General features: G+C 53.1%; 1 protein-coding gene and 1 long non-coding RNA gene across 5 annotated transcripts; one reads left to right on the top strand and one right to left on the bottom strand.

The window, feature by feature from the left end:
• Positions 1-77,715: 77,715 nt before the first annotated feature.
• SRC (SRC proto-oncogene, non-receptor tyrosine kinase) lies at positions 77,716-138,402 on the bottom strand. Of its 4 annotated transcripts, none has more exons than XM_060617272.3 (16): positions 138,252-138,402; positions 110,720-110,790; positions 98,997-99,193; positions 97,901-98,158; positions 96,101-96,200; positions 95,117-95,134; positions 89,532-89,564; positions 88,578-88,676; positions 88,305-88,408; positions 86,280-86,429; positions 84,663-84,818; positions 83,044-83,223; positions 81,372-81,448; positions 80,494-80,647; positions 80,270-80,401; positions 77,716-79,975 (listed from the first exon to the last, which is right to left on the bottom strand). In XM_060617272.3, exons 4-16 carry the CDS (start codon positions 98,148-98,150, stop codon positions 79,767-79,769), a joined length of 1,662 nt encoding a protein of 553 aa, XP_060473255.1. In that variant the 5' UTR covers positions 98,151-98,158; positions 98,997-99,193; positions 110,720-110,790; positions 138,252-138,402; the 3' UTR covers positions 77,716-79,766. The 4 variants fall into 4 exon arrangements, with proteins under 4 accessions (XP_060473255.1, XP_060473254.1, XP_060473259.1 ...); XM_060617271.3 differs by lacking the exon at positions 138,252-138,402 and adding an exon at positions 128,371-128,667; XM_060617276.3 differs by lacking the exons at positions 89,532-89,564; positions 138,252-138,402 and adding an exon at positions 128,371-128,667.
• LOC144615877 (uncharacterized) lies at positions 119,020-121,395 on the top strand. The gene is made up of 3 exons (XR_013554528.1): positions 119,020-119,772; positions 119,862-120,069; positions 121,320-121,395. It is a non-coding gene; the product is annotated as an uncharacterized LOC144615877 (long non-coding RNA).
• Positions 138,403-142,326: the final 3,924 nt, after the last annotated feature.

The raw sequence follows: 142,326 nt of genomic DNA, 5'->3' as shown, positions 1-142,326 counted from the left end.
GAATATAGCTCAAGTTTCCTTTGGCCACCCCCTGAAATCCTAGTTTCCTACCCTCTCCACAACTTTATGTGTCTGCTTTCATAGAAAGGTATAGTATCGATGTGGATATTTTGGATGAATCATCCCACTTTATAAGGATTTTACTGTAAGTTGCGTTTTTTCACTCAATCACATATTTTTAGGATATACTCCTATTGAAGCAAATGGCTCTTTCCTGTTCCTTTTAATAGCTGTATTGTATTCGTCCATGCCACATTTTTCTCTTCTCTGAGGTCCATGGACATTCAGTTGCTTTCTTTCCTCCACTGTAAGCAGCGCTGCAGAAAACAGCCTTGCACATGCCTCCTCTGTAATTTTTCTCTAGGATTGAGAATGGAATTTTGGATCTCAAGGTTACCACATTTTTAGTTTTAACAGATACCGCCCAAGTATCCTCCGTAAGTTCTGTACCATTTACACTTGCAGCAAGAGGATACAAGAGGGCTCAAAGCCCCATGTCATACGCGGCTGTCGTAAATATTTGCCAATCCGAGAGATGAAAAATCGAATCACTTTTTAAATTTATATACACTTGTTTGCTAGTGAGATTTTCATGTGCATTGCCATTTGTATTTTCCCTTTTCTGATTCATCTGTTTATTTTTGCTCATTAAAAACATTAGATTGTCTTTATCTTATTGATTTGTGGAATTTCCTAATATAATCTGGACACTAATCTCTTGTATATACATGGCAAATATTTTCTTCCAGCCTGTCTGTTGCCTTCAACTCTTTGGAAGCTCTTTTAGACAGAAGTTATCAATTTTGACCTAATTAAATTTATCACTCTTTTCCTTTATTCCTTTTATTTATACATCACCTTTATACCTTTCTTAGTCCTAAGGTTTAAACGTGCTCTGTGTTCTTTTCTAATAAATTTACCTTTATTGAGGTCTTTAGTGCATCTGGAATACATTTTTGTGGTTGGATGAGGTATATGAGCTAACCTCTCCCCAAACACACAACTGGTTATTGCAACACGGTAGAGTGACCAGTTCATCCCTTCTCCACTGATCTGAAGTGAAGCTCCCTCACACACTGAATCATGGTGTCTAGGTTGGCGTGAGACCCCTGTTCTGTTGCACCAGGTCCATATATTCCTGTCTGTACCGCACTATTTTGTCTTCTATAGCTTTATGCCACCTTCTGATATCTCTTAAGTAAAGTGCCCCATTTCATTGTGCTTCCTTTTCAATGATCTAAGCTAACTATCACTGCACATTAACTCCTCTGCATGAGCTTTTTAAGCCTTCTTGTCAAGTTCTGTGATTTTCAAGATTAATTTGGGGGACATTGACATCAATACAATACTGAGCCTTTTGATCTGTGAGTACAGTAGAACCCTACATTTATTCTGATCATCTTGCATCTCTTCAGCTACATGGTTTTCTCCATAAAGAACCTACCCATTTTGGGATGGCTCAGTTGGTTAAGCATCCAACTCTTGATTTCGGCTGAGATCATGATCTCTGAGGTCCACGGGCATTCAGTTGCTTTCTTTCCTCCATTGTAAGCAGCGCTGCAGAAAACAGCCTTGCACATGTGGTAGGATCAAGTCCCCCATCAGGCTCCACACTGAGCATTGGGGCCTGCTTGGGATTCTCTTTTCCCCTCTCCCTCTGCCCCTCCCCCACTTGTTCTCTCTCTCTCTCTCTCTCCCCTTCCCTCAAAATAAATAAACATTTAAAAAAACCCATTCCCTAATGAATTTATCCCTGTGTTTTTATTGTTGTGAACAAGTTCTCTCTCTCCACACTCCCTTTTTTGTTTTGCTTTTGCTTGCTACATTTTTTAAAAATCTACTTACTAATCACTGTACTTCATTCACAGACACACACAAAGTAATCGTTCTTCCTCCCTGGACACAAACATGCGAACACTGCCAAACACACAGAGCAGACATAATTGGCTGAAAATGAATGGGAATTTTTTCAAATTAAAGTTTAATGACACAAGCGAAACATGAATACATTCTCCTTTTTAGAAAATAGAACACTGCAGATGATGCTAACGTCCCTTTTGGCCACCCACTGCCATCCCATTTCCTTCCTCTTCTTCAGAGGTAACCACTGTAATAGGCTCAATGTGCATTTTTCTAGACTTTCCAAAAACTTATAGATTCACAGATAGATACCCACAGGAAATATATGTAATAGTTGTCTCACATAATGAGACTTTTGTCTTTTCCTTTCCAATCTTCATTGATATTGACCTGAATTTTATTATGGTTGTAGAATAGAATGTCAGTATTATCACCCGTCACAATGTGAAAGGAAAGATGTAGAAGTCTGGAGGCAGCAGTGGGGGAAGAGGGGTGCTGAGGGGAGTGATAGGGGGCAGTAAGAGCTTCTGTGGGTGTGCAGTGGAACAAGGCATGAAGGGGCAAGTGGATTTCTTCAAATTGAGAAGATAACCAGTAGAGGTACTTTAAAACTGTGTTAGGGAAAGCAGGGGTGGAAGGAAGTACTTTCCAAGGGTCCTAAAGCCTAATCCCTAACGTGGGACATCCGTGGATCTCATGAACTAGAAATAGGATGGAGCAGGTACTGTTCAGAGAACTCTGATGATCCAGTTTTGACCAGGATCTAATAAGGAAACATCTTCAGACAGCTTCAAGGAAGCTCTTTCTTTAAGGCAATGCACCTGGGGAGCTTTCTTGCCCACCCCCCTTTCTTTTCTGCCTAGGTGCTGTTGAGTGAAAATGTGATGCATGGAGCTCTGACAGCCATCTTGTGACCAGGAGGGGAGGGCCAAGTGATGCAACTCTCTAGCCCAGAGCCTGGTCACCTGGAACCTCTGACTCCTGGGCTTTTCATTCTGTGAAACCAACAAATGTTCTTACTCTTTAAGCCGAATCTTAGGTGTTCTGTTAGATTCTGGTGAAAGTGTTCTTCCTAATACAAGAGATGTAAGAGCTTTTTAGAGTTGGGGAGGTGACCTCAAACAGCAGGTCACATACTCTGGGGTGATAGTTTGAGTGGGGAGGAGGTGGAGAAGGCTGCTCTTCATCAAAACCCTGCTATTCTCTTGGATTTTTTTTTAAACTATGTGTATGTATTACATGGAAAGAAATAGAAATTTATTTTTTTTTAACAGTTCTGATAAGTGTGTCAAAATGTAACCAGTGGTTGCCTCTGGTTACCTTGGCTATGTAGCAATTTTCTAAGATGTCCTCAAATTATTTCTGTAATTACAAAAACAGTCCAAGACCCAGGTTCTTAGGGGATGGCACATAAGAGACATGAATTTTTTTTAAATGTTTATTTTTGAGAGAGAAAGAGAGAGAGTGAGCATGAATGGGGGAGGGGCAGAGAGAGAGGGAGACACAGAATCTGAAGCAAGCTCCGGGCTCTGAGCTATCAGCACAGAGCCCGACACGGGGCTAGAACTCATGAACCGTGAGATCATGAGCTGAGCTGAAGTCGGATGCTTAACCGACTGAGCCACCCAGGTGCCCTGAGAGAGGTGAATTTTGAGACAGGGAAAGGAAGTGGCTCAGAGATGAAATCCTAGACAAAGACCTCTCACCTGGCCTCGTGAGGACAGCCATGGGCTCAGGGCACATGTACCGCAGGAGAGCAGTGACAGGTCAGGCCAGCCAGTATACACACGGCCTATGCATCATACCAAGGAGTTTGAGCTTTTAAGGGTAATGAGGAACCAGGGACGTGTTTATGCAGGGAAACAGGTGTGAACCCATTTTCACGTAGTCACATTTCTTCTGTGCCAGAGAAGAAAGTTCAGCTCGGATCCACTCAGGAAAAAGGAGAACTTAATTGGCTTCCGTAACCAAACCATCGACCAGGCTGGGCCTCCAGGCCCCCTGGAGCCAGGGGCTTGGCCATCAGACCCTCCCTGTCACCTCCGGGCCTCCCCATCTCATTGCCTGTCAGCCTCACTCTCTCCGGCCTGCTTCTTCCATATACTGGCACTCGTGGCTATGCGTGCGTCTCACTTCCCTCAGGCTGTGACCAAAAAAGACCAAGGTGGGGGAGGGGGGGCACAGGGATTTGGCTAAAAGGCCTCACGTGAGTCAGTGACACTTGTTACTGGTTTCTCTGTCCTCAATGTCCTCGTCTGCAGACACCCATATTTCATAACAGCACCAGTCTTATTAACACCAGGGTGTTGCAAGGGTCAAAGGAGATGATGCTCTGAGATGCTTAGCTGGGACCTGGCACGTAGTGAGTGCTCTATAAATGTTATGAGCTCTCTCTGTTCCCGAGTCAAAAAATCTGGGGACAGACTCTGATTGGCCCAGCCTAAGTCAGGTACTCAATCAGCTCTGGCCAATCAGTGATCACCAATAATGTATAATAAGGTGAATCCCATTCAAAACAGATAGGTTGGAGTGCAGAGTCACTAACAAGGAGAGTTGGTATTGGTCTAGGTAAAGAAGGCAGTGGATGTGTCCTGTTATCCCTCTGCTGTCTGCAGAAAAGAGTTTGAAGAGGGCCCCATAAACCTGGAAGGAGGGAGGATACGTAAGAGGTCACCGCAGTTGTCCCTGAGAAGTGTTGCAGGGCTGAACTAAAGGACAGTGCAGATGGAGAGCAGATGGATTCAAGAGAAGTTTTGGAGATAGAACTAGGAAGGTTGGTGCCAACCAAGCATGAGCGATACGAGAGAACAAGAGGTTGAAGGTGATCCCAGGTTGCTGATCCAGAAACCGCCACGAACAGAGCATGGCCAAAGTTTAGCTTCTTTATTTCTCCAGGACTCAAGTTCACTCTACTACCACCACCCCTTTCTGCTCAGCTGCACAAACTTAATCTTAGTTCAAGATAAGCACAATCACTTCCGGACTTTACCTAAGTCTCTCTTGAGCAAATTCTTGGTCCACTTCCAGCTTTTCTGCTTCCCAGCACTTCTTCCCTTCTCTCTGAGGGTGTTCTGTGTTCTGGGATCTCTTATTTTGCCCTGGCACCAAGGTGGATCACCAGAATCTGTCCACTGCCATCCACTGAGCCCAGATATCCCCACTGAGTCCTTGTCCTGACCACAAAGCATGTCCAAGTCCACCAGCCACACTCCCTCTACTTCCTAAACCCTTACCATCAACACCTTGCTATGGGGACACACGGGGGCTTGGGGGACACCCCCAGGCCCATCTATCAGATGGCCATCTCATCAGGGCTCTCAACTTCTCCAGCCCAAGTTGGGGGGGTTTGGTCTTCTGGGCAACACCATGAGGGGCCAGGCAACAGCTCCTTCAACTCTTCTACTTCTTTTGGGAGATCTGGTATCTCCTATTAGTCATGTCTCCGTATGATTCCCCTCCTCACTAGCTGGCCCAACTTTTATTTCCTTTTGGGCAGAAAGACAGCTTCTGCATTCTTCCCTATTTTACTGTTCATGACATCAATTTCAAGTTCTGAGTCCTTCCGTTTCTTTTCTCTTTACCAAAAAGCAGCAGTCACAACCAAATGCCCTGTCTCTGCTGTGGGTTTCAAGAGGCTATTTGAAACCATTGACCGTCTCGTTGCATTCATGCTGTAACAACCCCGATCCTCCCCCAAGCTCTGCCTGAATCAGGACAGAGTGGCAATGCCACCATAATTTCCTGCCTTCTCTATATACACATACTATTCCTTACATCAAGAGGTGGCGTCTACTTTTCCATGAGTCTGGGCTGGCCTTAGTGACTTTCTTGGCCAATAGAACATAGCAGAAGGGACATCCTGAGACTTGTAAGACTACATCATCAGAAGCTTTGTAGCTTCTGCACAGGACTCTTGAAATACTTGGTCTTGGGACACTTCCTCTTGCAACCCAACTGCCATGCTGTGAGAAGTCCAGCCTTTGTGGTAAATGCACATATGGGCACTCCAGTGGACAGCCTCCACTGAGTTCCCGGCTGGTGGCCTGCTATGTGAATGAGCCCTCCTGCACAGTAAGCCCAGCTGAGCCTTGAGGACTCAAGTCCGGCTGCCATCTGACTGCAACGCAGAGAGACTTTAAGCAAGAACCACCCAGATGAGCCTTGTTAACTCCTAGAACCATGAGGAATAATAAATTGTGTTTTTAAGCCACTAGAGTTGGGGTCATTTCTTATGCAAAACAGTGTCAGGCAAGGAAATAGGGGGCGGGGAGCACATTGAATAGTATATAAAAGATCATTCTATATGATCTAGGGGTGCCTGGGTGGTTCAGTCAGTTGAGTGTCCAACTTCAGCTCAGGTCCTGATCTCACGGTTCACAAGTTCGAGCTGTGCTGACAGCCCAGAGCCTGGAACCTGCTTCGATTTTTTGTCTCCCTCTCTCTCTCTGCTCTTCCCCCACTCATGCTCTGTCTCTGTCTCAAAAATAAATAAACAAAAAAAAAATTATTCTACTACACAACATTTAACGGACCATTATAATACAGTATGGTAAGTGCAGTAATGGAACATAGATATGCACGGAGCTTTCCAGAGGAGATGACCACTGGTCTGACTTCTTAAAGATGAGCAGAAATGAGCAAGATAGAAGGAACAGGAAAGACATTCCAAGCAAAGGAATCAGCATAAGCAAAGCCCCACAAGTGAGAAAGTAGCAAGAGTGAGCTTACAGGCATCTGGTATTCCTGGAATACAAAAGGAGGAGATGGGAAGAGTGAGACAGGAAGTGGACAGAGATCAGGCCCTACAGGGCCTTGGATGCTCCCCACATCAAGGAGTTTGGACACCATCCTGTAGTCAGTGGGTACTGTTGAATGTTTTTACACCAGTGACATTTCAGATTTGTGATTTGGAAAAATCCTGCATTAGCCAGTGTGAAGGCTAGATTTGGAAGGTGACAGTCTCTAGGTAGGGAGACAAATTAAGAGACTATGGTCATGGTCCAGATAAGACAGGATGAGGCCTGACCTGGAACAATGACAGGGATGTACAGAACCCAGAAAACTTTACAAAATAAAGTCAGAAATGCAGGATGATTGTTGGTTTTTGGGGTGAGAGCAAGGGTAAAGGGAAATGAGTCTTGGTGTCTTAGGTGGGGATGGAAGTGAGGTACTTGGGATGGGGAACATGGTATGGGAGCCAGTTTGTGGGGGACAACAATGGGCTCAGTCTCAGGTAGAGCTGAGCGGCTGGGGGCACAGACAGGTGGGACCCATCAGGCAGCTGGATCCCGAAATCTGAGGTTCAGGAAGAAATTCAACTGGAGGGGCCAACCCTGGGACAGGTGGTAATGGGAACCTCAGGAATGAGTGAGATTGCCAGGGAAAGATTGTATGGAGAGAATAGGAGAGAGCCCAGGGCAGAATTGTGAGCCACATACATACATACATACATAGGAGGGGCCCGGAGGTGTGGATGGGGAACAAAGGAGAAAGTGAAGGAAGGACCTGGGAGATTTGACAAAGAGCAGGGTTACCATGGCAACCAAAGTAGTGAAGGGTTTCGAGGAGAAACTAATCAACTGCTATATGGCCTGAGTCTCAGAAAAACAAGAAGCATAATCCTTTTAATTTTTAGCAATCAGGGGCCTATTGTGAACCTTGGCAGGAAGAGTTTTGGGAGTGAGGGTTAAAAACTAGTTTACAGGGGACAATGGAGGGAATGAGTGGAGGAGATGCAGACCTCCCCTTAGAGAAGGCTGGATGGCTAGGGTAGGAGTTGGGTGGCAACAAGAAGAATGTGGGTGATCAAAGGAGGATTTTTCAAAACAAGAGACCCTAGAATTTTCTTCTCTTGAAAGAGGGCACCAGCAAAGAGGGAGAGGATGAAAAGAGGAACAATTTGTGAGCTGGGATCCATCCTCTGAGCCCGGCTGAAAGGAAACAAGTGGGTATGATTGAAGATGTCTCAAGAGAAGAAGGAGAGACATGGAAAGACTCCTTTGTGATTCCCTTTCCAAACCTAAAAAACTTGGAGAAAAGATTGTCTACACTGGCAAGTTCTGCAGGGTGGTTGAGACCGATAAGAAAGGGAAAAGTTGAGTTGAAGTAGCTAGGAGGCCATTTGGTGACAGCCATTCCTCACTGGCTCCTAGAGCCTTTCTTTCTCTATCCGGTTCTGTGCCCTGGATGGCCGACTTTTACATCCCCCAGGCTCCTTGCTCTCTGGCTTCTAGTTGAGTTTGGTCAGTGGAGGAACCAGTGGGGAGAATGGAGTGGAGGCTCTCCTGGCTGACTTCCTATGGGCTGTGTGTTGGCAGTGACTGTATTCCTTTACTTATGGCCACAGGTAGGGCCCTTTTCTTAAAGTCGCTTCTTTCTCTATGTGTTCTTAAAACCCACACCCTCTTCTCTTCAGGCCTAGAAGCAGTGATGGTTTCTAACTGTTGCTCATCCGTGGGCCCTTTGTCATCGTTGGAACCCTTAGCCCTGCCACACTCTGTGAATAGTCTTTCACTACATTGGTTTCACTTAAATCCTTTTGAGTGCACCTACCAGGACCCTGAATGAACGGTGAATTTGGTTTACTGGGACAGACATGTAGGAGGGTACACAATACTGAGTAAAGCCAGACCTGATCCCTGCCACATACGCTCCCAATCCATCGAGGGAGCCAGATATTAATCAAGTAAATAAAGAAATCCATAATTTCAAACTCAGAGGGGTGCCACAGAAAAATCTTTCTAGATCAGAGAAGTAACATTTGATTAGAGGAGTGGAAGTTAACTAGGAATGAGGAAAGCATTGCACATAAGGAAACAGCGTGTGCAAAACTCCATGGTGGGAGGGTGGTGCATTCCAGAAACCAGAGGCCATCATGGCTATAGCACTTATTGGTAAGAATGATTTTGAAACAAGTGACAGAAAACTCAAGAACATTTAACAATAAGAGATTTATTGCCACGCATAATGAGAAGTTCCAAGGGAGGCAATTCGAATGAAATCAAGGACCCAGGATCTGTCCATCTCTCAGCACATGCACTTCTGCTCCCATGGTCACAAGATGGCTGTGGCTACTCCAGGCATTGTATTCACCATACTAATGTCCACAGATAGATGAAAGAAAGTGGTTCTTCCTTATACTTCTTTTTATTTTTTATTTATTTATTTTTAATATAATTTATTGTCAAATTGGCTAACATACTGTATACAGTGTGCTCTTGGTTTTGGGGGTAGATTCCCATGATTCATTGCTTACATACAACACCCAGTGCTCATCCCAACAAGTGCCCTTCTCCTCAATGCCCATCACCCATTTTCCCCTCTCCCCTGACCCCCTTCAACCCTCAGTTTGTTCTCTGTATTTAAGAGTCTCTTATGGTTTGCCTCCCTCCCTCTCTGTTTGTAACTATTTTTTCCCTTCCCGTCCCCCATGGTCTTTTGTTAAGTTTCTCAAGTTCCACATATAAGTGAAAACATATGATATCTTTCTCTGACTGACCTATTTAACTTAGCACAATACCCTCCAGTTCCATCCATGTTGCTGCAAATGGCCAGGTTTCATTCTTTCTTATTGCCAAGTAGTATTCCATTGTATATATATAAACCACATCTTCTTTATCCATTCATCAATTGATGAACATTTAGGCTCTTTCCATAATTTGGCTATTATTGAAAGCACTGCTATAAACATTGGGGTACATGTGCCCCTATGAATCAACACTCCTGTATCCTTTGGATAAATTCCTAGTAGTGCTATTGCTGGGTCATAGGGTAGTTCTATTTTTAATTTTTTGAGGAACCTCCACACTGTTTTCCAGAGCAGCTGCACCAGTTTGCATTCCCACCAACAGTGCAAGAGGGTTCCTGTTTCTCCACATCCTCACCAGCATCTGTTGTTTCCTGAGTTGTTAATTCTAGCCACTCTGACTGGTGTGAGCTGGTATCTCAGTGTCGTTTTGATTTGTATTTCCCTGCTGATGAGTGACGTTGAGCATCTTTTCATGTGTCTGTTGGCCATCTGGATGTCTTCGTTGGAAAAGTGTCTATTCATGTCTTTTGCCCATTTCTTCCTTATACTTCTTTTTAAAGACCAAAAAACCTTTTCCAGAAAACCCCACCACCATCACCTCTCATTGGTTAGATTTACAATACCCACTCATAAACCAATCACTGTTGAGAGAAGTAGACCTGACCACTGTGACTGACATACGTCACATGGAGAGTGGCTTCTGCTAGCAAGAACCAAGAAGAATGACTTGATGGGGTGGTGGGTGAGGTGGAGGGCATAATGTGTGATGAAGCTGGGGAAATCAAAGTTTATCTTTCTTTAAAAGCCATTGAATGGTGTCAATAGGAGGTGAGCATAAAGACAAAGATGTGTATTCTGAAATGCCCACATGGGCTGCTATGGGAGCTGGATGATTGGAAGGAAAAGGAGATTTGGAGAGACCATTCAGCAGGTAACTACAGTGGACCAAGCAAGAGATGGTGACTTGGACTAACCTGCTGCTGCTGCTGCTGCTGCTGCTGCTGCTGCTGAGGCAAGGAAGCCCCACAATGGGATGTGGTGGGTGAAGAGGAGATTCTAGACTAACTGTTGAGTGTCTCCCACCAGAACAATGGTGTCATTTTCTCAAAATAGAAAACACCAGACAAGGACAAATTTGGGGAAGAAAAATTAAGAATTTTAATAAAGAGATATAATCAAGTGGAAAAAGAAAAACAGGCCAGGAATTTCATTTGGCTCATGTTGTTGAGATATCAAATATTGGTAGATGGCTGGCCATCGCATTCTGGAGCTTGGAGTAGAGATCAGGACTGCAAATGCAAGAGCAGTCATTAAGGAGAAAGATTGACATGTTGGTCTGGAGCTCAAAGGTGGGTTGGACTGGACTGTCAGTTTGGGAATCAGCCTCAGGAGGCAGACAAAGCTTTAGGGGTACAAGAAATCAAGGTAAAAGGTGCACAGTGAAAGAATAGTCCAGAGACCCATGGACTTGGGAAGGGGAGTCTGAGAAAGAGAGGAAGACAAGGAAACAGGGGATCTCAGAAGCCCATGAAGAAGGGTTCCCAGAGGTCAGGGTGGTCACTGATGGGCCAGATGCACAGAGGTCAGGGCAAGGGAGTCCCCCTGGCATGGTCTTTGAGGTTCTTTGCCACAGCGACTCTGGGGGAAGGGGCAGTAGCCCACCTGGGTGGGGGATGATCCAGAGTCTGGCTGAGAAATCAAGAGGGAAAAGGGGGAGCTGGGGTGGGGGTGGGGGGAGTGGAGAGCAGGGTCTGGAAAGATGCTGCTTCTTACCTGCTGACATTTGGTGGGAGAAGGGTTTGGGAGCCATGTTTGAAGAGCAGGGACAGGTCTTAGAGGGGTCCCTAGAGCAGTGGGATTAAGTGTAGAGGTGAAGAGATTAGCCGTGTTGGTGGAAAGGGGCCAAATTAAATCATGTACATTTTACCAGGTAGCCTGATCTCCATGTTCTTCTGGAGGTTTTTTCTCTGCCCTCTGGGTACCAACTACAGCTCTAATTAGCAGTGGTTTCATCCTGCCTCGTGTCTGGGGCCATGTCTTCCTCATTTTTTGTGCCTTTCGGCACCTAGCAACAGGCAGCAAGCTAGATAGAGGCAGAATAATTATTTTCTGCTTGAAATCCAGTGTCTGAGATGAAGATTCAGAAAATGTTCTTTTGAGCACAAAAATGTTATGGGAACTCTGAAAGAGCGAGATTACAGGGTAAAAGGGCTGTTGGGGTAGGTGGGGATGGAAGACCAGGGGACTAAAGAGTCACCAGGTTAGTTCAATGCCTGGAGACCAGTAGATGAGTTCAGGAGGGCTAGGACTCCTCCCAGCCTGGGCCCAGCCCTTCGTAGGAGGCAGCGCTGCCCACTGGCCTGGCTTCCCCCTGACTGGTTCATGGCCATTCTTTTCCGAAACCCCCATTGCCCTACCCAGCAGACACACTTCTCTCCTTGAACTCAGCCTCATGGTAGCAGCTGACACAGCTGACCACTCCCTCCTGAAAGCGCCTCTCCTTGCCTCCATGACACCACTGTGACACCAGATCTCCCAGTTAATTCCATCCTTGCTGGCCACTCCTCCTCAGCCTCCTCCACCCAGCATCTCAGCGTTGGGTTCCCTCAAGACTCATTTCTGGGCGCTTCCCATCCTCCCCTGTATTCTCACCCTGGGTAGTCACTCGTGACTCTGTTTTGATGCCCCCACCTGCCCGCTCGGGACTGGCATGCCTAACTACCCAGCTGGCAGCTCTGCTAGGGTGTCTGTCATGGCACCCTCAAACTTGCTGCAGCCAACAGGACTGCTAGCTTCTCCCCAAAACTTCTGTCAAAGGCCCAACCTTCAACCCTGCCTCCCGAATCTGGCCTTCGAGAGTCATCTTTGGTTCTTCCCCGCCCTCCCCTCCCACCCAGTCCCAGCGAATCCTGGCATTTCAGTCCCCAAAATCCTCCCCAGTCTGACTTCCCTCACCCTCTACTACCACCTGGCTTCCATCTCTCATCGTCTTTCGGCAATGGCCTGGCAGGACTCTTCCCCCTCAGTCCTCCACTTATCACACAGAAGTAAAAGCAGACTTCTTGAAACCCAAGTAGGATCCTGTCATTATCCTGCCTACCACCAGCCTTTCATTGATTTCCATTGCCCTTAGAACAAAACCATCTTTCTCAAGGCCCACCTCAGCTGCCTGGTGATCTGTCAGCTCCCCTGGGAGAGGCTCCCCTGGGATGTTCCACCTCCCTGTCCTCTGGCCACAAGCGAATTCTTTCAGTTCCTCAAATGTTCCAGCTTGTTCCTCTCCTAGAGCCTTTACTCCTGTTGTTCCTCATCCTGGGAAGGCTTTCCCCTAACTCTCTCCTCTCAGCCTTTCGGGCTTACATGTCCCCTCGGAGAGGCCCTGTCCAGCCCCCCCCCGCCCCCCCATCCATCCCTTCCTCAGTATTTTGTCCTTTCCCCTTGGGGCCTTCATAACAATTTCTTACTCTTAATTACTCTCCTGGAAGCTCACCGAAGGTCATTTCTTAAGAGACCATCTCTGCCCACTCTGGTGTTCCCGAACCTCACACACATTTGTTGAGCAGAGAATAAAGCTGTGTTGATGTTCTTTACCTCATTTGGCCATCATAGCCCCATTCTACAGAAAAGAAAACTGAGGCCTCCAGACTTCAGGGCTGTGCCCATCATTCGCCTGTCCCTGTGGTGCACAATGATATAATTTGACTTCCAGGGGGTGGAAACAGCTAGAAAAATGGATATATGTGTGGAAAAAGTGGTGCCATGAGAAACCCACAGTGAGATGCCCAAAAGGAAATTTGATGTCGGCGTCAGACACTTGGGCAACTGAGCTGATGTGAAATAAAGATGTCCAGGGCTCTCACCCCAACAGATGTTGCAGTATGATATAAAACAACGTAACATTTTTTTAAAAAAGAAAGACATCTCAGTGGAATAGACTAGAAAGCCCAGATGCTGATCCCTGGAATATCTCCCACTGTGCCTTAGGAGAGCAGAGACATCACAAGCTAATGAGGAATGGAAAGATTTCTCATTAAGTGGGGCTAGAAAATAATTTTATCTGTCTGGGAAACAAAAAGTAATTTTTACCTCCCTTTATATTAACACCAAAATCAATGCCAGGTGATTAAGGAGTGCACTTGTCATGATGAGCACTGGATGTTGTATGGAAATGTAAAATCACTCTATTGTACACCTGAAACTAATATCACACTGTATGTTAACTAGCTGGAATTTAAATAAAACCTTTCAAAAAAATCAATGGCAGGTGATTTAAAGAGTTAAATGCAAAAAAAAAAAAAAAAAAAGCATGCTGCTAACTAGAAACTAGAAAAAAATTGAAATGATTCATTATTCAAACTGTGATTAAGGCAAGGCATTGCAGCCTTCACAGCAATAGAGAGAATTATAATGGAAAATACAAATATAATTGACTATAGGAAATGTAAAGCTTTTCCGTGTTGAAAATTCTCATAAATAAAACATTTACAGAGGCAGTAAGAATTTTCATAATGAAATGTTGGGGCAATAAAAGGCGGTAAGAGTCCATTTATAAAAGATGAAGTTCAAAAGGCAAATACAGTTGCAAATATTGAACTTAGTCATAATAAAATACATGTAAATTAGGATGGGGAGACACCACTTTGGGCCCATCGAAGGAGTACTACAAAACAAGAGGCTTGCAGTGCTGGCTTGGTCCTGGTGGCCTGGGACCTCTTGTGCACAGCTGGCAGGGCTGTGAAGTAGCAAAACCTTTATGGAAAGCAATTTGCTTGAGATGTGTGAAGAGCCTCGAAAAAGTTCACACTGTTTGACTCAGGGATTCCATTACAGGAAGCTCATCCCAAGAAAATGATCTAAAACATTGCCCCAAGACTGGTGCAGAAAGCTGGGCACTGTGGCTTTATTTGTAATAGCAAAGAAGAGAAAAGGGAAAGAAAGAAAGAAAGAAAGAAAGAAAGAAAGAAAGAAAAGAGAGAGAGAAAGAAAGAAAGAGAAAGGAAAGGAAGAAAGGAAAGGAAAGAAAGGAAGAAAGGAAAGGAAAGGGAAAGGAAGGAAGAAAGAAAGAAAGAAAGAAAGAGAAAGAAAGAGAAAAAGAAATACTCAAGCCTCAGGAGAATGGTTAACCAAAGTATGTTTCATTCATTAAGTGGATTATTAGCCATTAAATGTAATAATTACAAAGAATGTTGACTAACAAGTGGAAATGCTTAGCATATAATCAGTGTAAGAGGGTGGTGCAAAATTATATATATAATAATAGTATTTTCTGTAAACAAATGCCTTAAAAAAGACTATGAAGAAATGTACTCTTCCCGTGCATTTTCACATAGCAAGGCTGTGGGTGCTGGGATTCTTGTCAAGATTTTTCTATTCCTCATTCTTCACTCTCCCAATTTTCTGTAATGTTCAGGTATTGCTGTTTTTATGGTAACATATTTCAAAAGTACAGAAGGGAACAAGAATAGTATAATGAGCATAGTATACAAGGTACTTGCCATCTAAGATCATGTATTATTTTCACAGTAGGAAAACCAAGAAAAAAGAAAAGTAATAGAGCCAGGTCTTAAGGGAATGGCACTTGCTTTGGGCAAGTTTAGAAGGCAGGGTGGAGGGATGGGGCTGGAAAGGAAAGAAAATGGTCCAAATGCTTGGATGGGCCCCTTCAAAGGGCTGAGATACGGAGACCTTCCTGCTCCTGGGGAGCAATGCTTTTCATCTGAGATGTCCTTCCTAGAATATGGCAGGAAAACCATCAGACATGGTTTTGATCCTGAACTCTGAGTTGTGTAGGTCAGTGCGTCTATTCCTGACTATGCTGTTGAATCACTGTTGCTTCCTCAGCTGCTACCTAGTAGGGCAAATACAGTCCTTTTCCTCCTATGGTGCTCTCTCCACTTGTTTTTGTTCCTTAAAATGATCTCGGCTGTTCTTCCATCTCCTCTTCCATGTGACCTTTAGAATCAGCTTATTAAGTTCCATTTAAAAATCGTGGTGGGATTTTGATTAGGAAGGCATTGAATTTGTACATTAATTTGGAGAGAATTGACATCTTCACAATATCGAGTCTTCAGGACCCTAACATTGCAAGGGTGGTTGAGTCAGAGGCTCTGATTAATGAGACTGGGAAGGAAAAGTCGTCATAGAGACGGGTTAAAAACAAGGAGAGGGTGTTGTCATGGAAACCAAGAGAGCCGAGCGTTTCAAGAAGGCGAGAGTGATCAACAATATCAAACCCTGCAGAGAATTCCAATAAGACAGGGATGGAAAAACACCCACTGAAGTTGGTAATTAAGAGGTTATCAGAGCCCTCAGCGAGAGCGGTTTCTGGGGTGAGACGAAGCAGAACCCCAACTGCAGTGCCTGACGATGATAGATAGCAAAGACGCCCCTTTTACAGAAGTTTGGATAATTAAGTTTAGATAATTAGAAAAGTTTTGAGAAGGATTGTCTGCAAGCTAGAGAGTGAAGTGCAGAATCAAGAGAAAGTTTTCAACTCAATTCAACAGATAATCTTTGAGCATCTCCTATGTGCCAGCTAATCCTTTCGGGAGATGGTGAGAACAAGACGACACATCCCCTGCCACTGGGAGCTGATGGTCTAAACAGGGAAGCAGATATGAATTGGGCAACCACATAAATACGTGAATAATTACAATGATAATCACAAAGGAGAGGTGCACGTGGCTAAAAGCAGCCACGGGGCGGCCGTTGGGAAGGAGAGATCTGTTAGTATTTCCCAGAGGGGATCTGAAAGGTGAGCATCAACCAGGGAAAGAGCATTCCAGGCAGAGGGAACAGCACAGGCAAAGCCCCTGCAGTGGAGAGGGGCAGGGCATGTTCTGGAAAGGGAAAGAAGGCCAATGAGGCTGGGCTGATGGAGGAGGGGCAGAGTCAGAAATGAGGTGAAGAGTTCAGCAGGGTGGGAAGGTTTGGGGCTGTCTTCCAAGAATGATAGGGGTTTAAATATGGCAGCAGCATGTTCCCATTTGCATGCTGAAAGTATGGCTCTGGCTGCTAGCGAGGACAAGATTGCAGGGATGCTGGAGGGTTGCAGGGAGACTGTCCTTCAGACCAGGGCTAGTGGTGGCTTGGGCTAGGATGCTGGTGGTGGAGTTGAAGACAACCAGAAGGATCCAGGAGCCATTGGGAGGTCAAGTCTCCAAGGCTAGAGGCTAGACCGTGGTTGGGGGTCAGTGCAAGTGAGCTGAGAGGCAAGACCCCGGGTGTCTGGCTGATATCTTTCTAGGACATGTGGGACTCTAGTGAAGGAGTGGATTTTGGACAAGAAAAGTTGTCTGTTGAGTGTGTTGAGTGAAATGCCTTTGCACTTCCCAGTTACGGAGCCAAGAGGAGAGCTCAGGCTGGAAATAGATGCTAGGTTGGCTTCAGGCACAGGCAGGGCTCAAAGAGGGGGTCTTGAAGCAGCTCAGGGGGTGAGTGTTATTAAGGAATAGAGTGTGGAGGGAATGAGCAGAGGGCAGGGGCTGAGTCCAGCATGTAGGGGGCTGGGGACTATACAAAAAAGAGGCTGAGAAGGAAGGACCAGAGGGGGGAAGGCAAAAGGGGCATTCCCAAGGAGCCTAGGGAGGAGAGTTTCCAAAAAGACAGGGTGTCCACTGGTGGCTGTAGGTAAGGGGGCCAGGAGTTTGGGGCGGGGGAGGGGGGGTGAAGCCTGACTAGCTTCCCTGGACTTGGCCTTTGGGACACATTGCCAGTTTTTTGCAGGGGGGCAAGTCAGGAGTCAGGGTGGTCCAGGGCCTACCTGTGAAGGGAGGAGAGCCAGGAAAGGGTGCAGAATTTTTCATTTGGTTTCCGTCCTAGTAAAAGAGCAATAGTCACACATTAATTTTCCCAGGGGAAGGCACCTGTGGGATATGAGCCATTGCAGAACAAGGGCAATTAGCTAAATGAGGCCTCCAAGGAAATGAGGCCATGTGGGCGAAAGGGATCCATCTTGGGCAATAACATGCATCCAGCCTCCCAGGAGAGAATTCAATGCCTGGCCTTTTACTGAGTAAGCTATGTCCAAGTAACTTTCTTTCAGAGAATTTGTCTGTGACCTTTGTGACTTCACCGAGTCTTGCTATAGCAGGAATTTCATCCTGCCCATGGTCAGGACTTTGGCTTGCTCATTTTGGAATCATCCCCAGGCTGGGGCAGCCAACCGGGTCCTGAATAAATATATTCTCTGACTTAAAATAAAATGTCAGAAATGGAAGGTCAAAATTCTTAGCCAAAAAGAGTTTGTAATCAATAGAACAATCAGACAAATACACTGTGTGTGTGTGTGTGTGTGTGTGTGTGTGTATGTGTGTGCGTGTGTGCATGCTAAGTCCTGCCCGGGAGAACAAATGAGGACTGGGAGAGCTGGGGATGAGGATAGATTAGATGGTCAGCTTTCTTGCCATGCAGGGCTGAAGGGATATGGCTAAAGGAAGTGTGCTGTTGACACGGAGCCAGGACAACCCGCCCCAGCGTGAGCTCAGGTCTTCACACTGTGGGGTCACAGCCGTTGTCTCATGTGATCATTTCAAAGCCTGTGAGGCAGAGAGGGGTGGGCAGCCCATTTTACAGACAAGCAGAAAAGGAAGCCGAGCCCGCGTGGGGCACTGGCTGTGCCCCAGGGAAGACCCTGGAGTGTGTTAATGGCCTGCTCTCCCACCCGTGCCTCTAGTGACCCAGCCCCCCTATGCCCCACGATGAGCCCCCACAGGAGCTCCTGCTCCAGAATTGACAGCTGCAAGAAACCAAGGCCAGAATCAGAAGTAGAAGTTATGAAAGAGAACAGCGGTGTGTGGGTCTTCAAGAGAAGACATTCATCAGAGGGCTTCCTGGAGCTCAGTCGAGGTCTGCCCAACCCTCCTGGACATCAAAATATAACTCAAAACCACACTATGAGGCCACAGTAGCCAGGTATGAGTCCAGGCCCCAGGACTCAGAAATGGCACATGGTCACAGGCAGGATATACATACTGCTCATGTGTACCAGAACCTTGCCTCTTCTGGTCCCATCCTCCTGTGCCGACAGCCACAGCCACTGTCCCCACAAGCTCTGCATGCTCCCCACCTTTTCCTGGCTTCTCTGGGCCTGCCAGCTCACTCGGCACCCCGCAGACCCTCTGTAGGCACCCAGACACCCTCTGATACTCTCCAGCCCCCACAAGACCTCTGCAAGGTGTCAGCCTATGTCCTCTTTTGTGTAAACACCAAGTTGGACTCCAGATTTCTGCTCTTGAGATCCCCTAAGCTTGCCTGGGACCCCATCATATTGCCCCTTGGGACTTGGCTTAGGGACTGGGGCTTGATATTCTGCTGGGGACCCAGACAATGCCAAAGTTCCAGTCAATGCCCTTGGATTTCTCTTCCACCCACAGGTTGAACATTTAGCTCCTTCATGAGGCCCAAGTTCTGACAGCACTGTGAATTGTCTTTTCAACCTATTGTCTTTGCATAAACTCTTTGCCCCTTCCATTAGCTTTGATTCCAAGCTTTGTGGCATCCAGAATCTTTCCTTTGTCAAGCCCCCATTCTTGCCCTGAAAGGCTATGGCTCTTGTTCCGCGGGCTTCCCTGTGGACAGAAGTCTTCATAATTGTTGTCTGTGCTATCGACTTACAGAAGCCCACACAGGGAGCTAAACGCCAGGGTAAGGACTCTATATGATGTCATTACCCAAAGAGCAGTGCATCCAGGAAGCTTGGGCAGTGGGGGCAGGGAGGGAGGTGGAGGAAATTTCCACCCACACACAGTATAAGAGAAAAATAGTACCGTACCCCACACAGTTAAAAAGGGGGCACCCTGAAGCAGCGAGGAAAGAAGGGATTAGTCAATAAAAGGTGCTGGAGGGATCACTAAGCTGTTTGGAAAAGCAAAATCCACACTTCATTCTTCACTTCATGCCATACATCCACATCGAGTTCAGATGGATTAAAGATTTAAATTAAAAATCACGCATGAATAAAGTAGAAGTGAATATCCATCAGAAACTCTTGTCTGAATGTTACCTTCCCAGCTTAAAAGCAAGGGAAGTATTCACAAAGAAAAGGAAAAGAAAATAGGTTTTAAATTTTAGACTTTTTGTGAAAACTGAAAACAACTTTGTGGATGTCATACGGAGGGTTAATATCCTTGGTGTTTAAGAATCCATACAAATTGAGTTTTAAAAATTCAAATCGCTCCTGGATAAATGTGAAGGGATAGGAACACTCAATTAACAGAAGATTAATTTTTTATGGCTCATAGGTTGAACCTATTTTCCAATATCTAATTATTTTTTTAAAAAGTAAATTAAAACAACAATGGGATAACACTTTCTGCCCAGTATAGAGTGAAGAAAAAAATTTTAATGAGAATACCCCATGCTGGTTAGGGTGTGATGAAACAGACAATACCGCTGATGGGAATGTAAATTACTACAGCCTTTGACCCAGTAATTACACTTATGGCACTCCATCGAAAGGAAATAATCTCAAAAAGACAAAGATTTATGTACAAAGAGATATAGTGTGGCCTTGTTTATAGCAACAACAACAATAACAAACAACAACAAATTGAAACAACCCAAATAGCCAACTATTGGGAAAAACAGGTTATTTTATATCCACTCAAATGGACTATTATTCAGCAACTAATTGTAATTTTTAGAGAAAGCTCTGAAGAATTCTTATGATAGATATCAAAATGGGAACACAAGTGAGAAACCAGGGTACAGATGGTATGCTGGACATTATCTCAGCTCTGGAAACAAACAAGAAAATATATATATATATATATATATATATATATATATATATATATATACACACACATACATACATGTGTATATATATACACATACATACATATCTAAACAAAGAAACAAGAATATATATATATTCTTGTTTCTTTGTTTAGTAATTCTTGTTTCTAAATATATATTTATTTTGAGAGAGAGAGAGCAAGTGCGGGAGCAGCAGAGAGAGAGAGAATCCCAAGCAGGCTCTGCACTGTCAGTAGCACTAAGCCCCACGCGAGGCTGAAACCCACCAACGACAAGATCATGACCTGAGTCGAAGTCAGACGCTTAACTGACTGAGCCACCCAGGCACCCCAAGAACATTAAAAAAAAAAGACAGAAGGGATTTGTGCTGGGACCCTGAACCTAAGGGTATGGACAGGGTTCAGGACAAATAAACTTTGATGAGGACAAGGGAATGAATGGTCAAGTCCCAGAAGAAGCCCAAGTGAGGTCCTGGTTGTTATCTCAAATTCAAAGAATTTTATAGCTGGAGGAGAGAGAGAGGGAGAGGGTCAGCCAGCTCTGAAGTTCGAAGAAAGAATTGCCTTGGGCATCGAGCCCGAGAAACTGCCATTTGTTCAGGGCAAAGAATGAAGTTGATAGCACAGACAATTATGAAGACTTCTGTCCACAGAGGAGCCTGCGGAACAAGAGCCATAGCCTCTCAGGGCAAGAATGGGGGCTTGAGAAAGGAAAGATTCTGGATGCCACAAAGCTTGGAATCAAAGCTAATGGAAGGGGCAAAGAGTTTATGCAAAGACAATAGGTTGAAAAGAATTCACAGTGCTGTCAGAAGTTGGGCCTCTCATTAGGGAAATGCAAATTAAAACCACAATGACATACCCTTACATACCTATCAGAATGTTTAAAATTAAAAAGACCCGATCAGGCCAAGTGTTGGTGAGGCTTCGAAGCAACTGGAACTCTCACACGTGGCAGGTGGGAATGTAAGATGGTACAAACACTTTGCAAAATAATTTGGCAATCTCTTTAAAAAGTTAAATATACACCTATCGTATGATCCAATCATTCTTCTAAGATATTTACCCAAAATAATGAAAGTGTGCGTGCATACAAAGACTGGTACATGAACATTAATAGCAGTTTTACTTGTAATAAAATAAGTTTTGTTTCTACACACTGGAAACAGCCCAAATATTCATCAAGAGGTGAATGGATAAATAAACTATGGTATAAATATTCCAGCAATGGAATGCTGCTCGGCTATCAAAACACAACATGGATGAATCTCAAAATAATTATGCTGAATGAAAGAAGCCAGACAAAACTGTATGGCTCCATTTATATAAAATTCTAGAGATTACAAATTAATGTATAGTGATGGAAAGCAGATCAGTGGTTGCCTGGGGAATGGAGGGAGAGGGGTAGGTAGAAAGGGAAGGGAAGGAAGAGATCACAAAAGGACACAAGAAATCTTTGCAGGTGATGGTATGTTGATTATCTTGACTGGTGATGATTTCAAGCGTGTATATATATGTCAAAACTACCATATTGATTTAAACATGTGCAGTTTATTTGTATGTCAATGACAGCTCAATAAAGCTGTTACATAAGTAATTAACAAAATAGGAATTATATTGGTACAAGTGGGTATCAGAGACTTTCCCTCATCTCTCGTCTCTAAGTCCAGTTTCCCAGGAACCCAGAGGAGCCCCTGCCCTTCCTGAGACAGCCGTTTTTGCCTATGCTGTTTCAAACTTGGTTTCTGTTGTTTATGACCATAAATGTTCTGGGTTAGCATAGAGATAATATAATGCCTAGAGTGTTATCAGAACACAAGAAGGGGTTTGTAACCTCACCTTGGGGACTCAGAATTGGTCCAGGGGGTGGAAGTGGCACTCAGGAATAAGATGCCCAGAGAAGGAGACACTTCAGTTGATTTCTCAAGGAGTTGGGATCAAGGTAGAAGAGACCACAAAGGTTCCCAGGCAGAAGGAGCAGCATGAACAAAGCCAAGGAGGACAGGAGACAGGACATGAGGTATGTGCTTGGAGGGAGCTAGGTGTTCTGGAATTTGTATTGAGATAAGGGCTGGTGAGAAACAGACAGGAAAAGTCAGCAGAAAGCAGCTCATGCCTTGTTAGAGAGCCCACACTTAACCGTGGTGGTAATGGGGAGCCATAGAAAAGTTTTGAGCAGTCAAGTGCCATGGATAGATTTTTGTTTAATGGAGATCTCTCTGGGACTCGGAGAAGCAGGTGGACCAGGGAGGGGTCATTGCCACAGTTGAGAGTTGACTCCGTGTCACCCAGGTGCGGACACCTGGGGGTGATGACCAGCAGGAAGTCAGGGTCAGGAGTCTGGTTCTCAGAATGACATCTCCCTTGGAGACATAGAGCTGGGGTGGTCACCATGTCGATGGCCATGGCTTGGGAAGACCGAGAGGTTGAGAGAGCCCCGTCAAAGTCTGAGGACCTCCAACCCACCATTTCAGGGGCTGGCAGAGCCTGGGGCACCTACAAAAGCAGCAGAGAGAAGAAAATGTCAGTGCCATGTGAGCAGAGCCCAGAGCAGGTTGTCATGGAAACTGAGCTAGTGAAGCGTTTCTAGGAGAGCAGGATCAGCAGGACCAAATGTAGCAGAAAATTCCAAACCAAGGAAGGCTGAAAATTTTCTTTTGATTTGGCAATTAGTAGAACATTGATGAGCTTAACGAGCAATTTCAGGAGATCGTGGACCCGAGCGGGGGTGGAGTTGGAGAGAGATTTAGGAGGTAAAATGGACCAGAGTTGGTGATGGGGTGCTTCTTGGAGGAGGAGGAAGAAGAGGAGGAGGAGGAGGGCAGTGTTAAGCAAGACCCCCAGTTTTCTGCTGTTCCGGAGAAGGGACTGGATGACAGTGGGGAACGCTACAGAAAGATCGGGTTTGCAAGAGGACGATCAAGAGTTCTGTTTGGGATGTTTTTATCTAACAAACACATTTTTGCTTTGACACTGTGCCAGACATTGTTCTAAGAGCTTTACTTACATAAATTCATTTATACTTATAATTATCCCGTAAGGGAGCTACTGCCTCATTTCTTGCCATTTGCACATAAAGAAACAACGAGAAACTTGCCCATAGCAAGGAAGGAGCAGAGTACAGATTTGAAGCCAGGCAAACCGGACAGGTTGGTATGAAGTCCCTGAGATAAACAAATGGGGGTGTCAGGGGGGCAGGTGGACCCAGGCTCCAGGGCTTGGGTGGAAGGTTCTAGTTGGAGGTGTAAGAGCAGTCACTGAGCAGGGAAGGACCCTGACTTACCTCACTCCAGTGAGGGGTTCATGCTGGGGGTCACCGGGTCCAGGTTGGGGCTGAAGTTTCAGGGATGAGTGACCCCATTGGAGTGGGTCCAGGCGAAGGCCCAGCACTCAGGGCCCACTAGGGAGACTGCAAAGACAGGGCCAGAAGGCAGATGTGTCACTCCAGGGGGAGGCCAGTGGCAGGCCTTGTTCAGAGAGGTCAGGGGAGGTGACTGGGTCTTGGACGCCTTTGAGAATCTTTGCCAAAGCAGTCTCAGGGAAAGAAATAGGAACCCCAGAAAAGGAGGCATCCACGGGTCTAGCTATGAAGGACAAAGAGAGGAGGGGTGCTCCCAGGGGAGAGAGAATGGTCCAGAAAGGTATTATTTTTTTAATGGAAACTTTTTTAATTAAAAAATTTTCATTAGAGGGGCACCTGGGTGGCTCAGTTGGTTAAGCGTCCGACTTCAGCTCAGGTCATGATCTCACGGTCCATGGGTTTGAGCCCCACGTCCGGCTCTGTGCTAACAGCTGGAGACCTGAAGCCTGTTTCAGATTCTGTGTCTCCCCCTCTCTCTGCCCCTCCCTCCCTCTCCGCCCCTCTCTTGCTTGCACTCTTTCTCTCTCTCTCTCTCTCTCAAAATTGAATAAACAGTAAAAAATTTTTTTTTCATTAGAAAATGCATTCAAATGGTTCAAAATTCAAAACCACCCAAAGAATGCCCAGTGAAAAGTCTCCCTCCCTCCCTTCTCCCCCGTCCCCTAGGTCCCCTTCTTGAAGGCAACCAGCATAGCCTCCCAGAGACAGAAGATATAAATTCACGATGTGGGATTCTGTAAATACACAGAAACTGAGTTTCAGGACATAGAAGCTCTTTGGGGAAGAACGCCTTGCTGGGCGAGTGATGGAAGAGAGGGACACACAGCTGGAGGCGCAGGGGTCCCGAGTGGCGGTGGGAAATGAGTTTGGGGCAAGAACCCGTGTTTCGTTGCATGGAACAAAATTATATCGTTCTCCTGCTCCCCAGTACCGTGAACTCGGGGTTCTCCCGGGCCCTCTCGGCCGCAGGGCCCTGGTGGCAGCTTCCGTGCTCGGGACTCTGTGCTGCCCCACAGCTGGAACCAGTGGCCTCCGAGTCACCTTCTGCACCTGGCAAGTGCGTGAATCCCCATGGCTGCTGAAGAAACCTTTCCCGACACGAAAGGCAATGTCTGAAAGGCAGCTCAATCTTTTTATTTATTTATTTATTTATTTATTTTTAATTATTGAAACCAACTGGAGGGTGAAAGAGACATGAGCGGAGCCTCTAGGGCTGAGGGAAGGGCGGCAGAGACTGGGGGCAGGGAGGGGGGAGTGTGGGGGTAGGGCCAGAAGGTTCCTGAATCCTGGCTGCCTGTGGCATCATCAGGCAGGGAAGCTGCGTGCAGCAGGGCCACCATTCCCAGGGCCGCTGGGGCCCCTCTCGCCGTTGGTAAGGGGAGTTCGTCCCCGCTTGCCTCTGAGAGGAAGGCCAAGGGGTTATGGGCCAGGCCCAGGGTCGCTGTGTTCCCCAGTGCCTTTCCCCCACCTCATTCTGTGACTCCAGGCAGATGGCCTTCCTCTCTGGGCCTGGGTCTCTCTGGCTGTAGAAATGGAGGGAGGGGGTCAGGGGAGAGCTTGCATGGGACGACCTATCCTTGCTTCCGCCTTGATCACGGTGGACTCTCAGGGTCTGTGGCCCTCCTTCCCTGTCTGTATTGACTCCCCTACAGCCACCCGAGACCTAGTTCACCATCCGTGGGCCTGAAGGGACCCCACTGTCACACCAGCGTCATGGATCCAGAGCAGGGGGGCTCATGAGGTCAGTGGCCACACCTGAAGACAAGCTTCTAGTAAGTTGGAGGAGTCGGGGCTGGGCCCTGGGGTCCACCTGAGCCCCGGGTGGTCCATCCTCGGGGAGCCAGGTAGAGGTCACCAGGTCACAAGTCCACAGGTAGGCTATACAGGGCCTCCCACGCAGGGGGAGCTCTGGCCGGTGCAGTCCCTACCGCCTTCACGACGCCTGGTCTCTTGTTCCTGCTGCTTTGGAAAGTGGCCTTCGAGAGCCTGGTTAAGTGCTATGGCCCCTGAGAAGGGGACACTTGGGGAACTGCTATGAGGCACTAACACTCCTTGAGTACATTTTAAATTGAAACTTAATACGTATATGGGGTGAGTGCCTCAGGTTTTCCCCTACCCCCAGAGACCACCCATCACCTGGCTGTTATGAATCCTTGAGGTCTTACTGGGGCTGAGTGGAGGAGAGGGACGAGGGGTGCACAGAAGAATCCACCCATCAGATGTAGAGGTGCGGGATGGGGAGCAATGGGGTGCTTGTGCCCGGGCTCCTGCCTGGAACAGCTAGTGAGTGTTTGTAGCGTCCCTATGGGGGCAATCTGTAAAGAGCATTCTCGATGGGAGACAACTGGTTGGGTTTAGGACACACTGGGTCTGGGGATGCCCAAAGGACAGGGAGGAGGTTGCCTGGCACAGCAGACTGGCCAGGTACGTCTGCACCTTCAACCTTCCCTGTCTCCTAGAAGCTTCCCCCCCGCTTCTCCTGCACCTGGCCAGGTACAAATGCACCTTCAACCTTCCCTGTCTCTCTAGAAGCTTCCCCCCCGCACGGTCCCAGCAACTATCCTGTACATTCTCCGTTTTCCACAAGACACTGACCTCCTCCCCACCCGGCTCCCTTCCCACCACATGTCCGGCCCCTGCTCCAGGGTGGGCACAATCTTGCCTTGGACCCCAGGGAAGCGGGAAATGTCCCTCCACCCAATATCAGCAGGCCTGTATTTCCCACAGCTCCAGCTCTGCCCCCCACCAACCTTCCCTGAGCTCAGCCCTCCCTCCTGGATCTCCAAGCCCTCGCGCCCTTGGCAAAGGACCCCAATCCCGTCCAAATCTGCTCGAGACCATGCTCCTGGGCCCCATGCCCCACCAGCTCCTGCCTCTCTCGACGTCGTGGCCAATTTCCCATTTGCTCCCCAGGCCCACGCCCACTGGGACCTTGAGACCATCCTCGGCCAGGTCCCCGTAAACTCGATGCCGCCTCCCAGCTCTACCTTGTGTGTCTCAGTGCGGTTGGTACCGTCGACAACTGCCCCATCTACGACCTCGCCTCCGTCCCTGATGTCACCCTCTCCCGTTTCCCCTCCCCACTCCACCTCTCAGTTGTTCCCTCTCCAGGGCCCTGACAGGATTTCTCCTCAATCTGCCCTTAAATGCCGAAGTCCCTCAAGGTGCCCCAGAGGCCCTGCCTCTCCTCACTCACACCCTCTCCACCCTTTGCCATAACTGCCATCTGTATGCTGTTGCCTCTGTCCCCAAAGGTCCAGCCCAGCACTGGACTCCATACCCATGTGACAACACCCACCCGGCAGCTCACCATCTTACTCGAGCTAAAATGTGGAGGTGGTTTTCTCTCACCTCCCCAAGCAATTGGAACCAAGTCCAGAGTGTTCAGTTTTGCTGATACATTTCTGAGACCCACTCTCTCATTTGCATCCCCACTGCCTCCCTGGTCCGGGGGCTATTCTCACTCTGCCCGTGACTGGGATAACTTCTGACCTCTTCTGCCCAGGTCCACTCTTGCTGAAAACAATCTCCACTGCCTAGAACATTCAGTGGTTCCCCAAGCCCTTGGAATAAAATCCATAATGCATAATTCTGCCCTCTGCCCTCTTTTCTAACCTCATCGCCTACCCCTCTGTCCTCTGCTCACTACACTCCAACCACAAAAGTCCATTCGTCCCTCACGCATCATGCACTCCCTGCCTCAGGTCCTTTGCACGTGCAGTTGCTGCTGTTCGAACGTACTTCCCACTTGCACGTGACTCCCTCTGCTTCAGCTAGCTGATGCCTAACACAGCTTGGTCTTAGCCCAAACATCGCTCCTGAGAGCAGTCTTCCCTGAAGACCATCATACTCTCATAGCAAGCACCTGCTCTGTCTCCCTTGTAGCTTACTTTTTGTGAGATTACTTGTTAATATGGGTCTTTCGCCTGCAGAGGGGATGCTCCGTGAGGACGGGAACTGGGGCTGTTCCGTTCCCAGCATGGATTCTCACTAAATATTTGCGGATTGGCTAAAAGTATCCAAGCAGAGATGTTAACTGACAGAACCTGTGCACCAGGCACCAGGGATACGGGAGAAGAGGCCGAAAGCCCTTTAGTAGGTAGAGACAGACAACAGACAGGTGCACGGATGATTCCATCCTTGGCCTTCAGTGCTCATCAGTGTGATGGCAGGAATGCAGGGTGAGGGCGAAAGGCTCCAGGGTGACCAGAGCCTCTCTTTGCTGTGGGGTGGGGGCAGGACTAGGCTCCTTAGGTAGGTTAGTCAGGGAAGGCCTCTCTGAGGAGGTGACGTCGTCCTATCGGAGACCTGAGTGACTTGAGAGAGCCATGCGAGGAGCGGGAAGGAAGAGAGCCATGTGAGGAGGGGGAGGAGGCATGCCAGGCAGAGGGCAGATATTCATTTGCTAGGGCTGCTCTAACTAGCACCACAAATTTAAACAATGGAAATCTATTGGTGCACAGTTCTGGAGCCAGAGGTCCAAAGTCAAGTGGTCAGCAGGGTTCATTCTTTCTGAAGGCTGTAGGGAGAATCTGTCCCAGGCCCCTCTCCTAATTTCCAGAGATTTGCTGGCAAGCTGTGGTGTTCCTTGGTCTGTAGATGCAACCCCCTGACCTTCACCTTCATCCTCCCGTGTTCTTCCCATGTGAGTGTGTGTCCAAATGTCTCCTTCTTGTAGGAGCACCAGTTATACTGGGTCAGGGGCCCACCCGACGCCAATACGACCCCATCTTAACTCATTACATCTGCAGTGACCCTATTGCCAAATAAGGCCACATTCAGAGCTACTGGGGTTGTGAGTGTAATATATGTGTCTAGGGGGACACATTTAACCCATCACCGAGAGCCTCTAGAGGAAGGGCCCGGTAGGAGGAACGGCAGAGAGGTCAGCGTGGCTGCAACAGAGAGCGAGGGGCAGGGAGCGGCTGGATGGAGGCGGGACAGGCAGGCACCTCACACAAGTCCTTGCTGGAGTTTATTCCAAGCGCAGTGGGGAGTGCGGCGGGTCTGAGATATGACTCCCGTTTGCAAACATCCTTCTGGCTGCCATGTGGAGACTCATTGGCACAGAGTGAGTCTGGATGTGGGAGCCCTTTGAACCTGAGAGGTGAGGAGGCCCATCAAGAGTGCAGTGGGAGACCAGACAGTGTTCCAGAAAGGACAGGCTCCACACGTACACTGGATGGGCCAGAGGGCCAGCGGGATTTCTGGGGCCAGCAGCTCCAAGGACCGAGAAAGGCTGAGCCCTCTGTGCGCACCCAGGTCGGGAGGGGGCTGAGAAGCGTCTGGTGTGGTCGGTAGCCAGGGGGCTTTGGTGGTCTGGTCTACGGCTCAGAGACCAAACTGACCCCTGAACTCCAGGCTGGGAAAGAAGGGACCATCCATGAAGCTGAGGACCTCCGAAGAGAGGAAGCCGGGGGCTAACTGGGCCTGGGGTGCAAGAAGAGAAGCCCCACAAGGAGACTGGGACGGTCCAGATGGGGGGTGGGAGAGAACAGGAGAGGACGGGGCTGCCACGCGAGGAAGGAGGGCATTCCAGCAGGTGGAAGCTGTCACCCGTGGGCTGTGAGCACTAAGGTTGGATGGAGACGAGGACAGACTGGGCCCCTGGGCTTGGTGACTGGAAAGCTTTGGGGGCCCTCCACCAGAAGAGCTGGTGGAGAGGGAGGCTGGTGCACAGAGGCTGGAAAGCCACCCGAGAGGAGAAAGGAAGGAGAGAGAGGAGGGAGGCATCTGAGTATGTTAGTTCTCTGGGGGGAGGCAGCAGGGACAAGGAGCAAGTACCAGTGCGACAACTAGTGACCAGATGAGGCCAAGGGTGCAGACGGGACGCGCGGTAGGGTACACAGGGCTTAATTCAACCGCCTGCCTTTCCAGGGTAAACCGATCTCTCCTGTGTCCCCCTGGCGGGTGACAGCGATGCACTTAGGCACGAGTCTCGTGTTGCCTCCGGGCCGGGAGGGTGTATCGCCCATCTTCTGTTCCCTAGGCCACTTGCAATCGTAAGTAAAGTTGACGAGCGCCGAATACAAGCCATAGAGCGCACGAGTCTGAAGTGTGCAGCTCGTTGATTGTTTAATTACGCCCACACCCTGGTAACCGGCCCCCAGATCAAGATACACAGCAATTTCATCCTCCTGGAAGGCTCTGTGGCACCCCCTCCCAGTTAGCACCCCCACCTTCCAGAAGCGATTACAACCCTGACCTCCGTCACCCACGAGGGGTTGTGCGCGTTCTCGAACGTCGTGTGAACGGAACCCGTGTGTTCCCTGTGTCTGGCTTCTTTCACGGAACGCACGTCGGTGAGATTCAGCCACGTCACCGTGTGTACATTTACTGTGTTCTTCTTCATTGCCACGGAGTGTTCCTCTATCTGAATATGCCACCGACGGGTCTGTGTCTCCATTCTCGCATTAGCGGGCCTTTGAGTTGTTCCCGGTTTTCCACGGTGACAAAGCCCCGAACGTCTGCGCGCACGTGTAGGGCAGACCGTCGCAATACCTTCCGCTGAGGGCCTTCCCAGCAGTAACTGGGTCAGAGGGCAGGCGTAAGCTTCACTTTTACAGATGCTGCCAAACAGGTTTCCACACTGATCGTGCCAATTTACACCCAACGAGGTAGGTTTTATTAAAAGTTAGGCGTACTGGGGTGCCTGGGTAACTCAGTCGGTTAAGCGTCTGACTCGTGGTTTCCTGGGTTCAAGCCCCACCTCGGGCTCTGTGCTGGCAGCATGGAGCCTGCGTGGGATTCTTTCCCTCCCTCTCTGTTTGCCTTTCCCCTGCTCGTGCTTTGTCTCTCTCAAAATAAATAAATAAATAAACTAAAAAAATTTTTTTTAAAAAGTCAGGTGTATTGAGGTATGATTTACATGCAATGGCATTCACTGTCTTTTGGGTACAGTTTTGACAAATGCATATTATTGCATAGTCCTTCACCATAATTGAGATAAAAAACATTTCTTTTTTTTTTTAATGTTTTATTTATTTTTGAGAGAGAGAGAGAGAGAGAGGAAAGCATGGGGTGGGGCAAGAGAGAGAGGGAGATAGAGGCTCCAAAGCAGGCTCTGCATGGACAGCAGCGAGTCTGATGTGGGGCTCGAACTCATGGACCGCGAGATCATGACCACAGCCGAGTTCGGACGCTCAACCGACTGAGCCACCCAGGCGCCCCAAAAACATTTCCATCCCTGCAAAACATTCACTCACGCACCACCAGCCGCCGCGAATTTGGTCTCTGTCCCTACACTTTTGCCTTTTCCAGAATGTCATAGAAATAGAATCACAGAGTATTTGGGGTCTGGCTTCTTTCACTTATGACAATGCATTTGAGAGTCTCCCATGCTATTGTTTCAGTATTTGTCCCTTTTTATTGCTGAGAACTGTCCCACTCTGTGGATGTGCCACATTTTTTTTTTGTTGTAGCGTTTAATCTCTATTAGTTGAAGGACATATGGGTTGTTTCCAGTTTGGGGCAATTTGTGGATAAAATCGTTCTAAACACCCAACAAAAGTTTTCGTTTCTCTAGTTAAATGCCCAAGACAGGGATTATATATTCTACAGTTTAACTCGACCTGGAACTGTCCATTTTTTTTTTTTTTTTAATTTATTTTGAGAGAGAGAAAACACGAGAGCAGGGCAGGGGGAGAAAGAGAGGGAGGGAGGATCCCAAGCAGCCTCTGCACTATCAGCACAGAGCCTGACACGGGGCTTGAACTGATGAACCATGAGACCATGACCTGAGCCGAAACCAAGAATCGGACAGACACTTAACCGACTGAACCACCCAGGCGCCCCGAACTGTCAAACGGTTTTAAAGACTATGCCATTTCACACTCCCACCGGCCACGTGTGAGCGTTCCCGTAGCTCTCATCCCTGACAGCACACCATATTATTTTGTTTTGTTGTCATTTTAGCCCCTCTGGTGAGTATGGAGTGGTTCAGGCACTATGCCCATGTTTTATCCGGTCGATGGGAGGGTTTTGAGTAGAGGAAGGGCACAGTCAGATGTGTGCGTGGAGGGCTGGCTAGAGGGGACCAGAGTGGATGAGCCTGTGCCCTGGGGTCTGGGAGGAACCCGGTGCATTGTGACAAGGCCACCCTAGGAGTGGCCCTGAGGTTCCAGAGAGTGAGAGAATATGAATAGGTTCCAAGGGGGTTCAGGAAGAGCTGCAGTCCGTGGCCGTTGTGTTCACTGCTGACTTAGGTCGGGGTCCAGAGAGGCAGTCCATGGGACCAGGATTTGGGTACAAGTGGTTGCTTTATAAAGGAAGTCATTCCAAGACAAACAGGCAAGGGAGTGGGGAAGCAGGACGGGAAAGAGGGAGAAGGCGGAGAGGTCCCACAGAGGGTAGCCCCAGCCTGAGCCCACAGGGAGCTCTGGAGGGTCAGGCGCCGCTGAGTTGTCCCTCCAGGAAGCCAGGAAGCTGGGCTTGCACACCCCTCCACCAGTCAGCATCGGCGAAGGGATCTAGGGGCGCATGGCGGGGTTGGAGGGGGATGCCATGGTTCCCCACGTACTTCTGGCTCTCAAAACCTGTGGGGAAAGAAGGTCCTGGAGCCCAAGGATAGTCCACCAAAAAACAACTTCAGGTGCTAGTTGTAGGAAACTAGACAGAGCAAAGATGGGATCCGGGGAGCACAGGAAGCTGGTTAAAAGGGAGCTGGCAGGATGCAGACAGAACACCGCATTGTCCACCACCAGGGCCGGATCCCCGTGCCTAGAACGGTGCCTGACACCTAGTAGATGTTCAGTAAGCCCTTGTTGACCGTAGGACTGGCAGAAGCCACCGAGACAGGACGCTCAAGGGCCGTTCGGTAGGAAAGACGGAGTTTGGTTTGGGGCCTGATGCCTCCAGGGTGGTGATGGGTAACGGGTCTGGCACCCAGGAGGGGGGCCCCGGAAGCGGGAGGAAATGGAGGAGGGAGGAGGAGGGAGGGCAAGTCTTGGAGGCTCAGGGTCCAGGGAAGAGGAGCCACCAGAGGTGAGAAGAAGGTGCCCAGAGACGGGGAGGGAGCCCGGAGAAACATATTGGAGGAAGAAAGGTGGTCAGCGAGCCCCGACTCTGCCAAGCTGGAGCTACTGGCAGTGACCCATGGAACACCCTGATGTCTTTGGCCGGGGAGGCTGCGGTTGCCCAGAGGGCCTGGAATAAGACCAGAAGGGGCAGCCAGAGACGGGCCTGGGAAGGAGGGGGACTGTGGGCAGAAGGGGCCAGAGGAGAAAGGGAGGGTGTTTTAAGAAAGAAGAAACAGGCTGGGGAGGGGGGGGGGTGGTACCCACGTTGACAGGATCCAGGCCGAGTGGAAGGATTAGATTTAAACAATACCCCAGTGTTGGGCTGAGCTGCCTGAGGTGAATTAATTAAGTCCTCGGCGGGTAACTCTATCCCCGTGTCCTGGGTGAACCTCATGGGGTCCCGAACCGTTCCCAGGGAGGGCGGGGTTGCATCCTGCCCGGGGTCCCCAGCAGTCGTTCCACTTAACTATGGCCAGTGTCGTAAGCCCCCAAGAGGGCGAGTGGGCAGGCGAGACTCTGAGAGCCTTTCGGAAGCCAGCTCGGGGGACAGAAAGTGAGGATGGGAGCAGGGATGGGGAGAGCTTGATGTAGGAGCTTGCCCGGGGAGGAGAAGGGAGGGAGGTGGAGGCAGAGGTGGTGGGTTGGGAGCGGTTGAGAATTGTTATGGGCAGAGAAAAAAGAGCCAGCAGAGAGGGAGAAATCAGAGGAAGGAGAAGAAGCAGGGGGAGGGGGGTGAGGCCCACGAGGAGACGGGCAAGGGACAGCTGGCTGGCCTTAGACGTGAGAAGGTGCTGGCAGATCTCTCTGGAGCCGGGAGGGGGGCAGTGGCGGGAGCCAGTGCCCCACAAAGGCCTCTGTTTTCTCTATTGAGCAGGGCCCAGGTTGCCTGCCTGGCCCAGGGGAACAGGGGGCACGGTGGGGGGGGGGGGGGGAGGCTCGGGCATAACCGCTGCTGCAGGACGGAAAGGGAAAGGGTTTGGGGACCACTCAAGGGGCCGCCGAGCTGCATTTAAGACCCAGCTGAGGCTGAAGACAATTAATCTGTGTTGGCGCGAATCAGCGTGGTGATGTGATTTTTGCCTGCCGCACTTGGCCCAGAGGCGGAATGGAGAAAACAGATGGTTTTCTTAGCTCCTGCTCATCTACCATCTCGCTTAGACTGCCCAGCAAAGCCGGCCTCCTTGGACGTACAGAGGAAGAAACTGAGGCCCAGGGAGGGGAGACCACACGCCCAGGTGTTGTAACAAGTAAGCGGCAGCTGGACTTTCTGCCTGGGGAACCCCAGTGGCCCTGCAAACTTCTGCCGGCACACCCTGTGAAGGGCATCATGGCAGCTCCCAGTCCTCCGCCCCAGATCCGTACGGAGCCCGCTGCCTTGTGTTCCCAAAACTGCTCGGTTCACCTACTCACTAAAACCTCACCAAGAGGGACCAGGAGGAAACGGAGGCTCAAATTTGGCACATGACCGATCCAGGGTCACACGGCATTGTTAAGATGTCACTTCTCCCCCAAAGTGATGTAGAGACTCAACACAATTGCAGTCAAAATCCTAACTGGCTTTTTGTAGACGTTAACTAACTGACTCTAAAATGGATGTAGAAATGCAAAGAACTAGAACAGCCAAGACAATTTTGAGAAAGAAGAACAAAGTAGGAAGACCTGCGCTATCTAATTTCAAGACTTGCTAAAACCTACAGTCATCAAGACACTGTGCTATTGGCCTGTGGATAAATGGAACATAATATAGAGTCCAGAAATAGAACCACATATATACAGTCAATTGATTTTTGACAAGGGGTCTGAGGCAATTCAATAAGGAAAGGATAATTTTCCTCAAATGGTGTTGGAACAATTGGAAACCCATATGAAAAAAAGTGAACCTCAGCTGTTACTTACCTCACACCATATCCAGAATATATAAAGAAGAGGTAAATACTGGGTTCAATACTCACACTTTTTTTAAGTGGCAACCATATGAACAGATACTTCACCACAGATGATACATGAATGACAGATAAGCATATGGAGAGATGCTCAACATCATTAGCTATTTAGGAGATGCTAACTAAAACCACAATGAGCTACCCCTGTATACCCACTAGAACGGCTAAAATTAAAAAGACTGACAATATCAAATGTTGGCAATAATGTAGAGCAACTGGAACGCTCAGACATTGCTAGTGGGAGTATACAATGGTACGACCACTTTGGAAAACGTTTTGGCAGCTTCTTATAAAGTTAGACATTCACTAACCATTCAATCTAGCAATTTCTCTCCTATGTATTCACCCAAGATAAATGAAATTGCATGTCCACCCAAAGACCAGCTCTCAAACATCGTAACAGCTTTCTTCATAATTGCCTAAAAATGGGGGGAAAAAAAACAAATGTTCACCAACATGCAAGAGGGCAAATACACTTTTATGTATCTACACAATGGAATAGTACTGAGTCATAAAAAAGAACAATCTGTTGATACATGCAACAACATGGATAAAACCCCAAAAACGTCATGCTGAGCAAAATTAGCGAGAAGCAAAACAATGTGTACTACATGATTTCATTTATATGAAACACAGGGAAATGCAAATGTAACCTATAATGATGGAAAAGAGATTACTGGTTACTTGAGGCAGGGAATATGGAAGATTGGTTGTAAAGAGACATTGAGGGAAGTTTCTGGGGGATGGAACGTTCTATATCTTGATTGTAGTGGTGGATACATTGCTGTAGAGTTTGTCAAAACTCATCGAAATGTACACTTAAAATGTGTGCATTTCACTCTATGTAAGTTACACCATGATGATTTTAGAATATTATTAAATTTGTCATCATGAGAAAAATTAGAACATTGTGGACTTCCCTTATACTTACTTTATAGTTTATTGGTTGTTTTCATTTATTGTTGAGGTAGAAAAGCCATAATCTTGGAGCCTCTGAAGACCTTAATCCAGCCCTGGAGGGCCAGTCAGGGCCAGATACCCAAGGGTCTTGAATGCCAAGTGTAGTGGTTTTAAGATATGTCTATAAATTCTTTTACACTCCTCCCTTCAAGAGGCAGAGCCTAATTCCCCTCTCCTGAATGTGGATTAGACTCAGTGACTTGCTTCTTACAATAGAATAAAGCATGGGGCACCTGGGTGGCTCGGTCGGTTAAGTGTCTGACTCTGGCTCAGGTCACGATCTCACAGTTTGTGAGTTTGAGCCCCACGTGGGGCTCTGTGCTGACAGCTCAGAGCCTGGAACCTGCTTCAGATTCTGTGTCTCCCTCTCTGCCCTTCCCTCCACCCCTCCCCTGCTCACACTCTGTGTCTCTCACTCAAAAATAAACATTAAAAAAAATTTAAAAAAACCAATAGAATAAAGCAGAATGATGTACAGGATTTTGAGGACTGGGTCATAAAAAGCATTGCAGCTCTTCTCTCCCCCTCCCCTCCCTCTCCCCTCTCTCCTTCTCTCTCCTCATTGCCTCTGGGGGAAACCAGCTGCCATGTCCTGAGACACTTCAGGAGCCCTCTGGAGAGCCCACATGGTGAGGAACTGGGGCCTCCTGCCAATAGTCATGTCAGTGCGCCATCTCGGAAGCAGATTCTCCAGCCCCAGCCAAACCTTCAGTTCACCAGAGTCCCAGCCGTTAGCTTGACCACACCTCCCGGGAGAACCTGAGCCAGAACCACTCAACCAGGCTGCTCCAGGATTTCTGACCCTCAGAAACTGTGTGAGAGAATAAATACTTGTTGTGTTGTGCTGCTTAGTTTGGAGGTAATTTGTTATGTAGTAAAAGATATTACACCAAATTAAGAAGTTTGGGATTTCTCCTAGAGGCATAGAGAAGTTGGAAGGTGTTAGAGGAAGGGAATGACACGGAGGTGGCTGAACTTAGGAAGAAGTCTCTTGGTCCCAGAGTGGAGAAGGGATTGGAGTCATGGGGTCCAGAGAACATTCGACAGAGGCAGATGTCTGGAGCTGGATCTCTATGCCAGTGGCTGAGTCAGGGAATTACAGTCTGGGCAGAGGGAACAGCATGTGCCAAGGTAAGGAGGTCAAATGTTGCCAAGTGTCAGGGGCAATGGGTACATGTGGCAAATGAGATCGTTAGCCCAAGCGTGGATGGACAGTGAGACACTTAGGGCCTGGTCAGGCCTCCCTACCCCTTCCCACTCTAGCCTTGACCAGCACCAGCTGTGGCTCTAGGATGTGTTGGACACTTACAGAAACCCAGCTCAACTTAAATCCCCTGTGAGCCCCCTAGTTGTGCTGGCCCCACCCTCACTGGGGATGCAGTAGTGAACATATAGACACAATTTCCTGCCCTCATCAAGTTTTCGTGTTCGTGGAGAGAGACAGGTAATGAGAAAGATTTAAAAATAAATAAATCCTGCAGAGGGTTATGAAGGTAACAAGTTGGGGTGGTTGTGATTCTAAGTAAGGGGCCACCTACTTAGAATTCACTGAGAAGGTAACATGTGAGCAAACTCGTGTGAAGTAAGCAAGTTAGCCACACGGATATCAGGGAAAACAGTATTCCCGGTAGAGGGAACAGCCAATGCAAAGGCCCTGACGTGAGTTAATCTTTGAGACAGAAATCAAAGTTCAGGTAGGCCGAAGGGGCTGTAAGTTGAGGGGCAGAGTACCTGAATGAAAAAAAAGTATGTAGAAAAATTATTCCAGAAATCTAGGGGGGGGGTCCCCTTGAGTCATTAGTAAATGCAAAGTTGTGCGTGTATAGGGTGAAACCCACAAAGCCAGGCAAAGAAAGACTGGGGAGTTTTAAGCTGAACAATTCCCAGAGGAATTGTTCACACAGAGTGAGCATGCCTACAAGCATTGACCAGCGAGAGCTTGAGTCCTTGACGATAATCTGGATCCCTCACTCATCTCTTAGTAGAAGAGATGGGACAAACTATCCCATGAGTGAAGATCACTGTGAACCCATCCTAAGAGAGCTTTAAAAATGAACCTCGGGGTGCCTGGGTGGCTCAGTCGGGTAAGTGTCCAACTTCGGCTCAGGTCATGATCTTGCAGTTCATGAGTTTGAGCCCTGGGTCGGGCTCTGTGCTGACAGCTCAGAGCCTGCTTCAGATCCTCTGTCTCCCTGTCTCTCTGCTCCTCCCCAACTTGCGCTCTATCTCTCAAAAATAAATAAATGTTGAAAAAAAGTTTTTAAATAAAAATGAACCTCAAAACGTTCAAAGTAGTTAGCAAGTAATTTACTTGTATGTCAATTCACCAGCAATAGCATCACATTCACAATATCCAGCACCCAATAAAAAATTCCTAGACAGGACAAAAGAAACAGAAAAATATGACCCATAACTAGAAGAAACTTTCATAAACAAAAAGAGATCCAAAACAACAGAGATGGCATAAGAAGAAGGCTAGAATGCCAAAGGGGCTTTTATGTCTTTGTATTTAAAAGAAAAAGGTGGGGCGCCTGGGTGGCTCCATTGGTTGGACAACCAGCTTCAGCTCAGGTCATGATCTCATGGTTCGTGAGTTCGAGCCCCGCGTCAGGCTCTGTGCTGACAGCTCGGAGCCCGCAGCCTGCGTCAGATTCTGTGTCTCCCTCTCTCTCTACCCCTCCCCTGCTCGCTCTGTGGTGTCTCTCTCTCAATAATGAATAAACGTTTTAAAAATATTTTTTTAATAAATAAAAGAAAAAGGCAATCTTTCTTCTAAGCAAAAGTAAACTCAAGCCAGAGCTCATGACAAGAATAAGGGCTGGATTGGGGCCTCTACCACACCCTCGGCGGGGCACCCTCATGCGGGGTGAACCCTAAACAACCACAGGCAATGGCCCTGCAGCACTGTTCAAGGAGCACCAAGAAGTCTGGTGTGGCTGGAGGAGCACAAGCAAGGGGAAAGTCGTAGGCGCTGAAGGCAGAGAAGTAACAAGGAGATACACTAGGTAAGGCCTGCCGACCGTAGTGACGATATTAGCTTTTCTCTGAGTGCCACGGGATCCCTGGGAAGGTTTGAGCAGATCCGTGGTCCCCCGGAAGTTAAAGGAGGATGAAGCAGGGCCATTCAGATATGAGGCTGGGCCTTGGCCAGAGGCCCGGGCTGAAGGGATTGGGATTACAGGGGTCTCAGAGCAGCCCCTAGGAGGCAGACTGGGCAGGGAGTAGCACAGATGGCCGTGGGCAACGGGGCAGGAGGAGGCAGGGATGACTGGGGCCCCCGGGCACAGCCCCAGGCATGCAGTGGCACTCAGTGGTAGCCATTTCAGGCTACGAGGATGACGCGGTGGTTTTGAGGCCCCTGTGGACGGGTCCAGCCAACGCTGGCTCGGGGTCTATGGCTTGAGGGAAAGGAAACAAAAGAGGGGGTCTTGGCTGCAGAAGCAGTTGGGGGATGTCAGCACAGAGGGCAGGGGGTGAGCTCGTCTGGGGAGTGTGTGGGCAGTGAGAGGAGAGGAGGGAAAGGAAGAGAGATAGGACAGACAGACGCTGCCCAGAGCTAACTCAGCAGGCTGTGGACAGATGGATGGATGGGCAGACGGATGAGTCCAGGAGAGTGGGAGTGGCGGAGAAAGCGGGAGCCAGCCCTGGCCGTGCCTGGGAGAGACCCGGCCCACCTGCACGTGCACATGGGCATACACACCCAGGCACACGCACAGTAGGGCACAGAGAGAGCGAGAGAAAAGTCCACAAGAAAGGGTTCAGCAGGCACGTCCATGCACGTGCGCACGCGCACACACACACACACACAGCGGGAACGACACACAAACAGAAAATTCAATAGCACTCCTCTGGAGAGTGGGAAGAAGCATGGCTGAGCGAGATGCAGACAGAGAAAGCAAGAGGAGGGGAGGAGGGGAAAGGGGGCTCAGAGGGACAGACACCCAGACAGGCGGAGACACCGATACAGCCAGGGGGAGGGGCGCACACACTGACCCACACGCATGATCCACCCCGGCTCTGACACCTGGGAGACGCCCAGTGGGCAGTGGTCGGGAGGGAGAGGGGGTGTGGCACCCAGCAGATGAGATAAGAGAAGCGATGAGAAAAGAGATACGGAGGAACCACAGGTGTGACCCGTGATGGGACACACAGACAGAACCCCGGCACGGTGTCAGGATCAGATCCAGAGGGAATATGGAACAACAACTTTACCCGGAGGGCAGCGGGGCGCCGGCCGGCCCGGGCGAGCTGCCCGATGGGAGACTTGGAAAGACGGCCTGGGCGGCTTCGCCAGATGTGGATGGGAGGGGGCAAAACCGGAGACTGACATCGGATGAGAGGGTGGTGGTCTGCTGGAGGCAGAGCTGGGTCCCCACTTGTCATGGCGGGGAGCTGACAGCCCTGTGATGGGACTGGGTACGGCTGGAAAGAGTCAAGAAGATGCCTGCAACTCGGTCCACTTACACCAGGCGTGGGGAGCCGGGCGGTGGGAGGGTGATAGAGAGAACCATGGCAGAAGGGGTGGAGAAGAGCCCCTGACGGCCCCTCCCCTGCTGCGGCACATGTGCAGGTCCCAGTTCAGGAGGGAGCTCTACGTCCGACAAGGACAATGATGGCAACAAATGTCTTGGAGGGAAGGGAGCCACCCTCGGGCCGCAGGCAGAGTGGGAGTAGTCAGAAACAACTGAGGGTCTCCCGGCTGCGGGCCCCACACCCGGGAAAGTGACAAAGTGACGTTCTGCATTAATGAGAAGAGGAACGGGGCGGGCTGGGGGCGTGGAGACAACGAGATGAGTTCCAGGCACCTGCAAAGGGGGCCAGTCAACACTGGCTCCGAGCTGTGGTTTGAGACAGAATGGGGGTGGCTCGTTCTAGGGTGCAGGGGGAGACTGGGTGCCCTCACAGGGGGCAGTAGGTAAGTTTGTGCAGGAAGCAGGTGCAGCGTAAGGGGAGGGGCATCAGGGAAGGAGAGGAGGAGAGACAGACCCTCGTCCAGAGCCCACCAGGCATTCTGCGGACAGAGGAAGCCTCGGCGACAGTGAGGGAGAGTGTGTGAACCAGCCCTGGCCATGCCTCCGCGGGACACACACGCGCACACGTGCACACGCGCGCACACGGAGAGACCCAGAGAAAGCGCAAAACCCCACAGGCCCCAGACAGAGGAGAAGGGAGCCGGAGGGGGAAGTTGGAGGCACACGCGCGCACTCACAGGCACACACATACACCCAGAACGGGGATGACGCTCAGACTCGAAGCAAAATTCAATAAAGCTCCTCCGGAGAGCAGGAGCGGGATGAAGACCGAGGCGGAGAGGGGGGGGTGCCTCGATAACAAAGTGGAAAAAGAAAACAAAGCGGGGGAGGAGGCACCCTCGGGGAGACAGAGGCAGGCAGGTGCAGAGAGGCAGGCACACGTGCGCGCGCACAGACGCACGGCAGGTGAGCGAGCGCAGGAGGGAGGCGTGGGAGGAAGAAACCCCATAGAGAGTCTCTGAGACTCGCCTGCCCGCGTGTCACCACCCATTGTGACCCTGGGGGCAAGGGCCAACTCTGGAAAGAAGGCGAAAGGAGGGAGAAGATGAGGCGGGGTGAAGGGAGGAAGCAGGCCGCACTCACAGCTCTGGAGTTGCGCCCTGTGAATGCTCAGACCGACCAACAGACGGACAGAAGACAACCCACACGCCGTGGACACATTCTGCAGGCCTCCCCAGAATTCAGAAGGGAGGCAGGAAGAAGGGGAAGCCTGGACACGGGTGTTTGAGGCAACTTTATCGGTCGTCGTGGAAGAGAGAGAGCGGTCTGTGTGCCTGACCGCAGGAGGCCCCACAACCGCGTTCTCCGGAAACGTCCTCGGGAGATTTGTAACACGGGGTGCGTCGTGCAGTGTGCTGGCAAAAGTGGCTCTCTGCGGGGAAAAAAAAAAAAAAATCCCAATTTATAGCTTTCGCCTACGTCTGTGGCAGAAATACTACCACCAAGGCCAACTCCAAGCTACCCACGCGCCCTCGCTGGACGGAGGTGGGCAGAGATGTCCGTGCCTGGCAATGGCCACGTGTGGACGCGCTCACGGGAAGAACCCTAACACTCACCGCTGGTGCAAAAAAGCCTGTTGGCAAAACCTGTGCATAGTAAACGGCATTTACATTTTGAAACGTATCCCCCAGCCCCTCAGAGAGCAACTGTGTTTGTCTAGGTGACAAGGTGTGTGTGGTGTGGACAGGTTCGCACAGAGCTGGTCACAGTCGTTCCCTGGGTGGGGGAGGGGGTGAGAAGAGGATGGGGGAAGGGCAAAGACAGGAGTCTTTCCCGTCATGCCGTTAAGTGTTTGCGAAAAGAATGTCCTCGTGTATCACATGTATAATTTTAAACCAGTGTTTTAAATCAGGAGAGGGAGAAAACTGGAGGGGAAAAGGGAGGGAGAGTGAGACTGAGGAGGAGAAGGAAGAGGTCTCCAGTCCTTCCCTCTGTCTGTCGGTCCGTCCTCCCCTCAGCCACAAGTGCTCTCCAACCCAATCCTCCGTGCTGAGAAGTAGAGAGAAATAGGGTGCAGACCTTGACCTCACGGAGCCAGCCGCCTGGTGGGGGGTGAGGTGCTCCGGGTGGGGGAACCCTCAGCCCCATTTGGTGAGGCCCCCAGGGAGAGGCCAGTAAAGACTTCTTTAGGAGGATGGGGGCTTCCCGGAGCACGACCCTGCTCGGCAGAGAGGGAGGCTGGTTACCCAGGCCCTGGAGGGAGACAGAGAGAGCAGCAGGAAGAGGGAGGAGGGAGCCCCGAGAGGATGGAAACAAAGGAGACAGATGTCCCAAGAAATGGGAGTCGAGGAAGTAAGGGGAGTCCGGTCACCAGGAGAGGCCCCTGGCATCAGAGGCCAGGGATAAAGATGGGAGAGGAAGACGGGCCGTGGGGTCTGGAAGCCTCCTCCAGCCGCCCTGGTGGGCACAGAACGGCTGCCATGGGAAGCTGCACAAGATGATGGGTTGGGGAACGCGTGGGTAGACCCTGCCAACGCTGAGTCCCTCTCCACGGGATAGCTGGGGAAAGAGACAGGGCAGGAGGGAGACAGGAACTAAAGGTCAAAGGAGAACTCCTCTCTTCAGGTAGGAGGGAAGTGAGCATGTCACCCCCTGCCAACAGAGCCCAGGGGAGAGAGAAAGGAGGGGACCGCTGTTGCCAGGGTAACCACATTGACTGGGAGGATGGAGAAGGTAAGACTTTGGGGGAAGAATCAGCCATAGGTTGGAAATGGGAGGCAGGCGGAGGGAAAGGGGATAATCCACGTTTTCAGCCTTGGATCTGGGAAGTGGGGGAGGGAACACAGAGCCAGTCACGGACTTGGTGAATCTCTGTGGTGGACCCTCAGCGGGGTGCCGAGTGAGATACATGGTGCCTCAGCAGGGGGGCCTAGAAAAATAGGGACACCTGTCTCTTTCACGAACACACTGTGAGGCTCAGAGGAAAATAAAAACATGGGATGGACTTACCCTCATCGTCTCTTTCACCGCTTCACTATGGACTCAGCTCCACCAGGATGCGGCCTGAGCTGTGGGGTCTGTGCCTCCGACAGAGAACCCATTAGGTGCTCAGCGCATGTTTGTTGGATGGACAGACAGATAGACGGATGGGTATGTTTGGCTCCAGCATAAGACTGTTATATCTGAGCTGAGGCAGGGGCTGAAGGAAGGGCCGGAGAGAGTCTTGACCTGTGCCTCGGAGGGAGACTTGGCAGGAAGGGGAGACGGATGGGCCATGCGGGCAGGAGTCGGAGTGGTCAGAGATGACTAGGGGCTCCTGGCTGCAGAGCCCTGGGCGCTGGTGACACCAGAGCTGATGAGAGTGGGGACAGAAAGACGTGCAGCAGGCATAGAAACAAAGCAAGAGGGTTGAGGAGCTGGGTCAGGGCTGCTTCAAGCTCTAGACTGTGGCTGGGGGAAGGAGAGAGAGGGTCTGGGTGACAGAAGGCACAGCGACAGCAGGGGCATCAGCACAGAGGACAGTGGACGAGCGCATCAGGGAACGTGTGTGTAGTGAGCAGAGAACCTGGGACAGGGCCGTGAGGCCCCTGAGGTCTGAGAACAGAAGGAGGAGAGTTGGGGAAGGAGAGCAGGAGACGTGACAGATACTGAACTAATTAAGCAGTTTATGGACATGCGGCCGAGCAGGCAGAGAAACAGGCAAGGAGAGCCATGGGGGTGGGAGCCAACTCTAGTCAAGCCTTAGAGGAAAAGACGTGAATCACATATGTTCACACGGTGGGACAGAACCAAGAAAAGACACGGGTCCTGGCACTCGGGAACTGCTGTGTGTTTGTGGATGATGGATGGATGGGTGGATGGATGGATGGCCAGGTGGGTGGAGGGTGGATGGGTGGATGGGTGGTGAGTGGATAAAGAATGGATGGAGAACTCAGGGAATAAGAATAAATTCAGTTAACAGAACCAGAAAGAGAAAGACTCGTGTGTGACGACTTTGCTGGTCACCTTTCTGAGCTGTCCCCCGGGGGTAAAAGCTGTGGGAACCAGGATCAGGGGAATAAAAGAATTTCAGGGCCTTGGAATAAAACTCTGCGAGCCCCCACAAAAGAGAGAGCTACGGGGGAAGGGCAGGCAGCCCAAGCACACACACGCACTCGCGAATACACAGCAGGAATGACGCACAGCCTCAGAGCAAAATTCAATAACTCTCCTCCGGAGAGAGGGAAAGAGCAGAGATGAGCAAGACACCATCAGATACGGGAAGAGAAGGGGGATATTATACGTCAATAAGAAAGTTGAAAAGAAGCGGGGGTGGTGGGGCCCACGGGCAGGCAGGTGGGGGGCAGGCAGAGACCCGGGCACAGGCTCACGTGTGTGTATACGCCACTCATCAGGGGCCCGGCCCGCACAGGGCACCTGGGGGAGGCTTGTGCAGTTTGCTGGATAGATGGATGATGGATGGACGTGTGGAAGGGGTTCGACGGCTAGACAGATAAAAGTAACACAGAGCTGGAAACAAAACCTGATAGAGGGCCCAGCAAAGAATGTTCTGGATGTCTTCTGCTTGCTCCTCCGGTTCTCCCTCCACCCTTCTCTGCTCCAGGGGGCTGACTGCGCAGATTACCATCCATAGGCTCTCTGCCCTCCGGCTTCCGGTTGGGTTTGGCCAATGGGATGCCCTGGAAGGAGACGGCGGAGGAGGGGAGTGACTCCTCGGGGTCCGCTCTGGCTGGATGGTCCCTCAACTGAGGGTCACAGCCCTTCATGGCAGAGCCTCTCTGTGACTCCAGGTTCTGGAAATTACTCCCACCCCTTGTCTCCTAAGTAGTAGAGGTCATCCCAGCCTCATCACTATTAGCCCCAGGTTTCTGCAAAATCCCACACCTTGCAACATAGTTTTTCTACTCCACACCTTGTAATATAGTACCTTTGTGGAAAAACGCTCTTCAAATGTTCCTCATTTGAATGTTCCAGATCTTTCCTGTTGGGGCTGTGAGTAACACACACACACACACACACACACACACACACACACACACAGAAGGAGAACCTACATCTAGAAAGAACAGGGGGCAATGAGAAGCTGAGAGGGAACGAAGAAAGGAAGAGACAGACTAGTTTGGAGCCTGGGGAGGCGGGAGGGAGGGTGCACAGGCGAACCGGGCAGGGACACAGACGTCCACGGCAACCTTGTTTGAATGGCAAGAAAGTAGAAACATCTGTCTATTACTGGAAGAAAGTGAAATAAACCGTGACAGCTCCTCAATACCACGCAGCTGATAGAAAGGCTGATGGACGTCTTTGTGTGTTGAGATGCTAAGAGATCCCGAAAGATTAGTCAAAAATCCCACTGGACAATGTTCACAGCCCCCCCCCCCCATAGCTCCATATAATCTCCATGGGGAAAACACTGTAAACCGAAACCTTTATATTTCCATAGGAAAGAATCTATACGCACATGCATGTACTTTATACGTATTTATACGTGTTTGTATGTGTGCTAGCGCAGAACAATCCTGCTAAGGTATTAACCGTGGCTTCCCCCCGAGGAAGCGGCCTGAGAACAGCTGGGAGGGGTGTCCGAGGGAGCCCCTTCATCGTATCTGTGACACTGTACTTTTGACACAAAGACGACGTGTTCGCGTATCACTTACGTGGGCCAGTATTAATTTTAAAAGGAGAGGAGGCAGCAAGGGCAGAAAGAACAAGAGGAGTGAAGGAGGAAAAGACCCCCTCTGGACAGGCCCAGCTTCCATCTGTCTGTCTGGTCCTCCTCTCCTCCGGGTACAGCTGCCAGTCAGCCCCTCTGGCTGAGACCCGGACGTGCAGACCCGGTCCCAAGAAGCTCAAAGAGAGACACCCAGCCTGCGCATGCCTGAGTGCTCCCTGCACCCCTGCGGGTGCTCTCCTCAGGGAAGGATCAGCAGGCGTCTCCGTGGGGAGGACACACATCTCCTGGGTGGATGATGAGAGAGGAAAAGAGGAGGCCCATGGTGGCCACGCATGGCGGCCGGGGGTGGGGGCACCCCTGCAGGCCGACGGATGTGGGGATCCCAGCTCAGCAAGAAGAGGCTGGGCCACAGACACAGTCGGATGTGGCCGAGGTGCGAATGGTCCCAGGCCCTGGGAGAGGTAGAACTGGCCTGCAGGCAGAGGAGGGGAAGAGAAGAGAAGAGAAGAGAAGAGAAGAGAAGAGAAGAGAAGAGAAGAGGTCCTGGGGAACGCTGAGAGACTGCAGATCACAGAGCAAAGGACCCTCCAAAGGAAACAGGACACACAGCTCAAGAGGTGGGAGGAAAACCAGGACCTCATCACCCCTGGAGCTAAGGGAACAGCAGAGGGCCACATGACCGGACCGGTCCCCTGAATCAGGTGTTCCTGTGGATGCAAGGAGAGGAGGAGAGGGAAAAAAAAAAATGGATGCTGTTTTGCAAATAAGGGGTCAGTGGAGGTCTCAATTGAGCACCGTGGTGGATTCAAGGTCAACTGCAGGTGGTCACACAGGAATGGGGAGGAAGGAGGAGAAAGCCAGAGCCTAATGTCCCCTCTCTGAAGGAGAGAGCAGATAGGAGGGAGGCGAAGGTCAGTGGATGGAGGTGAATGTTCATCTCTGAAAAACCCAGGAGAGGGGAACATGGCATTGCCAGGGCAACCACACTGACTGGGGTGATGGGGACGAGTGAAGACGAAGACGGAGATCAGAGGGGGTGGGGTTCAGAGGAATAATCGGCAAAAACTAAAGGCGGGGGGGTGGGCAGAACAGAGAAAGGGGAGCATGAGAGGAGGTATAGGAAGTCAAGGGTTTCCTCCCAGGCTTAGTGAGTTTGGGGGGTTTTGGCGGGATATCCAGATGGAGAGGAAAGACGTTAGATATGTGGGCCTGTGGTGTAAAAAGGAGGCCTCCGTGGACACAGGCGTGAGTGAAGCGGGTCTCGGGAGCCCAGCCTGTGAGCGGCATGGCCCAGGGAACATTCTCCAGTAGAGAGGAGCAGAAAGGGGAGAACACAGGCTAAGGCACCAATCCCGGAGAGATGAGAAGGGCAACGGTCTAAAGAAGTGGGCAACGTAGAAAGATCACACACGCACGCACGCACGCACACCCTGAGCGTGATGCTTGGAGATCACAACATGGGGAGACTTCATCACCCTCCTTATCTTCTCATGCTTAGTTTCTTCAGGACACAACTGGGGACTTAGGGCTCCTTGCCCTTAGCAGAGCACAGAGTAGGTGGTCCACCTGCGTTTGTTGGGTGTCTACCGGACGGATGGGTGGGTGGGCGGATGTCACCCAGGACAAGACTCCGGGTCCTTGCTGAGGCAGAGCTAAGGAGTTAGGCATCCTGAGCAGTCTGAGGGTCGCTTGGCAAGAAGCGGGAACAGATGGGTCACGAGTGGTAGGAGGGGGAGTCAGAGATGACGCAGGGCTCCGAGGAGAGGAGTGACATTCGGCACTAGGGAGAACAGAAAGAGATCCCCATCTGGGGGCCAAAGACGATGTGGCGATGCTCTGAATTCAAGACCCCTGGGGACGGACCCAGCCAGTGACGGCTCAACGAGGGTCGCGTCTCCAGGGGCACAGTGGGAAGCCAGGGACGGCAGAGGCAACATGCGCACTGTAAAGGGGGGACACAGGAGAGGACCTGAGGCCCCCCAGGTGTGAAGCGGGTGGAGGAGGAAGCCTAGTGAAGGAAGAACAAGAAGAGAAACAGGTCGGACAGACAGATCCTGGCCCAGACCCCTCCGCATGCGCCATGGAGGGACATGTGGGTAAAGGGATAGAAGGCTGGAAGGACAGTGGACAGACAGACAGAGAGACAGATAAAGCAGGACAGAAAAAGTGGGAGCCGACTTTAATCATGAACACACAAGTTTTCACACACACACACACACACACACACACACACAGCAAGGCACAAAGAAAAACTCCACAAGCCTCAGAAACAAGAGAGAAAGCCGTGGGCAAGGCAGCATGCGCACACGCACACACACACACACACACACACACACACACAGAGCAAGAATGACGCACAGAGTACAATTCAATAAGCCTCCTCCAGAGAGCAGGAAGAGGCAAGGCTGAGGGAGAGAAGCTAGAGGCAGAGAGAGGAGGGTGATACGTCAAAGGAAAGTTCAAGAAGCCCAAGGGGAGCAGGGGGGAGAGGTGCACACAGCCCCCCACAGATACAGCCCAGCGGGCCCTGGTCCCCAGACGCGAGATGCCCCCGTGAGATGCTCAGGTGCATTTGCGGTGGAGAGATGAACAGGGCAACCCAAGAGGTGAGGACAAAGCCTGAGGAAGGCCCCAGGGTGACACAGGGGGCTGCCAACTCAGCTCCACCCTCCCCCTCCCTGCTCTGGGCCCCCAAGAGGCTGAGCTGCAGGCCTGAGCCCTGGCTTCCTGCTGGCCTTTTGGGACCCAGCAGGAGATGAGGGGAGAGAAGGGAGAGGTCAGCGTGTTAGGTCCCCTGGAGCTGAAGCTGCCGTGTCCCTCTCCTCTCAAGGCAGCCCTCTCCACGAAGTTCTGGAAACTTCTCCCAGTGGTAATGACTGCTCATTGCCACTATCCCTGGGCTCGCGCACCACCCCTCATGGTTGCCTCCACTCACACCCCAGTACCTCTGTAAACATATACTCCTCAAATCCCCTTCATTTGAGGAGACATCTGCTCCCTGCTGGGACCCGTGAGGCTGGGACGGGAACAGAGGTCAAAGGGGACCAGTCGTATACTCAAGGCCTTAATCTTTCTTACAAATACAACAATCTTTCTATCACTTGTGGAATTGCAAATTATTTTCAAAATGGAGAGATGGAGCAAAAGGGGGAGAGAAACAAGGGGGTAGAGGAGAAGGTGTCCCCAGACACCTCCTGCCCGGCGCCCCTCCAGCGCAGACCCCAGGAGAAAGCAGATCCAGGCCCTAAGGAGCCTGGTGGGAAGGGAGACGAAGGCACGTTCGGTGCTTGGTGCTCCCAGGGGCTGCTCACTGTGTCCAATAGGGCTTCAAAGAGGGGTCAACAGGGGCTTCTCCAGGAAGCACTTTTTCTCTGCATGTGTTGGGGAGTTGGGAGAAGGAGAGGGGCCCCTGGAAGCCACCCCGAAGTGAGTCTCCCTCATGCAGAGGCAGAGCGGCCCAAGCCGGGGCCAGAGCTGAGCAAGGCAAAGGGAAGCCTGTGGGGGAGGCGGGAGGGGGATGGGAGCCAGGACCCGGCCCCCAGGAGCTCAGAAGCTCCACGGAGGCTGGCAAAAGAAAACCCTCCCAAAGTAACAGGGGGAGCGTGGTCTGAAAGGTGGGAGGAAACCAAGAGCCCTCGGTGTCCACGACAGAGGGGTCCCCAGGGGCACAGAGGGAGTGAAAAGTGAAGGGGGACGGCCACGTTTGTCAACAAAAGGTGGGGGATCTTGCCGAGCTGTAGCAGGGGACTTGGGGAGGGGGTGTTCGTTGACCACAGAAGGTGTATTGGAGGGGAAGGGGAAGAAAGGACCCGTGCCTACTGTTCCCTCTTCAGCTGTCTGTGGATGGAAGGAGAGAGAACAGGCGGGAGAGAGGAACCTCACTTCTCAGGTGGGAGGGGGTGAAAGAATCCACCTGTCTCAAGGACCCAGGAAGAGGAGAGGAGACAGCCATTGCCAGGGCAATGACACTGGCCTTGAGGATGGGGAAGAGGCGGGGGACCTGGGGGAAAGTCTGTGGGGAAAGAATCGTGAAGGATGGAGGGCGGATTAGAGGTAGGGGCAGTGAGAGGGGTCGCCAGAATTCTGGCTCTGAAGTGAGGGATGGCTCTGGTCAGAGGATGAAGAGTTTGGTGCTCGCTTGAGGAGTCTGTGGTGGTGGGGGGACCACCAAGTGGAGCCAAGGAGGGAGCAGCAGACACGGGGGTCTGGGGCTTGAGTGGAAGAACCTGGGTTTGGCAGACTGAGGTGAGACAGCATCTTGTGGAAGGGACTTTTGAACCCCCAGGAAAGGAGGACAGATCCAGAAACGTAGGAGGGAGAGAAGCAGAAGGAGGGAGTGCAGCTGTGGGAGCATCAATACTGGAAACCAGGAGGGGAAAGGGTCTGGAGAAGTGACCAGGACGGATGGACACACACACCTTGATGCTCAGAGTGACATAAGGTCTTGGAGTGTCCCTATCACTCATCCTGTAGTGCAGCGATAACTGGTCTGTCCTCCCCCCTGGACTCAGATCCCGCAGGACACGGGCTGGGGTTTAGGGGCTTTTGCTCTCAGTAGAGACCCGGGGGACACTTGGGGCAAGTTTGTTGGGTGGATGGATGGATGGATGGATGGATAAGTAGGTGGATGAATGGAGGGATGGACAGGTCCAGGCATCACAAAGCTGATGACGGAACTGTGGGAGAAGCCCTTCAGAGGGAGAGTCGACAGGACAGATGGGGCAAGTGAGGGGGTGGACAGTGTCAGAGAAGACTGAGACTCCTGGCTGTGAAGCTCCAGGTGGCGGCACTAATGAGAGCCGGGAAGAAACACGTGTGGGCCTGGGAAGAGGATGTGCTGGGTTTGAGGGTCCAACATCCATGGCAGGACGGGAGAGAATGAGCAGTGTCTGGGTGGCAGGGGGACACTGGGGTGTCTGGCAAAGGACTCTGATCTCATCCAGGGAGCAGGTGAGATAGGAGAAGGATCCAGGACGGGGACCTGGGGGCACCAGAATGCAAGGATGTGTGAAGCAAGAGGAGTCCGAGAAGAAAGAGAGCCAGGACAGACAGACAGATCCTAGTATGCAGCTCAACAAGTATGTTTTGGGTAAACGGACAGGTAGATGGATGAAAAGTCACTGAGAATACAAAGAGGATGGACCCCAATGGCGACCCTGCCTCAGAGACGCACGACCCAAGCATGTGGACACATGTGTGCACACACATACACGGTAAGGCGTGGAGACAGCACGAAGCTTTACAAGCTTGAGAAAAAGAGACAAAGCTGAGGGGGTGAGCAGCACGCGCACACACACACACACACACACACACACACTGCAGGAATGACATACAAACTCAGAGCAGAATTGAGTGATGCTTCTCAGGAGAATAGGAAAGAGCATGGCTGAGAGAGAGAGATGAAAACGAAGGCAACAGGAGCCAGGATGATGTGTCCGCTGAAAAGTTAGAACATAACAAAGAAGGGAGGGGACCTTCGGGGACTGACAGGCAAACAGCCGGTGACACAGGCACGTGCACGGGCACACACTCTAACACACACGTGCTGAGCCTACGCCCTGCTGCTGGAACAGGCTAGGTGTGTCCTTGTGGGCGGGTGCGTGGTGGCCGGGAGGATGTGCGGATGGCAGGGAGGATGTGGGACCCTCACACACACACACACACACACACACACACACACACTCAGGAGCTAGGGCCACATCCGTCAAGAAATCAATGGCACAATCAAATTAGGATAGTTTGAGGAGCTGTCCTCTCTCAGGGGCCTTTCTCAGGCTACGATTTCCTGACAGGACCCTTACCGATCCCCATTCAGAGTGGGGAAGATGCAGCACACATAGGCACACACAGGCTCAAGAACTAGAGCCAAGTCCAGACAGACATGGGGAAGATGAGACGGGAAAGGAGGGAGCGAGGCAGGGAAGGAGAGAGAGAGCTCTCCGAGGCCCCACGACGCAGATGAACATACAGGCTGGAGGGCCCCTAGATCCTAGAGAAGAGGGAGCCAGAAGGAGATGTGCATGTGTTCAGGACAGCCTTCGCTGTAATGGTGAAAAAGCAGAAGCGAGCAGAATGTCCATCCTTGAAGGAAGGACTAAGTAAACTCCAGTGCGGCCCTTCTCTGAAATCCTGCGCGGGAGAGGGGAAGCACTGACTGCAAGATATATTCTAAGAGGGAAAACAGGGCCCTCGGAGAGCCATTGAGTGTAAAAGCTCACTGGAGAATAATACTCACAGTATGAGGCAATTTCTTTTAAAAACAAGGACAACAGTGTTCTGAATACTCTTCACTAAACCATACTCGGCATTTTCTAGAGGAATATCTTTGCTTCCATATCCAATTATTCATTGACTTTTGTGTATTGATTTTGTATCTCATGACCTTGTAAACTCACCTAATCATTTTAGGAGCTTTTTTGAAGATTCTTTAGAAATCTCTCTGTAAATAAAAATGTCACCCGCCAACAGAGACAGTTTTTTTTCTTCCTTTCCAGTCTGTATGTTCTTTTATTTCTTTTTCCTGCCGTATTGCACTGGCGAGGACTTCCAATGCGAAGTTGAATAGGAATGGTGAAAGCAATAACCTTGCCTTGTTCTCAGTCTTGGGGGAAAACACTCTTTCACCACTGAGTATGATATTAGCTGCTTTTTAGGAGCGTGTGTGTGTGTGTGTGTTTGTGTGTGTGCATACGTGTGCATGTGTTCACATGCACATGAGTGTGTGATTGATTTTTCCCCACTCATTTGATACCTCTAGTTTCCACTTGGGAAAGGGATTGGGGACCAGGATGTAGGATGAGGGGGACAGTGGAAGAGACTTTAGTTTCATAGGTAATGTTTTAATCTTCCAAGAGGACAATGCACTTGTATATCACTGGTGAGACTGAAAAGTAATTTTTATTTAAAAAAGAGAATGGGGTGGCAGAAAGGGGGAGAAAATGACCACTGGTAAAGAACAAGGAGGAAGAGGAAACCCAACTTCCATCTGTCTGTGCATCTGTCTGTCCAACCCTCCTTCCCACCCAGCCCCAAATAATCCCTAGCTGCCCTCTCCCATCCCATGCTGACTTCCAAACAAGAGATCAGTGCAGAGTTCAGTCTGGTACCTGATTATTACTGGGGAAGAGCTCCTGTGATATGATGGGGATGTGATAGGATATAGGAAGAGGGGTCATCTGGAGCTTCATCAAAAAGGACACAGTGCCTTATTCTTGAAAGATGGGTTTGGAAGGGGAAGGGAAAGAGGTTATTGTAGCCTTGCTGACAGTAAGGAGGAGCCTAAGGGACATCCATGGAGTTCTCTCCATCGTGATAAGTAAGGGAAAAGAGACGGTGTATCTGGCAAACAGAAGGTTGGTAGAGGGCTTTGCTCAAGCATCATGGTGGGTACAGAGGCAGTGGAGGCATCAAAGGTAAAGCCAAGATTTTTCTTCTGAAGATAGAAGAAGACAGTGGACAAAAGTGAGACAGGGAAAGATGGACTGTTTCTCCCCCGGTAGAGAGAAGTGATCATGTTCCCCAGATGAGAGGAGTCTGGAAAGAAGGAAGAGAATAGCCATGGTCAGGGCAACCAAGTTGACCATGAAGATGGGGAGGAACAAGGGGGAAGACTGGAGAGAGATGTTGGAGGAGGAATCAGAAAAAAAAATAGAGGTAAATTGGAGATGGAGGGCAAAGGAAAAAAGAAGGTGATGTCTGGATTTTTGGTCTTGGAGATGGGGAGTAAGCACAATGGATGAGGGTGCGGATGATGAAGAGTTTGATCCTGTCTTGATAAGTCTGTGATGTTGCTGGGGCATCTGAATGGGGCTGAGGAAGATTTACATGAGAAAACTTCTGCATGGAGGGCGGTCTCTGGAGCCCTGAGCATGGACAACATGGTATAGGAGAGCTCATGGAAGGACAGCAGACTACAGCCTCGGGGGCACCAGTTCTAGAGATTTGGAAGGAGGAAGAAGGTCTGAAAAGGTGGCCAAAGCAAATAAGACAGATGTCACCCCTCCCCCCAAACACAGGCAGTGTAGTGACCACAGTGACATCAAGTCCTGGGACAGCCCCTATCACACATCTTGTAATGCGGTGATCATTGGTCTGTCTTCTCCCTAAATTCTGAGGTCCTGTAGGACATGGCTTTGGGAACTTTGTCCTCAGCAGAGATGCTGAGGCAAGTTTGCTCGGGGCAAGTTTGTTAGGTGAATGGATGGATGGATGGATGGATAGATGGGTGGGTGGATAGATGCTTCAGTTCCCTGGGCCCAGGCTGAGACAGCGGCTGATAAGACAGTGGGGGTGGGGGTTGCTGAGAAACTTTTGGAGAAAGGTTCTACAGGAAAGAGGACAGATGGGCTGTGGGCGGCAGGAGAGTGAGGACTCAGATGACTCGGGGCTCCTGGCTGTGGACCCAGGCAGGCAATGACAGCGCTAATGAGAACAGGGAGAGAAACCCATTAGAGGTGCGGAAATGATGTGACGAGCGTGTCATATGCTGAGTTTGAAGTACCAAGGCCAGCTGGGGATTGGCTTTGAGTTTTCAATTTATGAACAAAAATGTTGTGTGGCCTGCAGGGCTGTCAGCACTGAGGGCAGGATGAGCATGTGCAGAAGGAGAGTGGGGTCCGGTGCACACACTGGGGGCCCCAGGGTGTGAAGGCAGGTGGAGGGAGAGGAGAGGAGACAGGTGGTGGACAGCAGACAGCCGTGCACTGATACAGCACACACATACACCGCGGACTGGCCCGGGTCTTGGCATGAAGCAGGTGTTTAATAAACCTCTTGTGGATGAATCAACAAATAAATGGACAAAGTGTGAATGACAGTGACCCAGAGACTGAGAACCACTTCAGCTTAAGTCCCAGAGGGAAAGACGTGAGAGACTGACAGATGTTCAAACACACACACACACACACACACACACACACACACACACGAAGTGAGAGTGTCACAAAGAAAGAACATAACTCCACAAGCCCCAGCGAGAGAGAGAGAGAGAGAGAGAGCTGAGAGGGAAGGTCAGCCAGCTTGAGTACATGCACACACATGCATAGCACAAATGCTCACAGACTCAGTGCAAAAATTCACCAAGGATCCTCTGTAGAAATAAAAGAAATGTGGCTTTGCCCAAAGGCAGGGGGGAAGGGAGAATGGGACCTTCAGACAGACAGCAGGGACACAGAAACAGGCACACTGTGCACAAGCACTCGCATTCTTACTCACTGGTACAGAATCTGGCATTTGTCAGACGATGGGTAGATGGGCGGATGGGTGCATGGCTGAATGGATGGAGGACGGATAGGTGGGTGGGTGGGTGGGTGGGTGGATGGACGGATGAATGGAGTATTCTAGAGATGAGAACAAAACCTGATAAAGGGTCCAGAATATGAGTGATTCACATATATCCACACGCACACAGCACACACCTACAGTACCTAACATTGCATCTATCACAAGGTATTTAAAGACAGAATAACTCCATAAAGTAATAGATTAACAAAGGAATGAACGGATGAAGCAGATCAGAAATTTGATAAAACCCATTAAGCGAGAGAAATAGAAACACAACCAGTGGTGAGACAGACACAGATGCACACACACACACACACACAAAGGTGTGGGTATGAATTCACATTCTCACACACACACACACACAGGACGATCCACACACAAGCAGATGACCACATCTGTGAGGGTTCGGAGGGAGAACTCAGAGGCTGGGAGAGAATGAAGAAGGCACAGTCGAGCAAGGTGAGGAGGCAGAGGGCTGGGGTGGAGGGTGCAGAGGTGAGAGCTGTCAAATCAACAGACTTGACGGGACTTGATCGCCAATCAGATTCATACGTATAACCCACAAGTATTTACAGGGCAACTACGATGAGCCAGACACTGTTGAGTGAGCAAATTACAGCAGAGAGCAGAACAGACTCAGTGCCTGCTCTCCCAGAATGGACCTTCCAGTACAGAAGGCAGAAAAAAGGCCTTGTAAGTTGAGATCATTTCTGATATTGATAAGAATTAGAAGAAGCGTAAGGCAGGGTGGCCAGATGGAGCCCTGGGGCAGGTGGGGGTACTTCAGAAAGGATGATCAGGAAAAGCCTCCCCGAAGAAGTGGATCTGAGCGGAGGGTCAGGGAGGAAGGAGGCAGCCTTGTGAATTTCTGGGAGGAGGGGCTTCTGGGATAAAAGAGCTGCAAAGCTAAGGCCCTGCGACAGGAATGAGCTTGGCATATTGGAGGGCTAGCAGGGAGGCTGTGGGGCTGGAACTGAGTGAATAAGAGGGAGAGGCGGCAGGAGGCGTAGCTGGAGATGTGGTCGGGGCCACACCATGTCAGACTTTGCAGGGGGTGGCACAAAACTTAGGTTTTATGCTCAATACAATGCGAAACCACTGGAGGGTTTCAAGCAGGTGGTGGTCATCTGATCCTTCCGGTTGTGGATGGAGAATGAATTCGACACAGGAGTAGAAGCAGGGAGCCCAGGGAGAAGGCTGGGCTCTTGTCCCAGAGAAGTGATGGGAGCTTGAGTTTGGATGGAGCAAGCTGGGGTGAAGAAAATAGAATGGATCTGGAATCTTTGGGAAGTTTAGTTACCAGGACTTACTAGTGTATTGAGTATGGATAGGTATGAGTGATGAAGGCAACAAGGGACTCCAGGATGACTTTCAGGGAGTTGGCTGATACGGGGAGGGAGCAGGTTTGTGGGGGGAGAGAGAATGGTTGATTTCAGCTTACAACACAGCAAGTTTGTGAGGCCTCTAGGGCATCAAGTGGAAATGTTGAATGGGCAGTACAGTCTGGAGGTCAGGGGGGAGCTAGAGATTTTGAGCCATCAGCAAATGGAGAGTGTGTCCAACCGTTGAACCAGATGAGATCCCCTGAGGAGAGTGTGCAGATGAAGAAGAGAAGGAAGCCATTTGCAGTTTGGGGGAAATGGGAGGATCCAGCCAAAGAGCCAAGAAGGAAAATCAGAAGAGCGCCATATCATGAAAGCCAAGAAAAGTGAATGCTCTGAAACTGAGGGAGTGCTCGACCACATGCCGTGTCGCTGATAGGACCAGGAAGGTGGGGACTGAGAACTGACCATTGGGTCCAACAGGACAGGAGGCACTGGTGATCTTGCCAAGAGCAATGTCAGTAACAAGTTGGGGATGAAAGGCTAATAATTAGCGGGGCAGGCGTTAAAGAAAGAATGGTTGGAGGCTGACTTCCAAGGTCTTGTTGAGATCAAAGCCATGAAATGAACAATGAGATGGGGTGACAGCGGATGATGGCCAGGGAGTGGGATGGCTTGAAACTGGGGCTTCAGATTGGAGCTGTTATCGTGTGACAAGGTCAAGGATGTGGTCATGGTTGAGGTCTGGTGGAGGACAAGGTGGTCAGCACTTGGGAGGTCAAGACCATGGTGTTGGCTACTCCATTCAGTGGGTGTGAAGTCATCAAGGATGGCCCCAGGACTAGGAATGGAGAGAGGGCAGACCCAGGAAGTACAGTCCTCAGTGATTGAGGGGGCACAGTGGGAGACTGGCAAATCACCAGCCAATGAAAAGCACTGGCAGAGTGTGCAAAGCAGAGTCAAGAGTGGTGTGAGGGGATCACCCTCCATAGTAAGGCACATAGTAGTCTTATTTACCAACCCAGGGACCCCAGCAGGAGGAGCATGTGTAGGGGAAGATGCTGAATCCACTTTGGAATGGAATCCACATGGAATGGCAGGTGCCGAGGGACACCCAGGTGGAAGCATCTAGGAGATGGCTGACCATACAGATCTGGGGCTCAAGGTCACGGTCAGACAGGAGAGAGTCATCAATATTTGAGGGGTCATTGAAACAGAGGGCAGAGAAACAGGTGGAGGGAGAAATGGGGAGGCCTGGGGACATAGTCCTGGGGATGAGGGGCAGTGGCATGTCAAGACTGGGGCCCCTGTTTTGGGTTTGGGTGGTGGTTGTCCCGGTCACCATAGTGAGGGAGGCAGGGCAGGGGCCAAGCTCAGTGGATGCAAGTCCAGGGCTCCCTGAGAGCATGTCCAAGTTGAGTTAAGCCCATACGCTTCCACATGGAGATGTCCAGAGGGCAGCTGGGCACGAGAGTCTGGTGTCCAGGCCCTGGCTGGGAGTCATCCACATAAAGCTTGCTGGGTGTTCAAATCACAGGACAGAATGAATGTAGATTCCCAAGGAAGTGAGGAGAGACAGAGACAGAGATATCCGATGACAGCCATGGGCTCGCCAACATTTCATCAACACTGACAAGGGGTTCTCCAGCTTTTCTCTGGTGGCCAGTCACAGCAGCACAGGAGGAGACATGGAGCTGAGTGTCCTGAGAGCGGAGAATGGTGTTGAAATGCTGCCTGAGAGTTCCAGTAAAACGTACGTGTGCCTTGAATCCACGGTTTGGAGGCCGCACTGATGCCCTTGGGTGGGGGTGCTGACGGCGGCAGGTGGAGGGCTGATGGGGGCAATTCCTTCCCTAAGCTGTACTGAGAAGAGAGGACAGAGCCGGAACTGTAGCTGGGGGCAAGATAGGTTCAAGGGAGGAGCCCTTTTCTGGGATGGGAGGGATCTGCACGCTGGCTGAAGGGATCCAAAGTTTTTCAAAGTGTAGCCATCCTTCCAAAACGTTAACAAGTATTGCCTTGCCGTCCAAGTGGTGGAGGAGGTAGCGGGGACTGAGAGGAGGGCCAGGAAGAGAGGAACGGTGCGCCCACTGGGTCATTCGCTCATTCATTCATTCGGAAAACCTTTAATAACAACTACCCACTCCATCTTTAATAACAGCTACGGATCGTGAGCCTGGCCCTGCCGTAACAGCTTTTCAAACTTCGTCTGATCCTCGAGACACCCAGTGAGGAACGCGACGTGGGCGGCTTTGCTCACAGACCGGGGGACTTGGGAAGGTGACGGGTGTCGGAGCAAGAAGTGGAGGGGTGGGCGCAGAGGTGGGGGGCCAGGAAAGGCCCCAGAGGGAGAGTCAGCAGGAAGCAGAGACAGATGGCCGTGGGCGGCAGGAGCTGAAGGAGTCAGAGTCGACTCAGGGCTCCTGGCTGCAGCCGGTGGGTGCTAATGAGAACAGGAGAAAAACATGTTTGGGGGCCACGGAATCAAAGCAGGGGCGGGGGGCGGTGCTGGCATGTGTCTCCATCCTCGTGGACCGTGGGGAGAAACTCAGGGGCCCCGCACAGCGGGCCGGGGATGTACTGCCCAGGAGAAGGTACGGAGTGAGGGCACAAGGTGCTCAGAGCAGGACACGAGCTGCAGGAAAGAGAAAGACTACGGGACCCTTTTCGCTCTGAGAGAAAAATGCGTAACGCCTATCATCTTAGGTCACTTAGGTGGTGTCTCTGGCACCAGGCGGTCCGGACAAATCCCACCTCCACTACTTACTTGCTGTGTCACCTGGAACAAGTCCCTTAACCTCTCTGAGCCTTGGTTTCTCCATCTGCAAAATGGGGGTAATAACATACCGTGTTGTGACGATTCAATGAAAAGCACGTGGTAGGCACTTAGGATTATTTCTGGCCTGTAGTTAAGTACTACATAAAATTAGCTGTTGTCGTCATAGGCTGCCTTGCTCTGCCCTTGAGGACCTGCAGCCTCTGGGGAGGCGGACATACAAAAAGAGAACAAGGATGCGACTTGAGATTTGTTCTGACAGCCACACGTGTGAGAGAACGCAGGGAGGGGGCCGCTTCCTAACAGGGGGTCAGGAAAGGCTTTAGCGAAGGAGCGTCCTCTGAGCTGGGCCTTGAAGGATGCACACAAGGGGGAGGATGCATTAGTCAGGGGGAGAAAGAAGGTTTATTCATTATTCCAGCTAGTCTCCAGCATCCCCCCCAAGGGTCTGGCCTGTGCCGGACGGGTGATGTCAGAGCTCCAGACTGCGTATCAGGCCGGACCCCAGTGTCACCCCCGGTCTGGTGGGAGAGGCAGGCACGGAAGAAACACAGCTGAGCCGTGAACCACTCAGGGATCAAGGGCACTGACCCACATACAACTGAAAATCACGTATAACTTTTGACTCTCCGCCCAAATTTAGCTACTAATAGCCTACTGTTGACTTGAATCCTTACCAATAACCATCAATTAACCATCAAATAACACATAGTTTGGAGTTCTGTGTATTCTACACTGCATTCTTGAAATGAAGCAAGCTAGAGTGGAGAAAAGTTATTAAGAAAACCAACCATAAGGAAGAGAAAACACATTCACAGCACTGCAGTATACTTATCCGAAAAAATCTGCATATAAATGGACCATGCAGTTCAAGGCCGAGTTCTTCAGCTATAGACTGGTGTGAAAGAATAAGGCAAGGGCAGCGACGGGGAGGTGCCTAAGGCTCATGAGAGCCCCGGACAGGATGCCCACGTGGGGCTGACAGGAGGAGCACCATGACGGAGCAGGAGGAGAGAGCCAGGTAAACGGGCTGAGGACCGGAGAAGGCCAGGGGACAGCCATAGCCAACGCCGATAAGGTGGGCACCTGTGCTGCTGAAGGCCACCTGTGTCCCCAGGCTTTCCTCCCCCATTCCCACCGCCCACAGGCCTCCATGGTTTCTCTCGCCCACTCATTCCCTGAATATCTATTGGACACCTCGGAAGAGCCCAACCTGGGTGGACCCACCTCCTTCCTCCCTCCCCAGCTGTTGCCTGGCCCCTCACAGCCCCCTCACCATCCTTCCTCTTCACTCATGACAGAGGGCATGTTGCCCAACTCCACCACTGTGACAGTTTCACGCCCTTGCTCCACAACCTTCACTAGCTCCCTGTGGCCCACCAGGCAAAACCCAGAATTCCTCCTGACTGCCATCCCCTCTGGGGTCCCCTCTGGGACCAGGGTGGGCTGGGCCATCTCTGGGTCCCCTACTCTGGCACAGCATAGACCCCAGCTCACGTTTGACTGACTGACAGAGTATCTGTCTTTATTTGGGGTCTGGTGCAGTTCTGACTCCCCCATCCCTTCCACCCACACACTCACCACAAACACACACACACTCCTCTCTGTTTCTGTCTTCTGTGTGTGTGTATTGCTCTCTCTCTCTCTCTCTCTCCATCTCCCTGTCTCCTTCTGTCTCTGTCACCAACACTACTCCCTGACTCTCTCTCTCTCTCTCGTTTCTTTGTGTATCCTTCCGTCTCTCCCTCTGTCTGTCTCTAGATCTCTACATCTCTCCATGCGTCTCTCCGTTTCTCCCTGGGTCACTGATACCCTTTGGTTCTCTCCTTCTCTTCCTCTGTCTCCCTGTCTCTTTGTCCCTCCTTTCCTCCGCCTCTGTCTCTGTGTGTATGTCTCTCTTTCACTGTGGGTCCAGTTTGCACAGACCTAATGCCCTCTGCACGGCAGGTCCCCTTCCAGCCCCGGTCAGCCTCGGGCTCCTGGGCTACACGCCGGGGTCTTTCTCCCACCCACTCCCCAACTTTGGTTTTCTCTTCCTCACAACCTTCTCTGGGGTTGAATTCAACGTCCCTCCAACCGGAGGGTCAGCCCCGCCATGTGTCTGGCGTGTGCATGCTCACGCGTACACATGTGCCTCTGCCCATCCGTCTGTCTGTCTGCCTACCTGGGTCAGGCCTCCTCCCCAAGTTGCTCTGAGTCACTCATTCAAATGCCAGGCAGGGAGCACCCACTACGTCACGGATCTGGAGCCCCAGTCCCTGAGGAGAGGGACAGTGACGAGAACAACCACAGTGGGACTGCAGCAAATGCCCACTGAGCGCTGGCCACATGCCTTCGTTCTTTTTGTGTTTTTAAATTTTTTTCACACTTATTTATTTTTGAGAGAGAGAGACAGAAAGATAGCATGAGCGGGAAATGGGCAGAGAGAGAGGGAGACGCAGAATCCGAAACAGGCTCCAGGCTCTGAGCGGTCAGCACAGGGCCCGACGCGGGGCTCGAACTCTGAACTACGAGATCATGACCTGAGCCGAAGTCGGCCGCTCAACCGACTGAGCAACCCAGGCACCCATCATTCTTCAGTCTTCCTCCTGCCTCTGTCTTGGACTTCAGGGAATTGAGGCAGCAGGGACAAGGTCCCAGCAGGAAGCAGTGACCGCCCATCTGCCAGGCTCTGGAATCCACACTCTAAGCCCCCCCGGATGCCCCCTCCCTGGGGAGGAGGAGGCTCTGAGGCTGTGAGCCCCCTCTCTGCCCCCCCGCACCCAGCCTGCCCCATCCCCTGGGGGCCTCAAAGTCACCACAGTCTGGTGGAGGGGACCTGGGAAAGTCCAGGCTGGCCCAGGGCCAGGGGTTGGGGGTGGGGTTCTGACCACCTCAGGGAGAGTTTCTGGGGACAGAATTGGCAGGAAGCCCGGATGGCTCGAGAGCGGGTGTTGGAAGGCAAGAGTCAAGCAGGGGCCTCGGCTGGGTGCCGACAGCAGGTGACTGGTGCGGGCCTGCAGAGACCCCGGATGGCTGCTCGGAAAGGGAGCGGTGGGGGCCCCGAAGCAGGGACAGGAGAAGGAGCTGGGACTGCTACCCAAGGAAACTTCAGCGGCTGCGCATACCCGTGTGCACACACCCGGGCCCAGCACAGAGTTTGTTGCTGGGAGAGAAGTCGTGTATGGCGGGGGCGGGGGGAGGCAGGGGCATGTGAAACGGACCCACAGAGGGAAGCGGCTGGGACTCGGGCAGAGAGAAGAGGGGAGGGGCAGCTTGGTGGCAGCCAGAACTAATCAGCGTCCTTTTCACGATCCATCACCTCTGAGCCTCACGACTCTTATTATCCCCATTTTGCTGGCGAGGACACGCGGGCTCCGCTGAACGTCACCAATCTGAGGACCACAGTGAGACGTGACCCAGGCGTCGGCACCCACGTCCAGAGCTCGTCTGCTGTGTGGCCTGAGAGGCGGAGCCAGAGCGGAATGGAGGTGAGGGCCCTAGGGGCAGGCGGAGAGAGACCAACAGGGGGACAAGGGACCTGGAGGGAGATAGTTCTCAGTGGGAGGTGACCTGGGCCCTGGGGAGAGGCTGGGAGGTTCCAGACTGCCCGCCTCTTGCTCCCACAAACTACGTCCCACTTCCCAGCCCTCACAAGGATGGAACAAGGCACAAGGACAGCTTCCAGAAATACTGCCCAGTTTCCGGCTTCCACTTGCCAGTGGAAGCTGTGTCCTCCACCTGCATTCTCCTCCCCCGACCCCCCAAGCTCTAGCTCACGTTCATTCTCAAGGAACCTGAGACCAAAGAGGCAGGAAAGGAAGGCAGGAGAGACACAACGAAGGGAAAGGAGGGGACCTCGGGTCTCTCTGTCTCTCCCCCACCTCATTTCTTTCTGCTCACTCTCTCCGTCTAGCTTCCTCTCTCCCACCACACACACACACACACACACACCCCTGATAAAGTCCCAGAGGAAAAGAGGGAGACGGGAGAAGGCAAGCAGACAGGCAGATGGGCATCCAGGGTGAGAGACGCATCCCCAACATGCACCCCAGGAGCTCAGAGTGGGGGCAAAGTTCAGTGAGACTGTCGGGACAGACAGACCTTCCCAGACAAAGACATTCCAATTGTTCAGCTGGGCTGACCGAGACACATGGGGGTGTCCCAAGTGGGGACCCCCCAAACACTTCTGAAGGAACGAATGAGTGAGAAGAGGACAAAATAGAGTGAAGAGAAAGGGGAAAGAAAAGGTTCAGAGGCACCAGGAAGAGACTGTAAAAAGACCTCCCCAAATCAGCCGTGGCTTCTTTCTCTCTGGGAAGTGGAATTATAGGGGATTTTTATTTTATACTCTTCTGCACATTCTTTTTGGGATTTTCCACCTTTTCTGCAGTGAACACGTACTACTTCTGAAACCAAAGGAAAGCAATAAATGTCATTTCCAAAAGAAAGAAAACGTCCACGGAGGGGAACAAAGTACACACACACACACACACACCATTCTTTCTGCTCCCAGCGTGAACAGCCAGAGTGAGAGTCCAGAAATCTCCAAGGAAGGAAAAGGGGAGAGACGAGAAGAAAGAAGAGGCAGGCAGGGAGGACGGGAGACGGGTGAACAGACACACTCACGCAGACCTAGCACAGGGCTACAACAATGGGAGGCCAACACCCTCACGGTTCTTACACTGGTTGTGGTTAGAGCTAACTGCAAAGGTAATCACGCAATCTGTGTTCCTGGCAGACAATTTTTTTAATGATGCTCTATGTTTTGAATGAGCAAGAGAACTTATGAATGAGAGTGGCCAACAGAGGTAGAAGGAGAGCAAACTGTGAGGAAACCAGAAAGGAAGCCAGCGGGGCAAGAGTGGCTGGAGGGATGCACACACACACACACACACACACACACACACGGGATGGGGCAGAAGAAAGATGGCAATTCAAAAAGGTTGCAGGAGAGGGAGGTGGCAAGCAAGCAGACAGGCAGATGGGCATCCAGGGAGACAGACGCATGGACACCCCCCCCAGCATGCACCCCCCAGAGCTCACAGAGCGTGGGCAAAGTTCAGTGAGACACGGGCAACCGGAGGGGCATGCTACCCCACAGGCACACACTCCCTAGTCGGCAGAGGGGATTTTATGAATGAATGAAAGTGACTGTGGATGGGAATCCCCAGGGCCGGGCAGAGGTGATACCCCCAGAGACAGAGGGACAGGCTCCGAGAGGCACAGGGCGGGAGCTCAAATGCATACCAGGGAGTGAGAGCCTCAGGCGGGAACAGCGTGCCAGACAGAGAGGAGGGGAAGTAGAGAGTGTGAGAGGGACAAGCACACACAACCCGGTTTAGGATCCACTCCCCGGTATGCTCCCAGTGTCCCCTCCTCCTGGGAAGTGGGACTTCTATTGTTCTCCCCACGCTTCTCTCTAGTTTCTAAGCATTGTATCACGAAGAGGGATGCATTACTTCTGCTCAGGAAAGAACGTGTGCCTTGAAAGAAAGAGGGAATGGAGATGAAGCCTCCGGGCCGAAGCAGGAGGAGGTGATCAGGCGTGCTCGCGCGCGCGCGCGCGCGCGCACACACACACACACACACACACACACACACACACGCACCTGGAACTGTGGGAAGACATGAGGAGGGGGAACATGGAGCAGTGGGGAGGAGGGGGAAGTAGGGAAACTGAGGCACTGAACCCCAAACCTCCAAACACATCCCCACTCACACAGGGAGAACAAGCTCCTGGAGGAAGCTGGTGGTGCATTTACGGTTGCCAACTGTGTCCAGGTCCCTAAGATTAGACTGGTCGCCTCAAGCCCACCGCAGTCTTGAGTGGCACATCTGGGGTGACCAAAGGCTCAGGCAGGGGAAGAGTCTCCCCCAAAAGGGTCCCAGGGCCCCAGAGCTCAAACAAAGCAGGGCCCTGGGGAAGGAAGAAGAGTTTGCCAGACAGATGAGGGAGAAGGAGTGGGGTGAAGGTGGGCCGGCTGGCCAGGCAGAGCGCAAAGCCTGAGCACAGGGAGCAGTAGTGAGTGGTGAGACAGACAGAGACAGAGACAGAGACAGAAACAGAGAGAGAGAGAGAGACACAGAACATGGGAGGCGGCCGCAGGGCGAGGCCAGGCCTGGAAGTTGGCTTTGTTCTTCCAACAGGGTTTAAGCACTGGAGGCGGGGATTATTTCTGACCCCTGATGGCAGCAGAAGCGGGGAGACCGCAGAGGCAGCCCAGGGAGAGATGGGGTGGCCCGGTGAAGAAGGGAGAGGAGTCGGCTGAGAGCCTCTCAGGGACAGAGTCTGCAGGAGGGCTTACTGTACGGGGAGCGGAGAGGAGGGTGATGAGGATCCCCAACTCAGAAGCCCCCGGGGGACCAGGTCTCATATTTGTGGCAAATATGGGGGTGCGAGGGTCACCCCTCAGGAGGGGTGAGGTGACAGCTGGGGGGTCCAGGTGGGAAGACAAGACGCCAGGCAGTAACCCCTGGGAGCTCCAGCGGGTTGGGAGCAGGTAGAGGGAGGGGAAGGAGGCCCAGGCGTGAAGGCGCACTCACAGACAAGCACGCATGCACACGCACACGCACACGCACACGCGTGCACACGTGCGCCAGAGATCAGGAGGAAGGGGAGAAGACAGAGCCTGAGGGGGGGAGGGAACGAGACACGTGGCGTGAGACAGTCAAACATGGGCACATCTGGAAAAATCCAGGAGGAAGGAGAGGGAGGCCCAGAGAAGGAGGAAGAGGGAGAGAGCAGGGGAGCAGAGAGACGGAGAGGTGCAGTGGGGAGAGAGGGAGAGAGGGATGAAGTTAGCGGTGAGGACGAGTGAAAGGAGGGACCCAGAGAGTCAGACGGAGCCACGGAATCACACACAGAGAGAGGCCGAGAGAGACCTCGGTGCCAGGGCAGAGCCGTCTTAGACACAGAGAGAGGGCAGAGGGAGGGGAGGGTCTATCTCTCTCCTCTCCTCTCCTCTCTCTCTCTCTCTCACACACACACACACACACACATGTGCGAGCAAGCGTGAGCAGCCCTGCACCAGAGGGGTGGTGACTGAACTGAGGGATGAAAGCCGGTGACTCACAGACACAGCACAAAAGCGAGAACCCGCAGAGGGGCCATGGGGCGGGGGCTCTCTCTCACTCCCTCTCTCCTTCTGGGGGGGGTGTGTGCGTGTGCATGTGCGACTCACACACACGGAGGGAATGACAATGACTCCCAGGGCTGGAGCAGAGAGAAAGCAAGAGTGCAGTGTGGTGGGACAGCCAGATGAATAGTCAGGCTGACCGAGAGCAAGGGGACAGCGAGACACAGACATGCACAGAGAAAATCATTTGAGGCTTAAAAGGAGCACAAAGCCAGCGGATGCTCCAGAGAAGGAGGCGTGACAGACAACCAGATGGACAAAAGCCACCCGCACGCAGGGGGAGACGCAACGGGGACCTGAGGCTCTCAGAGGAAGAGGGGAAGGCAGGGGAGAGGAGAGGCCGAGGGCCCAGGCCACGTGGGTCCCTCCGTCTTCCCTGCCTTTCCTCACCCTCCCTCACAGAAGGGCCCGCACCCGCCCGTGAGGAGTGCCATCCTGGGCCTGGGTGACCCAGAGCCTGGAGCAGCACACGGTGGGGCAGAATCTATTCTGGAAGCCCCTTCCTTCCAGAAGCCACAGATGGAAAAGGCATGCAGCCAGCCCAAGGTAGCCCAGATTATTCCAGGAACATGAGGGCCAGAGAAGGGAGAGTCCAGCCTTCGACAGGGGTCCTTTGAGACTCAAAAGACACAGCAGATAAATCGTACCGTGCAATACTATTATTCATCCATAGAAAGGGAACAAAGTCTCGATATGAGCTACAATGTGGGTAAACCTTGAAAAACTTAATGCTAAGTGAAAGAAGCCAGATTCAAAAGGTCACCTTTCCTGTTGACTCCTTTTATAGGAAATATCCAGAACGGATAATCCACAGACCACAAGGCAGGTCCATGGGTGTCAGGGACGGGAAGTGGGGAGAGAGAACAGGGAATAACTGTTTAACTGGTATGGGATTTTCTTTGGGAGTGCTAAAAAAAAAAGGTTTTGGAACCAGACAAAGATCGAATAACATTGTGGATGAACTAAATGCCACTAAGCCCTTCACAAAAATGGTTAATTTTGTTATATGAATTCCACCAAGATAAAAAAAAATGTTTAATTTTTTTAAAGTAGGTGTTCACTAAGCAGACACTTGGGGAAGGGATTTCTGGGTGTAGGGACCAGCACGTACAAAGGTGGAGAGACTTCTCCCTCTCTTTCTGCCCTCTCTCTCTCTCTCTCTCAAAAATAAATAAAAACATTTTTTAAAGTGGGGGGGGGGGCACCTGGGTGGCTCAGTCAGTTAAGCGTCCGACTTGGGCTCAGGTCATGATCTTGCGGTTCATGAGTTTGAGCCCCACATCGGGCTCTGTGCCGACGGCTCAGAGCCCGGAGCCTGCTTCAGATTCTGTGTCTCCCCCTCTCTCTGCCCCTCTCCTACTCACACTCTGTCTCTCTCTCTCTCAAAAATAAATAAAAACATTAAAAAAAAAACCCAAAGGTGTAGAAGCTTGAAGGCAGGTGAGGGGTGGGGTTATGGCTGAGGCAGGGGAGGGGCTTGAAAGCAGGAGACATTATAGGAGGTGGGGGTGGGCTCGAGCGGGAGTATGTGATCCCTGCTGCTTTGCCACGAGAATGGGGGGAAGACCTGAGACAGGGAGACCAGGAGGAGGCAGGTGTCTGAGCCACCAAGTGAAGGCTGCTGGGGCCAGTTAGCCAAGGGAGAGCGGCAGATCGGGAAGGTCGGGATGGAACTAGGAGATAGGGGGGAACAAGAGGAGGCACTTCCCTGCATCCTGGCCAGACAGGGCTTAGAAACTAGATCATTCACTCAATCATCACACATGAGTGCTTTCTGCATGCTGGAGACCCAGCACCAAACAGACTGTCCCTGCCCTCCTGGGGCACACAGCGCAGTAGCACGAAGGACTGAAGATAAGCCAAAATAACAATATATAGGATGAGAGCCAGGAGTGACAAGTGCTCTGAGGACAAATGCAGCAGGGTAGGGGTAAGGAGGGCAATGGAGGATGCTGCTTGAGACCAAGTGGTCAGGGAAAGCCTCTCTGAAGAGGGGGCTTTGGAGCAGAGAGCTGAAGGGGTGAGCAGGCACACAGATCCCAAGAAAGGGCCCTCCAGGCAGCAGGGACAGAAAGTGCAAAGGCCCTGAGGTGGGAGCAGCATGTCATATTTAGGGAAAGACAAGGGCAAGGTGGCTGGACCAGAGGGAGTGGTAGGAGGTGAGGGGGATGACAGAAGGGGACTCAAAGGGCCTTCCCGTGCGTACATGGATCTAGGTGATTGTTTTCGAGTTTGGTTCTACATAGACATGCCCCTTAAGGGAGGTGGACCCTAGTGAGGACAGGGGGACAGAAGGAAAAGAAGAGGCATGTCAGGCCCCCAGCCCCATCCTTCCCCACTGTGAGGTTTGTTGACCAAAGACTGAGTAAACCCTGAAGATCCCCCCATAAACTCGCCAGCAGCAGAAAGTTAACAGGAGGTGAGACTAGGGAGCCTCAGACAGTTGCACGAACCCAGATGGAGGCCTGCCGCATGAAGGAAGGAGAAGAAAGCTCAGGAAAGGCTCAGACAGAGGATGGGAGGGAGCCGGGGTTGCTGAGCTGCGAGGCAAGACCCCCACACCGCCAGGGGCTCCAGGATGACGCACAAGGGGACGGCGGTGGCAGCCGGGGCTGGGCACGAGGTGTGACGCACACAGCCTGCTCGCAGGCTTGCAAGGCGGCCAGACACAGCCGGTGACGTGCAACCCCAACAAAGCCCCCAGGAGAGGGAGAGGGGACGCGGAGAAGGAAGAGGAGGGGCGGCACGAGTTGTGAGGTAGATGGCCAGGCGACGGGATCTGCGGAAGCAGACAGGAAGCCCATGGCATCTCCACGGCCCCCAGCCGGAGAAGGACCGGACAAAATCCCCCAGACAGACCCCTACTCGGGAGACATGACCAGAGACACAGTGATCCTCACAATACATGGAGACGCGGCCAGGAGGGACCCTCCCTGACATACAGACAGACAGACATCCCCACATACCCTCATCACTGCACACCGACAGGACTGGTCAACACACACACACACACAAGACAAAGACACACACACAGACGTTCACATAGAAACAATCAGAAACCCAGGTCAGGATACACAGGCTGTCAGATAAACAACAGAAAGAGAAACACACACGCACACACACACACGCACACACGCACAGGAAAACCAGATACGTGCGCTGGTGCACAGGGACAGATGGACAGGCAGATCTCAAACTGCCTGACGTGGACAGAGGTGTAAGGACCCTCACTCTGGAACAGACGGAAAGACGCACCCGACACTGGAGAGAGATGGGCGCGACAGCCACAGGGCAAGACAGAAGGAAGGGAGGCTGGTAGAAGTGAAAAGATGAGGAGGAAGAGTAGCTGAGGCCACGGGCTCCACTCCAGCCCCCACCCCCGCCGGCTCAGGGTCTCCTTCCACGTGACAGAACCAGGCCACGTATGAGGCCTGCCCCACGGTGGCTGCTCAGCCGCTGTTTGTTGACTGAATGCACGACCAAATTTGCCTGATGTCAGAGGGTCACTCTGGGAGGCCAAGGGCAGGCCGGAGCACTTGGTGGCAGGTGACAGGGAAGCCAGTGAGGACTGTGGCACCCAGCCCAGGGGAGGAAACGAAGCCCGGGCGAAGGCAAAGTGCTAGAATGGAGAGGACGGAATGAGGCGGGGCCCATTTGGGGGACCATGTGGACAGGAAGTGGGCAAGGAGGGGCAGGGGGAGCGAGGACGAGCCCAGGGCCTGGACCCGGGTGCTGAGTGGGTAGTGGTGCCTATGGAATGTCCAGGAGGCAGGTGTACAGGGAGATCTGCAGACTGGGGGTGGGCCACGCAAAGGGAGAGGTGAGGCCCAGAGTGAGTGAGGTCACCAGACTCGGGCAGGAAGGGAGAAGAGGGCAAGACACAGAGGAGGAGGTATCCGAAAGGTAGGGAGAGAGTCAGGAGACGCAGAGTCACTGAGGTCTGCGGAGTCAGCCCCAGGTTTGCTGGCAGGTGGGAGAGGTCACGGTGCCAGCTGTTTGGGGAGGTTGAGAACAAATGCAGCCGAAGGGGGAGGGAGAGGGAGGTGCTGATGTGAAGACAGCCTGGGACAGGAAGGGGAGGGGAGGGATGGGGCCTGGAGGAGGGGTTTCCGCACTGGGAGAGGTGGACCTGGTGGGGGTCAGGGGCTTAGCTCCAAGATCCCGGCCAGAGACCGATGGCAGTGGATCCACTGTGGGCAGAGAGAGTTTGCAAAGGGGGCAGGGGAGGTGCGAGGGGCAGCGGGAGGGGGCGAGGCCGGAGCTGCGGCAGAGGTGGACACGCACACAGGCACGGTGCCAGCCAGCTCTCACCCGCCCCTCGGGGACAGCGAGGGAAGAAAGGAGGAGAGAGAGAGAGAAACAGAGCCAGACCCACCTGGAAAAATCTAGATGGAGCCCCCAGGAGCGGGAGAGGAGAGAGAGGCAGAGGTGGGAGAAGCAGTGAGTGAGGGGGAGGCAGTGGGTGAGCGGGGACACACACACACACACACACACACACACACACACACACTCCTGCAGTGACGCACAGAATTGAAGCAGAATTCAATAATGACTTAGCTACGAAGCAGAGGGAGCGAGAGAGAGGGAAGGCAGGGCGTTAGACATACAGCCTGTCTTTGGAGGGACTCAATTGTGACCGAAGGAAGGAACAAAGATGAGGGACTCCCAGAAGGGAAGCAACAGCTAAGAGAGTTCTAAGACAGACAGAACATCACACATGCACACAACGACGTAAAGCAACGAGAGTAAACAGAAGCGGTCAGAACAGCGGTTCCCTTGGTGGTCGCGTGAGAAGGAAGCTGCTGGGAGCTGCGAGGTCCGGGTCTGGCTCGGGAAAGTGGGTCCACAGGTGTAGACACGGGTGGCATTCACTGAGGTTTTTCCCTTAAGATTTGTGCATTTTATAGTATGGAAGTTACATTTTTTTTTCAAAAAAAATTTTTTTTAACGTTCATTTATTTTTGAGACAGAGAGAGACAGAGCATGAACGGGGGAGGGTCAGAGAGAGGGAGACACAGAATCTGAAACAGGCTCCAGGCTCTGAGCTGTCAGCACAGAGCCCGACGCGGGGCTCGAACTCACGGACCGCGAGATCGTGACCTGAGCTGAAGTCGGACGCTTAACCGACTGAGCCACCCAGGCGCCCCAGTTACATTATTTTTTAATGAGAGAAAGACGATAAGAGACAGAAGGAAAGAGGTATGTGTCAGATGGGGAGGGAGGAACGGGGACACACACACACACACACACACACACACACACACACACAACAATGCCCAGGTAAGAACAGAGCCTGACAAAGTCTGATGAAAAGGAACGTAAAAAAGTAATGTGACCAAGAAACACTGATGCCTAGACCCTCCCACGGAAAGAGAGACTCCCGGAGAGACCTGAATTAGGCGGGGGTCCCATGGGGCAGGAAGGAAATCACCAACATTGGCCCCTTGAGCTAGAGACACCCGAGGCTGGGGGCTCCTGGAGCATCCTACCGCCACGGAGTGGCCTGGTCAGGGTGACCTGTTGGGGACAATGAAGCAGGCATGTGGGGGCAGTGGGTGGGGATGGTGCTGAGGCCGGTGTGAGCCTTGAGGGGTGCAGGGGCTGGGGTGGGAGGTGGCGAGGGGCCCAGGAGCTCACACAGAAGGGCAGGGGAGAGAGACTGCGTAGAGAGGCTGGCGTAGGTGCTGAGAGGGCCCAGCGGTGTGCAGGGGGAGACACCAGTGGGCCCAGGAAGGGGGGTTAGGAAAAGGGCCTAGAAATCACTCTCAGACACACAGACGGATGGATGGAGACGCAGATCACCATATGCTTGTCTACAGAGTGAAAGCAAATGCTGGACACAGAGCCTCAGAGCTGGAGGTGGAAGGAGAATAAGAGAGAGTTTGGGGGAAGTTGGAGAGAGACAGATAACCAGAGTGTCTTGAAAAATCCAGATGGAGCCGGAGAGGGGATTTCGAGTAGAGAGCAAAAGGGTGAGAGGAGATCTCTCTCTCTCTCTCTCTCTCTCTCTCTCACACACACACACACACACACACACACACGACTGTGCAGTCACATCTGAGTGGGAAAACTACCTAATGCTGGGGAACACAAAGAGTTAAGCTAAAGCTCAGAGGCAGAGACGCACAGACAAAGAAAGACAGGAAAACAAAGAGAGAAAAGGAGAAAGTGTGTGGGAGGGAGAGGTGACAGACAGACACAAGTGCAAGCGGGACACATGAGTCTCAAGTCCACCGGAAGCACGACCCCAAGAGAGGAGTTTGGAAAGAGAAAACCCGAGACGGCGACTGAATGACAAGGCTGAAGAGAAGGCTGGGCTGAGGAAGAGAGGGAGGCACCTGTCTTCCCCGGGGCTGCCTCTTCAGAGCAGTGCAAATGATGTTTAAGTCAGAAGGAATGAAAGAGGCGTCCGCACGCACGGGCCGCACAGCCCCTGCTGGACTCGGGCAACGGTGAGGGAGTCAGGACGGGACCGTATGCCACATGCACCCCATCCACACGCAACACAGGCCACACATGTGCCACATACACACTCGCACGTAGACAAACGTAGGAAGCCCAGAGAAGAGACAAGACTCGGATAAGTCCCAGAGAGAAGAGGAGAGGAGCGAGATGGGAGATAAACACAGAAAAAGCAGGAGCTTTCCATGGGCCTCTCTCGCTCTCTCCCAGTGTCCGTCCGGATGTCTGTCGGGCCGGCTGCCTCACACACGATCGCAGCCCCAGGAGACAGAGGATGTGGTGACTCGATGGCCAGCCCGGCCCAGCTCGGCCACCTCCCCCCTCCCGGCCTTTGTTCTTTGCCCTCCTCCCCCACCTGGTACTCCTGGCCCCCAGGCCTCCCTCAGCTCTGCCTCCCCGGGGAGCCCTCCGGACCCTCTGTTCACACTCAGGACCCCACCCCTACTCTCCCAGGACCATCTGTTCTGCTCATCTGTCCCACACAGGGTATCCCTCACTCCTGAACCGCCAGCCCAGCCAGGGCCGGACCCACAGCAGGTGCCTCGTGGAAACTGGTCCAATGGGCCAGGGAGGGAGCGGATGCTCACACACCTGAGCGAAGGCAAAGTTAGAGAGCAGCAGGGTGAATGTGGACCGAAGGCAGAGGGTAAAAGAGGAGGGGGGAGGGATGAGGTGGAGAGCAGAGCAGGCGCCCCTGGAATAATGACGACAGAGACTGGGGGGGGCAGAGCACTTGGGTGGGAGTGAGAGAGAACACTGACCCTCCAGCCCAGGGCAAGGGGCCGGGGTGCAGGAGCACAGCCTGCACCGGAAATTCGACAAGCATACAGAGCCAGGAGGCCAGAAGGCCTTCGGGACAGAGGGGGAGCCAGACACCTGCTCCCTGCCGGACACACAGACAGGAGGGCCACGTGTTGGGAGAATAAGTGAATTAACAGAGGGACCCCAGAGAAAGGGACAAACCTGCTAGGGCAAGAGAGAGCTGGACAGAGACAGACAGAGACAGTGGGGGAGGGGCTGACACAGGTCACCTTGCTTTGATGCACTCACACTGAGGTCAAGGGCAAACCACAGGGGGCAGAATGCAGAAGAAAGAACAGAGAAGATAGCAGGTCAAGAGGACACATAATGTGCCAGGAGCAGCATTTACCAGGCCTGGCACAGAGGACATGCCCAGTAAATCTACAGCCCACAGTACTTTAGGGGCCCACAAAACATTTTAATTTTTCTTAAAATTAGAAGACAAATAGGGGCACCTGGTGGCTCAGTCGGTTAAGCGTCTGACTCTTGATTTCAGCTCAGGTCGTGATCTCATGGTTCATGAGTTCAAGCCCCAAGTAGGGCTCTGTGCTCTCTGCTTGGGATTGTCTCTCCCTCTCTCTCTGCCCCTGTCCTGCTTGCTCTCTCTCTCAAAATAAGTAAATAAAGTGAAAAAAAAAAGAAGAAGAAGACAAATAAACTTTTAGCTCATTTTTTAAGTAAACTCTACACCCAACATGGGGCTCAAACTCACAGCCCAGAGATGGACAGTCGTATGTTCCGTCAACTGAGCCAGCCACACGCCCCTCAAACAACGCTTTAATATATATTCACATATTTGACTTTACAGCAATATTGTAATATAATTTTGAATGTTTCTTACGGAGGAAGGGGCTCACGAAGGCAAAGCTAACTGGGGCCCACCGAAGGCCTAACGGGCCCCTCTGCGGGAGCGCACAGGTGAGTTGAGTTTGGGACATTTAAAGAGGAGGTGTCCGGGGCGTGGTCGCCGGGGAAACCGACCAGGACGGAGGCCTTGAAGCTGAGGCTGGAGGGAGCACGGGACTAAGTCTGGGGCCAGGATGGGGACTGAGCAAAAATTCACCCCAGAGGCCAAGTCCCAGGAGTCACGGGGAAGGAGCGCACTAAGAAAAGTGCAGACACGTGGAGGTGGGAGGCAGAGACAGACCCAGTGGCACAGAGATCGGCCACACACATGTGGACACACGGACGCACCCCACCCGGGGGGATGGGACCAAGACAAAGATGAACATTTAATGAGACCACAGCAAGGGGGAGGCATCGGGGTACGCAGAAGCAGACAGAAGACAGACAGATGGACAGGCTGGCAGAGCTAGGTGGGGAGACACAGATCCAGGATCCCGTGGGTCACACTGTGAGGGGAGCACAGGTCCGGGCACTGGGTGGGAAAGGCCCTCGGGTGTGGGGGGCTGGGGACGGCGAGGACCGGATGAACAACAGACAGATGGGCAGAGCTCCGTCTCCCTCCCCCCACCACGGCACCAACCTGACCCCCAGACCCCTCTGCCTGGCTGTTGCCATCTCTGTCTCTGTGTTTCCGTCTCTGTTAGTGTCTCTTTTTCTCTCTGCAAACCGCAGCTTTTTTGGAGCCCGCAAGGGAAAAAATGAAAGATGAGATAAGAGAAAATGCAGACGATGGACCTCGCGTGCCCGTGCGTCGTGTGTGTGTGTGTGTGTGTGTGTGTGTGTGTGTGTGTGTGCGCGCGCGCGCACGCACACCTTCAGCACAGGGCCTGGGAAGAGTTTCATACGTATGAAAGAGTGACCAGGCCAGCAGCCCACAGGGAGAGCCAGCGAATGTGAGCCAGAGGACAGACAGACTCCCTCTGAGACAGACAGAGACAAGGAGACACAGAGGCCAATGGGCAGAGAACAGATGACGGGTCTGAATGGACCTGGGACACAAACACGTGCCCCACCCTTTCTGGGCGGGGCGGAAGGAGTCTGGGGCACAGATTAGGGTCTGTCTGTGTGTGTGCTTTTCTGTATCTTTCCTACTCCGCCATAAGGAATATATACTATTTTCTCCATGAGGGAAGACATCTCATTTTCCTCAGACAAAAAAATATATGCAGAATAAGAGAAAAACCACTGAAATCAGGAAAGGAAGGTGGAGAGGACTCGGGGGTCCCAGGGTCTCCAGTCCCCGGAAGTGGGCTAGAATCAGGAGAGGGCTGCAGGAGGAGCAGAGGGGCTACGGGACGGTGGCCGCCCAGACCGCACATCTCTCACCTCTCCACTCTGTCTCTCTCGCGACGAGCAAAAGCGAACTGGACAGAGGCCCAGAGTGAGGGAGTCAAAACCAGAGAAGGAGCCAGAGACAAGAGGTGGGAGAGATGGAACCAGCTTTCTTGCCTCCCTTCCCTGACCAGACACGTGGGCCAGATCTGGGTGCATCAGCTCGACCTTCCCTGGTCCCTCAAGCTCTTGTACCAGCGGGTGAGCTGTGTGGACTGACACAACAACCCTTGCAAGTTTCAGGGGGTCGGGGAAAGCTCCAAGAGGTGGTCTGTGGCCTCTGAGATGTGTCTTGAAGGATGAACAGGAGTTTTCCAGGTTGCAGAGGGAAAAGCAAGGGTATTCTCCACAGTGGAAAGAGCTTGGGCAAAAGCATGGGGTGTGGGAAGGCCTGAGGAAGAATCAGAAGTCAGAGAGATTGACAAGCAAGAAAATCTGTGAGATAGAGAAACTAGGGAAAGAGACAGCAGCCAGGCACAGAGAAAAAGAGAAACCAGCAACAGCCTGAAACATAGAGACACACGTAGAAACAGAGACAGAAAGAAAATCAGAAGCACACAGAAACACACTGGGAACTATGGAGAAGTGTCGGGGTGGGGGGGAATAGGAAGAAACAAAAAAAAGTGTTGAGACAGAGAGCCAGGGCCAGACAGAGAGCTGGAGGCAGGAGATTGAGAGACAGACAGACGGAGAGGCACAGAGGGAGATAAACACAGAGAAACACGGAGCAAGACAGACAGAGAGGTGCAGAGAAAGGGGGGCTCAGAGCCTTTCCCCACGCGGTTCTCGACCGCCCCCCAGCACGGCTCAAGTGTAGTCCCCACCTGCCGGCAGGGGGGATCACTTTGTCCCCATCCTTTTCAGGGATGGGGCACATCCCTGGCCTGCTGGCACACGTTCCTGGGCTCCCCCAACCCACCCAGGCACACCTGGGCCCTGCCAGGAGTGGCCAGTGCCCTGTGTGCCCTCCGAGCCCACAGAACCCAGCTGTAAACTGGCCCCGGGAGCCCGAACCTCAGGCACCAACTATGGCACGTGTCCGTGTAATACACACAAATCCTGCACACTGATCCGGAGAAAACAGACTCGCTGGCTTCATACCCCATCGATGCCCACATAGACACTCACCCCGGGAACTCACAGGCTGGCACACAACCCGGATATGTATGTATACAGATGCACACAGCCCTGGGCAAACAGATGTCCAACCTCCCGGTCACAGACCCAGGTGACTATGAAGGTTCATACAGCTAGGCACACACTGCCGGGAACCCAGATTCACAGACCACCAGGACGCGTGTCCACACACCAACACAGATGCCCACGAGCAAACTGGCCCAGGCACATACCCACACAAACACAAAGGCACACACTCCTAGGAGCAAACAGAAGGCTCAGCCACAAACACATACATCCCTGCTCCTGTGTGTGCATTTCTGCGTGTCCATTCTGACCTGGATACTATGGTTTTTGGCTTGTGGAAATACTACTGCAGAGAGAAATGTCCTAATCTTGAAATTTGTTTTTAAATAGACTATTATGACGGCCAGAGGTGACACACAGATGCACGTGCCATGTGATGCAAAATAAATTTCTTCGTAAAGACTGTTGCAAATGAACTGCCCGGTTGTGTCCCTTCAGTGGTGGGGGAAAAGGGAGGAGAGGAAAGGTCTTTGGATTTTTCCCTAGAGTGCCCAGGACTTTTGTGGATAGAGCCCCAGCCCAGCCCAGCGCTCCCGGGAAACAACACAGCATACACACGGCCACATCTCCCCTTAAGCACATTTGCAACCCCACCCAGGCCCAACAGCCCCACCTGGCCCCCAGACTGTCCACTGCCACCATCCCCCTGGGGCATCGGCGTCCTGAACTACTCACACTTTGGGAGTCCTGGCTTCCCCCGGTGCATCTCAGACACAAGCGAAACTCCTGCCAGATGTGCCCACTCCCCAAACAGAGGTGCTGGCGCACACACGGCCACATGCCCAAGTGGCTGTCTCCAATCTGATCATGTCTCCCCCTGGCCTGAAGCCCGCTGGCCACCAGTGCGGCCCGAATAAAGGCCCCTCTGACTACAGTCTGTCCTCACAGTTCACCCCTCTCATTCTCCAGCACACAGTGGATGCCCAGTAAACCACAGGCCACACTTTGAGGTCTGTTCGTGTTTAATCAGACAATATGCAAAGTATTTACAACCAATTCTGGATCCCCCCTCCCCCCAAGCCTGGGCCGTGGAATTCGGGACCCCCAGGCCCTGCCCAGAGCCGGGGGTCCCCTAGGCCTCTGCATAGTCATCTGAAATCTACAAAACACTGTTTATTTAAAAAAAAAAAAAAAAAAGAACAGTATTAGGACACCTTATACAAAGGGCCCCAGGCAGCCGTAAAGGGACTTGAGAGTGCGCCGGGGTAAGCAAGCCCAGATTTGACCGGGACGGACGGCAGACTTGCGTAATAAACATGTATGAAAGGAAAAGTTGAAATTTCATAGGCAGGCACCGCTTGGCCTCCTTTCCCGCTGGCAGGGCCCGGCTGGCTCGAGAACCCCTGGCAGCGGGAATGTTATTGCTGTGATGGGGGGCTGTGAGTGAAATGTACAACATGTCTGGGCAACAGAGCGGGGGAGCATTTTTACATGTTAAATATGGACACACACGTGCACACACATAACACACATACACACACACATAGGGGCCCTGGCAAGATGCCCACAAACTGTCAGCCACCCCTTTTAAGATGGGGTACCTGAGGCCCAGGGAGGAGTCGCCACATACCCTAAGGCCAAACATTAGAGCGAGGGCCAGAGTCTCCCGACGCCCCAGGCTGGGCTCACCAAGGTTACGCCAGGCCACAGGGTCTGGAGCAGAGAAGTCGCAGAGGCCATGGCCACACGTGGAGGCAGACGCTGCAGCCCAGACAGGAAGGAGGGGGCCACCCGAGGTCACAAAGCCAGGCCTGGTGCATGGCAGTGGACACTTGAACTCGACACCCACCACCCCCCAGCATAGGAGCTCCTCTCCTACTCATGGGTTAAGGGGTGCTAACTGGGGGAGGGGAGCAGGGGCCAGGCATTGAAATGACACAGGACAAACGGGGGAAGGAGAACCTGGGGTTCCCTCCTGAGGCCAGGACCACCCAACCACGTGGATCTTGTACTTCGGTTTGATTGCCTCCGGAGCCTGGGAGCTCACTCTCTTTCATGGCTGGCTAGCTCCAAGGATGAAAAAAACACTCCCACTCTGATCGACATCTACTCCCCGACACTGGCATGGTCACCCCTCATTCAGCTGCGCCCTACGCCCGTCTCCACTCCCTCCCTCCACAACAGTCCCGCCAGTCAGGCAGCGGCAGCAAGGCTCTGTTATCTCTAACTCAGCCTCAGGCCCCTGGTCCCCTGGGCTGCCCCAGTCTGTCCATGGTGCCTCCAAGGACAATCTTGTTGGTTCCTGAGGAAGACAGAGGGAGCACCGGGTTCCAAACCCACCTCAACCCTGAACTGTTCTGTGGTCGTGGGCAAGTCACATCCCCTCTCTGGACTGTTTCCCCACGGGTGCTACGAGGGCATGGAACTGGTGATCTCGAAGGGTCCCTTGGGTCTAAGAACAGGATTGGAGGGGGGTGCCCACCCCACCCACCATCATCAAGTCAAGCTCAGCCTCAGCTGCCCAGCCTGGGAGCCACGGCAGAGGGGTCTGGACCCAGCAGCTTCCACCAACAGGTGTTTCAGAAATGGACGGCAAAGGGCAGGGTGGCGGGCAGGCCGAGGGCCAGGCGCCCATCACTCCTCTTTGGAAAGGCTCTTCGGCCAGCTCTGGAGGCAGACGTGGGGCGACGTGGAAGTGTTAAGGAGTCAACGTGAGGAGCAGACTGAGGCTGACAAAGGGTGCCCTCAGCCCGTCCTTCTTCCCGGTTCCTCCTGCTGAGACACACAGAGCTCCAGGAGGGAAGGCAGGGAGGACGCATATGGCTGGAGCAGGTGCCGGGACGCAGTCACTGTGCCAGCCTTAAACCCTGTCCTCAAGGCTGCCCCAGGCCCCAAGCCCTTCCATGCCACAAAAGAGGGAGGGGCCTCATCACTGGCAATTCAGCCCCACAGAGGGGATCGATGCGGGCAGGCAGAGGGAGGCAAGACCCTCCATCAGGGGCCACCCAGCCCAGGATCCAAGCCAAGAGGCCAGTCTGGCCCTGTAGTGTGCTCCCTATAGGTTCTCTCCAGGCTGGTACTGGGGCTCGGTGGACGTGAAGTAGTCCTCTAGGAAGGCCTGCAGGTACTCGAAGGTGGGCCGCTCTTCCGGTTCCTTCCGCCAGCACTGGCACATGAGGTCATGCAGGGACTCAGGACACTCAGGCGGGCAGGGCATCCGGTAGCCCCGCTCCACCTGGTCCAGCACCTCACGGTTGACCATCCCTGTGGGTAGAAGGAGGTATGAGGAGGCTGGCTCAGGTGAGGAAAGTGGGGCAGGGGGAAGATGTGAGGAGGACAACCGAGAGTGCCTCCAGGCTAGGACAGAGCGGGTGTGACCGTGGGTAAGTCGCCTCCCAGGGGCTGAGAGCCCTGACCAGAGAGATTCTAAGATCAGATGCTCAACCTCTTCGTTCTACAGATGAGGAAACTGAGGCCTGGGAAGGGGTATGGCTTGCCCCAGGTCACCAGGGCAGAGGGGTTCAGGGAACAAAGATGGGCCACGAGGAGCCCTCTTACCAGGGTAGGGCACCCGTCCCTTTGTTGTGAGCTCCGTCAGCAGGATCCCAAAGGACCACACATCTGACTTGATGGTGAACCGGCCGTACAGGGCCGCTTCTGGAGCCGTCCACTTGATGGGGAATTTGGCACCTGCGGGAGGGAGAAAGTTCAGGGGAGGCTCAGCAGAACATCATGACGGTGCCTGCAGAGGGCCCTCTGGCACCGACCCAGGCCCTGCCCACCTTGCCGGGCGGTGTATTCATTGTCTTCGATGAGCCGAGCCAGCCCGAAGTCGGCCACTTTGCACACGAGGTTCTCTCCAACCAGAATGTTGGCAGCACGGAGGTCCCGGTGCACGTAGTTCATCCGCTCCACGTAGGCCATGCCCGAGGCGATCTGCAGGCAGAACCCAGGGGACCCGGCTCAGGCTCAGGGACCACCCCGTGCCCCCTTCCAGGTCACGAGTCACGTGCCCAGGGTGGGGAGCCAAATGCCCTGCCCTTGCCAGCCCTCAGGCAAGCGAAGTCAGCTTACAACAAACACCGTTGGCACAAAAGCAGGACCAGAGTTCAGCGGGAAGAGGGAACGCGGGACAAAGGGCGAGGGCAAAGGGGAAGCACAAGACAAGATACCGCCCAGGAAGCAGGGTGACGATGAAGAGGCAGGCCCCAGGTGCCCCACAGATACAGATGAGTGCCAGGTCCTGCCTGCTGTGCCGAGTCCCCTCCGAACCTCAGTTTTCTCATGTGTCAAATGGAATAAGGGCCATCCCTACCTCCCCTGATTGTGATAAGGATTAACGAGGAAATGATTGTTGAGCACCACCTACAGCAAGCAAGTACCAATGCAGGTTTGTTGAGTGACTGAACAACCTTTACAGAGAAGAAAACTGAGGTGTGAGGCCCCACAGGCATCACTGACTCCTGACGCCCAGCTAAGGGTCCTTTCAAGCTCTGCCCAGAATCACCACTCACAGCACGTATAGGTGGTCCCCGTAGTAAATGTGGTGAGATCAGAGAGTGTGGGCGGCAGTCAAGGCAGGCTGCCTGGAGGGGACTGAGCTAGGTGGGTCTGAGTGCTCTAGGGCCAAGGCCGTGGGAGGTGGGCGGGGCTGACTCACCTGAGCAGCCATGTCCACCAGCTGTGGCAGCCGCAGGTACTTGCCTGTCTCCCCCTTGAGAAAGTCCAGCAAACTCCCTGGACAGAGAGAAAGCAGCCCTGTCTTCCCTGAGCCAGGAAGCAGAGATCCCCACACATCCTGCCCACCTGGGCCGGCCAGCCCTGCTTCAAGCGGCACAGCAGATTTCACGCGAACCCATCTCGGAACAAAGCCTCACTCAGCATCTGTCACTCAGAAAGCAAAGCAGGACGGGAAACAGCCAAATGTCCACCTCCAGGAGAACAGAAGCCGTGGCCCATCCCCGTACCGCACTACCACTACCCGGCAATAAAAAAAGGAACGAACTACTGACACAGGTGATAAGGGCGACGCTTGGATGTAGAAGATGAAATATGTGAACCTCTAGAATAAACAGAGCTATGGTGACAGAAGGCATATCAGTTATTGCCTGGGTTTAGGGCTGGAGGGTACCGTCTGCAAAGGAAAATAAGGGAGCTTTCTGGGGTGACGGAGATCTCCTGCATCTTGAGTGTGGTAAGGGGTACACCGTGTCCATTTGTTAAAACTCACAGAACTGGACACTTAGCATGGTGTATGTTATCGTTTGTAAATTATACCTCCCAAAAGCGGAATTTTGAAACATTTAATTAATTTAAAAATTAGGTAAAGGTCAAGCCAGGGGCTTGACCTAGAAGTGGCTCAGCTTGGAGGGTTGGGGGACTTTTCTTTCAGCCACATAATGGCAAATGGCTTTAGAAAACCAGCAAACTGGGGAGCCAAGATGCATTGTGGGAAATTATTAAAAACAAAATGAGAAAGGCCACCTTCGGTTTGACTTTCCATTGACACGACAAGTTGGTTCTATGCCATTCCACCTTTCAAAATGTACACTCTAGGGACGCCTGGGTGGCTCAGTCGGTTAAGCGATTGACTTCAGCTCAGGTCACTATCTCACGGTCATGGGTTCGAGCCCCGCGTCAGGCTCTGTGCTGACAGCTAGGAGCCTCGAGCCTGTTTTGGATTCTGTCTCCCTCTCTCTCTGCCCCTCCCCCGCTCACACTCTGTCTCTCTCAAAAAATAAACGTTAAAAAAAAATTATTTAAATAAAAATAAAATGTACACTCTAGGGGTCGCATGGGGGGCTCAGTCAGCTGAGCATCAGACTCTTGACTTCAGCTCAGGTCATGATCCCAGGGTCGTGGGATCGAGCTCCATGCTGAGCATGGAGCCTAAGATATTCCCCCTCTCTCTCTCTCTCTCTCTCTCTCTCTCTCTCTCTCTCTCTCCCCCTCTGCTTTTTTCCCCAGCTCACACTCTCTCTAAAAAACAAAAAAATAAGGGGTGCCTGGGTGGCTCAGTCGGTTGAGCACCCAACTTCGGCTCAGGTCGTGATCTCACAGTTCGTGCGTTTGAGCCCTGCGTCAGGCTCTGTGCTGACAGCTCGGAGCCTGGAGCCTGCTTCGGATTCTGTGTCTCCCTCTCACTCTGCCCTTTCCCTGCTCAAGCGCTCGCTCTCTCTCTCAAAAATAAATACACATTTAAAAAAATTAAAAAATAATAATAAAATAAAATAATAAAATGTACACACTACATCTGGGGGGAAGTGAAGTGTGTCCCCTCCTGCCTAGCAAGGGACTGTCACACATCTCTGTGCCGGTCGCTCAGGCCTCACCCTTGCTCATGTACTCCGTGACAATGTAGATGGGCTCCTCAGACACCACGGCATACAGCTGCACCAATTTCTCGTGCCTTAGTTTCTTCATGACCTGGGCCTCCTGCAGAAAGGCCTCTGGAGACATTGTGCCTGGCTTCAGGGTTTTGATGGCCACCCTGGTGGTTCCATTCCAGGTCCCTGTATGGGTAGGGGTAAAGGCTGCCTCAGTGAAGGCCCCCCCCCTATTCCTGTACCACTGGGACCCAGGATCTGCCTGCCTGGGTACCAGTTTCAGCTCTGGCCTCCCCAGCCACGTGACAAGCCCCGCCAAGGTCCAGCCCCTTTCTGAGCCTCAGTGTCCCCACCTATAGAATTAAATGAGATCTGAGGCACTGGGCCAAGCCCACTATGAGGGCTCATTTAGCCGCAGCTGTCATTTTATTATTGTCTGGTTTTCAAACTGGGAGGCCTTGGGGAAGCTGTACTCTAGACCAGTGTGTTTAATCCGAGTTCTTGTCCCAGCTGGACCCAAGGGCCTTGCTGAGTAGCCCTAGGTCCATTCCTCCCAGTCCCTGGGCCCCCATCTGAGGGCTGGGGCCCAGGCCTGTTCCCGAGGCCCTCGCGGCACAGGTCTGGGGACCTGTACCTGGCACTCCATGAGTCTACCCGGGGCAGCCGCTGCTCGTTACCACACACCCAAGCCAGGAATGAGTTCTGCAGCCACCAGAGCAGCTGATGCCAGGGATTTCTCCAGGCTTTGCTCGTGTGTTCCTTTTGTGGCTGTGCTTAGGAACTGGCTTCTCATCCCTCGCCCCTGTCCCCAGCCCAACACCTTTCCTGACTTGGCCTGACCTCCAGCCTCCAGGCCTTGGTGCCTGCAGGGCCTTCCACCCAGGAAGCCTCTCTGCTCTCCCCTGAAGGGAGGAGAGTGGAGACGGTGATGCCAGGTGAACACTCGGCTTACACGACGGCACGCGGCGAGTCCCCTGCAGAAGCCACCAGCTCACAACTGTCATGCCTGCCTCACGCCAACCGCCCTGATTCCTCCGCGTCAGCAGAAGGCGGCCTGGGTTTTTTTCAGGGCTGCTCGGTGTTTGTTTTCAAGGACAGTTTTGCCTTTACTCCAGGGTCAGACGGGAGACTGTTAACAGGCCCAGAACATGCCAGACTGCACTGCCAAGCACCCCCTGTGCGAGTTGAGGCTTCTCTTCCCACGGCGAAGCGCTAATGCGTGGACGCATGCCGGGCCAGCGGTCTCTCACACCCCACAGGTGGTTCCTATCTTCCCCACCCTCCTTGCACCCCGAGGAAGACCGAGGCTCCGAGCCGAGCCACCTGTCCCAGACTGCGCGGTGGGTCTTCGGGGAATCAGGATGCCCAGCCCTGAGCAGCCCTTGGCCAAATGACGCCAGGGTCCTTAGAGGTGTGTGGTGGTGAGGGGGGCTCCACACTGAAAACGGAGCCCACTGTTCAGCAGAGGTGACCGTGACTTGCGGAGGTAAAGGGTGTGGGAGGGGGAGGGCAATGGGGCCTGGAGCTGTCCCAGGGGATGGGCATCTGCCCGGCTCTGGAGTGCAGACACCAAAGCCCCACAAGGGACGGTGATTCCCTCTGAGGGGGCGGGGGCGAGGCCTTACCCATCCACACCTCTCCGAAACAGCCCTGGCCCAGCTTGACCTCCAGCCGCAGGGACTCCCGGGGGATCTCCCAGGCGTCTTTGGCCAGGCCCTGAGTCTGTGGCTTGGACGTGGGGCACACGGTGGTGAGGCGGTGGCAGAGGCCGTCGGCATGTTCTGAGGACAGAGGCGGGGAGGTAGGGTTCAGCAGGGTGTCTGCCCTGGGGCCTCCCTGTCCCACGGTGTGTGTGTGTGTACACATACACGTGGCATGCACAAGGGACACGCGGGATGCCCTCGAGGCCAGGCATCCACACCTGTGCGTTACACACCCTCATCCCTCACACAGGCCCACACTGACTCGCGCATCTGCTCGCTGAGTTATTCATTCATACGTTCATCGGACCCGAAAGGGCAGCCACCCAGGTGAGTCCCAAGGATGCAGTGCGGGACAAGTCCAGTGGAATCCTGCCCTCAGGGAGCTCACAGGGCAGGGGGAGCCCAACTTCCCCTAATCACCTCCCAGGGCCACCTCCCAGGACCAGCATGACCGAGGAGAGCAGTGTGTGCAACAGCAGGTGGGCTGGGTGGAGTCTTGGAAGGCTTCTCAGAGGAAGTGGTGCCTGAGTTTCGATCTGCAGGGGAGTGAGTGGTGGACTGAGACCACTTTGCAGGGGCAAAAGGCCCTGAGAGAGGAACAAGCCTCTGGGTTGTAGGAACTGAAAGGAGGCCAGAGGGGCTGCAGGGGAATGAACGGGGAAAGGGGGCCCCGGGTAAGGCAGGGAGGCCGGCAAGGTTTACAGCAGCCAAGGCCTTGGAGGCCAGGTGGGGATCTTTATCCTGAGATTCCAAGGTCATCTCTGGAGGGTTCTAATGTGGGGGAGCAGTGTTCAGAATGAACCCTACGATGGTGGCCAAGGGGACAGAGGGGTGGCAGATGGTAGAGGGTGTCGGGGGGCCCAGCTGACAGAGAAGGAGGTGGCACAGGATGGGGAGTTGCTGGCACTCTCACGATGGGCCGCACCTGCACACAGACGCCACGGCCACAGCCACATGCACACAGGCACCCACAGAGACCCGCCCACACAAGTACACACAGACCCCATTGCCCCGGGGGAAGCCCTGAAGCGTCCGGATAATGCACACACGCCCACACCCACAACCTGAGCCCCGGTGTGTACCGGGAGCCCTCGCTCCCTCCGCCTGCCCTGCCCTGCCGCTCTCTCTCCCTCTGCTGCAGTCGGTCTAGCCGCCCCCTCCTCTCCCAGTAACCGGTTCAGACCGGTCCTAGGGCTGCAGAAACAAACGACACCAGCCTAAGCCCCCTCCCTTCCCTGCTCCCCTCCAGGCAGCCCTCCTCCCCAGCCAGCTGCAGAGAAGGAGAAAGAGGAGGGTGGGCATGGTGGGGGGAGGGGATGGGGAGGAAAGAGGAGGAAAAAGAGGGGGAGGGAGAGGGGAGGGGGAAGGGAGAGAGAAGAAAGGAAGGAGGGGCAGGAGGGAGAAGGAGGGAGGGGAGCAAGACCCCACACTCTCAGGATAACAGAAGCCCCAGCCCTTGTTGGCCCCAAAGCCCCCTCCAAAGGGTCCCCGGAGGAGGGCTGAGCCCCAGGCCCAGCGCCCACTCTGCCCCGCCCTCACTGGAGTAGTAGGCCACCAGCTGCTGCAGACTGTTGAACTGGGTGCGGGAGGTGATGTAGAAGCCACCGCTGTCCAGCTTGCGGATCTTGTAATGCTTCACATTGAGGCCCTTGGCGTTGTCGAAATCGGACACGGAGAGGCAGTAGGCGCCTGCAAGGCAGGGTCAGAGAGGAGCCGTGACCCCCTCGCCCAGCACACCCCGCCCCCAGGCCACAGCACTAAGTGCAGTTCTGTGCCCGCCCAGCACAGGTAGACAGGGAGGCCAGAGGCGCAGGCGCAGCCCCAGCCCGGGGCACAGACAGGTCCAGTCCGCCCTGTCTCTGAGCACCCAGCCCTCAGGCAGCCACCAAGGCAGGGCCAAGTGAGCAAAGGAACACCTGATCAGAGAACCTCCCCAGGCACCTCAGCCGGGTGCTGAGGTGCCTGCAAGATCTCCCAGGCCTGAGTGTATATCCCAACTGTGTGACCTGGACAAGTAAGTCGCTTGGGCCAGTCTCTGGGCCTCAGTTTCGTCCTCTGCACAATGGGGCTACTCGCAGAGATGCTGGGAAGATTGGAGACCACATATAAGAGGGCCTGGCACATAGTAGGTGCTCAGCAAATGTTTGCTAGGAGCCAGGAATGGTCTCGTGGCTGTGTGTCCCTGGCTTAACTGCTTCCTCTCTCACAAGGGCACTCTCTATGTGGGGCACTCCCCACACCTTCCTGAAGACTCCATCAGGCAGGAGCGGGTGGCTGGCTAAGGTTGCAGCAGTCATGGGCAGGAGGCCATGTGCTGGGTGTGGCCTACAGGCTGACAAGGCAAAGATGGGCCAGCCCTGGTGGCCTCCTCCCTGCCTCTCTTAAGCCTGGAAAAGTTTTTGGCTGGAAAAGTTTCCTCCTGCCTAGCAGGCCTGGCTAGGAGCCTTTGTTAACCTGAGCCCAAGAGAGGCCTGGGGTAAAGGCTCCAACAGCCAGAGAAAGCCCTTTTCAGAAGGTAGGAGCCATCATGCTAGAACCCCAGCCCCCACAGCCCATGGGCTCTCTGGATAGTCCTCAGGTGGGGGTTACAATCTCCAGTGTCAAGAAGGGGAAAAGGAGACCCAGAGAGGGAAAGCAGCTGGCCTCAGGTCACCCAGCAAGTCAGGCACAGAGGACTGTAACCAGGTCTCTAAAGCCTGCAATAGGCAACCATGACTAACAGATGGCCCAGGCCACATACACATGGATGCCAGCGGCCTGAGTCTGAAGCCAGCCCTGACCACATGTGCGCACATGCAGGCATGCCCATGCCAGGTGGCCTCCTGCTCACACAGGGACACACGGCCCAGACCCCCCAGGCACGAAGACAATCCTACAACTACCCACTCCCACCCAAGAGGACCCAGACAATTGCACCCCCACATGCACACACATGCCTGGACCCACGCATGGCGTGCCCGGCCACACAACTGCTCATAAATGCACACACACGACACGGATGCTCTGCTTCCCATCTCTCGCTGAGCCCCAGGCCCACGGGACGTGGCCCAGCTTCGTTTCCATGGTGATGGGTTGCCTGCCACCCACTGGCAGAGGGGCTAGAGAGAAAAGGGGTGATCTGTGTTCTCTGGCTGGGGGAGGGACAGAAGAGGCCCAGGGGCCTGGACTGCTGGGGAAGGGCATCTCTAGAAGCCCCTGGAGACGGAGAAGAGGGGCCTACTTCATTAGCACCCACCCTGGGAACAAGTCTTTTACTGTGTGACCCTCGGGCCTCCTGACAGCCTGTGCCCATACCTCATCCGAGGAACCTGAGGCCAGAGAGGCTAGATGAAATCTTGAACCTGAGGCCAGAGAGGCTAGATGAAATCTTCTGCTGCACCTCTGGCCACCCCAGATAACTCAGCTGTCCTCAGATGTACCTCCCTGCCTTTGATCTTACCACTTCCTCCACCTGGAGGGCCCTTCCCACCTGACACCGGGTACCAAACTCCTATTCGCTCTACGATACGCAGCTCAAACAACGCACAGAAGACAGTTTCCATCGGCCAGCGGGAGTGGTCCTACCTTTCGTGGTCTCACTTTCTCGCACTAGGAAGGTCCCTCTTGGGTTTTCCGCATTGAGCAGTAACCTCTCTGACTCCCGTCTGGTGATCTTGCCAAAGTACCACCTGGGACAGGAGGAAGGAGGGTGGGGTCAGTGAGCCAGGCTTCCGGCCACCCACCGTGCCTCTCTCTAGGATGCGGCCGGGGCCGTTGGCAGCCAGACCACCCACTCCAGCCCAGGAGAGAAGCTCCCAACCAGCTCCTGGCAGGCAGGAGGCCAGAGTCCATACTCACTCTTCGGCCTGGATAGAGTCAGAGGGCGCCACATAGTTGCTGGGGATGTAGCCCGTCTGTCCTGTGCTGAGTGAGTGGGCCAGCCACCAGTCACCCTCTCTAAGGAGGGGGAGAGGGAAGGAGCAAAAGAGAAGGAGCCATCAGTGGTGGGCCCCGAGGCAGCAGTCTTCACAGGTGCTGTGCTGGGGTCCCCAAGGCCAAGTGAGGCACCGGCAGCCATGGGACCAGCCTGAGTTTCCGTGCTGCCAGGCCAAGCCGGCCTGGACTTCTCTCTCCCCGGCCCAGATGCCTCTTGGCCCAAGCTGACTCAGACGCACTTTGTCCAGGACTGTGACAGGACTGACCTTGGTCAGCCTGAGGCCCAAATTCACAGGGGCAGAGTCCTGGAATAGGGAGTAATCGGCTTCCCTTCATAGAGACAAAGCCATCTCAAGATGCCAAGAGCTGTCTTGGGAACGAGGGAGGGAGCTCCCTGTCTCTGGGGAGCAAGCAAGTTGTACCAGGAGGCATGATTCCTGCCTAAGATAGATGTCAGGTCAGATCATCAAAGCCATCCCAAAGCCCTGAGATTTGGAAGCTGGTGAGGCCAGGCTGGAGGTAGGGGGTGGCCCCCTTTGGGGGCTTGGTGACCATCCAGGCACTAACCCTGCAAACTAGAGCAATGCTTGCCTTTGTCACATATCACCGGTCATACCTAAGGGGCTCCTTGGCTGAAAACTACGGGTTTCCTCCTGTAGCCTACCCACATATGGGGGAAACTGAGGCCAGAGGGAGCTGGGACTTGCCCAGAGTCACACAGAGTCATGTCAGAGGGGCTGAGGCGGCAGAGCCCCAATGCCCAGGGCACTTCTACACTAACTGCCCCGTGAGGAGGAGATGGGGACGGGGACAGAGGAGCTCCCTGCACGGTCGGGTCCCCTGGGCCTGGGTGGGAGTGGGGAGGGGGCGAAGTACCTTTGCAGCCATCTGAATGTGAACCAGGTCTGGCTGGAGCGGGGGTCCAGAGACACAGAGAAGAGAGGAGAAAGCGAGAGCTCAACAGGAAAGAAGAGGCAGAGATGGGGGTGGTGAGAGAGAGAGGCAGAAAGAGCGAGGAAGAGAGCAGGACAGCAGGCGGTGCGGGGGACCAGGGACAAGGCGGGGCAGCCACAGAGGCCTCACATCCAAAGCAACCAAAGGAGATGGGGAGGGGTCCAGGGGGAGTGAGGGGAGGCCAATGGGAAAGGCTGCCTGAGAAATAGGGTCCAGCCCCCTTCCATTCCCACCGTGCAGATGGAAAGACAGGCCAGAGAAGCGAAGGCCTCTGCTCAGGGTCACACAGCCAGGCCCAGGCTCCTGACTCCCAGACCAGAAGGAATCTTCCCCTACAGGGTATGGTGGGGCTCGAGACCTTGCTGAGCTTCTCTCTCCAAGGCTGCCTTTGGACCTCCCCATGACCATGACCCTTAGAAGACACACAGCAAGCAGGATGGGCTCCCCCTTCCTCATTGCCAGGGCCCAGAGAAAAAAGCCTTGCCCACAGTTACACAGTATGGACTTGAACCCAGATCGCTGGCTCCTGCTGCTTCTGAGCTGCCTCTGACCCATATTTTTCAGCCCACTTTGAAGATAGAGAAGTTGAGGTAAGGAGAAAGCAGGTTGCGAGAGCTCTCCAAAGACTGGTCAGAATACAGGTGAGCACCCAGACCTGGGGGCTCAGTGGGGTGGGTTGAGGCTGAACCAGAGGGTACAGGGTGCCCTCTGGACAGCAAAGGGAGCATGACTGGGGCTGAGGGCCCACTCAGCCGTGCAACTGCTGCACGAACACTCAGGCAGAGGCACGAGCTCACATGGGGGTCTCTGCTCGAGAGGGAGGGCTCGGGAGTAAGGGGGCAAAGGCAAAACTCAAGGAAGGGCCTTGGAAGCGTAGGGCCACCATCCAACCCCCTGTTGTGCTAACACCCAGGAGTGTCCACATTTGTCTGTCCCATTTGATCCTCAAGGCCCCCCTGTAGGGAAGGCAGGCCTCAGCCCCCAGATGAGGAATCTGTGGCTCAGAGATGTCAAGGGAGCAGCCCAAGGCCACACAGCACCCAGGCTGGAGTAACCTAGCACTTTCTGAGGCATAGAGATGGGCAGAGACTTGCCCAAAGCTACAGAGCAAGAGCTCCAGTCACAAGAAACAGCTGAAATCTTCCAGTCAAAGCCTTCATTTCACCAATGGGAAAATAAGGTACAGAGAGGGGCAGTTATTTGCCAAAAGACACACAGCAAATCGATGGCAGGGCAAGGCTGAGAACCAGGGTCTGCGTGTCCACGGCCAGACACAGAAGGCCCTCCTGGACCCCTCCTGGAGTCCAGAGGCTCAGAGGCCCTCAGGAAAGCCAGGGGAAGACAGAGGAGGAGGCAGCAGGACAGGGGGCAGGGAACTGAGCCAAGGTCTGGGTCAGAGGCTACAAAACGAGACAGATTGACAAAGCCAAAGTCTGCAAACTGGCCGGCCTCTAGGGAGCCCCTATCCAGGCACTCAGAGTGGAAGGCTGGCAAGGAGCATGTGCCCAGAGGCCAGCCGAGCAGGGCCCAGAATCAAGCAGGGGGTCAGCCTAGCTGACATTACCCAGACTTCAGCCAGCAGATCTCCCAGCTCCCTGACATCAGCCCGTATGTGAGTTCGGGGTTTCCAGTCCAGGTTTGGGGTTTCATTTAGTTCACAAGGCAGGGACGAGGGTCACCGCCATCTCACAACAGACCCAAGGCCCAACTCTGACCTGGTCCCAGCTTGAGGGGCGTCTCAGAGCTGGAGCTCCAGACTCAGACCACTCTGGGCACCATCCAGCTCACCACCTGCAGGCTATGTGACCTTGGCCTTGCCTCAGTTTCCTCATCTGTAGGATGGGGATACTCATGCCTCCACCCAAGGATGTAACATACCAGCACAGGGCCTGGCACACAATAGGGGCTCAATGTGCATGAGCTGTTAGCACCTCGATTTGGCTTAAAAAGGAAAAACAACTAAATCTGCATCTCTATGGTACCCCTCCCCACTATCCAAAATGTTTTTAAAAACCAAAGCAGCTAAATAAATTAATTGAATAAAATGAAAACAAAAACCAAAGGAGCTCAGTCTCAGTCTGCAATAACGATTTGCTGCGTGACTTTGGGCAAGCACCCTACCTTCTCTGGGTCTTAATTTCCTCACATAAGCAAACAAATAAATAAATAAATACATGAAAATTTCCTCATCTATTACAGTCACAGACTCTCCCTTGCAGGCAAAGTGTATAAAGCAGTCAGCAACAAGCCGGGCTTAGGGTCAACGGAGATAATTACTGCGATCGTCATCCAGGCCCACCTGAGAAATGTTGATATCAAGCCCCATTTTCCTATGTCAGTGGTCTGGGAGGCTCAAACCTGCCTTGGGTAGCTGCCTGGGTTGGGGGCTGGCCCCACGAAGGTCCCCACAGCTTCTCAGATGGGTCCAGTCAGCAGGGACACCAACCTCCGCCCAGACTTGGAAGTCATCTATCTGGCTGAGTAGATTTACTACATCTAGCACCTTCCCTGGGGGCCTGGTCCTTATCAGATGGATAGGAAGAAGGAAAGGAAGCGAGGGAATTACACACGTTCCCTGCCCCACCCCTCATCTTCCCACGTGCGGCCAGAGGAAAAGCACTGAACCAGGAAGGAGTCCTCCAGCTGCAATGTTACATCCCATTCACTAGCTGTGTGACATCAGACAACTGACCTCGCCTCTCTGAGCCTCAGGATCCTCTTCTTGGGACCCTAAGCCTTGAGCCGGCCAAGCCGGCATGTGATCAGGAGTAAGGCAGCCTCAACCTGGGAAGAATTCTGGTTTGGACACTTATATTTAACTCACTGGGACCATCGAGACTGGTCAGATAGGCACTTTGGGGACTGCAGACAAGCCAGGGCACCCCGAGGCCTGGGCACACGCCCAGTGGGGAGAGGGCAGGGTGAGGCCGGGACAGTTGTATGAGGAGCGCAGGAAGGTGTCCCCTGCCCTGTGGTAGAAAGTGGAACTGGAGTGAGGGCTCCCCCAAAGAAGCTGCTGGAATCTGAGTGGGAGGAAGGGGCAGTTCAGGGGACGACCCAGACTCACACCCAGAAGGGCCCCGACTCCTAGAGACTCAGACACCAGGGCTGAGGGCTTGGGCCAGTCAGACCTCAGACCCCACTGGGCTTCCTCGGACCCAGAGCCACACAGCACACAGGGTTCTGGGCCCCGGGGGCCATGTGGTCTGAAGGTCCAGGAGCAGCATCTCCAGACCCTGCTGCCGTGAGGCCCCCGACCCGGGAAGCCCCGGCCAAACCCTGTCAAGAGCCAGGCTTGCCCTAAAGCTCTCCCCATCCTGACACCCAGCCCAGCAAGTCCCTCATTCTTACAGGCCCAGGGGGGCAGGGCCGGAGGAGTGAACAATCATGGGCACTGAGCGATAACGGGAGAAGGACACGCGAGGTTGTCCCTGGGCGGCTATGAGACCTGAACACCTCCAATTTAGGTGGCCCATCTGTCACCAACCCCCTTATCCCTCCACTTCCTCTAGTACCACCCCCGACTCCACCACCACCCGACTTCTCAGGCAAAGGGGTGGCTGAGCTTCGCATGCGGGAAGGGTTCCTGGTGCCCCGCCTCCAGTCACAGCGCCTCACTGCCATCCAAGGACAGGCCTGGCCCGACACCCCCAAGCCTATGTTGGAAGGCAGGACGAAGGGAGGGGAGGGGCCAGACAAAGGAAAGGGTGAGGGCCGCCCTCTGGCTGGAGGTGAAAGAGGCAGAACCAAAGTTTCCAGAGCCTTCCTTGCCACCACACCTCGGCTCAAGCTGTGGCCCCAGCCTGAGGTGCCCTTCCCATCACTGGTTGAGATTCTCCCTGGTACTTCAAAGCCACCAACCTGATGCGTCCTCCCCTGCGCGGGCCCTTCCCTCCTCCTGGCTCGCCTGCACCCTACTGAGTCCTCCTGCAAGGGCCGTGGGTGGGAGGGCCTGCCCCCCCCCACCCCTCTGCCACCCCTCTGCCACCACTAGCTGTGTGACCTGGGGCAACTCACTCCGCCTCTCGGGGCCTCAGGTTCCTCAAGTGCAAAATAAAGCCAAGAAGAGTTTCTACTTCCCAGGGCTGCGGTTGACGGTGACGTGTAAATAAAACGACGCCACTTAAAGCGCTCCCACGAGACCAGGCTCGCACACAGAGCACGGCGAACCATGGCTGTTTGATTACTGCTGGTTCAGCTTGCTCAGCGACACCAGCAAGGCACCCCCGCCACGCCAAGCAACAGGTGATGTGGGGACCCACGAAGGCGGCAGACCTGCGAGCAGGTCTGGTCTGGGGGAGGCAGAGGCAAACAGCTGGAGCCACACGGGGACTGGGGCGCACTAGGACTCTGACACGCAAGGGGGAGGGGGAAGGTTGGGAGGGGCCCCTCCACCCCCAGGGAGAGCGGCGCGAGGAGGGGAGAGTGCCGCTGCCCGAGCTCTGATCCTGGTTTTGCTACCCGGTAGCTGTGTGACCTTGGTCAAGAGCCTTCACGTCTCTGAGCCTCAGTTTCCTCATTTGCAAAAGGGAGACAGCCCCTCCCCCGTCACTACGGCCCCGGGCAGGATTGCATGGAGGAGTAAATACAAGGACATGGGTAAGAACGCCTGGCACAGCACCTGGCCCCTCTTTTCCCTCGTGCCTCACAGAGAAGGCAGTCCTGAGCTGGACCTTGAAGGGCAAAGAGGAGTTTGCCAGGCAGAGACAGGAGAAAGGTGTTTCAGGCAGAGGGAACAGCATGCACAAGGGTAGGGAGGCATGAACAGGCACGACACCCCTGGAGATGGTGACGTCCGACCTCCCTAGCCGGGCCTTTGAGGCCGCTCAGGGACCAATTCTACTCTATCTTCCAGCACCTTCTTGCCTTCCCACAGCCCTGAGGGCGTCCAGCCCCGCACCCTCCTGTCAGCCGCCCCTCTGAGAGGGATTGCCTCCCGGCCACTTCCAACTGCTACACAGTATCACTGTTCTTCCTCGGAGGACCTGCCTGAAGCTTCCAGTCCCCATGGTCACCACCAGAGGGGAGCACACTGCAGGGACCAAATGCCTGAGCGTACCCTGGCCCTGCCCTCTGCCTGTCACTTGGCCTGGACTGGAGTTGCGCCCCGTCCGTTGCCCCGCCCCTGGCTCCAGGAAGGCCCCTTCTCCACCCAGGCCTCACCTGGCCGGCACTGGACCCTGCATGCAGCTGGCACTCAGTGTGGGCTGACCGGTCAGGATGGAGGGCGGGCAGGTTAGCAAGAAGGTGGGTGGGGAGGAGGCAGGACGGTGAGTGAGGGCGGGATGGTAGGACCCTCCCCAGTCTCGGCCCAGGGTTAAGGTCAGGACCTGGTCACACCGGTTGGGGGTAGGGCATAAGCTGGGAAAGCTGGAAGGGGACAGCCAAGGGAGCCAGAGACCACAGGCAGGGACATGCAGAGGAAGCACATGCAGACAGCAGCCCCGCCCCCCTCCACCAGCGAAGCGCCCCCCACCCAGCCCGCCACCTACGAAGTGAGTACACACCTGACGTCCACCTTCCTCCTAAGGGCCAGCGAGAGAGAAGCAGAGAGAGGGAGAGCTGAGGGAGGGCTGGAGGGAGCAAGCATGAGCCAGGAATCGGGGCGGGGGGGGTTCCACTGAGGATGGGGGCACAGCAGGCCCCATCGAGGGCAGGAGTGCAGCAGGTGCTGAGCTCTGCCCCGCCCTTTGTCGGCAGTGCCTGAAGGAGCAACCTCCTGCCCCCCTGGGACGCTCCCCACCCCTCACTCCTGGGCATATGGCCCCAAACCTGCGCCCACCCCCGGTGTACTCCTGACGGGGAAAGGAGAGCAGGAAAGAGGAGAAGAACGCCCCCCACCTCATAGTTACAGCCCCTCCAACCCCTCACTAGTTCATTCCCCACCTGCTCCTGCTCCTGTTCCCCTGCCCACAGGGGCCCCAGAGCCAGCTTGGCCCTAGGATGCCCCCCTCCAAGGCTGGGACCTCTGGAGGTGAACCAGACATCCACACCCCATCCCACCGTCTCTTCCCATGCCCAGTCATAACCCTCTCACACTGAGTGCCTGGTACAGGTCCCCTGCCTCTCCCTATTTGGGCCTCTCCCCGTGCAGCTAGACATTCTGGCTCAGCCGGCTGCCCCAGGCCCTCCAGCCCCAGGTCCCTCAAGAGGGCACCTCTGGGGGTCCAGCCTCCAGGTTTAGGCCCTGTTTTCTGCAGTCCTGGGTCGTGCCCTGATCATATGGTCTCTGTGAGGTCTGGGGCGCTGTGCTCTACGGAGTTACTGAGCCCAGATCCCTGCCCTGGGAGCCCTCCCAGAGCCCTGACCACCACCTGTCTCCTCTCCCATAGCCCCAGGACGGTTCCCTGGACCTCGGCTGGCCTTGACACTAGCCATGCCTGCTGCCCATCGCACTGCCCCTGGCTCTGAGGCGCTCAGAAGTGGCTCTGGCCCAAGACCAGGTCCCAGGGATAGGGCCCCAAGGGATGATGGGGAAGGGGGTCACTCACGTGTTGTTGACAATCTGGAGCCGCTCCCCTTTCTTGAAGGACAGGTCAGTCTCTGTCCGAGACTCATAGTCATAGAGGGCCACAAAGGTGGTCACTCCACCTGCAGAGAGGGGTGGGACATGTCAGAATGGCCAGGGCCACAGCCTGAAAGAGGGGTGAACAGGAGGGCCCTGGGCGGGATGGAGGTCGGTTTCCCACAACCATCTGGGCCCAGCCTGGAGACGCGGTCACCTTCAGAGGGGGGTGGGCCTGCAGCGTGTCCACTGCGTGTGTGCGTCTGGGAGCCCCTGCGAGGGCGTGTAGGAGGCACGTGCGTCTCTCCACATATGAATGTGCCCACCGGGCTCTAGGTGATTCTGAGGGCTGGCTTCTGTCCAGTGCCCATCTTCCCTATAGCCCCAGAGGCCCCCAAAGCAGACATCTTTGTGTTGTTCCCAGAGCCTGGCACACAGTAGGTGCTCAGGAAGCAACCGTGGGTAAATGAACCAGTGAATGAGGGAAACTGCACCCGGCTAGGCTGCTCGGCTTCTCTCTGTGTGACTCTTGGTGCTTCTATGTGTCTGGGGAGATCTCGGCTCCAGGTGGTGTCCCTCATTAGAGGTCCTCTCTGTCCCCCGTTTGAACCACAACCTTCACCCCGCACATCCCCCCAAGAGCCCCTGTCTACCCTTTTTGTTCCTTCAGAGCGGCACCACCTTCTAACACCCTACCCAGTTTACATGCTTGTTCTGTTCTTCTCCTCCATCGGGGTTTGTCTCTTCTACATACCATTGTGTCCCCAGCCCCAGAAGAGCCCAGCACACAGGAGGGACACCAAAAATGAACGGGCCCTTTTGTGGGTCTCACTTGGGCAGGTGTCCACGGCATCTGTGAGTGTCCCTGCGTGTCCTCACTGCGTGTCTGTGCATTTGTGTGTCTGTGAGCCTGTGGGTATCTGTGATGACGCTCCTAGCCCAGCACGTGTGTGTTTCCCGTGTGTGTCTTTGAGGGGCTTCGGACTGCGTGTGTGTGTGTGTGTCTTAATCCGGGATGCTGAGGTTATTTGTGTATGTGTGTTTCCATTTGTGTGCATCTATGTTAGGTGTGTGTCTGCGCACGTCCACGTGTCCCTGCGTGTGTCTTTATGTGCACAGTATCTTCCAGTATGTCTGATGGTGTCTCTAACTCAGCCTGTTTAAGTGTCTGCACAGATATCTTGGAGTGAGTTGCTGGCTGTGTGTGGCTCTGAGTATGTCAAGGTAAGAATGCAAGTATTTATGTGAATGTCTTGTGTGTGTGCGTGCGTGTGTGTGTGTGTGTGTGTCTGGGACCATACAGGCATCTCTCTCTTAAGCATCGCTTGCCTGGAGCTGCCATACCCCAAAAAGGCCAGCAGAGGGCGCAGGGGTGCATCTCGGCATTGGGCTGGGCGCCTGAGGACCAGAGCTCCCTTTGTCCCTCCTAACCTGCTCTTGCCCCCTCTGCCACCCAAGACCTCCTGTCCTGACCCATCTCTGGGCCGACCAGAGTCAAAAACAAAGCCTCAGACCTGGTCCCTGTACTGTCCTGGGCAAACAGCCCCCTGGCTCTCTGGCCTCAGTTCCCGCCTACAGTCCCACATCTCTAGACCCCTTTATACTCTGCATTGGATTCACCCTCAAAGGCAATGGGATGTGTACCACACTTTCCGGTTTATAAAGCCCTCCCCAACCACAGCCTCCAGGAAACTCCCTACAGTCCCCAAACCCGAGGAACCCACAGCCTCTGCCCCGACGGTGAGAGGCCCGGCCAGCAGGCACCCACACTCCCAGGCCCACTGACCCGCCAGTGGCCCCGCCCTCTGCGGGGAGGTGACTGTGTCCGAGGAGTTGAAGCCCCCGAACAGCTTGGGCTCAGCAGCGGCAGAGGGGAAGGCCGTACTGGGGCCTCGGTGGCCATCAGCGGAGGCTGGCTTGCTGGGTGTCTGTGAGGTGGGGAAGGCACCCCCACCACCACCGTGGGTGTTCTCAGCAGGCTCCAGGCTGCGGCGCCGTTGGCTAGCATCCTTGGGCTTGCTCTTGTTGCTGCCCATGGTCCTGGCTGGGGATGAGAAAGCACCCTGGAGGTGAAGGGCTCTGGGAGCAGGCAGGGCTGCTGGGCCTAAGCCCTTTAGACAGCATCTACCCTCACCCATTCTACAGATGAGGAAACTGAGGCCCAAAGAAGGGTACTAGCCTCTTTGGGTAAGTTAGACTTTCAGAGCCTCAGTTTCTAAATCTGTAAAATGGGAATGATGACGAAACCCATAAACGGCTTCCTTGGTATGAGGCCAAGCAGCAAAGAAATGACTTATAATCAGAAGCCCTAACCTCCCCACCTTCCCCTGAGTCAGTTTCTGTCTGTCATGGGCAGGGACAATCTGAGTCATGTCTATATCCGAGGCACACAGCACATAGGAGAGGGCTCACCGAGGGTCTGCTGAGCAAATACATGACTGACTAAAATTGTCTAACAGCAGACGGGAAGGTGCTAAGATATACAACCAAGGCAGAGATATAGCAGGAGGCTGGAAGGAGAGATGTCTGGGAGCTCACCCCAGCCACAGGGCCTTTGCACATGCTGTTTCCTCTGCCTGGATGCTCTTCCCTGACCACTTCACCAGAATAACTCAGGCCTCCTTCAGTCCTCAGCTTAAAAGTCACCCCCCTTGGGAAGTTTTCTCTAAATCCCTTCTGGCCTAAGTCCTCCTGGCTTTTGTACCTCTCCTTGATAACATGGTATCCAGAAAAAAAAACAAGCTGAAAACTTCCCAATGATGCCCACAGCCCCGCCACCCTCTTTTGCCTCCTACCTCCCAACACACAGATCCTGGCCGGCCTCAGCTCCCAGTGGGCCTGGTCTTCCCACCCATCGTGGCCACGCCCCCCTCCTCCCTCACCTTGGCAGCCCTGGTGGGTCACCGCCTCACCCGGTGGAAGGCAGGGGCTGTCCCAGAGGATCTGGGAAGCAGCCTGAGGTCTCAGCACGAACACCAGGTGTGGAGTCAGGGGGCTCGGACGAGAGGCTCTGCTCCACTTCTCCCGCTATGTGACCCTAAGCAACTCACTTCCCCTCTTTGGGCCTCAGCGTCTTCATCTGCAAAACAGGGATAAAGCAGACTTTTCAGGGCTGTTGTGAGGACACGATTAGAAAGAGAAATCACCACGGCTCTGGCTCTTGGGTCACAATTTATCAGGCTCTGACTGAAAGTTCCAACGTTAAGGGCTTCCCAGACCTGAAACAGCCTTTGGCCTTCCCAAAGCATCTTATGAGCACGAGCAGGGCAGGGTTTGGCACGGTGGTTAAGGATGGGCTCTGGAGCCAGACTCCCCAGACTCAGATCCCACCTTTGCCCCTAATCGGCCGTGTGACCTCAGGCAAGTGACTTAACCTCTCTGGGCCCTGTTTCTTCATCTGGAAACAATGGGGTCATCCAGCTCCGTGGCAACCGAACGCCACAAGTATGCCCCTGCCGGGGACATAGCAGGTCACCCTGCTACATCAGCTCTTACCGATATCGTGTGATTCTGGACACACCGACAAGGTGGGTTCTGAATATTCTCCAGGGAATGCGGCAGTCCCTGCAATCAGTCCAGAATTTCCTCTGGGAACCCACGGATGGGGAAAAGTGCTCTTGACTGGCCGAGGCCTTAGGCAAGACGGCTGGCCCTGAGCAAGCCCAGCTCTGAACGCTCTCCTCCCTGTGTGAACCTCAGCCAGCTCCTGCACCCCCTGGGCCTCGGGCTGACTGGCCACACGAGGTGGGCGTGGCCTGCCTGCTCCCAGGGGACATCCAGATCAGAGATTGTGAGGCTGGGGAGGCCCTGAGGAGATCTGCTCAATAGCCCAAGGGATCATCACCTGGGCCTCCTGAGGGACAGGCCAACAGGCCTGGGGACAAAGAAGACCAATTTCTATGGCAACCCAGTCCACTTCGGTCACATCAGCACTCATAGAGCTGGTGTCCCGTGGGCCCCACTGACCCAGTTACCCACAGCCCGGGCTTGCTGGAGGCCGGGCCCCGCCCACTGCACTCCCTACCCAATGGCTCCCTGATATAGCGTTCACAGCGCTGACTGAGCAGCAGGGGCTATGCTAGTCTACAGAGGGACACAGAGATGACCTGGCCAGGCCTGTGTCAGAGGACGTTTGTTTGTGGGACTTTCAGGGGAAATAAAAATTATAAAAATATATTTTTTAAATATAATTTTTTTTTTTTTAAATAGAGCACTTTCTAGGAGCCTGAACTTTCTTCAGAATGAACTAAACGGTGAAGGGTGAGCCCCCTGTCCCTGGAGGTAATCAAGGACAGGAGAAAGAGTAATTGGTCAATGTGCTGTGGAGAAAGAGGGAGAGCCAGGCCTGGACCAGGGCCAGCACTCTCCTGGCACCAAGAAAATGCACGTGCCCTCTTGGGAGGGTACAAGGAGAAGAAAAGACAGCTCCTGGTCCCAATCTCTTATACTGACCAAGACCACTCCTCCCAGGGCAGGAGAAAAAGTACAAGAGGGCCTTCAAAACCAGCTACGGTGGCCTGGCCTCTGTTTGCAATGTTTGTTGGTTTGTGGAGTTTCTGTTCTATTTGTTTTGTTGGTCTTTGTGGTTAAATCTGATTATACAAGTAACACGTGTTTGTGGACAGGCAGGCGTGTGGAAGTTAAGAGCTAGAGTACTAGAGTGTTTGAATCCCAGCCCTACCATCCCAGCATGGGACCGGGGCCTCAGTTTCCTCCTCTGGCAGTCAGGAAGAAAAACAGTGCCCACATGACAGGGCTCTTGAGAGAGTCAGCGAGGAAAGCACACAGCACATGCTCAGGACAGAGCGGCACTTTGCCAGCCTTGCCCCTAGAAGACAATCGCCTGGGCGTGACACTGTGTTTCCTTCAGGCATCATGGGAATGTATGACTGTAAACAAAACTGGGCTCCATCTAGTGCCCTTGTCTAAGCTCCCTGTGGGCAGGACTGGGTCATATCCATCTGCACCTGCCCCGAGGCCAGGACAGACCTGGTACCTACTAACTGTTCCGGAAATATGTGCAGAACAGACAAAAGACTAAATGAGCATAGACATGGTTTGCATCCTGCTTTGTTCCTGTCATGTCATGTTGTGGAGACCAAGTATCATTCCCGGATATTCAAAAACTCCCAGGGCCTGGACCTTAGGCCCTGCTCCAAGCAGTTTGCAAATACTCATTCATGAAATCCTCATGATAATCTAGAAGGCAGATACTAATAGTTTTCCTATTTTACCGAGGAAGAAACTGAGGCACAGAGAGATTGAGGAACTTATCTGAGGTCACACGGCGAGGGGGAAAGGGGACAGGGAACCACACTGGACAGGCAGGAATCAGGGGCTTGTTCATGGGGTCTACTGGGGGAACTCGTGGCCCCACCTCCTTGCCCTCGGGACCTCTCTCACGTGGAATAGTCAGATGCCCTTGGTGGATGGGGCACGAGCAGATAAGGCAGCTCCCTTCCCAGAGAAAGCCAGAGGTTTCTGGCTTCAACAAAGCAGAATGTGCTCAAGGAAGGACAGGCACATTTAGGGTGGGGTCTAGTCCCCTGCAGGGCTGCTGCCAGGGGCTATGTGACCTCAGGAGACACCACCCTCCCAGACCCCGGGGCTCCTTTCTTGAGGCAGGATGCTGTCTCAGGGCCTTTTGGTTCTGGGGCCCAAACGCCAAGTCACCATGAGTTGCCCATTCGAGAGGAGCCAACCCCACATCTCTTCCGCCACTTGCACACTCTGAGATACAGATAGACCCTTGTGGGGCCAAGGGGAAGTGGCGAGGCCTCCATACTGGGGGGTGCCTGAGGTTCCCAGAGGAAGGAGGCCCCTTTCCTCTGGGGAGCCGCTCCTAACCTCAGCCTCCTGACCACAGTCTCCAGACTGAGGGCTTGTGCACGGGAGGTGCCGGGAAGCAGGCCTGCAATGCTTGCCCCCTGTCCGCCCCAGCCTTTTCTGCCCCAGGGGCCCCGGGCTGACTTGGTGTCTCCCCTCAAGGCTGTAGCCCCAGCCCCGTGTCACCTGTCACCGTCTCCGCTCTGGCTCTCCCACCTCCCCAAATCTTCCTCAAATGTATGCCTCCCCCAACCCTCTCTCCATTCCCTCAGCCAGGCACCCGTCTGCCTGGGACTGGATGCAGGAGTCTGGCCCTGCTTGCACCCTCCTCCCTGTAGCCAGAGGCGTCCCTGTAAACCACACAGACGGCGGGGGCCTCCTCTGCTTAGCACTCTCCGTGGAAAACCGGAAATGACCTACGTGCTCGTGAGAGAGGGGCTGGATAAAGAAACGATGGTCTGTTCGTGGAGTGGACAGCCGTGCAGCTGATCAAACAGAACGAGAGCTCAGTGGCCTGAGGAGATGCGCTGTGAAGAGAGGAAGCTGCCAGCGCAGAACGTCCTCTGGGCCTCTCGCGACCTCAGTTTCCACAGTTGGAAAATGAGGACAATAATGCTACCGAAGCCGTGGGGTTAGCGGGAAGAGTAAATGAGCCTGTGCTCACCACGCACACATAGCACACGTATGTGCAATGATTTCTGTGAAGGAAACTAGCATGTGCGTAAGTGTGTCTATGAGAGCACGTGCTATAGAGCTGTAGAGAAAGTTCTGGAAGGATTCCAAATTCTTCACAGTGTTTCGTCCAAAAGATGTGGGATGGGGAGGGGAAAATCCCTTTTTTACTGTACGTATCTGCTGTATCACTTGACATTTAGAAATTACCTTGTCAAAAACTGTCTTTTAATGAGACTTAAAAAAAAACAACAACACTGAAGAGTTTCCCACCACTCCCCTCTGGATGAAGCCGAATCCTCTCTCCCATGGCCCCCCTGCTGGAGGGCACCACACTCTCCCCCCTCGCCCCTCCCCAGGCACACAGATGTTTACAACATCCAGAAGAGGCTGGGGAATAAACTGTGGTCCGGTCACGGCACACCCACCCCTTCATTCCCTACTCTGAAGAGCGTCACCTCCACTATTGTCAGGGCAAAAGGAGGCCAGGGGATTAGGAGTTGAGAGTGAGGAATCCAGTCGGGCCTGGGTTCAAATCCTGCCTCTACTACTTACTAGCTACATCTTCTTGGGCAAGTCACATCGCCCCTCAGTTTCTTTAAAATGGGGATAATAATAAGCCTAATATCTGGGAATTAAAGAGAGAGTCCATGTGCCAGGCGCAGAATAAATGCTCAATAAACAGCACCCGATGTTGTTCGCTGTCGTTGTTATCATTACCGGGGATGAGAGGAACAATGCGAGAGGAGGCGGCAGTCAGGTGGCCAGGCCTTGAATGCCACACACAGCGCTGGGAACTTTACAGGCAGCGGATGCCCCGTTGTCCTGACAGCACAATGAAGTAGGGGCTCCAACGGTGCCCACTTGACAGGCAGAACCAAGGTTCAAAGAAGCTAAACCTTGCCCGAGGCCATGCAGCAAGTGAGGGCACCGGGGTTGGCGTGCTCGAGGTCCAGGAGAGTGACGTACGGCGTGCTGTGCGGGCAGCCCTCACCGCCCCAGGCGCACCTACCACTCCACCACCTCCACCTCCCTGACACAGAGGCAACACAGGGGTCAGAGGCCAACCTCTGATATCATCGTCCATAACTCTGGACGCTCCTGGGAAGCAGAAGCATCACAAAAATATAAGCCTGGAGCCAGAGCGCCAGGTTCAGATGCCGCCTTGCCGCGTCCTAGTCATGCAGCCTCAAGGGGGCCTCAGTCTACCCCTTCTCAAAAATGGGAATCCGCACAATTGTTCCCACACAGCTAGCCTCGTTGTGAGAAAACATGAGGTAATACTTAATAGTGCCTCGCAGATAGGAAGTGCTCAATAAACACCAGCTACCATCATCATTACTGCGGAAAACCTTTTTTAGATCCTTGCTGTCTTTTGTAATCACTCCTCCAATGAGGCAAAGGCTTCCCAGATTCCTACTACGTGCCAAGCTCTGTGCACGGCCCTAGAGGGATTGTCTGGCGGAGTTCCTTAGGACCCCAGGCCTAGAAAAGCCACTTCGCGGGGAAAGAGTCCAGAAAAGACAAGTGTGTCCACGAGTTAACCTTGCTCTGAGATCCTTGCCAATCCAATGAGCTAAGAACAAGAAAGGGAAGTAATAAAGGGGAATTAGAAAAGAGAAGACAAGTATCATCATTTGCAGATGTTACCCGTGTAGCTCTGGGAAATCCAAGAGAATCTGCTGCAAAACCACTAAACAAAAAGCAAATTCAGTGGAAGGAAATTAAAAGCTAATACCTCCAAATCCACAATGTATCTATATGCCAACAGCGATCAGAAAATAAAATCAGGGTGCCTGGGTGGCTCAGTTGTTAGGCATCCAACTCTTGATCTCGGCTCAGGTCATGAACTCACAGTTCGTGAGATCGAGCCCCACATCGGGCTGTGTGCTGACAGCTCAGAGCCTGGAGCCTGCTTCGGATTCTGTGTCTCCCTCTCTCTCTGCCCCTCCCTAGCTTGCACTCTCTCTCTGTCTCTCTCAAAAATAAATAAACACTAAAAAAAATTTTTTTTTAAACTGTATGATATCAGCACAAAAACAAACAAATCAATGGAACAGAATAGAGGGTCCAAAAATTGTTCCCAAACATACAGGGATTTAACACATAACAAAGGTGGCATTTCATGCCCGTATAAAAAAAGGTAGATTATTTTTAAGATAGAGCTGAGATCAATGACCTGCCGTCAGGAAATAAATTAAAGTCAGATTTCGAACCTACTCCATATGCCTATAAATCCCAGATCAATCAGATTTAAACCACACAAAATAAAACTATGAATCTCTCAAACGGAAAGCAGAGAATAAATTTTCTAATCTCAGAACGAGAAAAACATTTCTTAACATGGCACAAAACCTAAAAATCATTTTTTTAAGTTTATTTATTTATTTTGAGAGAGAGAGAGACAGCACAAGTCGGAGACAGGCAGAGAGAGACAGAAGGAGGGAGGGAGGGGGAGGGAGAGAGAGAGAGAGAGAGAGAGAGAGAGAGAGAGAGAGAGAGAGAATTCCAAGCAGGCTCTGCACCACTGACACAAAGCCTGATACGGGGCTTTAACTCACAAACCATGAGATCATGACCTGAGCCAAGATCAAGAGTCGGCCGCTCAACAAACTGCGCGACCCAGAGACCCCAAACCTAAAAGTCATTTTTAAAATGATAAATCTATCATGGCACCTGGGTGGCTCAGTAGGTTAAGCATCTGACTTCACCTCAGGTCAGGACGTCACAAGTTCATGGGTTCGAGCCCTATGTCGGGTTCTGTGCTGACAGCTCAGAGCCTGGAGCCTGCTTCGGATTCAGTGTCTCCCTCTCTCTCTGCCCCTCCCCCGCTTACGTGCGCTCTCACTCTCTCTCTCTCAAAAACAAGTAAACATTAAAAAAAATGATAAATCTATCTACATAAAAACCTACAATGTCTGCATGGCTCAATAAATATCATAAACAAATTCAAAAGGCAAATAACACTAAGAAAAATATTTGCAACTCATATGATAGACAAGGGTTTACCCCTTAATATATAATGAGCTCCCACAAAATAAGCAAAATAACCAGATAGTTTACAGCAAGCCAAACAGCTCTTCAACATATGACAAGATGTTCAGCCTCATTTATAAGAGAAATGTAAATCAGGGACGCCTGTGTGGCTCAGTCAGTTGAGCATCTGACTCTTGATTTCAGCTCAGGTCATGATCTCATGCTTTGTGGGTTTGAGCCCCATGTCAGGCTCCACACTGTCAGCACAGAGCCTGCCTGGGATTCTCTGTCTTCCTCTCTCTCTGCTCCTCCCCTGCTCACACTCTAAATTTCTCTCTCTCTCTCTCTCAAAATAAACAAACTTTTTAAAAAAATATATATATTAATACAAATTAAAACTACACAAGCTCCCTGACCACAGCAGAATATACATTCTTCTCAAGTGCACAGAACATTCTCTGGGACAGACCATATTCTAAGCCTCAATAAATTTAAAAGGAGTGAAATCATACAAACTACGTTTCCCTTCACAATAGAATGAATTAAGAAATCAGTAACAGAAATACAAATATGTAAAAATTAATACCTTCCTCAGTAACCAATGAGTCAAAGAAATCATCAAAACAATAGAAAATACTTTGAGGTGAATAAACATGATGACACCACATATCAAAATGTATGGGATGCAATAAAGTAGAACTTGAAGGGAGATTTGTAAGTATGAATACCTATATTAAAAAAGAAGAGGGGTGCCTGGGTGGCTCAGTCGGTTGAGTGCCGACTTCGGCTCAGGTCACGATCTCGCGGTCCGTGAGTTCGAGCCCCGCATCGGGCCCCTGTGCTGACAGCTCAGAGCCCAGAGCCTGTTTCGGATTCTGTGTCTCCCTCTCTCTGACCCTCCCCCATTCATGCTCTGTCTCCCTCTGTCTCAAAAATGAATAAAAACGTTAAAAAAAAATTTTTTTTTTTAAAAAGAAGAAAATAATAAATTAAAAAGAGGAAAGGGATGTCTGGGTGGCTCAGTGAGTTGAGCATCCAATTCTTGATTTTGGCTCAGGTCATGATCCCAGGGTCATGGGATCAAGCCCCACATCAGCATGGAGCCTGTTTAAGACTCTTTCTCTCTCTCTCTCTTTCTCTCTCTCTCTCCCTTTGCCCCTCTCTCCTGCTTGTGTTCTTTCTCTCTCTCTCTCTCTCAAATTAAAAAAAAAAAAAAGACGGAAAATCTCAAGCCAATAACCTAACCTTCCACCTTAACACAACAGAAAAGAAAAGCAAACAAACCCTAAAGCAAGTAAAAGAAAGGAAATAAAGATTAGGGCAGAAATTAATGGCATAGAAAATAAAAACAACAGAGAAAATCAACAAAACCAAAAGTTGGTTCTTTGAAAAGATTGACAAAATTGACAAACCTTTAGCTAGACTGAACAAGAAAATCAGAGAGAAGACTCAAATGACTAAAAACAGGAATGAAAGAGAGGATACTACTACAGACCTTATAGAAATAAAGCAAGGTTATAAGGGGAAGCTATAAATAGTGCTATTCCAACAAATAACATAACTTGGATGAAATTGACAAACTCCTTAAAAAAAACTAAAACTAATCAATAGAAAATTGGAATAAAGCTAAAACTAGGAAAAAGAGATTAAATTAGTAATTTAAAAACTTCTCACAAATACAGACCCAGACCCAGTTGGCTTCACTGGTGAATTCTATCAAACATTTAAAGAAGAATTAATACCAAGGATTCGCTAGGAACACCACCCAACTCATTCTATGAAGCCAATATTACCCTAATACCAAAACCAGACAAAGACATCATTAAAAACCAAAAAAGGAGAAATCTACAGACTGCTATATCTTATGAATATAAGATACAAAAATCTTTAATAAAATACTAGCAAACTGGATTCGACAACATATAAAAAGAATTATACATCATGACCAAGTGAGATTTACTCCAAGAATACGAGACTGGTTTAACTTCCTGAAAATCAACTAATGTAACACACCATATAAATAGAATAAAGGACAAAAACCACACCATAACCTCAATAGATGCAGGAAAGGCATTTGACAAAATCCAACACCCTTTCATGACAAAAACCTCAACAAATTCCCTGGAAGGGAATCTGATAAAGGGCACCTATGAAAAATTCATATTCAACATCATACTTAATGGTGTTGAGTACTGATCAGGAATGAGATAAGGATGTCCACTCTTACAACTTCTCTTTAACATTGCACTGGAAGTTCCAGCCAGGGCAGTCGAGAAGAAGATGAAATAAAAGGCATCCAGATTGGAAAGGAAAAAGTAAAGCTCACCCTGTTTGCAGATGATATGATCTTGTATACAGAAATTCCTAAGGATTCCACTAAAAAATGATCAGAATTAATAAACAAATTCACCAAGCTTGCAAAGTACAAGATCAATATATAAAAAATAAATTCTATTTCTATACGCTAATGAACAGTCCAAAAAGAAAATTAAGAAAACAATTTACAATATCAAAGGAATATTTAGGAATAAGAATTGCCAAAGAAGTGCAAAATTCAAAAATTATTGAAAGAAATTAAGGAAAATCTAAATAAATGGAAAGACATCCCATGTTCATGGATTGGAAGACTAAACATTGCTAAAATGGTAATATTCCCCAAACTGATCTACAGAGTCAACGTAATCCCTATCAAAATCCCAGCTATCTTCTTCGCAAAAATTGACGAATTGGTCCTAAAATTCATATGGAAACTCAAGGGACCCAGAATAGCCAAAACAATCTTGAAAAAGAAAAACAAAGCTTGAGGGCTCATTCATTTCAATTTCAGAGCTTGTGGAAAAGCTCCAGTAATCAAGACACCATGGGGCCCCTGGCTGGCTTACTCAGTACAACATGGGACTCTGGATCTCAGGATGGTGAGTTCAAGCCCCACATTGGAGGTAGAGATTACTTAAAAGAAATTTTTTTTTCTAAAAAGACACCATGGTACCGGCATAAGGACAGATGTATACATCAATGGGATTGAATTGAGGGACAGAAATAAACCCTCACATTTACAGTCAAAGGAGTTTTGACAAGCATATGCCAACACCACACAATGGAGATAAAACAGTCTTTTCAACAAATGTTACAGGAAAAACTGGACAGACACATGCAAAAGAAGGAAACTGGACACCTTCCTCAGACCCTACACTAAAAATCAATTCAAAATGGATCACGAGGGGGGCCTGGGTGGCTCAGTTAGTTAAATGCCAGACTTCAGCTCGGGTGATGATCTCATGGTTCATGGGTTCGAGCCCTGTGTTGGGCTCTGTGCAAGCTCAGAGCCTGGAGCCTGCTTTGGATTTTGTGTCTCCCTCTCTCTCTGCCCCTACCCACCCCCCCACCATCTCAAAAATAAATAAACATTAAAAAAATTTTTTTTAATTAAAAAAATTAAAAATGGATTGCAAACCTAAATATGAAAGGTAAAACTGAAAACATTCTTATAAGAAAATATAGGTATAAATTTTATGATTTTGGTTTCTTAGATATGACACCCAGGGCAGAAGCAACAAAAGAAAAAATGGATAAACTGGACATCATCAAAATTTAAAACCTCTGTGTCCAAAAGACACCATCAAGGAGATAAAAAGAATTCACAGAATGGGAAAAATATTTGCAAACCATATATACGATAAGAGATCTGCATCTAGAATATATAGAGAACTTGTATAACTCAACAACAAAAAGACAAACAATCCAATTAAAAAATGGGCAAAGGATTTGAACGGATATTTCTCCAAAGAAGATCTACAAATGGCCAATAACTGCATGAAAAGATGCTCGATATCATTAATCATGAAGGAGATGCAGACAATGGAGTATTATTTGGCAAGAAAAAGGAATGAAGTCCTGATAACATGTTATAACATGGAAGAATCTTGAAGACATGATGCTAAGTGAAAGAAGCCAGGCATAGAAGACCATGTATTGTATGATTCCATTTATATAAAAGGTCTAGACTAGGCAAGTCTATAGAAACAGGAAGATTTGTTGTTGTCTGGGGCTAGGGGAGAAACGTTTGAGGAGAGTGGGGAGTGACTAATGGGCACACAGTTTCTTTCTGGGGTAATACAAATGTTCTAGGGGCACCTGGGTGGCTCAGTCAGTTAAGGGTCTAATTCTTGGTTTCAGTTCAGATCATGATCTCACGCTTCATGAGTTTGAGCCCTGCGTCGGGCCCTGCACTGCCAGTGCAGAGCCTGCTTGGGATCCTCTCTCTCTCTCTCTCTCTCTCTCTCTCTCTCTCTCTCTCTCTCTCAAAAATGAATAAATAAACTTTAAAACAAGAAAAAAGAAAAAAGTTCTAAAATTCATTGTGGTAATAGTTACACAACTCAGTGAATATACTAAAAGCCATTAAATTGCACATTTTAAATGGGTGAATTGTTTGGTCTGTGAATTATATCTCAATAAAGCTGTGATATTAAAAAAAAAAAAAAGCAAACAAACACTAGCAGAGGCCACTGTTCAACTGTCGGATTGGCCAAGACCCCGAAATTATAGCAACCCGCACTGGTGGGGGGGTCAGAGGATGCGGTGTGAGGGTGCATGATCATAAGCTCTGGCAATCTCCATCAAAATTGCAACCGCGCATGCTCCCCGACCCTGCAGTTTGGGATTAATCCCAGAGGAACCCTCGCACATGAATATGACGTGTATGATGGAGGATATTCATTGCAGAACTGTCTACAATAAGCAAAAGGCTGGAAACAACCAAAATATTCTTCGCCAATGAAGTAAAGCACGGTCTCCATCCACACAGCGCATACTAGAACACCATTCAACCATGAAAAAGAAAGCAGTAGCACAAATGATCCTCAAGGTACACGTGAAGAAAAAACAGGTGTGGAACAGGACATACCACATGTTACAATGTGTTTGTGTTTGTTTTCTAACATACATGCTTGTATACGTCTGCCTCTCCCTAAAAGGACACGCCAGAAACCCCTCCCAGTGCCTGCCTTGGGCAAGGGGATGTGGCTGCAAAGAGAGGCTTTACCCTGTCTTCCTTTGGACTGTTTGAATTATTTTTTGCTATGTGTGTTAATGGTTTTCCTTTTGTTTTTAAGAAAAAACACAGTCTTACCTGGTTTCAAATCCTGGTGCGCTCTCTCTCATAGCTGGGAAAGTCACTTCACTTCTCTGAGCTTCTGTGATCTGCAAAGGGAGGGATAATAATAATGTCTACCTTCAAGGTTGTCGTGGAGGATGAAATAAGACAATCCTTGCGCAAGGCTCCCCCCTGTGCCTGGTGCCTCGTCAGCGCGTGGTCCTTGTTGTTTATGAATACGTTACTATGTACACGAGTTGGATGATAACAGGTCTCCATCCACATCTCTGAGCAGAGAGCCTCAGACTAAGTGTGCAGAGCACCAGCAACCCTCTCTGACTGGGAGAAGCCGGGAGAGGCAGCATCTGAGAAGGGACTTCAAGCATGAGGAATTCTACAAGCAGAGATGACTAGGGCCGGTGTTCCTGGCAAAGGGAGCCATTCACACAAAGACCTGGAAATAGGAGAGCCCTGGGTATTCACTCAATCGTCGTGCATTGGTTGGCTTCTTCAACAAAGCTTAGCTGAGCACCTGCTACGCGCCAGGCACTGAAGAGTGAAAGACAAAAGCCAGGTAGCTAGACCAGCCAAAGGAGGAATTATAGAGAGTACAGTGATGGGGACAAGAAGGGGCTGAGGCAGAGCCTCACCCACATCCAACTGCTCAAGAGAACGGACCAAGAAAAGGAGGCTCAGAGAGGGATAGGGGCTGCCCAAGATCACACAGCACATTCTCAACTTCTGAAAAGAGCCTCTCAGCTCTGCCCTCTCACTCGTCCCACGGGCCTGAAGAAGAAAATGCCCGCGGGGCCCTCCTGACGTGCACTCATCAGAAGGGAGACAGTGCCATCCAAACTGGGGGCCCCACAAAAAAGGAGGGGCAATTGATTCTCCAATGCTAACAACAGCTTGTTAATGGGCAGAGAGACTCCTGTACGTCTCGGGCACCAGGCTAAGTAGGACACCACATGCATGAGTCCAGATGAACCTACTGCGGCCCTGTATGGTCAGCTCCGTTTTGCAGAGGAGAAAACTGAGGCACAGAGAGGTCAAGTTGCTTGCCTAATGTCACAGCGCTCATAAGAGACAGCATCAGCAAGTAGACTTGAACTGTCTAGGCTCTGCAGCCTCCTGTCCCAGGGCCCACCCCCCAAGGGAGCCACCAGCAGGGCCTAGATCAGCAGTCACAACCCCCCTCAGAAGGGCAAGGTGAGAGCTCTTCTCAGCCAGTCCAGGAGTCTCTCCTGATAACAGTGGCCCAATCAGGGGCAGGATGAATGGGTGGGTGGGTGGTGGAGGCTGTGTCAGGAACGTGTTGGCAGGGAGGAGGGTGGAGGTGGGGGGGGAGGGAAACAGCCCGCTGGCAGCCATCAGTCCTGCCTCTGGAAGGAGGGGACCAGAAAGGCCCCAGCAGGCACCTGCCTGACCCAAGTGGGCTACAGAATCATGGTTAGGGGGGGCCCTGCTGCAGCCCATGGGAGGACTCTAGGTAAATTGACCGAAGACTCCCTCAGTACCATGGAGATGCCACGGTCACCCCCAGGTAGTCGCACAGGCAAGTGAGCTAACCACTCAGAGCCCTGAGCACACAGGCCATGCTTAATAAACGGGGCCCTTCCTATTAGGAACATGACTGTTTCCATTATTGCTTAGCTCTCTGGTTCTCACCAGGCCCCATCTATGCAGGGACAGTCAGTCCCCTCTTTTAGAGGAGGGGACAGAGGAAGGCTCAGAGAAGCCAAGTCAGGGCCCAGGACACCATCCAAGACAAAAGAGGGCCAGCTGGGGATCCTGGCTCTCCTGGCCCCGGGCTGTTGTCAGCCCCTCTCTCCAAGGCCACTGGTCCCAGCTGGACTCTTGCAGGTAAGTCCACATAACGGGGACTAAGCAGGGCTCCCTGGCCAGTCATTTTCCATAAGGGGAAATGGAAGCCAGGACAGGGAGAGTGGCTGACCTAAGGCCACACAGCCCAAGGACCACTTACAGAGTGAACAACTGACCCCTCCGAGCCTCCAAGGCTGGGTCCTCCAACTGATGCCTCCTCCCTCCTCACAACAGCTCCATAGGGCTAGTGCCACAAGCACTGGCCTGTCCCCAGAGGAGGAAGCTGAGGCCGGGGCAGCACGGCAAGGATGCCAGTCCAACAGTCCCATTTCATAGATGGGGGCTGAATTCCTCTCCTGTCTCCCCTACGCACCACCCCCCCTCCACTAGAACAGAAGCTCCCTCCTACCCCCAGGCTGGGATCTTCACCTGATTCCTTTTTTCCTTCACACTCTCAAAGCAATTACCTGTCATACGGGGGTGTTTTTCTACAAGTGGTTTCAGAACATGGAAAGGACCCTGGCTTCAGAGTGGGGGAATATGAACAATGACAGTAGTAACAGCTAGTATTTACTTAGGACCTACTATGTGTCATTCTTAACTGAAGCACAGACAGATTAAATGGTGTGACTAAAATCTCACCTCTTAGCAGCCGATTGGCAAGTCCCTTCCTCTCTGAGCTTCTCCCTAAAGGGAAGGACCCAAGGAAGGAGCCTATGGCGGGGGTCTTCTCGGTCGGGTCTAGGGCCACCTCGGCTCCCTCTCCAGAACTCCATGCCACCAGCTGCTCCAATGCAGGCTGGCAGGGTGGAATGGGGCATGCTGATGGCCACACGCTTCCCCCTCACATCCTCCCACCTAGGGTTCACGCTACCCCTTCAAATGCTCCCAAGAGCCCTGAAGTGAGCCATGGCCACACTCATGTCACACATGAGAACATAAAGTCTCCAGGAAGTTGCCCAGCCAGGAAATGGAGACCCAGGTGCCAACCCAGATCTGAGTGATACCAAAGCCCATTCTCTCTCCACTGGACCAATAAGGAGGCAGGCAAGGGAAGGGCAGTCTAGGAGGTTGGCACAGCATGTGCAAAGGCTTTGAGGCAGGAAGGTCAGATGTGCAGGGGGTTACTGAGTGAGAGGTCTGAACTGTGTGGGTCCCAGCTTAACCGGGCCACTGCTGGTCTTTGGCCCAGGCCCGAGGAGGTCTGAAGGAGGCCCCGAGAGGATCTATCCAGCAACCTAGATCAGAAGGTCCTGAAACACTGAGAGGCCATGAAGGTTTTCTCAGGCCCCTGAGGGTGTAGAGAAGGGCAAAGTAAGGTTACTGAGCCTTCATCCCACAGTAACCCTGGCAAAGCACAGTCATCTCGAACTCTAGAGGGCTAGAGGGGCAAGAGGGGGCCTAAACCATGGTGGACTTCCCAGAGGAGGGGACATCTCAGCTGAGGTCTGAAGGCTGGGCAGTGTGTGAAAAGAGGGAGGGGAAGTAGGATCCAGGCAGAAGGGACTGCTTGGGAAGGCCCAAAGGGAGTGTAAGATCAGTGTAAACCATGTAGCCTCAGTCTCCCCAACAGCAAAATGGGGGGAAAGACAAGCACACAGTGGGTGGCTCCATCTTTCCCACGCCAACTTCCCACCATCCCCCTCCACCAAGGCCTGAGAGGGAGGTCACTGGAAGGGGGCTACTGGTCCTCCTGCCCATTGGAGCCTCCCGGGGCCGGTGAGGGCGGCGGGCTTAGAAGGTCTCACCCACCCTATACCCTACTGTAGCCTCTACCCCAGAGTCGAGGCCAAGCGGCCTTTGCCAGCAGGTGGGCAGGCTCACAGGCCAGGGGGTCACAGCCCTGGTGTCAGGGAGGCTTTGTGAGACATCCGCATTCACAGACCAAGAGCTGAGACTCTGGAGGGGCACCCGGCCCCAGGTCATACGGCGAGGCGGGCCCCTGGATGAGGGTGTGGGCACTGGGACTGAAGAGAAGATTCTCAAGGCACCAGGCCCAATACAGGCGGGTCTCAGGGACCCAGCCAGGTACCACCTGGCTGAGAGCGGAAGGCCTCCATCAGAATCACCGTGTGACCTCAGGCAAGTCACACCCCCACCTCGGGGCTCAGTATCTGCACCCGAACAGAGACCCTGGCATGCCAAGGATTCCTTAGCAGATAGATCCCAACCTTCCATCCCCACCCCACCGCCACCCCATGCCACTGAGATAACAAGCCTCTCCAAGGTCATCTCTCCCTGGGCTCCCAGCTGCCCCACCCCCACTGGCTGATGGGTGATGGCTGATGGGCTTGGGGGGACAACCGCCAGCCAGCAGCCTCTGCGCACTGCCTTCAGGGGCTCACAGTGTTCGCTGTTCCCTGCCAGCAACCCTGCCTCTCTGCTCCGGGAACACACAGTGCCCCCCCTCCTCCCCACCCACACCCATGCAGGAACTCCCTCCAGTGACACTGGTGGGCAGGAGCACCTGGTGGCCTGGCCCTGCCACACGGTCAGCCCTGAGTTCCGCTCCCCCTCCTCCAATCTCCAAGCCCACACACAGGTGGCCCGTCCCCGATGTGTGACCTCAGGAAGTCCAGTCCTCCATTTACTTATGCACGACATGATGCCTCTGGCAGACCTCTGAGGGAGGGAGCATCTGAGCCTGAGGCTGGGGACAGTAGTCAGCAAGATGGCTTCAAAGCTCCTACCTGCTGCTCACAGGATCGAGGCCTGCTGCGTTCTCTTTCCCCCCTACCCCCCGACCCTCCCTTTAACTTGTAATCACCCCCTAGCCTTCAGACTTTGCACATGCTGTCACCTCCCCAAAGCTATACCACCTGCCTCCCTTGAGACTTCACAAACTCCAGTGCAAGGAGGGAGGGAGGGAGGGAAAAAGGGAGGAAGAGCTGAAGGAAGGGAGGGAGGAAGGGAAAGATGAATGGGTCCTACCCAGGGCCCCATATGATGAAGATGTACAGGCCTCGGCCCTGGGTCTGTCGAGTCCCACAGCCTATACCCCGACCACTGCTCTCTCCTGCCCCTGCCTGGCGTGTCCCTATGGCAGAGCTTCTGACCCCCCTGACTTACACAGGGCCGTGTGCAAGTCTGAGGCAACTCCAGGCCCCAAGCCGCACCCGGCACGGGCCCAGGCACAGAACAGGTAGCAGAGGATGTTTGCTGAGTGAGCAAGGAGTGAGGGAAGAGTGAGCCAGGGGCCATCCACAGGCCAAAGCAGCCACAACATGTCTGGTCCCATGTTCGTGGTGCAAACACGCTCGGGGCGGGCAGGCCTCAAACCGGCTCTGCCAGTGTGGCCAGGGAGGGGCAAGGCGCCGCAGGCTTGTACCGGCACCAGCAGAGAGAGGCGGGTGTGCTGCTGGGGACGGGACCTGCAGCCCGGTGAGGGCAAAGCCTAAGCGGACCACAGAGCCCACTAATCCCAGCCCCAGAGAGACAGAACTATTCCAGCCCCTGTAGCTCTGGGGTTTCTTCTTGGGCGGAAAGGGGACCCCTTTCTAGACCCCAGGCCCTGACCTGCCCTGTAGAGTACAGGATCCCTTCCCGCTAGGATTTGTCCACACCTGTCCACAGCCTAGAAGCCCTAGAGGGAAGGAGAAGGCCCGGAAGTGGGCGGCGCGGGAGCAGGGCAAGGCGGCAGGCCACCTGGTGTAAAACCCTGCTCTGTCCCAAGTTGTTTCATGGCCGGTTTCCCGGTGTGGCAAGTGGTGTTGGGCATGGATCCCGGGGACTTTCAATCCCCTGGTGCTGAGTTATCTAGAAGACATCACTTGGCAACTCCCGCCCTGCCCCCAAAGCCCCGCTCTGTGGGTGGACGTAGCCGGAGGCCAGACTTACACACATGTCCTTACTCCCCACAGAAACAATAATAAAAATACCTGCTGATTACTGAATGTGTATTGTATGCCAGGCATCAGGCTTGGCACTTGACATGCACTGTTTTATCTGGTCCTCCCAAAGCTGCTGTGAGGGCCAGCCCCCAACAGAGGAAACTGAGGTCCGGCTCACATGGCAAGTGACAGTCTAGGCTCCTGACCCCACCCCTGACCCTGAGGTCACACTGAGCAGCCTCCATATCTCCAAGACAGTTCAGGGCAGAAAAAAAACCCAAAATCTCAGGTACACCCAGAAATTTTTAGCTGGAAGTGGTGGGGGGAGGCAAGGTCCATAGACCCCAAACCCACAGATCCCCTGAGTCCCGAGAGACCAAACTCCAACCCTGCCCTGCTGTGTACCCCAGGCTATGGAGGTCCCACTCTTGGCCTCAGTTTTCTCATCTGTAAAACGGGTAGGGTCCTGCCAGTTTCACCTAAGGCGTACAGTTGTTCAGAGCCACGGCAACTGGAGGGCTTAGTCCAGTCCTTAGGACAAGGTGAAGAAGCCACTGGGACCCCGTGCCTCCAGATGGGCTGGGGAGAGGGAACAAACATAAACCAGAAGCCACAGTGCTCTGTGGTGGGGACTCGGCCCCTCATCACCAGCAGCCCAAGAGAGGAAAGATGATTCCTCCCGCCCCCATGTAACTCAGTTCCAAGCCCTGTCAGTCCCACCTCCAAACACATCCTGAATCCAAACACACGGCCACCCCCTAGTTCAGGCCCGGCTTCCTCCTCCAAGCTGGCCACCTGGGGGCAGAGAGCCTCTCGGAAATGTCAGTCTGAACCATCACTCCTACTTAACAGCCTTCACAGCCCCTAACCGACAAAGGAGTCCAAAACCCTAGAGAGCACTCTAGCAGTCCTACCCCTTTTCATGTATTCTGCCCTTCTCACTCGGTGTGCTGCTCCCCCTCACCCCAAGAACCCAGTAGGCGCCTGCCCTGAGCTTTGCACCTGCTGCCCCCTCTACCCAGAGCACACCACCCCTGGACAGCTACACCCCTCGCTCCTTCACTTCCTTCGGGCGCTTTACTCACACATCACCTGCTCAGGGGGCCTTTCCTAACCACCTGTTCAAATGGCAACACACCCAGACAACTCTGCTCTGTCTTTGAGTCTTGTTTCCAAAGCTGTACCTCCTCGCAGAAGGCCTCTCTGACCTCCCCCAGCTGGAGTGAGGACCTTCAACTTCTCCTTCCTAGCGTGGACCGCAGCTCTGATGACATAGTGAGAGTACACATCTAATGAGGACAGGGGCCACTTCTGTCTCACTCATGGCTGAATATGCTGCAGTGGGTATAACATTCAAGAGTTAACAGCTGGGATGCTTGGGCACCGTCCGGCCACTGGCCAAAAGCCTAGGGCCTAGCATGGAGTAGATGCCTGGTAATTACTGAATAGATGGATGGGTGGATGGAAGGATGGACGGATGGATGGATGGGTGGACAGACGACGACGAACGGATAAGTGAACCGGGCCCACACAGTGGGCCTGGGACTTGCCAGGGATGCCCAGGGCCCTGAGAAGATGGCCCAGAGCAGGCGCAGACCCGCCCAAGCTCACCAGCCAGGCTCTGGCCTGAGCAGCTGCAGCCAGCCCAGCCTCTCCTCCCGCACAACCCGACTTTCATTTCCCATCTTCTCTGTCTGAGGAAGCTCCTTCCCTCCGGGGAACTGAGTGAGGAGGAGGGGCAGGCGGCGGCCCTCCGGTCCGAAGAGGGGGGCTCCCAGGCTCCATCTGTCCTACTACAAAGGGGCTTTGTCCTCAGTGCCTGTGCTGAGCCTGGGGCAGACCAGAAGCCACCCCTCAGCCACCCAGCAGGTCCCACCACCCCTGGTCAGCTGGGCCAATGGCTCCAAAGCCAGACCCCAGGGGCTGGGGTCCCTGAAACCTCATTAAGCCCTAGGAGGGAGGCTCTAGGGTGACCTCCGTGTTTGCAGATGAGGAAACTGAGGCTCCGAAGGGCAAAGATACTTGGCCAAGATCTCCCAGGCAGCAGAGAACGAAGCTGGGTTTCAAACCCACACCCATCTGGCACCAGAATCTTTAGTCATGGTTCTCAACTCACCTTGCCTGGAGCACAGACCCTCTGGGTTCAAGAGGGTGGAGGGGCCTTTCTGGAGGTACAAATGGGCACCCATGCCTAGCCCTGCACCCAAGTGGGGAGACCCTTACCCTGGCAAGGTTCACCCAGCAAGGGAAGGAGGTCGGGCCCTGAACCCAGAGCTCTTGCCCCACACCCAGTCCATGCCCCAGGCACCTTGGGAATTGGCCAGCCAGGCCCCAACACGTCTCCACCACTTCCTGCCAGGCAGGCTTCTGCAGGGAAAGGATGTATGAGGAGGCAGAGAGGGGACAGAGGCCCCCACCCCCTCCTCACTGCTCCCCCATCAATCCCGTTTGTCTGGCTAGCACCCACCTTCTCTCCAGGGCCACTTCACCAAAGCCACGATGCCAACAGAACGCCCACAGTGCCTGACAAGTCAGTCCTGCCCAGGAGTCTCTCCTCATGCCTGAGGACAGCATGTAGACCCCCGAGCAGGCCCTCGGGCTCTCCACTGACGGCCACCAGCCGAGCAGGCCCTCGGGCTCTCCACTGACGGCTGGTGGCCGCCTCTCACGTCAATAGCACTCCTCAGGGCTCCGACAAGAGGAGCTGCTCACATCACACCTTCAGGCCCTGGTTCAAGCTGTCAGTACTACTTCCTCCAGGAAGTCCTTCCTGGCCTGCTCCCTCCAAGGCCCCAACCGGCTCCCACCTTCTGCCCCAGATAGGGGTTCTCGATCCCTATCTGAAACCCCAGCCCCCATGAGCTACCTTCACTCGGCAACAGTAATGGAGCACTGGAGCCCAGTCTGACCCTTCTCTTTGTCTTCCCTTCACACGTTCAGCGGGAGACCTCAGCAAAGCCTGGCAAGGGTTTGAGGGCTTGCCTGGTCAACCTTCCAACTGCCTTGTACATGACCTATGCCTGCACACGCCAGGCGAGTTCCCACCACCAGAGCTTCGCCCATGCCCTCCCTCTGGCATGCCCTCACCATTCTTTTTTCCCTCCTGAGCTCCTGCTCACCCTTTAAGACTCAGACCAGGTATCACCTCCTCTAGGAAGCCCTTCTGGCCTTGTAACGGGCTGCCACAGTTCATATGTGCCTACCCTGTGGTAGGACAATGATCAATGTCTGTGTCCAGTTCCACCAGAGCATTGGCTGCTCCCAGAGCACATCCCTTGGGGTTTCCAGCACCCAGCACAAGCCCTGACACCAGCAGCAGGTGATCAAGAGTCCAGCTGCTAACTCCCTGCCCAGAGAATCCAGGGACAGAGGCCAGGAACAACCCCCAAAGGCAATAATGAGTCCTGTTTTGCCCACGCTGCCCACAGATCTAAGGTATGGGTGGAGCGGGGCGGGGGGGGGGGGGGGGGTGCTTTCTGCAAATGGCCAACTGGTAACCAAACCCACGTCGTTTCTAAAACTAGGGCACAGGAGAGAAACGGGAACAGCAGAATTGTCCCCAAATAGAACTGTGGCTCATCTGGTTCCAGGGCCTTCGGGAACACCTGGCAGGGATGGGGGTGGGGATCACAGGTGGCTGCTCCCAAGCCTCCAAAAGCCACGCTACAGTTTGGAGGGCAGGAAGGTCAACATCACCGCAGTCACTGCTGATACCCTGCCTACTTGCCTCAGGTCAGTCCAAAGCCTGGAAGTTGGTAGTCCTCTCCCACTTACCCCCACCTAACTACCGGGTGCTCCCTAAACTGTCCTACCTCTGAGACTTTGCTCACATGGGTCCTCTGCCTGGAATGCTGTTCCTCCTTCCTGCCAGTCAGAAACCTTCCCATTCTTATAACCATAACCACTAGCTGGGTACTTCCTATAAGCCTGGCGCAGGCGGGCATTTGGGGGGAAATGAGCTTATCCAGTCCTCCCAACTGCCCAACGAAGAAAAGACCCCTGCCCCCATCTCACAGATAAGGAAATTGGGGCTCAATAAGAGAAGCCATTTGCCCAGGGCACGCAGCACAGGAGGCAGATGGAACAGGTGATGTGGAGGGACCTGGGTGTCAGCAGCCACGGGGCACCCAGAAGGTCTGGCTGGGCCCGGTTCAGCCTCCTAGACGGGCCGAAGCTTGAGAACTTGGCAAAACTCAGGGACAAAATGCACAGGGCACAGCCCCACCAGCCCAGATAGAAGAGGAGACCCTCTCCCCTCTCCCTAGGGTGGCTACTGATGGATGAACCACAGTACTTTGATGCGATAGAACTATCTCCCCACAACATGCACAAACCCACCGCACAGATGAGAAAACTGAATCCCAGAAGGAAACAGTTGCCCCGTCTGGAAAGTGGGATGTGCCCCAGGAGCTTTCTAGCTGTGACATCCCCCTGTCGCCTGGTGGATGCTACTTCCCTCCTCCGATCTCGGTCTTCCTATCTGGAGAATGGGATTGTCAATCCTTTCCTCTTCAAGTTGATCCGAATTATAACCAAATAGCGGCTAACATTTACTGAGGGTGTGCTATGTGCCGGCTTTGCTGAGGGCATCAGGCACCTCACTTGATCCTTAGAACAAGCCCGTAATGCGGATACTGTCATTAGGCCCATTTTTTCAGGTAGGGAAGCCGAAGCACAGAGAGGTGAACTGACTCACCAAAGTCACAGAGCTTGTGGGTGACAGCAGTTGGAGGTGCAGAAGCCCTGGGGTTGGAGGCAGGCGGCTCCCCAGAGAAGTCTCCTGGCCTCTCTGTCCTGAGAGGAATGCCTAGCAGGGGCTGAGGGAGGGCCAGGGGTCAGACAGGAGGCAAAGAAGGGCCCAGCCTGGATGAGGCAGGGTAGACCCACGGTGTTCATGGGGCCCTGAGTCCAAATCCATGTACTGCGTGACCTTGGGCAAGTCACTGCTTGTCTGAGACTCGGTTTCCTCTCTGGTGAAACAGGGCCAGAACTGCTGCCTTGCAAGACATCGTGAGGACTAGGTATGAGGACGAGGACAAGCACTTGCAACCGAACACGGGCTCAAGCATGTGCTGAGGGAGCCGATGACTTTTGAAGGAACCCCAGGGGCTGGTCACTTTTCCCTCAGGATCACGGTTACATCTGGTTCTCCACTCAGAAGCTGTGGGAACGTGGGCACAATCCGCCCCTTCTCAGCTCTGCCAGCCTTCCAGGCCACGCGACCTTAGACAAGTCACTTCGCCTCTCTGAACCTCCAATTCCTTTCTTGGGGCTCTGAGAGAGGGGTTCTGGCCTCAGGAGATTGGGGGTTCTTGGCAGTGGGGGCGGGGTTCAGTCCCGTCAGCTCAAGTGGAAAGAGCAGCTGGGGTGAGCCTGAGCTTGAGGCCTCAGTTTCCCCATCTGCCTAGCCATGCTGGGGGGTACTCAAAGGTGACTGTGGAAAGTGCTTTGTAAACTGTAAAGTGCGGCACCCTTGGAGTGATGATTATCACCTTACTGCCTGAGAGGCAAAAAAGAATCCTATGACTTGCCGTCTAAGGCAGAATGTGTCAGAGCCATGAGGGAGGGCAGAGAGTGGCAGCGGGGTGCAGAGGAGGCAAGAACGGAGTCGGGTGGGGGGACAGAGGTGGTCACTAAGAACTTTCTGGAGGCAGAGGCATCTTAGCCGCCTCGGCAAGTTTCAAGACGGCAGACCACTGGGCAGCGGGCCCACAGAGGCAAGGCACGGAGGCTGGACAGCTCGGGCACACAGGAAGACAGCCAACGGTTCAGAAAGACTAAGGGGTCACCCGAGTGAAAGGAAAATGTAGGAGTGACCGGGGTGGGGCTGGGAAGAGCTCACCTCCAGGAGCCCTTGCTGTGGAGCCCGGGCCCACCTGGCCTCTCTCTGAGCCACAGCTCCTTCCCCACAGAAACCACTGGGGCAATAACAGCTCCTGCCTCTCAGGCCAAGCAGACAAAGGGGCAAAGCACCCACGGCTCCATCAGTGGTCACCTTCACAGAGAGAGACCCATTCAGTGAGGAGGCCTTCAATGCCAGGGATTAGGACACTGGGAGGCCTTGACACGTCACAGATGGGCAAGTCACAGGTCAGCTGAGGCAGGAGCCGGGCTCAGGGAGGCTACATGGCGCTGGTGGTTTCCAGTCTACCCAGTCACAAAACTTGTCTGTTTCTGGTTAACCATCCCCTCAGCCACGTCCCGTAGGACAAGCCTGTCACAGATTCAGGTGCCCAGACTCAGCCCCAGGGATTCCCTGATCAATTGGCCTGCAATTCCCATCCCGAATTCCCACCTCGTCAGGGGATTACCTTCCTAATCACAGAAATATTAAGCACTTACTGTATGCAGGCTCTGTGCCAGAGCAGACACACATTAGCTCATCTGATCCTCACACCCCCTTATATCAGAGCTGGCACCGGCCCTGTCATCCCGTTTCAAAGACAGGGAAACTAGGGCTCCAAGCGATTGCTGTCCCACAATCCCACACAGCAAACGGCAGAATCAAGATTCGAACCCAGAACCAAGTGGTTCCACGAGCCTTGCTACTTGTACTCCCTCTATGCCATGAGCGTCCATTGAGCACCCATGAGATGCCAATCCGGGCAGCTGGGGGCTCCCTGCAAGATCCAATACTCCAGATCTGAGTAGAGATCCATCAGCCAGAACCAGAAGCCCCGAAAGTCAGGATCGCCTGCCCCCAGCAACATACCAACCCTAAACCTTGGGAGAGATTTCAGGAAAGCTGGGTGCACACTCCGTGGGAATCAGATGCTACAAGTCACCCAGCCGCCAGAAGCCTGGGCTCACGCTTTACCGTGCTGGGCGACCATGGCCTCAGCCCTTGGCCCCTCTGAGCCTGTTTGCTTTTCTGTGTAACAGGAACAAAAGTTCTGTCCACGCCAGGCTGGGGCAAAGGATAGAATGGGCCACCTTGCTATGACCTGGCTGGAGAGGGCACAACATGAGGACATCCACATCAGATACACTGAAAGACGGGGCAGCAAATCCAGGCAGGCCAGGAGAAGGCAATCAGGTCTGCCAAGGCCTAGTTTTCTGACACCATCCGAACTTGACTTCCACTCCTAGCACCAGGAGTCCATCTCTGTTGGCCTCGCAGCCCAGTGGGTCTGAGGACTCGCAGGACTCATTCCTGCAGTCTCAAACAGCCTACATGCACGCTAAGAAGACTCAGTCATGCCTGCCCTGGAGAACTCCCTGGCCAGGATCCCCATCACAGAGCCTCAGCGAGGGAAAAGTTCTCACTGCACAGAGGAGGAAACTGAGGACCGGGGCAGGAGGGAACTTGGCCAAGATCATCTGCTTCTCCTCTCCTTTAGCTTCTCATTTTATTCTGGAACTCCTCTGGTTAGTCTATGGGGAGGAGAGGAACTGAGGCCCAGGTTAGAGAGGAGTCACTTGTTCAAAGTCCTATAGCAAGGAGGGGGAGAAATGGGGGGTTTTGCTTCCAGCTCTGGGATCCTCCCCAGTCATCTGTCCCTGGACTCCTCCCCACCCAGGCTGTCCTGTGGGAAGGGGCAGGCTGGCTGAGTCGGGAGAGCCCTGGATCAAAAGACAAGAGATGTGCATTTTTCTCCCAGCTTGGATAATATGTCCTGGGTCTTTCTGGCCTCAATTCCCCCATCTGTGAAAAGAGAAGGTCAGAATAGATCAGGAATGACAAACTCATGGCACACATACAACATGCTCTACTCCTCTGCCAATGGCAGACATTACTAATCTCCCCCAGCACTCATTCCCATGAAGCCAAGACTTGGCCTCAGAATGCTTCTCAGCACAACAGTGCAGGCCTGGGCCATCCTAGGGGTGGGTAATATCTGAGCCCCCACAAGGGAGGGCAAGGGAGAAAGACGTAACAGTCACTGAACATCCAGTAGATTCAAGTCACTGGGAGAAATTAGTGGATTTCATTTTCACAAGGGAGGTGTGTGAGGCTGATGCTCAGAGAGGCTAAGCGCCTTCCCTTTGGACACACAGTGGGAACGGGGCCTTGAACACAAGGAAGCACGTACTGGGCCTACCTTTCCAGAACTGTGATGCAGAGCCAATGGCCAGGTAAAGGCAGGTACAATCTCATCCCAATCTCCCTTTGGCCTTACTAAGTGTAAGCCCCATGCCCATTTCACAGCTTCAGAAACTGATTCGCAAGGAGGGGCTGTTAGCTGCCAGACGAGGAAGGAATTGAGTAGCATCTGGTTCTTCCCCATCTCTATTTATCTAGTTAATGTGTGCTGAATGCTTTATTTTGGTCCTTGTGGGACATCCTAGGAGCCATGACTCATACTATGCCACTTCACCGATGAGGAAACTGAGGTGTCCCAAAGGAAGTACCCCTCCCCCCCCCCCCACCAAGTGGCTTGAGTGGAAACCAGAGTGGTTTACCGTGGAGATAAGGCGGTAGTGGAGGGGAAGTAAAGGGCTGTAGAGACCCAAGGGAGATAGAGGTGTGGGGGCCACACGACCTGGGCAGGAAGTGGCTTCTCCCCTCTGGGTCTTGGTATTTACATCTGGAAAATGGACCAATCTCAGGTAAGGCAGGCTTTCTCAAAGTGGGGCCGAGCTAGACCCAATAAATGCTCTCCCCAGTTCAGCCTCCTCACACAGCAAGGGCAGAGCAGGACTCAAATCACCCAGCACATGGGTGGCCTTGTCTGTGAATATCCCTTCCTAGGCCATGCCTGCCCAGACCAGCCCCTTCAGACTCTGTGAGCTCATCCACTTAAGGCCTTCATGACACAGCTGGTATGGCCAGACCCACTGGGCCCACCGACCCACCCAGTGTAACGTCACTCAAGGCAGGTCCCCTTTCCTAAGTACCTACTGGCACCAGGCACTGGGGCCATATAGCCCTCCTTTAATTGTCACCGGATAGGGAGATATTTATTGTCCCCATTTTCGAGACAAAGAAAGCATAACTCTCGGAAAGATACAGTAAATGACCCAAAGATGCACAACAAGTGGAGACAGAACATGAACGCAGACCTGACTCCTGAGCCCTTATCATACCTTTGGTCTCCAGCTGACCCCTGCCTGCTCCCTGCCCCACTCCCAGCCTCCAGCCACCCTCTCTTGTCTTCCTACCAGTGAACTCCTACTCCACTCTCAAAGCCCAGCCTCAAATGCCTCCTCCTCCTGACTCCTGATCTAGGCCCTCACAGAATACTTGGGAGTCCAGCCCCACAGATCTATTTCTACCAGATGCCTTGGCCAGCTCTGTACCCCTGGCCTCCAACATGGGTCTGTTCACACAGGGGACACAAATTAGCCCCTTGTGTGAAGATGAAGGTCAAACTCCTCCCCAAAGCCTACACAGCCCCATATGGTCCAGCCCTGCTGATAACACCCACCCCCATTTCACCTCTCACCCACTCTCCTTAACTCTCTGTGCTCCAGACTCAGAGGTTTTCCCACTGTTTCTCCATAACAACACACACTCCCCCACCTCAGGGCCTTTGCACATGCAGTTCCCTCTGCCTGGCAAGCCCTTCTCCTAGCTCCATGCCTGGCCAACTCCTACATGTTTCCTTCAAGATTCCTCTGCTCCCCACGCCTCTCTCTCTGGGCCCTTATCACATCTGTGATTATATATTAATTTATTTGGCAACTTGTTTGATACTTGGCTCACCCTCTAGACTCAAATATCTGGGAGACCAGGGACCCTGTTTGCAATTCTGCAGCAAGGATTTATCCCAGTTGACTACTCTCCACAACCCCAGAGGCCCCGGGAAGTGTCTGAACAGAAGGGGAGGAAGGGCGCTATCTCTCCTTAACTTGGAGCAAACTGTTGCTCTCCCTCAGCACCACCTCCTGGACGCCTCCTCGTGCCTCCTACAACTCTCACTACTAACCCCATCACCACACCGCTCAGCCTGAGTTTGAAACTCCTGGTTATTAGCAGATGCTCATACAGGGTCATGGATGTTTGCATCGAGGCAGGTTTGAGAAAATGAGGTCAGTTGAGGACCAGGGGGCTGGGAGGGGGGGGGGGATTGTCAGCAGGTCACTGAGCCATCCCCTCCCTGGCTCCTGGAGCTTGGCGGAGACAGACATCCCCCCACCCCTCCCAGGTCACAATCAGGGAAGAAGCAAAAGAAGGCACTGCGCGTGAGCTAGGGAGAGTTCATGCTCCAGGAAGAGGTGGGCAGTGGAGGACAGAGCCAGGGAGCCTTCCTGGGAGAGGCGGGCCTGAAGCTAAACCTTCAAGAGCAAGAACAGATAAGCAGTTCATGGAAGGAGAGGACAGTCCTGGCAGGGACACCTTCAGGAGGAAAAGCCCAGGGGCCACACAGGAGGGCCTAGGCAGGCAGTCAGCTGAGAGAGGTGACACACTGTAAGTCACTTCCCTGGGTGGAAAGACCACATCACCAAAAGGACCTCGTGGCTTCCACACAGTCACTCATCAGTATAGTCTTTTCCGACACTGTTGTGTGCCTGGTCCCGTACTGGCAAACCCCTGCTCCCCCAACAACGGAGGGGTGCAAGGGCGGCCAGGCTGGGGTCTCTGAAGTGTAGACCCAGCTTCAAGATGTGTGGGCTTGGCCAACTCACTTCCCCTCTCCAAGCCTCAGTTTCTCCATTGGGCCGATTTTATACTCAACAAAACTGAGGCCTGAGGAGGCAGTGAGTTGCTTAGGGTCACACAGCTGCCAGATGGCAGGACTGTACGGGACCTGTTTCTTTCTCCAGGGGTTATGAAGTGGCTTTTCGGACACCAATCCATCCTCTTCTGGAGACGAGCCCCACTAGGGCCGGCGCCCTCGGCCCCCACCCATTTTAGGCGACTCATCCAGCGAAGCGCTCATTTAGGGAGCACCAACTACACACCAAGCTCCTGCATGGTGAAGTACGTACACACTGCCCCCCTTCCATGCGGGGACTCAGAGGGGCAGTCCCTTGGCCCGGGTCACCCAGTGAGCCAAGAAGCCTTGGTGTCTCGTCTGCCCAGCCAGGAGGCTGAGAAAAGGGTCAGTGACAGGACCAGCCTGGCCTATTCTCGAAACCAAGCCCGATCTCAACAGCACTGTGGCTGGGCCTGGACTCACCCCAGGTGACCCAGGGACCACTGCCCCAGTTGTAGAGGTCCTGAAGCTCAGGAAGCCTCATCTGAGGTCACGCACTTGCTCTGCCCACTGTGCCATCAGCCTAAAGGCCCCAGAGGCGGAACTGATACCCCACAGGTGAGCTTCTTCTGTTCACCCCCAACCCTCCAGCAGCCCAGTAGTCCCAGCCAGACCCACCTGCCACTGATCAGGACCCCCAGATCAGAGAAGGTAAGCAGTTGTTTGACCACACAGAGCAGGGCAAGTGGTGGCCCCTTTTGGGACTCAAACCCGCCCCTAACCGAAGCCCAGGCAGGCAGATGGACCGGGCCTGGTGGAGAAAACCCAAAACTTTTGCCAACTTCTGAGCAGGCAGGCGGCTGGGTCTGCCAGGGGCGAGGCTGGGGGGCTGGGGGTAGCAGGGACCAACAGCGTGGCCCAGTCCCTTCCAGGCCGGCGGCACCAGGCCCTACCCAAAGCCCCAGGAGTATAGGGAAGTCCTGGTGCCCGGGCCGGCGCCCCTGGCTTGGCGCCCCCAGGCCCACCCTGCCCGCCCCCTCTCCACCTCCGATCCCCGGCCGGGGGCGCCAGGCCCCGCAGCCGCGGCCAGAGGCGGCGCCGACAGGCTCAGATTTCAGATTTGGCCTAGACCCGGCTGGGGGGCTCGGCCCGGCTCCCGCTCTCAGGGGGCTCGTAGGGGAAGGGTGAGTCGGCGGTGGTCCCCGCGCGGACAGGACCCCTGAGCCCCCCGCCCAGCCCCCTCCCCCGCGGCATCACAACAAAAGGCCGCGCCGGGCAGGTCCCCGCGCGCCCGCCCAGCGCTCCGTGATCGCGGCTCGGACCCGGGGGCGGAGGCTGGAGGGGTGGACAGGAGCCCCCGCGACTCCGCGACCCAACGCCACGGTGGTCCCGCGCGGGGGTTCCCCCATGCCAGCCGGGACTGGGGGCCCGCGGACGGGCGGGGGGCGCTCACCTGGGCCGGTCGGCAGGCGGGCGCACCGGCAGACAGACGCACGGGAGGGCGGACCGCCGGACGGCCAGGGGGTCGGGCAGACGGCGGCCTTGGCCGCTCCGGCTCCCAGGCCGGAATGGATTCCGGGCCGGGAGAGACAGATCGAGAGAGAAAGGGAGGAGGAGAGGAGGAGGCGGCGGCCCGGGGAGGGGAAGAGGAGGGAGGGAGCGCGCGAGCAGGGAGGAGGGGCCCGGCAGGCCGCCGGGAGGAGGAGGAACGAGGAAGCGTGCGGGGACCGATTCCCCGCCGGTGACCTAGGAGAGACCCACACGCGGGTCCCTCACCCACTGGAGCCAGGGGTCCGGGAGGGGCAGGGCAGGGGGGCGGAGGCACAGAAACCCTGCCCCCACCCCGCCGGGTGAGAGCGCCCCGCCCTGTGAGACCCCAGAATGCCCTCCCCAACTGCCCCCAGTCGACCCACCCTATTTACCCCAAATCCACCTCTTTCCAATTACGGGTAATGATAATAATCATGTTAGCACTGATGGAGCCCTCACTCCTGGCCAGGCACCATGCTAATGGCCAGGTCGACTTTAGGATCTATTCCTAACAACACCTAGGCTGGGCGGGCTGATGATTATCCCCATTTTACAGATGAAGAAACTGAGTCACAGAGAAAGAAGTCACCTGACAAGAACCAGGCCTTGGACCCTGGCCTTGACCTGTGTTTCCCAAAGTAGGGACTGGGGCTGGAGGCACAGTGTGGGGAAGAGCAACATTTATTTTAATAGATGTGTGTTCATTTTAATGTGCATTGAAAAACAAAACAAAACAGTAACTAAGGCAGCTCATCAGAAGTCACTGAGTTCTGGATCTTCCTGCTTATGAGGGGGCTGAAGCTGGTATTTAGTGGCAATCACACTTCCAAGTAAATAAAGAGGCAAATTATATCTTGATGCAGGGGGCAAGGAGCTTAGCAGAAAAAGGAGACAATAAGGAAATGCTGCTTCAGGCCACAGAGGCTCCCCCAACCACTGTGCCAACCACTTTACCCCCACCGCCTCCTGGCCCAGGCTCCAGAACTGCCCTATCAGGGGCGGGCACCCCACCCTTGGCTCTTCGCTTGCCCTCCTGGAATCATGGCCTAGGGAAGGGTGGGCCTGAATCCAGTTTTAAATACCACCACCTGCTTCCTCTCTCCTCTGAAAGTTCTCCCATTTCACAGATGGGAAACTAAGGCCCAGCCAGGTCAAATAGCACCAGGCCTAGGCTTCTCCTAAGAGGAGCTGGGAGGGAAAGCTTAGAATATAGGAGGCAAAGGCCTCAGAGTACAATAGAGCCTCCAAGAGATCAGGAATGAGCAAGGCCTAGAGCCAGACTGATTTGGGTTCAAATCTAGACTAGTTGCCCACCTGCTTGCACCTGGTACAAATCCACCAGCTTCCCCAGCCCAGTCCCCTCACCTGTAAAACAGAAGTGAACATGGTCACAGAGGACTCCTGAGAAGGTTAGAAGGGACAAGTGTGAGGGTGGCTGACCTTGTCCTCAGCTAATGGTAGCTCTTATGGTTGGTAAACTGAGGCCAGAGAGGGAAGTTGCTGCCCGAAGTCCCACAGTAGGCCAGTAGCAGAGCCAGCACCAGAAGCCAGCCCGGGCTGGCAAAATAGCTGCACTTGTTTGCAAGGCTGGCTTAAAGATTAACCGCAATTTCCTGGGATTCTGGGTGGGCCCCTGGCTGGAGGAGCAGGTTTCTCAGCCCTTATTCACTCCTGAAGGCCTCTCCGGGCCACACTGGGCCAGGGACAGGATATGCATCCAGTGGGTGCTGGAACCAACTCTTGCACCCCTTGCAGGAGCTAAAGGCGCTCATCTCTTTCCAACAGTTCAACGATGTCACATTGGTAGCCTGATATTAGCCACGGTCGGTGGGAATATTTTCTCCTTGGAAATAAGCAAAAAAAAAAAAAAAAAAAAAAAAAAAAAAAGGCTTTTTTTTCCCTTCCAGTGAACTAATTGTTAAATATTTACAGGTACATCACATTCATCCCCAGGAGTTCAACTGAAAGTTCCGGGCTTCTTCTGGGCCTGGGATGACAGAGGGCTTTAAAAGCACAGACTTTGGACCCACATACCTGGTTTCAAGTCCCAACTCTGCCACTTCTTGTATATGTGATGTTTAGCATGCCATTTCTGTAAGCCTCGGTATGCCAATCTGCAATATGGGCTAAAGATAGTGCTCCTTTCAGAAGACTCTCATGAAAATGAAATAGGTGATATACACTTAGTATGTGAGAGCCCTCATTGGTCATACCCCTACCCACTCTCTTGGAGGAGTGGGGGACGACTGGGGCAAATGTTGGCTCTCAAGCACAGATGTGGCCTTCCACCTGGAGCCATCACTGGTTTTGAGGCTTGGCTCAGAGGCTGAGGTTCTCAGGAGGCCCTTCAGGAGGATGTGGCCAGCACAATGGTTTCATTATTGAGTGTTGGAAGTGTTTGTTATTTTCAAACCACCCCTCTGGGCCTTTGCTCAGGCTGTAAGCCAGCGGAGAATACTTGCCCCATATCTCCAGCTTCCCAACCCCTGCTCTTCATCAAGGTCCTGAAAAAGTGCCACCTCCTCCAGGACATGCTTCCTGACAAACCCCTGATGGAGGCACACTGCAAGTCCATCTAGGGTATGTCTGTCCCCACCCCGAGGGCAGGGACTATGGCCTGACCCGTGCCCAGCACAGAGCAGATACTGCCCAGTTGGCCGGAGAGATAAGGACATCCACAAAAGCTCAAGTTCCAACTCTCCATTGACTGCATGACCCTGCCCTCTGAGCCTCAATTTACTCATCAATATACTGGGGGAAACAACCGTACCAACTTCCATGATTATGCAGATACAAGAGTCCCACTGGTCTAGCCTGGTGGATAAGTGGCTCTTTGTGCATTATTTTGTTTAAAATCTTGTTAGTAGAACAGCAACTCATTGCTTAATACCTGCAAAGTATTCATCATCGTTAACGGACAGCAAACATTCAATGACCACCAACAGTATACAAAGCCCCGGGCCAGGCCTAGAAAGCCACAAGGACAATCTCCCAACCCAAAGCACCCAGCAAATGACAGATATTATGGATATCAACATGTTATGTCTCTAGAAACCTCCTCATCCCTCTGACACCCAACCTGAGTCAAAGCTACACAGAGGACAGGGTGGAAGGTGTGGGGCGAGGCCTGGCTCCGCACGACTGGCGACAGTCCCCTGGGTGAGACTGGTTTCCCCGCCACATGGGATCTGAGGCACCACCCCCCCACCAGTAACTCTGACTCAATGGCCTGTTTGCCACGCCCACCCCCAGCCCAGCTCACCCTCTGACAGCCACAGCGACAGCGACTGGGAAGCTGACCCGTCACAGACTCTCAGCGGGAAATTCCAGACCAGCCCTGTCATTCCCCAGAAGGTCTACTACAAGTTGTCTGTTCAAAACCACTGGGCTCAGTGTGAAAGAATAGGGTGGAAGAGTAGGCAGGCTCTAGCTTGAGGCTGCGGAGTGGGCTTGGCACCTTCCGTGCCACTGCACTTTACAGTTTACACAGAGATGCCCAGTTCTTCAGTGCCTCAGCCTGATCTGGCCCTTGCCAGCCACTCGGGCCTCCTACGCAGGTCCTGGTGGCCTTCCCTCCTTGTCAAGCCTGCCTCCCGGCAGCCACTCTGTCAGAGCCGATCATTCCACCCGAGGCCTCGTACCTGCTGGCCCCTCTGCCGGCAATGCTCTCCATGCCCTAGTGCCTGGCCAAGCCTTACTCTTCCGTCCTCTGGCCACTCAGTATTTACCAAGCATCTACCGAACATCTAGGTGCTAGGGTCTGTGCTGGGGGCTGGGGATGCAGCGGGGAACAAACCAAGTCTGGTCTCTGTCTTGGAGTTGCTCACAGCCTCGGGGAGAGGCGAGTGGGACCCGCACACTGGGCATGGTGATGGAGCAAGCACTGGGGGCTGGAGGGGCCCAGAGGAGCCCCCCAGCATGTGTAATGCTATACTCTTCTATGGAGAGTGTAGGAGCCTGAGGAGAGATGGTGTTCCAGGCAAAGGGAACAGCATGAACAAAGACACAGGCCCAAACCACTGCTGTGTTTGGAACTATGGCCACGGCAGCGCTAATGGAGCACATGATGGGGGGCTGGAGTTGGGGAAGTCAGGTGGGAAGTGTGGCTGGGGTGAGCCCTGAAGATCCCCGAATGCCAGGCTTGGCTTCTATCTATCTCAGAGGCCCCGGGGAGCCATGGAGGGGCGTGGGCAGAGAAGGGCTTGAGGAGATATGCGATCACTGAGTGGGAGACAGATTGAGGGGTGGGGAGGAGCAGTCTGGAGGCCTCTGTGCGGACGGCAGCCACCGCTGAGCCAGTTAAAGCCAGGTCCCTGGCTTACCTGGTGTGTGGGCACCGGAGTTCCAGGGAGTCAGGCCAGACCCGCCTGAAGGCATAAACACGGCACACTAGAGAAGCGTGCCTCGCCCCAGGAGAGTCAGAAGGACTAGGAGCAGGTGAGCCTGTTCTCCCTCAGAGGCCAGCTGCCAGGAGTGTGGCCAATCTCCAGCATGTTCCTCCAGCATCCACCCACCTTCCAGCCAAGGGAAGCGGGTGGAGCCCAAGCAAACCAAAGTGTTAACCACTGAGTGCAGCCCCACACAATCAAAATCCTCTCAGCCCCACCTTCTGTGTGTGCACGGCCAATTCACAGACGGGAAGCCTGAGGTTCAAATGCTTCTCTGTCCAGCCCAGCGTCTGGTGACAGGACAGGGGATGTCACAGGCAGAAAAGACCTACCCATGTGAAGAGAAGGGAGGCACCTGGCCCCACCAGGCTCCTGTGAAGGCCAAGAGCCAAAAAACTCAGCCACACACCCCACCACTCTCTTCAGGCCACGGTGGAGGACCAGAGAAGGACAGACACTCTCCCAAGGTCACACAGGGCATCCCTGGCAGGCAGGCCCCGCTCCAGCCCAGGCCTCCTTCCACCATGTCTCAGAATGTTTGTGAGAAAAGATGAAAAGAGCCGGGCCCTTGATCCGCCTGGCCTGGCGGGAGGGCAGAGGGCAGGGAGGAAATCTGCAGCCAGAGCCGTGACCCCACAGATCAGAGGGGGTTAGAAGCCTGCTGAGCAGACAGGAGACGGCCTGCAACAGGAGGGCTTCAAAGAATACTTGTAAAAATAATCATCATAGCACCAGCTCACTGTCACTGTGCACAGAGCTTCCTGCCCAGTGCTCCGTTCTGGGGCTCTGTGTGTACTTAACTCGTTTGTTCTTCACAGCACTATGGGGTAAGAGCTACTGTTATCCCCATTGTACGGATGAGGAAACTGAGGCTCAGTGAGGGGACATGCCACAGTGAGGGAGTGCAGGACCTCGAATGCAAACCCAGGCAGAATTCAAGCCCCTCTGAGAACGATACTCTGGCGGTTCTGTCCTGCCCGGACCTTCTGTGAGCCTTGGCCTTCACAGCCTTCACCTATTTCACATCCAGAAGGGAGAGAGAGGTGGGACACACGGAGCCTGGCCCAACTGCTGATCTCCACCCCAGTCCCCTCCCTGAGCCTCCATTTCCACCTCATCTCCAAAGGCTCCCAGGCTTGTTGGAAAGATGGACTGTAGCAACGCTTTGTGGGAGGGCTTTGAAAAGTAGATACCAAAGAAGCAAAAATGTTAATACTATACTCCGCCTTCAAGGAGGGGAGCATAACTCCTCCGTTCCTTAGTGACTTCCTTCCTTCCAAGGAGGACAGCATGGAAGGTGGGGCAGGGAGGTAACTTTGCAGTAGAGAAACCCAACAAACATTGCCTCAGCCAGGTGGTCAAGGTTGACATCAACAGGGATAAATCATGGTGATAACATGTGCCCTTGATAAGATGTGATGAGAACAGCACTTCACCTCTGTGGTCTTCTTCCCAGGAATCCATAATCCCAATGTAACCATGAGAAAAACATCAGACAAATGCCAGTAGAGAGATAATTCTACAAATATTAGCTCACCCGTTCTCCTTAAAACTGTCAAGGTCATCAAAAGCAAGGAAAGTCTGAGAAATTGTTACAGCCAAGAGGAGCCTAAGGAGGAGACACGATGATTAAATATAATGTGGCATCTGGGGCGCCTGGATGGCTTAGTAGGGTAAGCATCCAACTTTGGCTCAGGTCATGATCTCATAGTTCATGAGTTCAAGCCCCATATCAGGCTCTCTGCTGTTCCCCCTCCCCCCCCCACCCCCACCGCCGCTCCCCTACTGGCTCGTGTGCACACGTGCGCACTCTCTCTCTCTCTCTGTCAAAATCAATAACCCTGAAAAAGAATGTTTTAAATAAATAAATAAATAAATAAATAAATAAATAAATAAATAAAATGAGGCATCCTGGATGGGATCCTAGAACAGAAAAGGGAAATTAGGGAAAAACTAAGGAACTCTGAGTGAAGTGTGGACATTAGTTAATAATAATATACCATTATTGTTTCATTAGTTGTAAGCAATGTACCATACCAATGCAAGATGTTAACAATAGGGGTATATGCCACATTATGTTCTAGAGCCAGAAAAAAGAAAAAAGGGGGGGTTTTAGGACAGGCAGGAAGCCAAGAAAGCGGTCTCTAAACATTTCCTTCTAAAGCTGGGGAAACTGAAGACTGAAGAACGGAAGGGACTTGCCCAAGGTCATACCGCAAGTTTATGACAGCCTGGACTAGGATCAAAGTTTCTTGATGTCACAAGAATTTATTAAATGTCTACTGTATACAGTGCACCAGCCTATGTCCTTGTCATGGTGAAGGTGGGTTGAGAGGTTCAAAGATTTGTCCTTGGCTCAGCGACTTCTTTGGGCCAGGTGTCCAAGGACACAGACCCTGCCCCTTGGGGACTCTCAAATCAGAAGGGGAAACAGACGCTGAAACATCCTGAGCTAGAGGGCCAGGAGCCATGAACTTCCATGACCGAAAGATCCAGCCCCACCATCTGCAACCCGTGTGACCTTGCGAGGCCTCACTCTGCTGCTGGTGACGTCGAGCACCTGGTGATTGATTGTACCAACTACCAGTGACGCTGAGAGATTCCAATAAAGTGTCAAGGCTGAGAGGTAGCTAGCCCGGTGCCTTGCGCACTGCACAGACTCGATGAACGGTGATTCCTTCCATCTATTTTTTTAATGTTTATTTATTTTTGAGAGAGAGTGAGTGCAAGTGGGGGAGGGGCAGAGAGAGAGGGAGACAGAGGATCCAAAGCAGGCTCTGTGCTGACATCAGAGAGCCCGACGTGGGGCTCGAACTCACGAACCACAAGATCATGACCCGAGCCGAAGTCGGACACTCAACCGACGGAGCCACCCAGGTGCCCCGTTTCCATCTGTTTTTAAGTTCAGTCTGAGGGCTGGAGGAGCTGAGAGAGGTAGCCGTTTCTCAGCTTGCCTAGATGGGGGTTTCTCTGGGAGGCGCCCAGATGAGGGACATTTAGGTTGGGTCTTGAAGGATAGGAAAGGGTTTGCCAGGCAAAGAGGAAGTGGAAACTGCAGGCCAGGCTTCCGGAATTCACTGTCTGGTCTGGCAGAGAAAGAGACGTCAGGGCATTGCCACACGACAGGACTTCCCCTGGCCTCTCCCTGGGCTTTGGGGCTCACCACTACCTGAGCGGAGGGCAGAGGCAGCAGGGGATGGGCCAGGGTGGGGGCGGGCACCAGAGCCAAACGACTCCAGGACTCGGTCTGGAAACGAAACCAAGTCGTGCCTCCCACTCACCAGCTGAGTGTCGCTTATAGAACTTCCTCCTTCTGTTCCTGTTTAGGAATTACCAGGGCAGGCTCTGTGGTGGCTAGGGGATTGCCCCAAAGGCCAGGCCTGGAGCCTCTGGGTCCTCTCTGGCCCCTCAAAGACTCCCAGACCCTTTGGCCAGTCTCCTCCTTGTCCTATTCCTGCCCTTCAACACACCCTTTCTCCACACATCTGCCTGTGCATAGGGTCCACCGTCTCCTCTCTCTCTGCTTGTCCAAACCCTGCTTGCCCCTGGACCCCTCTTGGAAGACTTCCACAGACACCCCACCCCGTCCTGGCCTCTGTATCCCCTTCACAGGTCTCCTATATGGCAAGACTTGTGCCAGGACAGATGTAGCAGTGATGGTCCTTTGGAGCGTGGGCCTCTAACCCCTATGTCCTTGTCCATCCATCCCATATGCTTTGTTCACCCCCGGCGGACAGAATCGAAAACCAGGACCCCAGTCCAGTGCAATCTCTCCACAGTGCAGCCTTAGGCACGTCCCTTCCCCTTTCTGGCCGGCATTGTTTCCATAGCTGCAGAGGGAAGAGGTCAATGACATGTCCAGGGAGCCATAAGAAATCGGCAGGAAGGATGACGAGGCCTGCCCACACCCCGCCCTGCCAACCCCAATATAAAGCCTCCCCCTCCAAGTGGAACTCGTAAAATGCATGCACAAGGCTCCAATTCATGTGAATTTCTGGGTGGAAACAAATATGGGGGCCCAGGAAGGAGTACCCACCAGGCGGCCAAATATCATTGTTAAGAGCAGCTACAGACACCTGGCTTTGAATCCTGCCTCAATAGCCCTGTGGCCTTGGGCAAGTCTCTTGACCCCCCCTCACCCTCACTTCTCTCATTTGTAAACTGAGGGGAACGGACACACCTCCTGTGGCTCTTCAGTGATTAGCTTGACATGCGCACGTTAGATGTTTGGTAAACGGATATGTTGTTGTTGTTACCATTATTTCTGGTGCAGCTGGCCCGAGATTTCATTAATAAAGTGGACAACATAGCTCTGTCTCTCAAAAATGAATAAACGTTAAAAAAAAAATTTTTTTTAAGGGGGGCGGTTGCCTGGATGGCTCAGTGGGTTAAGTGTCCAACTTCAGCTCAGGTCATGATCTCACGGTTTGTGGATTCAAACCCCACGTTAGGCTCAGTGCTGACAACTGAGAGCTTGGAACCTGCTGCAGATTCTGTGTCTCCCTCTCTCTCTGCCCCTCCCCTGCTCATGCTCTGTCTCTGTCTCTTAAAAATGAACAAATGTTACAAAAATTTTTTTTAAATAAAATAAAGTGGACAACGTTAGCAGCCTTATCTTTTTTTTTTTTAATTTTTTTTTAACATTTATTTATTTTTGAGACAGAGAGAGACAGAGCATGAATGGGGGAGGGTCAGAGAGAGAGGGAGACACAGAATCTGAAGCAGGCTCCAGGCTCTGAGCTGTCAGCACAGAGCCCGACACGGGGCTCGAACTCACATACCGCGAGATCGTGACCTGAGCCGAAGTCGGACGCTTAACCGACTGAGCCACCCAGGCGCCCCAACAGCCTTAAAATTAACAATGTAGATCTATATACTTTGCCATGGAAAGAGTTCATGCTGTATTAGTAAATTAAATTATGTTACAGTATTAACATATAATCCCATTTCTGTTAAAAAAAAAAAAAAAGTGGGCATAGGAAAAAGAGATAAACATCAGTAGGTTTCTAGCAGTTGTCCCAGGGATAGAGGATCATACATGAGCTTAATCATTTTTTTCTTTTGTGCTTGTCCTTACTTCTTTAAAATTTTTTTCTTTAAAAAATTTTTAATGCTGTTTATTCATTTTTGAGGGAGACAGAGAAAGTGAGAGGAAGACACAGAATCCAAAGCAGTATCCAGGCTCTGGGCTGTCAGCAGGGAGCATGGAGCCCGACACAGGACTGGAACCCAAGAACTGCAAGATCATGACCTGAGCTGAAGTCAGTTGCTTAACCAATTGAGCCACCCAGGTGCCCCCATGCTTGTCTTTACTTTTTAAGTCTTCTACAGTAAGCTCATGTTCCTAGGGCAATATAGGAAGTAATACAGGTTATTTGTGACTCTGATCACAGTGGGTCTTTGCTCCCCGACTGACCTGGACACGCAGTACAAGGCCTGGTCACAGAGCTCCACAGCTCAGGGCTCCTGGGAATCTAAGTCCTCAAGGGTGAACTGGTCGTGTGCTTGACCTCTCTCTGCCTCATGTGGGCTGGCCCCTGGAGGTGCATCTCTCTGGGATCTTGGTGCTCATTTTGCTCCTGGCTCCATCTGATGAGGAAGAGAGAAACTCCCAGGGGAAGTGCCCAGTTCTCTCCCAGGACGTCCCAGAACCCCTTCTTCCCCTTCCCCCTTCGCCTTGACTCACTCTGTTTACTTCCACAAATCCTTCCTGCGGGCGGAGGCAGTAATGAGTGGGGGGGCTCTTTGGCCCTAGGCCTAGGTTTAAGGCCAAGGACACAGCCAGCGCTAGCCCAAGAGGAGCCCACAGTCCCGAGGCTTCAACTAGACTTTACCTTAGCCCTCCCTGCCCGAAGCAGAGTGTGAGACAAGCACTCACTCGGGGAGGGATCTGAGAAGCTGCAGAACCTAGGAAGGAGAGAAACCAAGAGAAGATATGCTATCCAGGTCACTGCTACAGGCCACGGGAGCTTCAGTCCTCTGCGACATCCAATAGGTTTCCACATGCATCCCAGAAATGTTTCATCCATCCTAAGCTGGGGGCTGGACCCTTTGTCCCCCACTCCCGTCTCCCTTGGCTTTGGGGTGCTCTTAGGGCCATTAGCTCCCTCACTTCCTAGCCAAGCCTGCTCCCTGCCTCCAGGGAGCCAGAAGCAGAAGATCTGAGAAGGGACACCACCCAGTTTTCCCCCCCGCTCCCCAACCCTCGTCTCCCCACTGTCCTGCAGACCCCTACACCCATCCATTCATCATTCTGCGGGCCTTTCCCTATGACCTCCCCAACCCCCACCCCGGTCTCCCAGGTATTCCTCTTTTCCTAAACAAACACATCCTCCACTCCCCGAAACTGGCCCCTCCTGTGCCCCCCAGTTAGAGATAGCTGCTCGGTCCTCCCAGGCACTTCAGCCAGAAACCAGGCATTCCAGCCTTCCCCCCCCCCCCCAACACACACACACTCAAGACCTGCTGCCTCTACGCCTCCAGCCACCCCTCCTTTGGCCCCCTCCCCTGTGCCCAGGAGGAGCCTGGCTCATCCACACACCATCCTGTCCTCTGAGCTCCTGGCCTCTGGTCTCCTGTTCCCGATTCATCCTATAACAGCCCTTATGCTCCTCTTTCCAAAACACAACTCTGGTCCTTCACTGACACTCTGTGGCCTCTGGCCAGAGCCCATACTTAGGAAGCCACACAGGACCCCGCCAGCCTCTCCAGTCCCAGCTCCATCTTGGTAACCCCCGCACCTGTGCTACTGTCTCACCTCCAGGCTTTTCTCCTGTTTTCCATTTCACTTGGGGTGTCCTCCCTGCCTCTCCTCCCTGGTTAATCCTGTTCATTCTCTGGTCCCTCCTCTGACCTTCCAGCCTAGGCCAAAGCTTCACAGACCCCATCTGTTCTTCCTACGAGAAATGCTCAGTTTAACCCTTCCACTCCCCACCCCCCCTCACCTCTACCCACAGACCTAGAGCTCCAGGAGTTAAGAGTTGGGGCCTGGGTCATGCTTGTGCCCCAGCACTGCCCAGACCAGGGCTTGACACTGAATAGGCCCCATGCTTGTTGGGACAGGAACCTCAGGCCTGGATTGCCCATGTCTGCTGGAACAGTGCCAGGCCTATCCCAGCCCCTGCCTGAGGCTAGCATATTATCACAGGCTTTCAGACCAGGAACGGAGCCAACCCTGCCCCAAGTCACGCCCTGAGTCTGGCCTCACCTTCTCCCCAGACCCATGCCAGCTCAGTGGGGTGGGGATCTCAGGAGGAGCCAGGAAGGATCCCAGCCCCCGTGTTGGCCCAGGCTTCGGCTCCCTGGGGCCACGGTCCCTGGCTAAGACCTCCCCCGTCCAGATGGCTGGATGGGGGAGGCCCGGAGTTGGCAGGGAGGCTTCTCCCCACAACACGAATTTGAACCAGGCCTCTTGCCGCTTGCGGTCTGTGCTCTACTTCCCACCACAGGTACTTCCCAATAATTAAGCATATTTAATCATCCAATAGTTAAATTAGCTCCCTGGGCCTTGAACTAGCTCCCCTGTAGGCTTCCCATTCCTAGAGGCGCTGGTATCTGTGTTTCCAGGGCCTTGGGGCAGGACTATTTGACTTGATTCAACTCAGCAAACACATACAGAGTGTTTTCTGTGTCAACAAGACGAAATGTGCCCCGGGAAATATACAGCAGGTGAAACGGCCAGCCTGGGCGGCATCCCCTCCCTGCTGCACCTTGCGCCAAGGCAAGGAGGAGTCCATCACCAGCCAAGCCCCTCTATCTGCCAGACACTGGAAACTCAAGGCCCAGAGAGGGTGAGTAACTTCCCCAAGGTCACAGAGCCCAGGTCTGGATATCCACTTGAGGCCTTGAGAGTTGATGAAACATTGCCCGTCTGGTGGTTGCACACTGGCTGATAAAATACACACAGCTCCTGCCTTTAAGATCACAGGTTGAGATCTTGGGAAAAATAAACCAGAGAGCAACACTGCTGATGCAGAAACACAAACTGTGCTGTGTGCCAGAGCAGGAGCCAGTGCGGGGAGGCGGGCAGGCTGGGGGGCAGGGGGCATGAGGACAGGAGGACAGGAGGACAGAAAGGGCTTCACACAGGAGATGGATTTTGGTGAAAACCCGAAGGACAGAAAGAGTGGCCTTACAAAGATTGGTGGGGTTCAGGCAAAGGCCCTGGGGTGAGACTGACCTGCGTGGGGGATGCAGCTGGAACCTAGAGCCTCATGGGCTGCGCTAAGGGCCAAGGAGGGAGGCACATCCCGGGGATGTTTTTGAAAGATCTCACTGGCAGCTGCGTGGAGGGGGAGTGGAGGGGCAGAGAGGGGCCGGGCAGTCGTCTGGGAGGGGGTGAAGTGCTCAGCCCTGTCAGGAAGGTGAGCAAGGAGCACCTGATTCAAGTGCATGGAGGAAGCACCCGGGGTCCTCAGTTGGATGGGGAGTGTGGGCGCACAGAGAGGCCGAGTCAAGACCGGTCCCCAGGCTTTTAGTTTGAGTGGACGGAGTTGCCATTTACTGAGATGGGGAAGCCTGGGTAGGAGCCCGCTGAGGGGAAAAAGTCGAGTTCAGCTTTGGCCAAATTATGTTGGAGAAACCCTTTAGGTATCCATGGAGATTTTGAAAAATTAGTAATACTTCAGCCAACAGTTATTGAACACACTGCTTCAGGCACTAAGCGCCTTATTTGTGTTAACTCATTTGATCCCTGCATCATCCCCTTGGCAAAAGGCGCTTTTCTGTATGCTCATTTTGCTGATGGGGAAACTGAGGCCCAGAGTAGGACATTGTGTATAGGGTGAGAAGAAAGCAGGCAGTGTCCCAAGGAGTCCTCATGTCTAACAGGCTGAAGGGGGGGAAGGTGCCTGGGTGGCTCAGTAGGTTAAGTGTCCGACCTTGGCTCAGGTCATGATCTCATAGTTCGTGAGTTCAAGCCCCATGTCAGGCTCTGTGCTAACAGCTCAGGGTCTGGAGCCTGTTTCAGATTCTGTGCGTGTGTCTCTCTCTCTGCCCCTCATCCCACTCATGTCCTCTCTTGCTCTCAAAAATAAACATTAAAAAATTTTTAAAAGGCTGCAGGAGGAGGCCTCTGAAGGGGTCAGATGTTGCCAGGAGGCCATAGGACTGAGGACGGGAACACACGGTGTCCAGGGGATTGAGCCACAGGGCAGCTGTGGCTGCACCCCAGGGGAGCAGTGGCAGGGGGGTCGGGTGGAGGGGCAGAGGGAATGAGAGGAAGGGTGGAGAGCAAGTGGGCACTTTCCCGGGGGCTCAGCCTGGCTAGTAAGGGCAGGGGTGAGATGGGGAAGCTGACAGGACTGAGGATCCTGCCCACCTGGGGTCAGGGACTCCTGCCATTTGCCAGAGGGACAGACACTTCTGAATAACAATTTCCTTTTTGATATCATCCAGCCCGCTGTGCGCCTAATCCCTTTGTCAGCCTTGAGAGCTCTCCCCCTCCACCCCCGGCCAGGGCAACTCTGCAATTCTCCCGTGGACTGAGGACA

Source organism: Panthera onca, chromosome A3 (assembly GCF_046562875.1).
Source record: "Panthera onca isolate mPanOnc1 chromosome A3, mPanOnc1 haplotype 2, whole genome shotgun sequence".
NCBI classification, from domain to species: domain Eukaryota; kingdom Metazoa; phylum Chordata; class Mammalia; order Carnivora; family Felidae; genus Panthera; species Panthera onca.
The sequence above is the reverse complement of the archived record's forward strand: the minus strand, read 5'-3'. Positions and strand labels throughout refer to the sequence as shown.

Bases quoted from the DNA above. Each gene is read 5' to 3' on its own strand.
- SRC (XM_060617272.3), bottom strand. From the start codon at position 98,150: ATGGGCAGCAACAAGAGCAAGCCCAAGGATGCTAGCCAACGGCGCCGC. The intron at 88,409-88,577 runs GTGAGTATGGAC...CTCCTGTCCCAG, and splicing joins GACTCTATCCAGGCCGAAGA to GTGGTACTTTGGCAAGATCA. The intron at 81,449-83,043 runs GTGAGGCCTGAG...CTCTCTGTCCAG, and splicing joins CACGGAGTACATGAGCAAGG to GGAGTTTGCTGGACTTTCTC.